At 37.9% G+C, this 137,946-nt stretch overlaps 6 protein-coding genes and 1 pseudogene across 7 annotated transcripts; 4 read left to right on the forward strand and 3 right to left on the reverse strand.

Annotated features, from left to right (window-relative positions):
* The first annotated feature begins 5,501 nt into the window (after nucleotides 1–5,501).
* Nucleotides 5,502–7,651, forward strand: LOC149002145 (annexin-like protein RJ4). The gene is made up of 6 exons (XM_089137385.1): nucleotides 5,502–5,635; nucleotides 6,007–6,152; nucleotides 6,287–6,505; nucleotides 6,604–6,816; nucleotides 6,903–6,992; nucleotides 7,103–7,651. The coding sequence occupies exons 1-6, from the start codon at nucleotides 5,560–5,562 to the stop codon at nucleotides 7,307–7,309; spliced, it is 951 nt and encodes a 316-aa protein (XP_088993511.1). The 5' UTR covers nucleotides 5,502–5,559; the 3' UTR covers nucleotides 7,310–7,651.
* An 18,096-nt stretch (nucleotides 7,652–25,747) lies between these two features.
* LOC149002146 (annexin-like protein RJ4) lies at nucleotides 25,748–33,427 on the forward strand (annotated as a pseudogene).
* A 13,107-nt stretch (nucleotides 33,428–46,534) lies between these two features.
* Nucleotides 46,535–48,311, forward strand: UFO (F-box family protein). The gene is made up of 2 exons (XM_089138645.1): nucleotides 46,535–47,332; nucleotides 47,829–48,311. Exons 1-2 carry the CDS (start codon nucleotides 46,535–46,537, stop codon nucleotides 48,309–48,311), a joined length of 1,281 nt encoding a protein of 426 aa, XP_088994771.1.
* A 4,586-nt stretch (nucleotides 48,312–52,897) lies between these two features.
* LOC149002148 (uncharacterized) lies at nucleotides 52,898–53,452 on the forward strand. Its single transcript, XM_089138646.1, has one exon. It carries the CDS (start codon nucleotides 52,898–52,900, stop codon nucleotides 53,450–53,452), a length of 555 nt encoding a protein of 184 aa, XP_088994772.1.
* Nucleotides 53,453–53,978: 526 nt separating this feature from the next.
* LOC149002149 (uncharacterized) lies at nucleotides 53,979–54,470 on the reverse strand. The gene is made up of 2 exons (XM_089138647.1): nucleotides 54,077–54,470; nucleotides 53,979–53,992 (listed from the first exon to the last, which is right to left on the reverse strand). Exons 1-2 carry the CDS (start codon nucleotides 54,468–54,470, stop codon nucleotides 53,979–53,981), a joined length of 408 nt encoding a protein of 135 aa, XP_088994773.1.
* Nucleotides 54,471–62,228: 7,758 nt separating this feature from the next.
* On the reverse strand, nucleotides 62,229–63,727 carry LOC149002150 (annexin-like protein RJ4). The gene is made up of 6 exons (XM_089138237.1): nucleotides 63,655–63,727; nucleotides 63,396–63,541; nucleotides 63,050–63,268; nucleotides 62,741–62,953; nucleotides 62,563–62,652; nucleotides 62,229–62,435 (listed from the first exon to the last, which is right to left on the reverse strand). Exons 1-6 carry the CDS (start codon nucleotides 63,725–63,727, stop codon nucleotides 62,229–62,231), a joined length of 948 nt encoding a protein of 315 aa, XP_088994363.1.
* Nucleotides 63,728–64,672: 945 nt separating this feature from the next.
* On the reverse strand, nucleotides 64,673–116,022 carry LOC149002151 (protein transport protein SEC24 A-like). 2 transcript variants are annotated; one of them, XM_089138891.1, is made up of 14 exons: nucleotides 115,748–116,022; nucleotides 102,978–103,979; nucleotides 102,703–102,841; nucleotides 82,847–83,037; nucleotides 82,315–82,422; nucleotides 81,928–82,131; nucleotides 78,429–78,660; nucleotides 78,199–78,348; nucleotides 77,931–78,087; nucleotides 77,207–77,334; nucleotides 76,802–77,124; nucleotides 76,527–76,721; nucleotides 72,662–72,902; nucleotides 64,673–65,338 (listed from the first exon to the last, which is right to left on the reverse strand). In XM_089138891.1, exons 2-13 carry the CDS (start codon nucleotides 103,926–103,928, stop codon nucleotides 72,669–72,671), a joined length of 3,012 nt encoding a protein of 1,003 aa, XP_088995017.1. In that variant the 5' UTR covers nucleotides 103,929–103,979; nucleotides 115,748–116,022; the 3' UTR covers nucleotides 64,673–65,338; nucleotides 72,662–72,668. The 2 variants fall into 2 exon arrangements, with proteins under 2 accessions (XP_088995017.1, XP_088995016.1); XM_089138890.1 differs by having other exon boundaries at nucleotides 64,674–65,338; nucleotides 102,978–103,976.
* Nucleotides 116,023–137,946: the final 21,924 nt, after the last annotated feature.

Raw genomic sequence — 137,946 nt, forward strand, 5'->3', positions numbered from 1 at the left:
AATTGGTTTTTTAAATAGATCTTTGAAGATCTTTCCCTCAAAACTGGACATAGCCTCCCTTGCTGGATCAAGCGCCGTGCACCGCCTAGTGGGATGGGTAATCTTCCCGCAAGCTTCACATAAAACAAGAAGTTCATATTTCACCTGAACATGAACCCATTCATATTCCCCATGGCTTTTGATTGTGCATAGAGCTTCACTGGGTGATTGATATCAGCATCACCTTTACTCTAGCCGACCCTTCAGGTAGCTTCATCTCCTCCACCTCTTATTGAATGTCCACCACTTTCCCCAACTCATTAGCAAGTCGTAATATTCGAAACAGTCAAACCTTATTCCTTGTAGCTGAATCCATACTAGTAATGGAGGGAGAACAATGTCCCCTCTTACCTCTAGTGCAGGCTCCAACGCCAACTGCAACATGTCATTGCCAATCCACCAAGGGGCCCTTGACATCACATCATTCCTGTTAATCTCCATCATAAAGATCGCACGAAAGCCATCTCTGCCTATAATTGATATATCTATCGCTCCAAGAGGCACCCATAGTTCAACCAAATACTGACAAGTCTCCGAAATGGCTTCATTTTTTCACCAATGACCCTCCCATAAAGAGTTTTCGAGCTCAGACATCGCTCTGAAAAAGCAGAAGACCCTGCTTCTTTCCAACCCTAGTTACTCGCGTTACCCCTGTACCCATCCTTGAACCACGTTCGATCCCTCCCTGTTGAGTTGATAACATTTTCCGCAAAAGGATTTGGCTGAAAACGGTAACCTCTCGCATTCGACTGTCTCCCTACATGCGCCATAGGAACCCTTGCCCAACACCACTGAGAAGGAAGACTAAGAATCTAGTAGAGCCAAGTTCAACTGAAGAAAACAACAGTAGAACCTGCAAAAACATGGAAAAACATGGAACAGGGACGCAGACTCAACCGACAAAGAGGAACTTAAAATCCAAAGGGGTTAATGCATTGTCTAAAAAATAGGCTACATCAAGAGATGTTAGGGTGTTGGAATAAATGTGGTACATCGTGGGATACTTTGAGATTTGAAAAAATCAGAGGATTAATGGTGGTTGTTGATGGTCACCGTAGATAAAAAGGATCATAAAACAACCTTGCAAAAGCTCGTTATATTCTCAATCCTACCTGCTCAACCCTACTTTGTATGTTTCCTTACCGTCGTGGATTCTCCATTACTGACATTCCCCAACCCCAAAGTTAGCAAACAGTGGCTAGTTCACCTGCAGCGAACAGGAGAAAAAGACCTGAGAAAAGAGATAAGAGAGAGGAACAGAGGAAATAGAAGATGTAGCTCCTTTTGAGAAGGATTTTTGTTTTCCCCAGCCCGAAGCTTTTGTTGAGAGGAAATTTCAGTCTCAGTTGTTGCACTCTTCCAAAAAAATGATGACGAGGAGGAGATGGGCCTCCAATCATCCAGAATCCATAATTAAGCTCTCCTTCTCAAATTGTGTATTATCTATTTGTTTGACTAATCTAAGCTATTTGTTTTCCCCTGCCCCATGCCCAAAAAATAAAAAAGGAAAAAATATTTAAAACAACAAATTGCATACTTACACTTGGATTTGTATATTTTAATGTTTCCTAAATTCATTTATATCCCTAAACACTCTCCGTGGAATTCTTTTGTTTCATGTTTCTCCCTAATAAATATGGACATGGCAATTCTTTTTCCTCTTTAGGTTGCTCAATGTTAATGTGATGCAAAATATAATGTGTGAACACTAAAATTTTTTTTAGTATCATCAATTCTCATTCTCATTTTGAAAAGAATGAAGTTTGAAGACTAAGGGGTTGTATAGCAACATTCTTGTTCCTCGTTCTTTTTCACATTTTTGGAACAAAAATAGACTATAACATGTATGTCTAATCCGGTTTGTTTCTTGTGTTTTTCCTATATTTTAGGCAAATTGACACTTTGACTCTATTTTCAGCCCACTTTGAGAAACACCAAATTTGATTGGTGTTTTTCACCCTCAAAGAAGAAGAAAAAAATCTCTGAAAAGGCTGTTGGGAATTCTTGTAATCGTGTCTTTTTTACATTAAAACATAGGATTTTGCATCGATTCAGTGCCATAAATGCGCTGAGCTGTTAAGTCAAAAAACATGGGCCGTTAGATTAAGATCTTGGTCAAATCTGCGACCTTAAAACACGCTTAACGGTTCAGTGCATTAATGACATTGAACTAAAGCAAAATCCTAAAACATAACCTCCTACTTTGAAATCAAAGTTTCTTCCCTATTTAATTCTTTTTTCTTTTTTTAGAAGGGGGGGGGGGGGGGGGGTTGTTATAGAAACATTTTTTCCCTATGTAACCATGCATAATTGTAGCAGCTAGAACAACAATATATAAAAACAAGAAAAGCTTTTCTTACCTAAAAGCAATGAAAAAGTGTGGAAACATTGCCATACAACCCTAAGATTCTCTATGGTATCAGTGTTCATTCTCATTTTTTTGATGATTTTTCGTTTGTCTGCGTTTATATTTATTATAAACTTATTTTTATTTAAAAGAATTACAAAGTAAGGATAAGAACATCACTACTTCCAAAATATTTGAAAAACATATCCCTCTCTTATTTCTTCCTTGGGGGTTATACGATAACTTTCTTATTTAATTATTGTGTGTGTTTGTGTTTTTTTTTCTTTTTTTCCTTAACATTTTTGGAACAGATATAGCCCAAGTCATGTTTATCTAATTGAGTTTGCTTCTTGTCTTTCATCTTCATTTTAAAAATGAGCTTAACATAGTTTTGACAAGCACAACCTCCTCTTTTGAAACCCTAGAAACTAAAAGTGTTTTATTTTCCTCTATTTGATTCATTTGTTTTTCCTACAAAAACACTTTTTTGTGTAATTATATATGATTTCACTACTATAAAAACATTGAGAAACAGTAAAAATACATAAAACAGGAAAAAAAACATATAATTAGGAAAAAATTGTTTCTTACATAAATTTGTACAACCCTTTAAGATTCCCTAAGGGCCTGTTTGGTTACATGAATCCAGAGATTTCAAATCTCTGGATTCATGAATCTGAGAATTATACCCGTTTGGTTGTAAAAATCTCTAGATTTATGAAATCTATAGATTCACCTTTTTACACTAAAAACGTGAATCTGTAGATTTATGGGTAAAGGGTGAAATCCAGAGATTTCAAAAAAGCTATACATTTGCATATTCACAAAAATCATGTTTATCAAATAATTTTTTAGGATGAATCCATAGATTTCATTCCACAACCAAACATTTAATTTTATAAATTATGATTCTATAGATTTGAAATTTATAGATTTGAAATCTTTAGATATTTGAAATCTCCAGACTCAAGTAACCAAACAGGCCCTAACCAGGTTGCATCCCATGCATAACAAAACTATTTATAACTGTTTACTTATCAAACATATTTTTCATTCTATAATTTATTTTGTGCCATAGTTATTAAATAATTTTTATTTTTGAGGAGAAAGAGTTTTTACTACTAATTCTTTTTAATAAAGCCCAATAAAAGAAAATCATTAAAAAAAAAAAAGAGCCTAAGAAAGGAGTTTACACTGGACCATTATTTTTCCCACGATTGTTATGTTGGAAGGGGAAGAAATAAGATGCTCTTCTCCTATGGAGACCGACAAAATGACAAGTACACCCCTCTTCACCTATCAATGGTGAGAAATTCGCTTCTTACCATTGAATTTCACAATTAAGTTGTATTCTATAATAACTTTGAGTTTTTTACATAGCACCAACTATTATTGGGTTGAAACAAGTGACCACCCACTATTATGCTATAAATTACATGATACTCACAAGAAAAATTCTAAGTTACCCACAATAAAGCTTTGCTTTTAAATGGCCGGTAGAATTATTTAGATGCCCTTACCTTCATTTAAGTCTCAGATGACTTATGGGCAGTGAAATAATATAATTACCCCTCAATACCCAACCTTTCGGTGGGTGAATGGAGACCCATTTTCTACCAGAAACCGCCCACCACCGTGGCTGCCAAAAACCACCCGACCCCATCCTTCGGTTTCCTCTACGTGTACAAATATCTGAACCCCTTGGAAGAAAATCCCTTCCAACGAAAGATTCAAGAACACTAGATTTTCTGTTGCTCTAGCTTCCGACAGCAGCCACCTGAGGCAACTTGATTATGGACGTGCTATCTAGCTGAGCGAATATGTTTGATTAATGATTGGAATTATGAATAGCCAAGAGGAGCAGCACTCGATGACGCCATCCGTGAATTTTGCGGTGCAGAAACTAGTTTTTCAGCCATTATTGAGTATCAAAAGCTTAGATACTAAGAAAGTTTCCTGGTGGTGGAATGGTTGGGTTCATTGTGTAGCATGGATACCATGTAGAAGAAAGAAAAGAAGGAAATGGTGAGCTTATGCATCAACCCTGTGTTGGTAAATCTAGATAGACAGAAACAATCGAATATTTGGGAGATGTGCTTGGCAACCGAAAGAGGTTATTGAAAATGCTTAGCAAGCATGGGCGGAATTCTGGAATGCATATAAGCCCAGTGGCCAAAATGATACTGCAACCTCTTATCATAAGTCCAATGAATAGCAACGTCCACCCACCATGGGTATAGTTTATTATGATGTTGCGCTCCCAAAAATTTATAATTTTTCTTTTCTGTTGAATGAGATGTTTCACTGCTAGCGCTTCATACACAATTAGCTCTCTGTGGGCAACTTTGAGTGGTGCATCTTCACAATTAGGGGAGGGAGTGGTTTCTTAAAATTTTCAAATATCATAATTAAGCTTAGCCACCACTTGTAGCCAAAAGAATATGTGCATAATATAATGAATTGAGTGCCAACTTATTTTAAATAATATTCATTTAGTACCTCAACAAGGTTTAAGGTATCGTTATTTAATATTTTATAAAGTTCATAAAGTGTCCAACGGGTTCCAATTTCCAGTACCAGTTATCGAACCAAACCATGTGCATCACTTATAAAATAAGTTTTCTTGTCTTTTTCCAATGTTTTCTTCTCAACCAAACCCACCACAGGAGGAAAATAATTCTACTCGAAAAAAAAAAAAAATCTAAAATATGGCTTTACCAAAATGGAAGAAAATCTAAAAGTATGGTAATATGGTTCACCTAATGCCTTAAAAGCAGTTACCATTTAAAACTGGGCACGCTTTTATGACGTTTTTCTGCATGATCGTTGATTTTATGTGGTAAATTTCTACCATTAAAATCGACCATCCATTTTTTAATACGTATTTAAAACTAAATTTAAAGGTTGAGATCAGGTTTAATAGGTAGAATTTTTTTATTTTAATTTAATCTCAGTCGTTAAATCTAGCATAAAACACGTGTTATTCATCAAAAAAAGAGAAAGAAATGTCAGAAATGTAGACTATAAAAATCCGCGTCGTCGCTTCTCACGTGACTGACAGAAAATCTCCCGAACCATACAGAATTTGAATACTATTAAAGCACCCACACCACAGCACTCACACATTCTACACCTGAACAGAGAAACAGAAACGCAGAGCTCAACAATCAACAATGGCTACCATCATTGTTCCTCAAAACACCCCTTCTCCTGTGGAAGATGCAGAGATTCTCAGGAAAGCTTGCAAAGGTTTTCTATTCCTATCCTTTTAATCTCTCTTATGGGTTCTATTCATGATCACATGGTTTGTATCTTTCTCTGGGTTTATTGTGGTCTATATTCATTGATTCATCCTTTATTATGTTTTATAGTCTTGGATTCATGCCTTCATTTGTGTCTCCAGTCACGGAATCATGCCAGTTTATATCTGTGATTTCATCTTAGTTGCTTGCATCACAAAATTTATTTGATCAAACAGCTTTTTATTTTTGGGAGCTGGAAATGTTTTATGAAAAGATTCCTTTTTGGGAGCTAGAAATGGTTTATTAAAAGATCTCTGTGATGGGTTTTGTGTAATTTGGTGAAAAATTTGTAAGATCATCTTGTTGGTACCTTGTTAGGATGGGGGACGGATGAGAAAGCCATTATTTCAGTACTAGGGCACAGAAATGCACTTCAGAGAAAGCTAATCAGGCAAGCTTATGAGGAGCTTTATCAGGAGGATCTCATCAAGCAGCTTGAGTCTGAGCTTTCTGGAGACTTCGAGGTTTGCTTCCGATGCTTGTTTCCTGTAATCTAATGTGAATAAGGAATCATCATTTTTTCTATTTCTTTCTGCCAAATAAATCTCTTTTACAATGAAAATGGCAATTAAATTACTTGAATTTTTGTGAACATTAGAAAGCAATATATCGTTGGATATTGGATCCTGCTGATAGAGATGCAGTTTTAGCTCATGTGGCATTGAAGAATGCAAAAGTTGATTATCGGGTGATTGTCGAAATTTCGTGTGTTCACTCTCCTAATGAACTGCTGGAGGTGAAAAGGGCGTACCAGTCACGGTACAAGCATTCCCTTGAAGAAGATGTTGCATCCCATACCAAAGGCGATTTACGCAAGGCAATGCACCTAGACCTGTTTGCTGATTTTCCCTACAGGATTCTGATCCTGTATTTGATTCCACTTATGCTGTTCTGGCTTCTTGTTTTGTATTACAGCTTTTGGTTGCTCTTTTGGGCACTTATAAATATGATGGCAATGAGATAGATTTACGCATAGCGGCCTCAGAGGCCAAAATTATTCATGAAATGATCCAAGGAAAATCCTTTGCTCATGAAGAGGTCATTAGAATACTGGGAACAAGGAGCAGAGCACAGCTCATTGCAACTTTCAACTGTTTCAAGGACAATGAGAAAACTTCCATCACCAAGGTATATATATCTTTACCAGACTACAAGAAATAAATGTTTTTCCATATTTAATCTGATTACACTAAGAGTTTTATTATGATTTGTAGAGCATTGTGGGTGATCCGGATGATGCTTTGTTGGAGGCATTGCGTGTAGCCACCCGATGTGTCTATGCTCCTCAAAAGTACTTTGCTAAGGTTAGGCTTTGTTTTCAAACTCAGATACAACGTTAGTTACCTTTTACATATTTGTACCTAGTATCCTAGTTGTTTCAAACTGCTTATCAATTTGTGGGATATGCAATCAGGTTTTGCGCAATGCCATTAATAAGGTGGGAACTGATGAAGATGCTCTTACTCGCGTGATTGTCACACGCGCTGAGAAAGACTTGAAGACCATCAAAGAGATGTTTCAGAAGAGGAGCACTATGTCTCTTCATCATGCAGTAGCCAAGGAAGCTTCAGGGGACTACCAGACTTTCCTCCTTACATTACTTGGAAGTGAAGGGAACTAGCTCTGTTCTTCTGGAAGGGTAAAGAGACTATTGTCCATCTGAACTAAGAACAGATTGGGTCATTGTTTAATGTGTGGAATGCATTGCAATCTCTAGTTTTAGTGTTATAGCCATTACTGGTTCTATGTATTGAAGTTGAGTTGTGTCAATCATCCCCTGGTTTCTAGTGATCACTCCCTAGATCACTTTCTAATGTTTGTTGTTGGGATTTTAGTTTTTTGTATCAATGTAGTTGTTACTAGACTGGTTGGTGTTATGAATTGGGTGCTTTGTCATTGGCTTGACATTCTATTTAAAGTATATGAATAATTAAATATATGTAGCGCAGCAAACAATGGGGATTCAGACTTGTGAGTAGCTTGTTACAGCAGTTTGCTTGTATTTTCTTTTCTTGTCTGTGCTTTATAACTGCTATACATTAGTTGAATCAATGTGTGGCATTCGCATTCACACGCATGGGCGTAGACTTTAGGAGTGACCATCACCTTCCATCTTTTACTGGGAGACCTGTACATCGAAATTGAGTGTGATTAATTCTAAGTTTCTGATAATTCTATCACTTGTTCTTAGATTGTGTTTAGATTTGCACAGTAATCACTTAGATCAGAAGTTTATGATGCTGTTGGGACTGAGATTTAGGCTTGTTTGGGTGAGACAAATAATCATAAAGCTTGAAAAACAGGTTGACTTTTTTGAGTAATTAGATTTAGTAAATTACAGTTTTCGTTGATCCATACTGTACAAAATAAGGTCAAAACATCAATAAGTAAATCTAATTTCTAGGGCATGGATTTTCATAAGATGAATAGAGGATGCTGACTCCAAAGTAGAAAAGCATGTTCAGGGAATTGCTATTTACTAATATTGAGGACTGAGCTTTCTAGTGAAGAGCTCAGTGTTTTCTCACTTGGAAGTTCTTACTGAATGGCCTCTACCCCTTAGTCGAATCTTGTCATCTTCAATAAGAGGCATTGGTCATTATCAACTGACCCAATTCTTTGATGGTAATTCACTCTTATGTTTTCTTGTACCTTTTAACAATTCTATCATTCTAAAAATTTGTAAGTTTTTCAGTGATTATCTCATTGTGTTCATACACGTATTTCAAATTGTAAGAAGGATTTCTCTAAGTTGCTACACTTCATGTCTCTGAATTTTTGGTACCTATCATGATAGGAACAAGAATTAGAGAAAAAAAGTTCATATGTATTATCTATTTGTTTGACTAATGTAAGCTATTTGTCCCCCCCCCCCCCCCCCGGTCTCCCCCACACCCAAAAAAAGAAAAAAAAGATTTAAAACAGCAAATTGCATACATCCACTTGGATCTGTAAATTTTAATGTTTCCTAAATTCATTTGTATCCCTTAACCCTGTCCATGGAATTCTTTTGTTTCATGTTTCTCTCTAATAAATATGGACATGGCAATTCTTTTTCCTCTTCACTTGTTCAATGTTAATGTGATGCAAAATATGATCTTTGAACACAAAGTCTTTTTAGTATCATCAATTCTCATTCTCATTTTGAAAAGAATGAACTTTGAAGACTAAGGGGTTGTATGGCAACATTCTTGTCCCTTGTGTTTTTTTTTTACATTTTTGGAACAAAAATATACTATAACATGTATGTCTAATCCGGTTTATTAGAGATTAGACATACATGTTCATTCTCATTTTTGATGATTTTTCGTTTGTTTGCGTTTATATCTATTATAAACTTATTTTTATTTAAAAGAATTAAAAATTAAGGGCAAGAACATCACTGCTTCCAAAATATTTGAAAAATATATCCCTCTCCTATTTCTCCCTTGGGGGTTGTATGATAACTTTCTTATTTATTGTGTGTGTGTTTTTTTCCTTTCTTTCCTTAATATTTTTGGATCCAAAATCTGCTCAGCCCTTAGATCTCCTCATGATGACCTGCAAAACGAAAGCGTCAGATGTGGCCCGACCGCGGGGGTCGGGAGTCCACCTTCGAAGGCTAAGTCAGTTGATGAACTTAATCACAAACGGCTCTGCTAGAAGCACAGAGCTAAGGAATGAAGAACTGGGAAAGGTGATCTAGATCGTAAGCCTCTGATAGTTTTATGTCTACCAGTGTGTATTTGAATCTCTGTCCTTCACCTCGTATGGCAGTGAGGTTTATATAGAGTGTACCTTCGAATCTCTTTCGTTGGATGCACTTGAGCCTTCTTCGGGTAGTCGTTGGATCTTAACAGTTAGATCTGTTGAGCGATAGACTTCTACTAGTTTGGACTAGTAGAGGACTCCTGAGATAACCTTTAGGTTATGCGATGATTATCCCTTCGATAATTATTAGCCGCAGCCGTCAATTTGAGTCTGCCATCATTAGGGTAGTTAACCTAATCCATAAGTTGGATTAGGGCGTGCTTGTAGCTGAATAAGTTTTCTTCCTCAGCAAGCCATCTTACGGATTCGGTTCGCTCGGGAGCGAGTCAATTCATTCTGTCTCGATCGGAGTCGAGGATCAAACCAAGTATGAACCCGGTTCGATCATATTTTCTCCATATCACGAGCCCCCGAGACCAAGCGTTCGGTCGATCCTGAGGGCTTAGTTTTTAACTGGGTTTTTCGTTAGGCAATAATCTCTGCGTGTTCCATTAAATGTCATATCACATTTAATGCGGTGGTCACTTTTCCTCGAGCGTTGTGAGGGTAATGCCACGTGTCTCCTTGCAGTCGATCTGTCGTGGCTCACGTAACCCAAGCGACGGTTTCCGAACGCCTGTTTCGGATTCGTGAGTTCAAACTTTCAAAACGTCTTCTAATCTCGATCGTCGATTTTGAATCAATCTCGATCGTTCAGATTCCCAAACACTCGTGCGGGTGCTTTAAAAGCGGTTCGTTGTCTTCGTAGGTTTCATTCTTCTTGTCTGGAATTTGAACCTTTGTTGTCTGCTTCGCGCCTTCCTGCTCTCAAGCTTTTGCCTCACTGAATCAGTAAGTTTGCTGGTCTTTTTCTTTTTGTACCTTACTGAAACAAGTAATGGCAGAAGATAGGGTTTCTCTGGTACCCAGTGTTAGTAATAGTAGTGGTAATGAAGCTTTTGCTTCCCCTCCTTCCGAACAGTCGGATAGTGATAACAAAACCCTAACTGTCCTCTGGCGCGAGTTTGCTGAAGTTTCTCAAAAAAGTTTAGAGAAAAAAAATCGAAACTCCTTCCGTCCTTCCTGAGTCTAGATCTTCCAAGACTTCTAGGGTAACTGCCGAGTCTTCTAGGCAGCCTCAAACTTCCAGGTCCGATGGCGGACCTGGCTCTGTTCCCTCCGTTTTCAAGGAGGAAACCCTTCTTTCAGCAATCCAAGATTTTGATTTTCCTTCCTCTTATCAGGTTAGGGCTCCCCATCCTGATGAGAGGGTTGATTCAACCCTTTCGGGTGAGTTTTCTCTATATATAGATGCACTGGAAAGCGGGGTTCGCTTTCCCTTTTTTAATCCTTTGTTCTCAGCTGTTCTGAATCATTGGGACATTTGCCTTGGAATGCTCCTTCCCAATAGCTGGCGTCTCATTGTCGGCTTCTTGGGTTTGTGTTTTGAACTTGGCATTACGCCATCTCTTTCTCTCTTTGTGCATTTTCATGTTCTTTCTATCTCCCATCCTCCCGGCTGGGTTTTTCTGTCCAAACGCAATAAAGCTGAACTTGATTGGAGGGGCAACATCCTTGTCAAAGGAACTTGCCCTTCTAACCACAAAAGATGGCGCGAACGATACTTTTTCTGTCGAGCGCCTCCATCAGATCTTAACTTCCCGACCGTCTGGAGGCGGTGTACTTCTTCTTCTGAGAATAACCGAGGCCTTCCCTTATCCAAAGAAGACGAGGCAGCCATCAGGAAGATCAAATCCATTCCATGGTATCAAGAGATACACGGACTTGAGGTGGAGTATAACTCCATTCTTCAGTACTGGGGCTTGGCTCATTTTGAGCTTCTAACCATCATCCTTTAATTTTACTGAAGTGATACGTCTTTAATTCTGACTCTTGCTCTTCTTTGCAGTGCCTCCAAGAATGAACCCCGAGAACTTGCGAGTGAAGGCCGCTAGGGCCGTTGTGACAGCCGAGCAACGATCGCCTAGAGCCTTGACTGTTGATCAAGAGGCTTTTGTTCCCTCTCCCGACCCCTCTTACAGGGGTATCAGGAATATCAGGCCCGTGGCTGATGCTTCGGGTAAAGGGAAGAAGCCGATGGTGGAGAGGACTAATGTCTCCTCCTCCGTCCGAACCAAAAGGAGGCATGATACAATTGATGCTTCCTCCCATAAAAAATCCAAAAATTCTGCGGATTGTGAGGAGGTCTTCACCCCCGAGTGGACCCTGAAGTTGACCGACAGGGTGACATAGGATCCTGAGAAAGCTGCAGAGTGGAGCTCCCTCAGTCTTATTCCTTCTGATCGCCAGGAATTTGAAACCCTGGAAGACGTTGCCCTTGTTAGTCAATCCACAAGGTACCGGTCTTCTTGCTTACTTATTTTTCATAATTTCTTATGACTTCTTCGGATAATTTTTGCTTTCCCAGGAATGCTGTGTTGAGCTTCTATCAACACATGGAAGCATTGAGCCGAGTTGGCCGCAACAGCTCCTTGCTGCAAACCTGTGAAGAGAATTTGGCCAAGGCCAATTCTGAGATAGACCGGCTTACTGCAGCTGCCGAGGAGCTGCAAAGAAAGCACAAGGAAGAAGTGAACTCCCTCAAGGAGGCCCTTAATTCTTCCAAGGCTCGTGCTGTTGCTGCCGAGCGCGAGGCCAAGAAGCAAAAAGAAGTTGCCACGTTGTTCGGTGACAGACTTGAAATTAAATGTATAGAGAACGAAGAATACTTGAAGTTGGCGATTCCTAGTAAGCTCGAGCACATCAAGCCAGAGCTTCGGAAGGATTGTGTTCGGAAGTACCTGAACAGCGTACCTTTCTCCCAATTGCTGGGTGCATACAACATCCAAGCTTATCGCTTGGGGCAAAATGACGTTTGGGAGAGAATTCTCGCATCAATCCATTCCTTCAATACTGCTCCCTTTCATGAGGTGTGCCATAAAGAGGTCTTCGGGAAATTAGGCATGGATCTCCCAGACTGGGCTTAGGAAGAAGATGATCCTTTTCCAGCTGACCCACAATATGAGGCATATTTGGCTGACGAGCCGGCACTTCCAGAGGAAAAGTCACAAGCCGAGTCACAAGCTGCTGCTGAAGAGGGCTCTGAGAACGTCAATCTTGAGGAAGGCTCTTCTCAGGATCCTGAAAAAAGTCCCCCTGCCCATGGCTCCTCGGGCAACAATGAAGAAGAGGCCTAGGGAGTTGTCTTTTTTTTTTTTTGTAAAGATTGACCTCCTTGCTAATGAATAGACACTTCTTTTTCATGTTGGCCTTACTATTTCCTCGTCTCCTATCGAAATCTTGTCTTGAATATCAAAATATAAATGATAAAACTTATCACTTAACTTCACATTCTTTGACGAATAATAATCTTGTAAAGATATTATGAAGATACGTTTTGGAAAGATGCATTAATCTTTCCCACTCCTTCATTTAACGCAAAGTCCACACGTTTCCCTTCTGGTATCTGCGAAGTCCAAACGTTTCCTTGCTTGGGTGTACCATTCACTGTTTCCAATAAATTGGTAATACATCCATTATTACAATGGCGGTGTGACGATTTGAGGTATCCCTGCATCGGGTGCTCGCCTCCACATGTTTCCATGTGGCCTCCCTCTGACGGTTGATCTTGTTTGTTGTGGATTTCGAAGCGTTATTTCGATCTGGGCCATTGGTTGTCTTTAGCTCTCAACCGTTGTCTTAATACCTGAGGCTATTTAAAGCCTTCGTGGGTACTCTCCATCTATCCTGCTATCTGCAAGTTAGATTCGCTAAAGCGACATTCCGTCCTCCTGCTTGCTTCCGTATTCCTCGTACTCCAACAATAACTTTATCAACTTCTGAACAAGTGAGTTTTTTGATTACTCATCTCTTTCCCCTTTCCCCCTGAGTAAACTGCACAGTAGTATTACTTGGGGTTTAGTTAATCGGTTTTTCATAGTTGATAGAGAACTAGGGTTTTCCCTCTTTTCTTTGTTGTTGGATATCTGTACTGATACAGCTTTTCTGTTTATACAGTGGCTCTAAGGATTGACCCGAACTTTATCAGAGCGAAATCTTGTAAGAAAATCGTTCCGTTGGCGGTGGTTGGGGCCAGTGAGGTGGTTTCAGCCAGTGAATCCTCCAAGCGTAAGGCGACTGCTGTTGGTGAATCTTCAAGTCAGATTCCCACAGTTTTTATTGATGCCGCCCCTACGCCTCTTCTACCTGAAGTGATCGCTCGTTCTTCCCAGGAAGATCTTGATCACTTCACTGTTGATGGTGCTGCTGACGCCCCTGCTATAGAGACCGTTCGTGCACCCCCGAAGGAGACTCTTCGGGCATCTGAGGCAACTAGGTTGGCATTTGATGAAGGTGTGGTCCCAACAGGTTCTGCTCCTATTTCCAATTCTATTGCTTTTTTGGCATCCTCTTTCTCTCCTTTGGAGTTGGAGGATTTTGCCACTAGGAAGTGCCGTCGGGTGACAAGTGATGCAGCTCATCCTTCTCTTGATGTAGCTCATCCTTCTCATCCTTCGCCCGAATTAGTGTCAAACAAGTTTGACAGAGCGTTGGAATGGTGCACTGCTGCTCAAATGACTTCTGAGAGCGCAGTTCTTTCCAAACTTCCAGATGAATTCTTTATGAAGTCAATGGTGATGTAAGTCTTTCTTCATTATCTTTCGATTCTGAATATTACTCTTCTGCTCCTTTTTAACTCGGAAGTTGTTTGCAGGAGTCTTACTGGTAACTTCCACAACCAAGTGGAAGCAGCCTCTAGGCTCAATAGGTTGAGCAATGAAGTTTCCAGGTTTCGGGAAATCTCTGAAGCTAAAGATGCTGGGATTGCTCGCCTAAGGAAATTTGCTTGGGAGGTTGCAGGAGAAAAGAATTCGATGATCGATCATCTCCGGTCAGACTTGGATGATGCCAGGGAGAAGATTTGGCACCTGGAGCGAGGAGTTGGAAAGTCAAGAGCCAAAGGATCTGAAACGTTACCTCAAAGGCAAGCTGTCGTTCCTTTGCTCGAATCCCTTCCAACTGATGTTCGCAAAGCCTGCGTCTTCAAGTATTTACACAGTAAATCCTTTGTTGATATGCTGAATGCTTATAACTTGCAGGCGTACCGGGATGGTGAGAACGAAGTATGGGAATCAATACTAAGGAAGGATCCTCATTTTGATACGACTCCCTACAATGTTGTTTGCCATCCTGAAGTATTTATCAACCTGGGCCTTCCTTCTCCTGACTGGACCAAAAATAAGATTGATCCTCCGCCTTCTGATCCAGACATTATGCATTATCTGGAAGATTCTCTTGTTTACTCTCCCTTGGAAGGATTCAATTATGAGGAGCTCGCCTTGAATGCAAGTTTGGTCGAAGACCATACTTTTCCTGGACAAGCTGGACAAAGAGTATGAAATTGTGGAGGATTTTATACATACTGAAATGTTTTTTGTAATCCTCATTTCTCCTCTTCTTTTCCTTGAATCCATACCAATGATTGACTCATGTGTTTGTTCTAGCAAAGTTGTGCCGATCTTGTATAACTTCTTAATGATCACCGATGATGACTTTCTTTTTTGACCGAAGATTGTATCCAGCTCTTGTAATCTTATGTTTTGATATTGAGACTGGCCTTTTTTGGTCTTTTGAAGAAATAAGAAGTTAACTTCATCTTGAACTTTGCTAGTCATTTGAATCGTTGTTGCATTAGGTCTTAGTTGTTTGGAACAATGCCTTTACTTAAAGATTTCCGGAGAAATACAATAAGTCTGAGAAGGAACTCACTCGGGTTTTAAACCGATGCCTTGTAGAAGGAACTCACTCGGGTTTTAAACCGATGCTTTTACTTAAGGATTTCCGGAGAAATACAATAAGTCTGAGAAGGAACTCATTTGGGTTTTAAACCGATGCCTTGTAGAAGGAACTCACTCGGGTTTTAAACCGATGCCTTGTAGAAGGAACTCACTCGGGTTTTAAACCGATGCCTTGTAGAAGGAACTCACTTGGGTTCTAAACCAATGCCTTTACTTAAGGATAATTCGAAAATTCAATAAGTCTTGAAGGAACTTACTCGGGTTTCAAACCGACGCCTTGCGGAAGGAACTCACTCGGATTTTCATCCGATGCCTCAACTTAAGAAATTCCAAAAAAATTCCAAAAGTGTTGAAGGACCCACATGGACTTTCATCCGATGCCTTATAGTTGGATCTTGTTCTTGAATGTGGTGTATGATGCCCCCCAATCAAAAGATAATTTGTTGAAAGCCAATAATTGCATTGATTGAGTTGAAAATGTTTACATCACGAACAAAATTGAAATCATCATCAAGGATAAAATTTTTTGAGATGCCTGGCATTCCACGAACAATCCAACTCTTTCTGGGTGTTGATGTTCTTCAGCCTGTAAGCTCCTGAACCGACTGGTTTTACAACCATATAAGGTCCTTCCCAGGAAGGGTCCAATTTTCTTTGGTGACATGGGTCGGAAGCTAAGGTGTTTCTCAACACCAAATCTCCGGCTAAGTACCGACGATTCTTCACTCGAGTATTATAATGAGACGCTATCCTTCTTTGATAATGTTGAGTTCGTGCTATTGCCTTTGCCCGAACTTCGTCCAACAGATTAAGACTATCAAGCAGTCCTTGCTCGTTCACTTTTCCCTCGAACTCTCCATCCCATATTGTCCCCGCCATTATCTCCACAGGTGCCAATGCTTCGGACCCATACGCTAACTTGAATGGAGTTTCTCCTGTGGGTGTTCGAACCATAGTTTTATAGGCCCACAGTACATTATGAAGTTCTTCGACCCATAAAGCCTTGTCAGCTTCGAGTCTTCTCTTTATCCCTTCCAGTAGCGTTCGGTTAGTAACTTCTACTTGTCCATTGCTCTGGGGGTATGCCACCGAGAACATACGATGCTCGATCATATATGTTCCGCAAAATTGCTCAAATTGAGGACAGTCGAACTGAGTACCATGGTCAGTGACGATAATCTTTGGAATCCCAAAACGATATATGATTGACTCAAGCACAAATTTCTCCACTTTTTTCTCAGTAATTGTTGCCAGGGCGCTGGCTTCAACCCACTTCGTGAAGTAATCAATTGCTACTATCAGATATTCCCGTCCGCCTGACGCTTTGGTGAATTTGCCCATGATATCAATTCCCCACATCGCAAAGGGAATGGGATCTAGAATTGAAGTCATGGTTTTCACTGGGCGCTTCGATACTGTAGCATGAATTTGACAATTGCCACATCGACGAACATACTCCATAGCAGCCTCTTAGATCTTAGGCCAATATAACCCAAGTCTTAGAATTTTGTGGGCCAGGGCTCGTCCACCCATGTGAGCTCCACAAATTCCTTCATGAACCTCAGCCAAAGCTGACTTTGCTCCTTCGGGGCCTATACATCTCATAAGGGGTCCAGAATAAGATCTTTTGTATAGTCTCCCATTCTAAATGACAAATCTCGCCGATCGTATCTTGATCAACCTTGCCTCTTTAGGATCCTCAGGTAATTTGTTATCTCTTAGATACTCGATTATCGGATCCATCCAGCAACGCTCTGCTTCAATATAAGAAATTTCTTTCTCATGATAACTTGGAAATGTTATCTCTTCAATGTAGACCGAAGGGTCTAGATTCTTTTCTTTGGCATTGGCTAATCGGGATAGCTCATCTGCCACTGTATTTTCAGTCCTCGAAATCTGAGATATCTTCAGATTCCGAAATTGCTTTTGAAATGCCTGCACTATCTCTTGATATTTCTGCAAGCGAGGTTCTTTAATACCATACTCCCCCTGGACTTGGTTGACTATAAGTTGAGAGTCACTATAAATAGTAACATCTGCAATAGACAATGCTTTTGACAACCGAAGTCCAGCTATCAGAGCCTCATATTCTGCTTCGTTATTACTTGCTTCGAATGCAAATCTTAAAGCATAGCGAATAATAAATCCTGCTGGACTTTTCAATAGGATTCCAACTCCTGCTCCATCTTTATTACTCGAACCATCCATATATACCTCCCAAGTGGTTGGTATAATGGGATCTTCAATGGTGGACTCCACTGGTGCAGTAGTTTCTACTACAAAATCGGCTAGCGCTTTGATTGCGGTTCTGGGTTTAAAGCTCACTTGGAACTCGCTGAGTTCAACCGACCAGGACACCATCCTTCCAGATAAATCAGGTTTATTAAGAACTTTACTGAGAGGAAAAGTTGTAAATACCTCAATTGGATGAGCTTGGAAGTATGGCCTTAGCTTCTTGGCGGCCATCATGAGAACAAGAGCCTGTTTCTCAATCTGCAAATATCGTGTCTCCGCATCTAGCAATACGTGGCTTACATAGTAAATCGGCCACTGTTTTTTATCTTTCTCACGAACAAGTACTGCACTAACCGCTGAAAGGGACGTCGCTAGATATAGCTGTAATATTTCCCCCTTCTCCGGTCGAGACAAGATCGGTGGTTGTCCCAGTGCTTCTTTTAACTCCTCGAAAGCTTTCTGGCATTCTTCTGTCCATTTTGCTTCCTTGCTGCCCCTCAAATCTTTGATTGCCTTGAAGAATGGCAAACACTTTTCTCCAGACTTGGAGATAAAACGATTCAAAGCGGCAACCCTCCCAGTTAAACACTGCACATCACAAACAGTTTTGGGAGCCTCCATGTCAACAAGAGCCTGTATTTTGGCAAGATTAGCCTCAATACCTCTCTGTGACACCATGAAGCCCAAAAATTTGCCTGAAGAAACTCCAAAGGCGCACTTTCTGGATTCAGCTTCATTTGATATTTTCGCAGCACTGAGAATACCTCAGTCAAATCTGCAATATGATTCGCTTTTGTAAAGCTCTTCACAAGCATGTCGCAATAAGCTTCGACATTCTTCCCTATCAAATCTTTAAAAATCTTGTTGACGGCTCTCTGATATGTAGCTCCTGCATTTTTCAGGCCAAATGGCATGACTTTGTAATAGTAGCTTTCACGATCAGTCATGAAAGCCGTGAACTTCTCATCTTCCTTATTCATAAGGATCTGATTATACCCTGAGTAGGCATCCATGAAACTTAGAGTTTTATATCCTGCAGTCGCATCTATCAAGAGGTCAATCCGAGGTAATTGATAACAATCTTTAGGGCAAGCCTTGTTGAGATCTATGTAGTCTGTACACATCCTCCACTTCCCATTCGCTTTTTTTACCATTACCACGTTAGCTAACCAAGTTGGGCATTCAATTGGTTCTATGAAACCAGAATTCTTCAGTTTTTCAACTTTGCCCCGAACGGCTTCATACTTTTCAATGGAGAAATTTCTCTTTTTCTGTATCACTGGTTTCACCTTCGGATCTATCCAGAGTTTGTGCTCTGCGATAGCCCGATCAATTCCTGGCATGTCCTCTGCAGACCATGCGAATACGTCATTATTCTGTTGAAGAAATAACTTCAATTCACTTTTGAATTCCTCCAGCTGCTCAGACCCGATATAAGTAATATTTTTCTTATCCTCAGTACACAGTTGGACTTGCTCCAGCTTCTCCACTGGTTCGGGCCTTTGCATTTCTGCTTCTTCCCGATCGTCTCGAACTTCTATAGGTAGGGCAGTCACCTTCCTCGGGCCCTCCTTGTCTTTTAAATAGGCAACGTAACATTGCCGAGAGATCCTCTGGTCAGAGGAAACTTGACCGATTCCCATATCAGTCGGGAATTTTATCTTCAGGTGTTTTGTCGAAACAATAGCACCTATCTTGGATAAAGATGGTCGCCCGAGGATAACATTATAAGTTGGCAGTTCCCGAACCACCAAAAAATTGATTCGGACGGTTGTTTCCTTAGGAAAACTTCCAATAGATAAGTCCAACTGGACAGATCCTTCCGCCACCGCAGATGATCCTGCAAAACCATATAGATGCGTGGATGAAGGCTCCATCAAGTCCTCATCCACCTTCAGCTTTTGATACACTTCATAATAAATTAGGTCAGCTGGAGACCCCGTATCAACCAAAACTCTATGCACTTCCCGGCGTGCAATCGCTACCTTGATGACTATGGCATCATCATGAGGTAAACAAACGCCTCTTTCATCCTCCTCGCTAAAGGTGATAGAATCTTCACCATTCGGCTTCTTTCGCTTCTGTGTCTCTCCGGTTCCGACAATTTTGGATTTTGTTTTCAAACTTCGGAGTGATTCGGGCTCTGGTCCTCCGAAAATGGTAAGGATTGGTGACCGAGTAGCTTCAATCACCTCCTTGCCCTTCTTAGACTTCGGAGCCTCCCTTGATCATTCTGAACTAACCGAACGATCCCTTTTAGGGGTAGTTGAGCGTGGCTCACGTGGCTCCTCCCTTCTTCTGCTAACAAAATTGGACAAATGTCCCTGAGATATTAATCTCTCAATATATGCTTTCAGATGACGACAGTCATTTGTAAATGACCATAGTCCTTGTGGAATCGGCAATACTTTTCTCGATCCTGCTGCTCTCCAGGCTTCAAAAGAATTTTAGGTAGCCACTTCAAAATATTTTTCCTTTTGATGATATTTAGAATATCAGCCCGAGGAGCATTCAATGGAGTATACTCACTTTTACCGGGAGATCTCTGGCGCCAAGCCTGAGATTTTCCAACCCGATCGCGGACATTCTTCTTTGGCTTCTGCTTCTGCTCAAGAGCCTTCTATTCTTTAGTGGAAACTTTGTTATCTCCTTGGCGCACATCTAGGATCTCCATGACTTCGGCCTGCTTCTGGCATCTCTGTACCAACTCAGCATAAGTTGCAGGCATATCCTGAAGTAATAACTCCAGGAGTTTCCGGTTAGTGAGTCCAGTGAATAGAGCAGTTTTGGCTACTTGCTCATCCAAAATTTTCTATCTCCATCATTACTTTGTTAAATCTTTTCAGAAACTCTCTAATCGATTCGCTTTTTCCTTGTCTGACAGTAAACAAGGTTTCTTCCGTTTTCTTGACCTGTATTCCACTCTGGAATCGCCCTATGAATTTGCGCGCCAATTCATCAAAGTTTACGATCCTTCCAGATGGGAGGTTCGAAAACCACTTTTGTGCTGCTCCGGTCAAAGATGAACCAAAAACCCTGCATATAATTTCATCAGAATTACCTGAAACTGCCATGGTCTGCTGATAATAGCCAATGTGGGCCATTGGATCTCCGGAGCCATCGAATGTAAAAAAGGTAGGCAAACGGAAGTTATGGGGAAACTGATATCCCGCAATTGGCTCAGCAAAGGGGGTCTTCCGAATGACTGAGTAAATATCCTCAGTTATTCTTCCCTTAGCCAACTGCCCTAACTTCTGATTGATGTTGGCCAATTCCTGACCAATCTGGGTCGGGTGATCTTCAGCAATATAATCACGACCTCGATTAATATGATCTTCACGAGCTATTCGATCATCACGAACGGCCCGTCCCTCACGAACATTCCGCTCATCGCGAACTGCTCGATCATCACGAACGGTTCTTCTGACAGTTGGTGAGTGAGTTCTCACCCCTATGTCCAACCTTGTATTTGAATTGGTTGTACTTTCCTGCGGTCTGTCGAACTGATCGTCTCGCCTAGGTTGATCGTCAATTCTCCTAGATCCTCGGTCACCTTCACGAAAGTTCTGACCAATATTCCGGTCTTCAGCCAATCTTTGATCACGTGGCGGCGCACGCCTCCCTGAATTGCGATGATCAGGTTCTTGTGGTAACACCACTCGCCTGGTGAGCACGCGGAGTGCTTGGCTCACCTCCAAGAGTTGAATCTTCACCTGATTCAATTGATCTTGGAATGTATCTGGAGGATTATGTCCTCCCTGACCACCATCTACCTCAATAGGATGTTGGCTTCCCTGGGGAACATCTGGATTGTTCACCCCAAGGATCTGAACACCGGAATCGCGTTGTGCAGTGGCTGCTGCAGCTGATGCCGATCTAGTCACCATGGCTTTACAAGTCTTTCCCACAGACGGCGCCAAATGATGCGTCCAAAATTTGCTCAGCCCTTAGATCTCCTCATGATGACCTGCAAAATGAAAGCATCAGATGTGGCCTGACCGCGGGGGTCAGGAGTCCACCTCCGAAGGCTAAGTCAGTTGATGAACTTAATCACAAACGGCTCTGCTAGAAGCACAGAGCTAAGGAATGAAGAACTGGGAAAGGTGATCTAGATCGTAAGCCTCTGATAGTTTTATGTCTACCAGTGTGTATTTGAATCTCCGTCCCTCACCTCGTATGGCAGTGAGGTTTATATAGAGTGTACCTTCGAATCTCCTTCGTTGGATGCACTTGAGCCTTCTTCGGGTAGTCGTTGGATCTTAACAGTTAGATCCGTCGAGCGATAGACTTCTACTAGTTTGGACTAGTAGAGGACTCCTGAGATAACCTCTAGGTTATGCGATGATTATCCCTTCGATAATGATTAGCTGCAGCCGTCAATTTGAGTCTGCCATCATTAGGGTAGTTAACCTAATCCATAAGTTGGATTAGGGCGTGCTTGTAGCTGAATAAGTTTTCTTCCTCAGCAAGCCATCTTACGGATTCGGCTCGCTCGGGAGCGAGTCGATTCCTTCTGTCTCGACCGGAGTCAAGGATCAAACCAAGTATGAACCCGGTTCGATCATATTTTCTCCATATCAATACTCAAGTCATGTTTATCTAATTTAGTTTGCTTCTTGTCTTTCATTTTCATTTTTAAAATGAACTAGCATATTAACATAGTTTTGACAAGCACAACCTCCTCTTTTGAAACCCTAGAAACTAAAAGTGTTTTCTTTTCCCCTATTTGATTCATTTGTTTTTTTACAAAAACACTTTTTTTGTGTAATTATATATGATTCACTATTTTAGAAACATTGAGAAACAGTAAAAATACATATAACTAGGAAAAAACTGTTTCTTACGTAAAACTGAAAAACCCTTTAAGATTCCTTAACCAGCTTGCATCCCATTAAAAAGCATAGCAAAAATGTTTGCTTACCAAACATAAACATATTTTCCATTCTATAATTTATTTTGTGCAATAGTTACTAAATAATTTTTATTTTTGAGAAGAAAGAATTTTTACTACTAATTCTTTTTAATAAAGCCCAAAAAAAGAAAATTCATTTGAAAAAAAAAGGCCTAAGAATGGAGTTTACACTGGACCACTATTTTTCCCACGATTGTTATGTTGGAAGGGGAAAAAAATAAGATGCTCTTTTCCTATACAGATAGTGACAAAATGACAATTACACCCCTTTTCACCTATCAATGGTGAGAAACTCACTTCTTACCATTGAATTTCACAATTAAGTTGCATTCTATAAAACTTTGAATTTTTTACATAGCACCAATTATTATTGGGTGAAACAAGTGAGCACCCACTATTATGCTGTAAATTACATGACACTCACAAGAAAAATTCTAAGTAACCAACAATAAAGTTTTGCTTTTAAATGGCCGGTATAATTATTTAGATGCCCTTACCTTCATTTAAGTCTCAGATGTCCTCTAGGTAGTGAAATGATATAATTACCCCCCCCCCAATATCGAACCCTTAGGTGGGTGAAGGGAGAACCTCTTCTTCCAGAAACCGCCCACCACCGCAGCTGTCGAAAACCACCCGACCCCCATCCTTCAGTTTCCTCCTTCGTGTACAAATATATGAACCCCTTGGAAGAAAATCCCTTCCAACCAAAGATTCAAGAACACTATATTTTCCGCTGGTCTGGCTTCCAACAACAGCCACCTAAGGCAACTCGATTATGGACGTGCTATCTAACTAAGCGAATATGTCTTGGAGTTGATTAATGATTGGAATTACAGAATGGTCAAGAGGAGCAGCACTCGACGACACCATCTGTGAAATTTGCGGTGCATAAACTAGTTTTTCAGCCATTATTGAGTATCAAAAGCTTGGATACTAAGAAAGTTTCCTAGTTGTGGAATGGTTGGATTCATTGTGTAGCATGGATACTATGTAGAAGAAAGAAAAGAAGGAATGGTGAGCTTATGCATCTACCAATGTTGGTACATCTAGATAGCCAGAAACGATCGAATATTTGGGAGATGTGCTTGGAAACCAAAAGAGGTTATTGAAAATGCTCAGCGAGCATGGGCAGAATTCTGGAATGCTTATAAGCCCAGTGGCTGAAATGATACCGCAACCTCTTATCATAAGTCCAATGAATTGCAACATCCACCCACCAATGGGTATAGTTTATTGTGATGTTGCGCTCTCATGTGATACGTATAAGGGAATCTGGATCATCACCCTATGCTCCCCGACGGTTTTACCACCACAAAATCGATGGGCCCCACAAGTAAAAAATATAAAACAAACAATAAAGCCGTCGGGGAGTACAAAGTGCTCCCCTGACGGGTTGAGGATCCGGACTCCGTATAAGGGGGGGGGTGCGGGCTGTGCTATCCTCAACCCCATAGAACCATCTATTCCATCTATTCTTAGAGCCCATGGACTTTAATGAGGCCTTACTAGGCGAGGCTTTGGCAATCCGTGTTGCCTTAGTTAAGAGCCATCATCAAGGATTTCGGGAGATCAACATTGTATTCGATTGTGAAGAATTGATCAACATCCTAAATGACCACAATCCCAATCCCCCTTTTGTTATGGGTGGCATTCTATTTGATATTGGGCTCTTCATGAGGAATTCCAAAGTTGTAATTTTTCTTTTCTTACTAGGGCGTATAATGGGCTTGCCCACTCCCTAGCCAAGAAGGCTCTCACCGTGTCATCTCGACTGAGTGGCCACTCTCCTTGATCCCCACGGTTGCATGAGGTGTTGTTTTCTTTCTTTGGGCCTTCTCCAAGCTTTGAATGAAAATCTTTCCTACCAAAAAAGGAAAAAAATGGGGATAAGGGCATTTAAGTAATTTACCCACCATTCAATAGCAAAACTTAACTGTGAGTAATTAGTAAATTTCTTTTTGGGTGGGGGGGGGGGATTTAAGGTTCATATGGGCTATAGCTTGGGTGCCCCTAGACTACATCCTTAGGAGAGCTTCTATATGGTTAATATAGGCGTGGCTTCACCCTTGGAGATTCGAAATACTCTAACATCGTACGTGGAGGTGTTGTGGGTCTTTTGTCAACTGAGCCACTCTATGGGGTTCTTAAAACTTTCAAATATGATAAGCCAAGCCATCACTTGTAGCCAAAAGAATATGAGAATATCTTGATACGAAAGAATAAAAATACGCATAAGTATATTTCAAAAGAAACAAGAATTACCTCTCTAACTTAGTGAAAAGTTTTATCGACAGCTACCTTACCTTTAAATAATATTCATTTTGGACATAAGCACGGTTGAAAGTATCGATATTCAGTATCGAATCCATCAGATGATTTTAAGAGATGTATAGTCTCATATCGAGTATTGTTTCATACTGGCCACTATATTTTGGCGCAATCCATGAGAAAGATGTACCAACATGTGTTGTATCGGTTGAATCTAATATAGATGCATATCGACTAGTATCGTATCATATCATGGAATACTTTAAATCATACACACAAATGGCACACAAATTCTCACAAGAAAAATCACCTAACTCTCACAACAAAAATATATATTTTTTGTCCCATTAATTAATATAACAATTTTTACCGTTTGCATAACGAGATTTCAGAAAGTCCCCGATGGATTTCAATGTACAATGCCAGCAATACATTTTGAACCCCAAAAGATAAATAAATTATAAAGTACACTTTCTAATGTTTCTTCTCAGCCAAACACACCTGAAGGGAAATAAATCTATTCATCTTTCTCTGGATTTATTGTGTTCTACAGTAATGATTCATCCTTTACTATGTTCTCTAGTCATGGATGTAAGAATATTTATATCCAAGATCGCATAGATCGACTAAAAACACCTTAGTATGATAATGACACAAGATGATGATGAGCATACCTTTCTATGGTTCTATTGGAGACGAAACGCAGCGGAATATCTTCTTTATGTCTCCCACTATGAACGAACTTGAGGTGGAAGTTGATTCTATGACCAACTTGATGTTGGATCTTCTCCTCTAGACTCTTCCCTATTCACTGGCTTGATGGTATATCCTTTCTGACTAAGCAGATGTGATTGTGATTATGATTAGGGTTAGAGGAGGGACCTAGCATTCTTTATATAGGCAAATCCGTTAGATCGTCCATCAAGATCTAACGGTTCCTATTAGCCCACACTAGCCAGTCCATATAAGAGTTCTAGTAACCGTATATTACCCATATCAGACCAATAAGAAACCAAATCAAAGTGTAACACAATCAATGAAGCCCACCTTATGTGGAATATTCAATTAATATTCTAACAATGGATTCATGCCTTTATTGTGTCTCTAGTCACGAATCATGCAGGTTTATATCTGTGATTTCATCTTAGTTGTTTGCATTACAAATGTTTTTGATCAAACAGCTTTCTTTTTGGGAGCTAGAAATGCTTTATGAAAAGATTTTTTTTGGGGAGGTTGAAATGGTTTATTAAAAGAAACATGTGATGGTTTTTGAGTAATTTGGTTAGAAAATTAGTAAGACCGTCTTGTTGGATACCTTGTTAGGATGGAAAACGGGTGAGAAAGCCATTAATTATTTCAGTACTAAAGCACAGAAATGCATTTTAGAGAAAGCTAATCAGGCAAGCTTATGAGGATCTTTATCAGGAGGATCTCATCAAGAAGCTTGAATCTGAGCTTTTTGGAGACTTCGAGGTTTGCTTCTGACGCTTGTTTCCTGTAATCTAATGTGAATGAGGGGTCATCTTTTTTCTATTTCCTTAATTCAAATAAATCACTTTTTTCAATGAAAATGGCAATTAAATGACTTGAATCTTTGTGAACATTAGAAAGCAATATATCTTTGGATATTGGATCTTGCTGATAGAGATGTAGTTTAATTGCGAAGGAAAGTTAAAGAAGTTAGAAGGATACGAGACTCTTCCTTTCGTTGGGTCTGCTGTTGCAAACCCTAGGGTTTTTGCGTCTCGTCTTCCTTCTATTTTCAAAGGTTTTGCCTTTGAAGGGTTTAGCGTTTCGCTAAACCCTTGCTTGGAGTGGCTTCAATGGACCCTTTAGCGATGATATCGGAAGAGAGCTTAGAGGTGATCAGTGCTTCGACGGAGGAACTCGATCAATTGAAAAGAAGTAGCAAGAAAGTAAAGCGTGGACAACCATGCCAAGGGGATGATCCAAAAAATTCTTCTTTTCCTTGTTTGCAGGTTGACACGAATAGAGACGCATGGATTTCTCCTTGTTTGCAGGTTGACACGAATAGAGACGCATGGATTTCTCCTTCCTCTCGTTCTTATGTTGATATGGTTAGAGGCTCAAGATCCACCACTCAAATGGAAGATGACCAGAAGATGTCTTATGACCAAAAGATGGAAGACGAAGGATATGACAAAGATGGGTTTTCCTATGAGGGGCTTTTGGATTGGGAGACGGATAGTGAGGAGATTGATGAAGAAATTCTCAATGAGGAAGATAATTATGCCCGACAATTGTGTTATCAAAAAAGGAAAAGGAGAGGCTACGAGCTCCTTGGCAACAATCGCTCATAATTAAATTAGTAGGGCGATCAACGGGATTCCTGTTCTTATCTAAGCGTTTGCCTTCACTATGGAAACCGGTAGGCTCTCTAGACCTAATTGATATAGGGAATGAATTTTTCATTGCAAAATTTGGAGCACAGGAAGACTATAGGAAAGTGATAACTACGGGTCCTTGGATTGTTGGCGACCATTATCTCTCCATTAGAAATTGGGAACCTGATTTTAACCCAATAGAAGCAGAGGTTCGAAAATTAGTGGTGTGGGTACGGTTCCCAGGAGTTTCAATTGAATACTTTGATACACACTTCTTATCTAATCTTGTAGGAAGGATATGGAAGGTTATTAAAATTGATTCCACTACGGAGGCTGCCACATGAGGAAGGTTTGCAAGGGTTTCTGTGGAGATAGATTTGCAAAAACCGTTATTATCTAAATTCAGAAGGAAAGGAAGAGTGCACCAAATCCTCTATGAATCGCTACATCTGTTGTGCTTCAAGTGCAGGAAGTTCGGTCATAATCAAGATCAGTGTCCATCTACAAGAAACAAGGATATAATAGAACCTACTACTAATGAAGGAGAGGAAGCCCAAGCAGAGCTGATCAATGCTACAGGTAGAAACAATCTCCCTCCTCTTGATACTTATGGACCATGGATGATCGCCCAAAAACCACGTTACAAAAGGAAAATGATGGGAGGAGGGGAAGTCGATGGGAGTGATAGAAGGGTAGAGAATTTTGTGGCAGGTGGAAACTCAGCTAGAAGAGTGGTATCTGGATCAAGATTCATGGCCCTTAGTACGGAGAATAACCAATAAATATTGGGAGAAACTCCTAATGTAGTTAAGGAAGTTGATGTGGTCTAATCCTAGCAACTAAATTCTTTGAATCATAACAGATATGTGAAGAATAGAAGACAAAACAATAAGGACTATAATGTGGTATTGGATGGTAATCAATTTGAGAGACATGTGCCAGAAAAAGAAATTATAGAGCCTCAAACACAGCACCCCTATAGGATACCAGAAGCTTTAGCGAATGCAAAATTCAGGATTGGAAATGAGGACAACAATGATCAAGTGATAAGCAATAATCCAGTGGTAGCTCCTTCAAATCAGGAAAATCGAAATCCGAATATTCAAAATTCAACACCAACCAATTCTGCCTTAGAGCGGAGTTAGGAAGGAAGGAAAACAAATATATTAAGGGACCATGGGAAGCCACCGGATCAGTGCCAAGAACCATGCTTGGAGGATCAGAGGATGGATGATTTATGTGAAAAGAGTAGTGGAGATATTTCCGCTATTAGGGAAGAGATGATGATAGATGGGGAGATCCCCCGAAATAATTGATTTTTAATGATAGTTTTCTGCTGGCGCTGCAGAGAAGTAGGGAGTAAAGCCTTCACCTATGCTCTTAAGCATTACAGAAGTACTTATAATCCAGATTATATAGTAATTATGGAGCCCCGAATAAGTGGTGAAAGAGCAGCAAAAGTTATACAGAAAATGAAAGGTGTTGCTAGCTATCGGAGTGATGCAATAGGTCTAGCAGGGGGAATTTGGTGCATTTTTTTAAACAGTGAATTGAAGGTGAAGTTACTTCGTGAACACCCCCAATTCCTTTTGTTCAAAATTATGGATAAACATAATATTCCTTGGATTTTTGCTGCTGTATATGCTAGCCCACAGGAAGGCAATAGACGATTTTGCTGGAAGAATTGGCATCTGCAGCCGATCAGTTTAAACTACCATGGCTTTTAGCTGGAGATTTGAATGATGTCCTAGATGAATCAGAGGTAAAGGGAGGAGCAGCAGTTCAGATTAAAAGATGTGAGAACTTCAGCAAATATATTAACAGGTGTAATCTTATTGATATGGGAGCAGTGGGACCAAGATTCACGTGGTGTGGACCTAAATGGGAGGGTTACAAGAGAACGTATAGAAGACTCGATAGAGGTATGTGCAATGCTGATTGGAGAGTACTTTATCCTGATGCTGTACTTCGGGTTGTGCCTAGAATTAAATCTGATCACCACCCACTAGTCATTGATTTGCAGCCTATAGTTCAAAAAAGGAAAAAGAAAGTGTTTCGGTTTGAAGCTATGTGGATGACTCATATAGATTTTCCTAAAGTAATTGCAGATGGATGGGAAAGCAATAAAGAGATTCCGGAAGCCCTTCACTTTTTACAAAATCATTTGGTTACTTGGAACTATAATAATTTTGGGAGTATTAATGTGGCAAAGAAAAGACTGCATGCTCGGCTAGGGGGTATTCAGAAACGTCTAGCAGATGGATTATCTAACCCTTTCCTCAAGAAATTGGAAAAAGAACTGCGAGCTGAATTGGAAAAACTTCTTGATAGAGAGGAGATTATGCGGGCACAAAAATCTAGAAAAATGTGGATGTTACATGGGGACAGAAACACAAAATATTTTCACACTTCAACCATCATCAGAAGACGGCGGAATAAGATTGAAGAACTAAAATCTGATGAAGGTGAATGGATTCGCGATCCAGCTGAACTACAGGCACATGTCATTGGATTTTATAAAAATCTATTTTCTGAGGAGCAATCAAATAGCCAGGTACTTCACTCTCTTCATTGCTTTCCTACATTAAATCATGATTGGTTATTGTCACTTGGGAAAATGGTTGATGAAGATGAGGTCTACAAGACAGTTAGACAGATTAGTCCATGGAAGGCACCTGGTCCTGATGGTTCCAAGCTGCCTTCTACCAAAAATCTTGGGAAGTGGTAGGGCAAGCAGTCACTAGGATGGTGAAAGATGCTTTTGAAGGAAAAATAGATGTCAAATTGAATGAAACATATCTTGCCCTCATCCCTAAAGTTGACAAACCTGAGTTAATTTCTCAATTCAGGCCAATTTCTCTGTGTAATGTGAGCATGAAGATAATTACTAAGGTTATTACTGCTAGATTAAAAGAGTATATGCCAAGCCTCGTATCTCCAAATCAGGTCAGCTTCGTTCCAGGGAGACATATACAGGAAAATATCATTACTGCACAAGAAATATTTCATACTATGCGCAAGAAATCCAACAAACAACTCACTATGGCCATCAAGATTGATCTTGAGAAAGCTTATGATCGGATTAGGTGGAGCTTCATACAAGAAACCCTCACACTGGCCAATCTTCCGAGTAGTTTGATTGATTTGATTATGAAGTGTATAACCACAGCACAACTGGGTGTTCTTTGGAATGGGGAAGATACAACTTTTTTCCAACCCACTAGGGGCATTCGGCAAGGAGATCCTTTGTCACCTTATATTTTTGTGATGTGCATAGAAAGGTTATCACATTGTATATAGGATGTTGTAAGTGATGGGCGATGGAAACCTATCAAAATTGGGAGGACCGGGCCATGCATTTCTCATCTAATGTTTGCAGATGATGTACTTCTTTTTGCCGAAGCCACGATTGAACAGGTAGCAACAATCAATGATTGTCTCAACAATTTTTGTATGGCTTCCGGTAGCAAGGTCGATGATTTCGAAAACCAGAATTTTCTTTTCTAGAAATGTCAGTCGCAATCAAGCTAGAGACATCACCCATGTCAGCAAGTTCACTGAAACAAAAGAAATTGGTAAATATCTAGGAACCCAAATTTGGAATGGACGGGTTAAAAAGGAAAATTACCACCATATTTTAGCTAAAGTGAAGAGTAGACTGTCGAATTGGAAGGTTAATTCACTTTCTTTGGCTGGCAGAATAACCCTTGCTAAATCAGTTATTATGGCTATTCCAGTTTACTCTATGCAGTCAAGACCCTTACCAAAAGGAATACTTCAAGATGTTGAAAAATCAGCTAGAGGTTTTTTATGGGGTGATACTCAAAACAAAAGGCGATCTCATCTCATTGGGTGGGACACTATCTGCAAACCAAAAGAGATAGGTGATTGGGCTTTAGAAATTTCGTTAAGGTGAATGAAGCTTTCCAGATGAAGCTTGCTTGGGGGTTCTTAAATTATTATACTATCTGGAAATCAGTTTTGCAGGCAAAATATGGAAGCAGTAGAAGAAAAGAGAAATTCAAAGCTAGTCCGAGTGACTCTCCCATCTGGAAAGCAATTTGTAATGTAGCTCCCAAAGTGTTGAGCAACAGCAAAGTTGATGTTGGCAATGGAACTTCAGCTTTTTTCTGGGAAGATAATTGGCTGGAGATTGGGCAGAACCTTAAGTCAAAAGCTATATATGATATACCCAGTGGAATGAGTAAGGAAAAAATATCATCATATGTGGATGGAAATGGAGGTTGGAGAAAGGAAAAATTCGAAAATATATTACCTTCTGACTGTTGCATTAAAATTGAAGCATGCCCACCGCCAAGTACAGGCGGAGGAAATGATGTATGACTATGGAATCCATCACAGAATGGATGTTTTACAATAAAATCTGCATATGAAGTGTTAGAAGATTCCAATAGTCTTGGTGTGGACATTTCTTTTGATAACAGGTACTGGGAGGCCATTTGGAAGTTAAAGGTGCCGCAAAGAATCTCTTGTTTCATGTGGGTTCTAAGTTTGAACAGGCTGCTAACTAATGATAGGAAGTGGAAAATGAGACTCATGAACCACTCATTCTCTAACTCCTATCTTCATGAAGTTGAAACTAGTCTACATGTATTTAGAGATTGCCAATATGCGAGTGGAATATGGAAACGATTAATCCCAATTAATCAACAAGGAAAGTTCTTCAATTGTGATCGTCGTGATTGGCTTTACCTAAACATTTGTGGAAATCTATCACAACAACAAAAAGGATGGTCAGCCAATTTCGCCATCACACTATATCTACTGTGGGGTTGGAGAAATCGTGATACTCATGAAGAAGACTTCACTCGACCAGGGGGAGGGGTTGAAATGATAAAAGAATACTACTCACATGTGGAGGCAGCTTGGACCCAGGAAAATAATCCACAATCATTATCACGAAGTGTTAGAAGAAAGGCAAAGTGGAAAAGACCAACGGAAGGATGGCTAAAATGCAATGTAGATGTTGCAGTTGCTAAAGAAGATTTCAATCAAATTGGAGGGGTTTTTCGCAGCTCAGAAGGGGTGTACTTGGGAGGTTTTGTGCATAGAACCCCCAAGACAAGTGTTCTTGAAACTGAGCTCCATGCTATTTGTGTAGGCATATGCTATGCAGTAGAAAGAAATATGCTACCTGTTTACGTGGAATCTGACTCTTCACAAGCAATCGATTGTTTGAAACTGAGTGCTCAAAATCAAGGAAGGATGACAAGGATTATTGTGGCAATTCGAGAGTTGGTAGATTTGCATGGAAATATCATCATTACTCATACTAATAGAGAAGCAAATATGGTTGCCGATTGGATGGCAAAGAAAACAACAACATTGGAGTCTCCTACGCGTTTCTTTCAGGAACCCCCTCAAGGTATAGAGGAGTTCCTTTAGGTGGATCGTTTGACCAGCTCTCTTTAAATTGATTTGGGTTTTTTTAACCCCTTTTATGTATAAAAAAAAAAAAAAAAAAAGAGATGTAGTTTAATTTAGCTCATGCGGCATTGAAGAATGCAAGAGTTGATTATCGGGTGTTCGTTGAAATTTCATGTGTTCACTCTCCTAATGAACAGTTGGAGGTGAAAAGGCATACCAATCACAGTACAAGTATTCCCTGGAAGAAGATGTTGCATCCCATACCAAAGGCGATTTAAGCAAGGCAATGCACCTAAACCTGTTTGATGATTTTTCCCACAGGATTTAGATCCTTTATATGATTTCCTCATGCTGTTCTGGATTCTTGTTTTGTATTACAGCTTTCGGTTGCTCTTTTGGGCACATATAAATATGATGGCAATGAGGTAGATTTACCCATAGCAGCCTCGGAGGCCAAAATTCTTCATGAATGAAATGATCAAGGAAAATCCAATGCTCATGAAGATGTCATTAGAATACTGGAACAGGGATCAGAGCACAGCTTATTGCAACTTTCAACTGTTTCAGGGACAAACAGAATACTTCCTTCACCACGGTATATATATATCTTTACCTGACTACAAGAAACAAACTATTATTCCATATTTCCATATTTGATCTGATTACATTAAAAGTTTTATTATCATTTTTAGAGCAATGCGTGTAGCCACCCGATGTACCTATGCTTCTCAAAAGTACATTGCTAAGGTGAGGCTTTGTTTTCAAATTCAGATACAATATTAGTAACCTTTCTACATATTTTTACCAAGTATTCCGGTTGCTTCAAACTTCTTATCAATCTGTGAGATATCTAATCAGGTTCTGCGCAATGCCATTAATAAGGTGGGGACGGATAAGGATGCTCTCACTCGCGTGGTTGTCACACATGCTGAGAAAGACTTGAAGACCATAAGGAGATGTTTCAGATGAGGAGCAATATATCCCTTGATCATGCAGTAGCGAAGGAAGTTTCAGGAGACAACCAGACTTTCCTCCTTACTTTACTTGGAAGTGAAGGAAGCTAGCTTTGTTCTTCTGGATAGATAAAGATGTTTGGGTTTAGGGTTTAAGCACAATGTTGTTTAAAGCATTACACCCTGAGTATCTAGTTTGGAATATCCAGACTATTGCTTCTAGTTAATATTTATAAAACAATGTTGTTCCATTGGCCTAAAATGAAGGTGTTGTCATTGTTGGCAACTTAAGTGGGCTTTGATATGGTACAGCAACACACAAAAAGGTTCCGAAAGAAAGGATCCAATTCAAATAAAGAAAACTCAAGAATCCCGTTTTTGAGGGTCTCTGTCCAGTTTTGATCAACCTTTTCATCGGATGGTCATCCAGTGTCCGATTGAGCCGATTTTTGGAGGAGAGCTTCACGACTTCTTGATCTTCAAATCCAACGGTGGGATTGTTCATTGGAGATCTCTAAGTTAGTCCGATTTGTACGTCAAAACACTCCTTGTTTAAGTCAGATAGGAACTCTGTGTTTGATTCAAACTCTGAGTCCAGTTTTGATCAACCTCTTCATCGGATAGTCATCCAGTGTCCGATTGAGCCGATTTTTGGAGGAGAGCTTCACGACTTCTTGATCTTCAAATCCAACGGTGGGATTGTTCATTGGAGATCTCGAAGTTAGTCCGATTTGTACGTTAAAACACTCCTTGTTTAAGTCAGATAGGAACTCTGAGTTTGATTCAAACTCTGAGTTAAATTAATCTATAAAAGGTAAGCAAACTCCAGCAGAAGAGGAAGGACGTTTTGAGGAGCTTGGGAAGAGCGTGGAGGTCGAACCAGAAGACGTTGGTGGGCTTTGGAGATCTGAAGCTTGGGAATAAGAAGTCTTTTGTTTTGCTGAACAAGAAAAAAGTGAAAGAGAAGGAAGAAGAAGCAACAGAAGAAAAGAAAGGAACATGGTTGTATGGTTTTTTAAAGAGAGAAAACTGAAAAAGATTGAAAAGAAAAAAAAAAGAGTTGGAGAAAAAGAGAAACAAGTATTGTTACCATGCATCTTACACAAGTTGAGGTAACCCGTATTCACAAGTTATTGTCTATTATTTTATAGGTTATGTTTAATGATGAAGAACCTAGATCATGAATGTAATTTGGGGAACTTGAATTATTGGTTTACATTGTGACCTAGCAAGTTGGAGCTTGTCTAGGGGGTTGGGGTTGGTGCCATTGTCTGAATTGCATTTTAGACTATAGCAGGGATTGGTGTTCCTGGACTGTTGTAGCAGTCAAAATATCTAAAAGTGTATTGAGTAATATACGAAACCCTAGGTATGGTATTACTCCGTGGATGTAGGCAATTTGACCGAACCACGTAAACTCTGGTGCATTGCGTTTTTGTTTATTTTTTTTTTGTTGCACATATTGGAGTGTCTTGATTGTAGAGTGGTGGTACACTGTCTGGTAGACCCAACCACATTGTGGTGTGTGGTGGACGTGTCCTTGTGCAGTTAATAGCTACGAGTGGTACACTGTTTGGTAGACCCAGCCACATTGTGGTGAATTTTTGAAGACACTGATTCACCCCCCCTCTCAGTGTCAATCTGGGAATAACAAACAACACTAAGTTCTACGATTAATTCGACTCTCCCACAAAGGCCTGTTACACTATTAGATCGTAACTAATCCGATGGCCTATATTAAAACATACAGTTGGGTATAACTCAAATACCTAAACCATATTCTAGTATGACTCGAATCCCTCAACAAAAGAGACATTTGTCTATCAAAACTAAGAAAATATTAGGTCTTTGTATAATGTGTGGAATGCAAATTCTAGTTTAGTCTACTTTGTTATTGGCTTGACATCTATTTAAAGTATATTAATAATTATTATTATTCCCAGATTGACACTGAGAGGGGGGTGAATCAGTGTCTTTAAAAATTCACTTCAATGTGAAGCTTCTTTAATCTCGAAACAAGATTAATTAGAACATTCACGTAGCTATCAACTGCACAAGGACACGTCCACCACACTACTATGTGGCTGGGTCTACCAGACAGTGTACCACCACTCTGCAATCAAGGCACTCCAATATGTACAACAAAGAAAAAAAAAAAAAACGTAATGCACCAGAGTTTACGTGGTTCGGCCAAATTGCCTACATCCACGAAGTAATACCCTACCTAGGGTTTCGTATATTACTCAATACACTCTTAGATATTTTGACTGCTACAACAGTCCAGGAACATCAATCCCTGTTATAGTCTAAAATGCAATTCAGACAAGGGCACCAACCCCAACCCCCTAGACAAGCTCCAACTTGCTAGGTCACAATGTAAACCAATAATTCAAGTTCCCCAAATTACATTCATGAGCTAGATTCTTCATCATTAAACATAACCTAGAAAATAATAGACAATCACTTGTGAATACGGGTTACCTCAACTTGTGTAAGATGCATGGTAACAATACTTGTTTCTCTTTTTCTCCAACTCTTTTTTTTTCTTTTTTCAATCTTTTTCAGTTTTCTCTCTTTAAAAAAGCCATGCAACCATGTTTCCTTCTTTTCTTCTACTGCTTCTTCTTCCTTCTCTTTCACTTTCTTTCTTGTTCAGCAAAACAAAAGACTTCTTATTCCCAAGCTTCAGATCTCCAAAGCCAACCAACGTCTTCTGGTTCGACCTCCACGCTATTCCCAAGCTCCTCAAAACGTCCTCTCTTTTGCTGGAGTTTGCTCTCCTTTTATAGATTAATTTAACTCAGAGTTTGAATCAAACTCAGAATTCCTATCTGACTTAAACAAGGAGTGTTTTAACGTACAAATCGGACTAACTTCGAGATCTCCAATGAACAATCCCACCGTTGGATTTAAAGATCAAGAAGTCGTGAAGCTCTCCTCCAAAAATAGGCTCAATCGGACACTGGATGACCATCCGATGAAGAGGTTGATCAAAACTGGACTCAGAGTTTGAATCAAACTCAGAGTTCCTATCTGACTTAAACAAGGAGTGTTTTGACGTACAAATCGGACTAACTTCGAGATCTCCAATGAACAATCCCACCGTTGGATTTTAATATCAAGAAGTCATGAAGCTCTCCTCCAAAAATCGGCTCAATCGGACATTGGATGACCATTCGATGAAGAGGTTGATCAAAACTGGACTCAAAGTTTGAATCAAACTCAGAGTTCCTATTTGACTTAAACAAGGAGTGTTTTGACGTACAAATCGGGATAACTTAGAGATCTTCAATGAAAAATCCCACCGTTGGATTTGAAGGTCAAGAAGTCATGAAGCTCTCCTCCAAAAATCGGCTCAATCGGACACTGGATGATCATCCGATGAAGAGGTTGATCAAAACTGGACAGAGACCCTCAAAAACGAGATTCTTGAGTTTTTTTTATTTGAATTGGATTCTTTCTCTCGGAACCTTTTTGTGTGTTGCTGTACCATATCAAAGCCCACTTAAGTTGCCAACAATGACAACACCTTCATTTTAGGCCAATGGAACAACAACAATATATGTAGCAGTAGCAAACAATGGGGATTAGGCTCATGAGTAGCTTTTATTTTGAATTTTTTTGTCGTTATGCTTTATATCTGCTAAATGCTACTGTAAAACTTCACTACTTCCCTTCTCTTCCCCATAATGTTTGTCACTTGGGGATAAGTTGCATGCAGCTTTAGTAATTCAGTTTGTGGTAGTGCAGTTGGCTTATATTTTCTTTTCTTCATAAGTACTGCTACACATTAGCGTGAATCAAATTGTGTGGCATTTACATTAACACGCATGGGCACAGACAGTAGGAGTGACCAACACCTTCCATTTTTCGCTGGGAACCTGTAGATTGAAATTGATCATCACTAATCCCAAGTTTCTTATAATTCCATCTATCAGTTGTTCTTAGATTGGGTTTAGATTTGCACAGTAATCATTTAGAACATAAGTTTATGCTGTGGTTGGAACTGAGATTTAGGTCAATCATTCTTTCTTGGCTGAAATAAATAATCATAAAGCTTTAAAACACTTGCATCTTTTGAGTTATTAGATTTAGTAAATTTACGGTTTTCATTTGATCCATGCTGTATAAAATAAGGTCAAAACATTAATAAGTAAATCTAATTAATTTCTAGAGATGGTTTTTCATAGGATGAACAAGGATGATGACTTCAAAGTAGAAAAGCATGTTCAGGGAATTGCTATTTACTGATATTAAAGGCTGATTTTTTTTGCAAGACTCAAGCTCCTACATTTGACAATGGGTTTGGCATGATCTTCAGATGATGAAAAGCCTTCAAACCTTTGTTTCTAGCTGAGCAATAAACTCGATGGAGAAATATTTTGCAGCTGAAAGGGTGAAAGGGCTCAGTTTTTTCTTACCTGGAACTTTTTGCTTTGTTTTTGCTTTGTTGTTTGAATGATTTTCCCTTACAGAAAACAGGAATACTGTACTACCATACAGAAATTTAATGTTTGAATGATCTTCCACCACAGAAAACAGACTGGATCTGACTTAAAACTATTTCACCTCTACTTGTACGAGTTGGCATCTTCTACGCGGTGGGGGAGAGGATTGTGTTCCTGTCACACCTCTTTGCTATATATTTAAGAGCAGATGTTGCTTCCCAACCCCTTCCCCTCTTCTTTTACTCGCTTTTTATGGTAAAAGATTTGGTGCTCTATCAAGTGTCAACCACAGATCTTCACCTTTCATGGGATATAGAAATTATATAACTTTGAAGTGTGAGATCGATGCCTTCATGTATAGTATTGGTGCCAGCGATGGGTGGAGTTCGGTGAATTATTGTATAGGACCCAACCCCACCCCGCTCCGCTCTCTTCTTTAGGAGTAGGATCAATGTTTCTCAGGTGTGGTTCTTTTTACTCCACAAGACATGGAGATATGTTTCCACCTATGTCTATGTGGATAATAAATCTGAACTCCTATGCCTTCACCTCAGCCATCTCCCTCTAGGCTTTTATAGACTTTCTTCCCTTTCTTAAAGTGAAATATGTAACTCCGGGGGTGGCTCAATTGGTAAAAGACCAACACTTTCAAGTAAGAGGTCAGAGTTCAAAATTCTTTGGAACCAGGAGCAAAGCCTGTCTTATATTATATTATATAATACTCCCATCCTAAATATATAAACTCGCAAATTCTAAAAAATTAAATGAACATCATTTGAAATAGGTCGACTCAATATATAAACTCGTAAGTCCTGAAAAATTAAATAAACATCATTTGAAATATGTCGACTCAATGTATAAACTCGCAAGTTCTAAAAAATTGAAGTAGGTCGACTCAACATCATTTGCTCCATTGCCATTAACATGCTAAGGATGTTTGCTAATTTGAGATCTAAAGCCGTTGAATGACTAGAGCAGCGATCTCATTTACAAAAATACCCCCGCCATGTGTATTTCATGGCTTATGTTTGATAGACTTGGATGCACTTACCCTTGCAGGTTTAAAGTGCAACAAATTTATGTTTTCATGAAAATAAAAGGATTAAAAAAGAAAAAGGGAATAATTATTGTTGTCCCTTATACTTTGATTTTATTACTATTTTATCCTCTGTATTTTTTAAAATTACTAATCAACCTTTAACTTTGCTTACAATTACTAATACTCCTACCACTAAGCTTTGTTAGTTTACTAATGATGTGGTATATATATTTTTGCAAAATTCCAAAAATAACTCTAGAGTTATCTCTTTTACCCTTTTGTCAAGTTATAATACTACCCTTAATTAACTATAGGAAAAAAATAATAATCCTAAATCCATTTTTTCTCTTAAAAAAACCACCAAATAAAGGAAATATGTGATTAAATAAAACACAAAATATAAACTAAATATGAGCAAATATCAAATTTAACTCAAAGTTGGAAACTGAAATCACCTAATATGTGCTAGTCATTGTGCATGTTACCAAATTTTCTATCAATTATTTGTAAAACTTGCATCATTGTGATTGTGAAAAATTTAAGTAGAGCATGAGAGTTTTGACAACCATAAGTGTATGATCCCATTAATTTCTAAATTAATTCTCAGAGGAAAACAAAAAGAAAAATAATTTCAAGACAACACTTCCATTGAAGATGAACCTTACTTAAAAATCTATAATGATTTATATTTTTTAGTGCAATAGTAAGACACTCATTAACAAGTATCACACTGCAACAAAGATCATTGTTGTTATATTCTTTTGTGTAAACTCAAGAATTACAACACACACACACAGATATTCATTTCCTTTCTCCTAGATCACTGCTCCTATTGTTAAAACTTAAATTTAAATTGTGAAATAGTTCTTTACTATGATACACATTTTAAGGGAATTAGGGACAAGGAAACAAGATCTCAAAAGTAATTTATTCACAAACTTTCTTGATCTGAGTCTCATCACATTTTAAATGGAGACAACTAGTATTCTTTCAAATCCAAAATTGACTCTAAAATATAACATTTGAAAAATATAATTGACATTCAGTATAATTTCTATAAATGAGGGTAATGTCATCTTTTTGACTTCTTAATTTTAATGTAGGACAAAATAGACATTACATATTCAATGTTAACAACCACTTAACACTATTAGAAGTGAGGGAAGCAATAGTAATTTCATAAAGAATGAAGTTTAATTAATAATAAACCAAAGTATAAAAAGGCATTAATAATTATCCAAAAAAAATTGAAAACATAATTTTTTTCTTCTTCTTGGGTTAATACCAAAATTTGTTGGGGATAAGGGCAAGCATTACACAAGGAAGTCTGGTGACAATGCTCCGGCAGCAAAGGATCAAAAGCGGGAATTCATGAAGCTTGAGAACTAGAATTATGGATGTGGTTCCAATAGTATATATCACTTACATATTGCTTATCAATTTTGTATTATTCTATGTTGCTCTAATTTTGCTAGCAAATGAAAAATCAAAGTATTGAAAAGAAAAGCTTTGGGTTGCCTCCCAAACAACACTTGCGTTGTAGTTCATAGCCGAACTATCCTCAACTTTAGGTCAAAAATAGGAGTGACTTCTGGGGGTCGAAGTCACTTCCAAAGTAGTGATTAAGTTACTAGCCATGGTCTTCAATAGGAGATTTGTCAACGAATATAGGTAATAAGGCTTCTAACGGCATCTCACATTCGGAAATTCTTTTATTTTCTGCATTTGTCACACCCACCAAACAATCCTCAACTATATCAATTGGATAGCTTATTTGAAATGCATCCTTTGTACACCTCTCAATAGAGTCAATTCTAAAGCAAGTTATCTGCTTTATTTGGAAATTTGATGGCCTTGAATACATTGAATGTGATCTTCTTATCTTGTACTCTCATAGTAAGTTCACCTGTTTGAAGATCCATCAGGGTCCTCCCAGTCGCCAAGAATGGTCTACCAAGAATAATGGGTATGTCTTGGTCTTCTTCTATATCCAATACTAAAAAATCCACGGGAAATATAAGCTTATCCACTTTAACCAAGACATCTTCAATGATTCCCCTCGGATATTTAATTGACCTATCTGCCATTTGAAGTGACACTATGATAGGTTTAGCTTCTCCAAGGCTTAGTTTCCTGAAAATAAATAAAGACATTAAATTAAGGCATAAATGTGGCTGAACGGACGTGTGAATAGGTTGGCTGAACAGCTCTAAATATTCAGCATCAGATTTGTTAAACTCAATCTAAATCATTCAATAAAATACCTATTTTCACTCCTATTATTTAGTGGTTAGTTAAGTTTAACCTTCTATTACCGGTAAAATATCTAAGCCTTCTTCCTCTGTTTCTTCTCTATCCCCATCAATTTTCACCTATGTTCATCAAGGTAGGAGTTCATCACTGAAAATCCTATGATTCCAGTTCCTTTATTTTTGAAAAAGTGAAACGAAATCTCGTTTTAGAAGCACCTCTTTATGGTAAACACTGCCAATGGCCTCCCAGACAATGACATGAATAGAAAAATAAACATTGATCTCAATCTAAACTTGGGAATGGTTTTTCGAATGATTAGAACTTGGATCTTGAAAGAAAATATCCTTTTTTGCAATCTCGTTCTCTTTTTTTCTTTTCTTGTTTTCTTTTTCTGTTCTTTTTGTGTGCCCTTTTTTTTCATTTGGGAGAAAGCAACGACTTAGTCATACCTTGAAACACAAGTAAAGAATAACGAGATTAAGTTTTCTTGAACTTCAATACTTAGGGTTTCCAAATGGCCACTTATCCACTTGGTCGAGCATCTGGAAAAATCTGTCTTCCTTACTGAAAGCCACCAGCGAAGTGGAAAAGGAAAAAACGAAAAAAAGATGAACAAATCAGTCTTCCTTACTGAAAGCCACCGGCTAAGTGGAGAAGGAAAAAACAAAAAAAAGACGAATAGAGGAAAGTGAAACCGATTGAGAAGGAAGAGGAAGAAATAGTGAACGAATAGAGTGAAGCCGATTGAGAAGGAAGAGGAAGAAATAGTGAGCGAATAGAGGAAAACTTGACTACGAACGTGTGAGATTTGAGCATATTTCGTTTCTTTCTCTTTGAACCTTTAACCGGCAATAGAAGGTTAATTAATTAACCTATAAATAATAGGAAGGAAAATAGAAATTTTAATGAACGACTCAGATTTAGTAAACAAATCTAACGGTAGAACCGTTCAGCTAACCTTTTCACACGTTTGTTCAGCTACCACCTTCCCTTAAATTAATACTAGCACCAATATCATATAAAGCCTTATCAAAATGAAAAATTCCTATAGTGCATGAAATTGTAAAACTCCCTGGATCCTTTAACTTAGGTGGAAGCTTCATCTGTAGAATAATATTGCATTCCTCTGTCAATGACACAATCTCATAATCTTCAAGTTTCCTCTTGTTAGAAAGAATGTTTTTCATAAACTTGACATAACTAGGTATTTGTTCAAAAGCATCTACGAAAGGAATATTAATATGCAATTTTTTAAATACATCAAGAAATTTAGAAAATTACTTATCTAGTTTCTGGCTTCTGAATTGCTGAGGATATGGAATATGTGGATTGTCTGAAAACAATTTGAATTTTGGCTTCTCCTCCTCCTTAATGTATTCCTCTGCATCTTTTTGCTCATCATGAATCGCCTCAAAAGAGGGTTTAGTTACTACGGTTTTCTTGAAAGATTCCTCTAATACTTTTCCACTTCAAAGCTCAATAGCATTTGCATGCTCTCTAGGATTTGTTTCAGTATTACTAGGCAGTGATCATTTTTGTCTTTGATACATTCCATGGGCAATTTGCCCCATTTGTACTTCCAAATTTTTAATGGATGCAAAAATATTCTGATTGGTGGTCGATCTCTTGCTTCTGCATAAATTATGAAGAAACTGTAGCCATTTTCTCAAGAACATTTTCCCATGAACTTTCTTCTGAAGTGATTGAGCTTGTTGATTTTCATGTTTTCTTTCAGTGTCTTGATTGTTTTTCCATCTAAAATTTGGATGGTTTCTCCACCCTGGATTGTATGTGTTGGAATATGAATTATTTTATTGATTGAAGTTCCCCACATATTTTGTTTGCTCTAACTGATTTTGCTCAAAAGGATTGCCAAGCAATCAACAAGATTTATCTAAAGTGATAGCGTCAATCAACTAGCAAGAATTACCTAAAGTGATGATGTCAATCAATTAGCATGACTTATCTAAAGTGGTGACTAACGTCTCTCAATCAACTAAAGTTACTTAAGTTGGAGACATCAATCAATAAACAAAAATTATTTAAGGGAGAAATGTTAACCAATCACTTACCAATAATAGATATAGCAAAGAGTAATGATGAGATATTGTCATATAGAAGAATAACTTTTCCTCACAAGATAATACATCCCATTTATAAATGATGTTCATATTCAAAGAAAATTGATAAGAAAAAAAAAAAAGTTTATCCTGGATATAAGTTTATCTTTTAACCCAACCAAGTTGCGGCTTCACCTTTCATTCTTATTTTTCTCTTTTTCATAAAAATTATAATCTTATCTAGCGGGATATAAATTATTAGTCAAAACTGGTCTGAATGTTTATCCTTATCCAAGCCAAAAACCCAATCCTGACACGGAGATTACGAACTTGAGGTGATGAGATTGAAAGTAGGTACCACAGCTGGCTTTACTCTGTTCTCAATACAAACCTGAAAGAATCTAGCACAACAGTTGTGTAGGAGATCTTTAATGCATGGAATGAATAAAGAAAAGAAGAAAAATTCGAACCCAGATACTGTTTCCAGTTCTGAGTTCAGTTTCTGACCCTCTTGTCTCTGAAAGTCTTGCCTTGAGAGTTGCTGAGGTTCACAGTTCACACACTGGTGGTTTCTGCTTTGCTCTCATCTATTCCAAAATCTCAATCTCTTAAGAGGGGGCAAAAGGATTCGTTTTGTCGCCAGAATGGGAACCCTAACAGTACTGAAACACAATATAGCGATAAAGAGTTAAGAAAGAGCCTGTCAACCTTGAGATACTGAACTAGAAATAGAAAAACTCAGAGGAAGCTTTACCTAATAGCAACCCTACGCTTCCTACTTCCTTCCACTTGTATCACCTATGTCCCTGGACTTCTCAAAGGTTTTTTGGCTTTCACGCTAAACCCATTAAGATAAAAAGGCTGATTCATCTCTGAAACTATAATCTTTAATTTTGCATTGCGATCAAACCTTGCCATACTCCCCAAAAAAAAAAAAAAAAAAAAAAAAAAAAAAACCAAACCAACTAGAGGACTTGGTCTCTGGTCCTTTGCAGTACCATCAGATGAGTAGAGAACACTTTCAGATAGTGATAAAAAAAGTGTTTTTCTCCAGACCACGATGTGAAATCAACAATGATGGAAGCCTCCGCCTCACAGTTAATTAAAATCCGGATTCCTAGAGGACTTGGTCTCTGGTCCATTTTGCACCATCAAATGAGTAGAGCATCAGATAGTGATAGATAATGCTCAGAACGATGGAAATCAACAATGATGGAACCTCCGCCTCATAGTTGATTAAAATTGAACTCAAACGTGTCTTGGTGCAGCCAGTTTTTGAACTAATGCTATGCAAATCAGTGGAGGAAAGAGAAGCTTTTGCTATGAGAGTTGGACTGATGTTTGCACTTTCAGAAGATTATAATCATCTTATATATGGTACAGTCAGATTATAAACCACTTGTCCAATATATAAACGTGCTACTAGCTCCCCTCCCTTAAGCTTAGCTCCTCTTATGGAGGATATTAGAGAGTTATGCTCAACTTTCCTCTCTAGCTTGTTCTTTCAGCTTTATTCCAAGAGCAATAAACATAGTTGCGGATGCTTTTGCAGTGAGGGCCCTGTTGATCATGTGTTCAATGGTTTGGTCTACTCCCATTCATTGGCTTTAGGAGTTTTGATCTCTGGTTGCATATGTTGTTTCACGGGTTTTTTTCTTTCTATAAATGGATTTTTCACAAAAAAAAAAAAGAAAAAAAGAAAATAGAACTAGGATTTAACATTGGAAGGGAGGGAGGAGAAAATTTCAAAAACTTATAAGAGAGGAGACGACCTCCTAGCCTTCAATAGCTCCCGCTCTTACTACTTAGAGCTGGACCCCTTATTTATATATATATAAAGAAGTATGAGGAATACACATCCATAGAAGGGGCCTGAGATGGGATCCTTTATCCTTTCAACATGTTCAATTCTAAATGCACCTTAACGGTTTTAAACTATGCAGCCTTTTAAAGTTACTATCATCACATATGCCTAAATTCACTAACCCTTTCTCTATAAAAATATTCTTTCAATTTTTATATTTTTGATAGAAAAATTATCTTTCAATCAAAGCCATATTAAAGTTTTAATGTCAATATTAATACATCTCCCTGAGAAGTAAATCGAAAAACAGAGAAGAGGTTCTTTAAATCCATTAATCACCATTTACTTAAAAAACATGAATCTTACGTTGAGATTGAAATATGTTAAAGAATACAATCATAATCATGTAGGTTAGAAATCTCTCAGTATGGATGAAAAATTTAGACTCAATGCTACAAGATCAATAGATTATCTAAACAAGCCACATAGAGTAGTGCACCAACACCTGAATCTCTCTTGGCACCTTAAAAATCAAACCAAATTATTAGTCAATTTGAAAAGTGACTCCAAACTACCACACCCACCCACACTGCCCCACAGTGTCGATGGCTTGGAACTTGAATTGGGTCACGCCTCTTTAGCACACATTTAGGAGCTGGGGCTGCATCTTTAAATACTAATAAGATGGATTCTCTCTCTAAAATATATGGTGGAGAATGAGAGGAATGTTATTATCTACTAGAGGAACCAGACTCCTGGGTCCGTTATTAGGAACTCCACCTTCATTGTTTCAGTCTCAACCATTGGTAATCTTTTTTGATCAAAACAACCATTGGTAATCGACATGGAAGAGAATGTGAGTCTCAGCCCAAAGTAGAAACTAGGTTGCAAGATTAATCAAGATAATTTTACTGGACTGTAGTGTTGGGAGTCTATGATTTGAAAGTTCAACTGTGACTTCGTTTCAGAAATTGAGTTGGTTTTTGTGCTCATGTTTTGTGCATTCAACACTTTAACCAGACCAAGTACGACGTCAACGTGTTTTGCCCTCATCACCTTTTTCACTGTAACTCAACTGATCTCCCTCTGAACTGCACTTCTTTCAGGCTCTCCTCAGCGAGAGAATACTGAACTCACCAGTGATTACAGCTGAAATGATAGATGATAAAATCAACATTGCCTCTCTCTCCTTCTCTCTGACCAAAGAAAAAGAAAAGACAAAAAGAAAGCAAAAGGCTCTTGCATTATTTACTCTTCACTCTTCTAGCTAACATCTGCCAATCCCAACTGAGGGATACCCAGGAACAAAAGATTTCTATTGAGACCTAATAGTAACAGACACTGTTCACCAGTAATAAAGCAAGACAACCTTTTCCAATGATCCATTTCTGTGCATATATAGTCTATATTGAACTCCAGCTCCCAAACCTTTTAAAGTAAGTTTAAGTTCCTGCGCAACTTCAAGCCTCCAAAACCTATTCTAGCTACAAAATAGTTGAGCAAGAAGTTTTTATTTTCCTCTGCGCCAGTGGTATCTGAACCAAAAACCCATCTCCATATCAAGCAGCGAGAGAAACCCAGAAACCCATTTCTCGTCTTAGCATAATTCCTCTCATGGAAACCTTTTCCAATGTGATTACTGCCTCTTCTTCTTCATCATCAGTTTCTGTTGATCTTGTTCCTTGGATGGATAGTAACATATGGAGAAAGCTTCCTCAAAGGATACTTGATAGAATCATAGCTTTTCTCCCTCCTCCAGCTTTCTTTAGAGCTCGTTGTGTCTGCAAAAGATGGTATGGTCTTATCTTCTCCACCAACTTTCTCGAAATGTACTTACACTTATCTCCCAAAAGACCATGGTTTATCTTCTTCAAGAACTCAACTTGCAAATCCAAAATCTATAGTTCCAGCCACAATCACCTTCATAGTCATGAAGCCTACCTGTTTGATACTCATGAACTTACATGGTATCGACTACCTTTCGATTCAGTGCCGGCTGGGTTCTCGCCCGTGGCATCTTCCGGTGGACTTATCTGCTTAGTCAACGAAGATTCCGGCCCCAAAACCCTAATCCTGTATAACCCACTTCTCAGGTCAATAACACAATTGCCACCTACTCAACGAGCAAGGCTCTACCCTACGATTGGAATCACAGTGAGCCAAGCTTTGATCAACGTTGTTGTCGCCGGTGATGACCTCATATCGCCATTTGCAGTGAAAAACCTATCATCTGAAAGTTTCCACGTGAACGGTGCCGGATTCTTCTCATTGTGGGGTACCACATGTCCGATTCCTAGGCTATGCAGCTTTGAATCTGGAGGAATGGTGTTCGTTAATGGACGATTCTACTGCATGAACTATAGCCCATTTAGTGTGCTAGCTTATGACGTTGCAGAGAATGAATGGTGCAAGGTTCCATCTTTTTCTCATAGATTTCATCAATTTTCTTTCAAGTTGGTATCGATTCTCATTCTTATTTTCTGATTTTTGAAAATTTTTAATGGGTTTGATATCCATTTTAAATTTTAAATTTTATTATTTTAAAATAAAACCTCCATTATTATGGATAAAATATTCATTCTATTGATTTTGAATAAGCCATTTAAATTTCAGATGCAATAGTAAACATTGGTGTTTTTTTTAATGAAAATTTCATTGTTTTTCCATTTCTTCTCCCAAACCCTAACGATCTGTTATCAAATTTTATTATTATTTTTTTTTTTTTTTTCTTTTTTATTTTTACATACGAAGTTATTCTTCATTTTATAATTTTTTCCTAGACAAAAGTTAGCAAATTATTTTTTATTTTTTATTTAGAAAAATGAATTGAGAGTAAAAATTGATACTAAGAAGGTCCTTAGTTCATTAAGAGATAAAACTAAAGAATCTTTGCGGTTTTGTGTGATAGATTCAGGCACCAATGAAGAGATTCCTGAGGTCACCGAGCTTGGTGAAGTGTAAGGGGAGAGTGGTTCTTGTAGCAGCAGTGGAGAAGAGTAAGCTGAACGTGCCCAGAAGCTTGAGGTTGTGGAGCTTACAGGGTTGTGGAAAGAACTGGGTGGAGTTTGAGAGAATGCCTCAACAGCTATATGGAAGGTTCATGGAGGTAGAAGGTGGGAGAGGGTTTGATTGTGCAGGTCATGGCAACTTTGTTGTTTTTACAATTCATGGATCAGATGAGGTGTTGCTTTATGATTTCTACACCAAGGTTTGGCAATGGATCCCACAATGCCCCTTCATGGAAGGAAGAGAAGGCTGTGGTAGTGGCCATGGCAGCAGCGGTGCCGGCAGCAGCGGCGGCGGCACTGGTGAGTTGCACTGCTTTGCTTATGAACCCCTCCTTGCTACTCCAGCTATACGTCTCCTTGAACAGCCACCAATGCCGTTTTAGTAGAAGTATTTAGTAAGGGTTGGTAGTTTAAAGTATCTATATATATATATATATATATATATATATATATATATATATATATATATATATATATATCAAGTATATATGGTGGCAATCAGGTGATTTTAAGATATGTTTCATTTCATATCTAGTATTGGATTTTACTAGTTAATGCATTTTAGTGCAATCCAATATGTGTTCTTTTTTTACCAACAAAAAAAAATGGTTTTTTTTTTTTGTTGCCAACCCCGGTTTCCAAGGCTTTGCCCTGACTAATCCGGTATTCGACCCAAGTCGCACACTTTGATACCGGAACCTTGCTTAAGTGGACCAAGCTGCTTGCTACTTGGACCAACCCCCGTTGGTAAAAAAATACCCTTTAATATAAAGAGTGATGTATCGATTGTAATATGTATCGTGTAGTATCTTACCATATCTTTAGATACTTTAAACCTGGCCAATACTTATCACCTAGTCACTTACGTATCCATGTTTGTATGCATGTTACAAGGCTTGTAATTTTCATTTATAATGTTGGACTTAATTCTATAACAATTAAGCTTAAGAAAAACTATGGATATAGTGAAAAGAGAGACTTGGTGCAATTTTTATTAAGTGTTGAAATTCAAATATATGAAACAATTTTAAATGAGTAAATTACATATATATATATATTTTGAGTTTGCGAATTATTATGTTTATACTCAGAATTTATTAAATTACACTTACACTTCTTATGTTTGAAATTATATATCAAACATGTCTTTAATATTAAAATAATAAAATTAAGTGATGATTCAATATCTATTTCATTTCAAAGTTCCCAAAACTGACTTTCAAAGGAAAAATAAAAACTAGAAGAGAGAAAGAAGAGGGAGGGGATGGTGAAGACTGAAGACCAACATGTATGGCTGATTTTTTAGTATTGTTCTCAATTTTCTCCTCATATAAGAGTCACTAAGGAAAATTTGTTTTTTTCTATTCTAAAAGTAACAATATTAGGCACAGAGGAATTTGTAATATAAAGAATTTTAAGGTAAAACTTGGAGATTGTTAGGAGTAAAAAGTGACCATTAGATTTTGAGTAGCTTAGGTGTCACTGGACTAAAATTGGAGAACTAGAAACTTGAGATGACAATTTTCTCTAGTAAATGTAGGGGGTATCTTAGACTCTTTGCTTCTTGCTAAGAAATTACGTGTTAGAAGGTAAAGATGCAAAATTTTCATATTTCAAAATTCGAATGTAATTAACTTTGACCAAAGGATTTATAGTTCTCCACACCCCCACCCCCACCCCCGTAAGAGTATAATTAACTTTGACCAAAGGATTTACAGTAAATTCTTTGGAGGGTAGTAGGGATAGAACTCTATGTGGTTCTTTGAGGGAAAGAAAGAGACGATGAAGAAGACATCTGTTTTGCTTATGTTGGAAAACCCAAAGGAAGTTGGAGTCTAGAACAAACTACAAACTTCCTCATACAAAGTAGTATTCATGAGAAGCATCTGTTGTTTGTAGGAACTGATTGCAAGTCACATCCTTTCTCTCTGCATAGTGTGTCTATTTAAAAGATTGAGCCATTGAGTCATGAAAATCCAATTTTCCAATTGCCCCAATCATGATAAAGTGTATTGTTTCCAATAAAATTTTCCCTTCCTTTGTTTTCATTTTCTCCCACTTGACTAGCTACCAGTGGATTTTACTTTTATATCTTTCCCACCCTTTTCTCTCTTGTAAGCAAACGGCCCCCTAAAGGGAGCTAATAGGTTCTTTTATTTATTTTCATAATTTTTCTTATAAATTTATTTTAGATAAAAAGAAAAGAATCTTTACATACTAACCCTTGACTTTAAACTTCTATTAAAATGACTGATTTTAGAATTTGTTAATTAAATAGATGCTTAACAATTATAATAAAATTATAGTGATAAATATAATAAAAAATTTTTTGTACAAAAACGGGTCTGAAAACAATTAGAGAGTGACAAAATCAATAGAAGTGTTTGATGCTCATTACATTTATAATGATGAATACTTAATTAATTGAAGTTCCATACAATAATAAAAATTATCATCGATATAGAAAATGTAAAGACTTGCAAATATTTGGATACTATTTTCTCAATGATTAACTTTATTAAATTTCAAGGGGTGATCCATATAAAGGAATTCCTGTGAGAACTAGAGCAAGTGGGTAGCCACCAGATGACCACGAGAAGAACCTACAAAGTTTGGTCGATCCATCCTACACATACAAAAGTAAACAGAAAACAAAGGTTAGAGATAAGAAAGAAACACCAAAGAAAAAGGAAACAGAACCGAGCCACATCTTAAGGAAATGGTTCGAACCCAAAGAGGGAATAAAGGAAGAAACAAGCTTAGAACTCAAATATGATGACTTAGGAGAAAGGCAAGAAAAGATCAAGTAGAGCTTTGCAGCAAAGAAAAACTACTAGGGACGACAAGCAAATGAAAGGATAAAAGGAAACCTTAGGATTGAAAAAGACATAAAAGTAGGGTTGTAAACGGACCGGATTTGGATTGGATAGTGGTAATACCATATCTGCATCCTATTATATTCGGACGGATTCAAATAATATCCTATCGATTTTCCGACAAATTCAATGGAATTCAGATAACAATCGGATAGTTATTTTCTTAAGTATATTCTTCTAAATGGGCATAAATATAGATTGAATATAAGTTTTCGACTAATTGTTTACATTTTTACTATTTTATTTATGAGGACTAGGTTTGAAATTTAAGAATTTAGCAACTTTGGTAGCTATTTTAGTAGAAAATCTAGAAAAATAGATATCACAGGTAAAAAATTTATAAAAGTAATAAAAATAAATCTAAATAAGTAACTTAATCAGATAATTTTATCGAACGGATAATAATCTTTAAGAAAGTGGTATATCATATCCGCATCCTATTAGTATTCGGATAGATTCGGATACCCTTAAACGGATGCGGAATCCAATTCGGAAGCAAATTTTGGTTATCCATTTACACTCCTATATAAAAGGCAAAATGGAAGGCAAGGGTACAGAAAACTACTATTGTAAATACCCAAGAACCACTATATCCACTGTTTCGCAGATCAAGTGAGAAAAGTAACACTAACACAATTAATAGGGGGTTAGGTGTCAATGTTTCGGTTTGGGGCGGTTTCGATTAGGGTTTAATCATTTCAAGCTGAAAGCACATACATTTTTATAAGAATAAAAATTAGCATTAACAAAGTGCATCGTACAAGAGAAGGAAATTAATGCATTTTACACAATGAGAGTGAAGGAGGGAGGAGGAGACGTTGGCGGGATACCCCAAGAGAAGAAGATTGATAATGGTGGTGATGATGTTAATAATAATAATAATAATAATAATAATAATAATAATAATAATAATAATAATAATAGGCAAATTGCATGGCACCCCAAAATGGAGAAGGAGAAGAAGAAGATTGATAATGTGAATCTTATTGTAGTACTAACTTTTATTAAATTTCAGTCAAGTAGTATCATAGTGGAATCATGGTAATTTCAATGTGCCTTTAAAGATAAACAAAAGTCTATTAAGAAAATTTTATTTTGTGACAAAGATCATCTTCATAGAGGAGATTGTTGGAGCTATATGTGAGAGCAATACTCTCATTTAAATTGAATTATGTGCTCGTCAAATTTGTAGATATTTTTGCATTGTTTTATTAATGGCTAACTTTTGAGGATGAGTTCTACACAAGTTCCTAATCCACTACTTTACTAATTAATAAATTTTTTCTGTTACAAGATGATATTTATTGCTATATTTAAATAAAAATAAAGAATTACTTGAGAAATAAAATGAATCTTTTGGCTTGATCAAGAGAAATTCGATTTTCTATATAGAAATTTTAATAATTTGTTACCTAGTTGCTACATTATCATAGTTTATAGCATGCATGGATTATACTTTGATCTAAGTCAAAAACTTCTTATTGTTATTATTTAAAAAAATTAAGGTTCAAGAATTATCTTTGGTGTTTATAAAGTTCAAACTATTTTTGTGTTTTACACTGTAGGACCTATTCTTTTCAGATCAGTTTTCTCTTAGTCAAGGTTGTCGGATTTTATTACATCAATAATGAACTTTGCTAAGGAAAATGAGATAATAGAGAGAAGAAATGACAGAGCAAAAGTATTGTCTCTAATTTGAATTCTTTCATATTATTTTCTCATCTTATTTGAATTATTTCCATTCATCCTTCTTTTCTTTCAAATTCTTTCCATACCATCTCATCCTTCCATTTCATCAATATCTTAATTTGGCTTGATTGGTTTCTCTATTGAAACATTTCCATACAAATATTTCCATATAGTGTATTTTCATACAAATATTTCCATATATTGTATTTCCATACAAATATTTTCACATGTTGTATTTTCATGTTTTATAATCTTTCTTTTATTGTTCATTGTTACCTAACAGCGTGAGATGTATGTTGCCTATATATTCGAGGTTCCCTCATGAAATTATTTAACCATTTTCAATTGAGGTTGTGTCTTAATATGGCATCAACATAAAACACAATTCTGCATCTTAATTCGCCATGTCTTCTTATTCCGCATCTTCTACCTCTTCTTCAATGGTTATCGATACTAAGTCTGTTGATTTGGATTCCTCTTCTCCATATTTCCTTCATCACTCGGACAATCCGGGTGCCATTTTGGTCACCCAATCTTTGAAGGGTGATAATTACGCGACTTGGCGTCGCACTATGCATATGGCTCTCGAAGCAAAAAACAAACTTCAATTCATTGACGGCTCTCTTTCAAAATCTGTTTCTGATTCAGTTTTGCTTCCTCAATGGATCTACTGTAACATTATGGTTCTTTCTTGGCTTGTCAATGCTCTTGTTCCAAGTATTGCTCATAGTGTCATTTATGCCTCTATTGCTCATGAGGTTTGGGACGACCTTGAGGCTCGTTATTCTCAACAAAATGCACCCCACATCTTTGAAATTTGTTGTGTCATTTCCACCCATCAACAAGGCACATCTTCATTGGCTTCTTATTATACGGTTTTCAAAGAGCTTTGGGATGAGCTTTCTTCATATAATGATCTATCACCTTACACATGTGGTCTTTTAAAAGAAGCATTCTGATCTTATTCATAGAGATCAAATTTTTGAAATTTTTATGGGACTTAATGATTCATGCGGCTCACTTTGTAGCCAATTTCTTTTGATGGACCATTTGTCGACGGTGAATCGTGCTTATTCTCTCTTACTTCAAGAGAAGCGTCGTCACACAATTCATGAGGCCATTGCTCCCGCTCTCACGCGCACTCTGCCTTGGTTGCCACATATTCTCGTTACAGTTTCAAAATTTGTACCAAGAAATAGTATCATTGTAACTTTTGTGGCTTGGATGGCCATTTAAAATCCCGTTGTTTTAAGAAATAATTACCATGATAGTGTTTCTTAAAACAACGGGATTTCGAATGGCCATCTAAGCCACAAAAGTCACAATGATAGTGTCTCTTGGTATCATTTTTGGAACTATAACAAGAAGATGTGGCAACCAAGGCAGAATGCATGAGAGCGGGAGCAATGGCCTTATGAATTGTGCGATGACGCTCCTCTTGAAGTAAGAGAGAATAAACACAACTCATCGTGGGCAAAGGGTCTATCAAAAGCAATTGGCTATGAAGTGAACCATATGAATCATTAAGTCCCATAAAAAAAATTCAAGAAGTTGATCTCTATGAATAAGATCAAAATGCTCACATGTGTAAGGTGGTAGATCATTATACAAAGAAAGCTCATCCCAAAGCCCTTTGAAAACCGTATAATAAGAAGCCAATGAAGACGTGCCTTGTTGATGGGTGGAAATGGCACGATGAATTTCAAAGATGCATCGTGCATTTTGTTGAGAATAACGAGCCTCAAGGTCATCCCAAACCTCATGAGCAATAGAGGCATAAAGGATACTATGAGCAATAATATCTAGAACAAGAGCATTGACGAGCCATGAAAGAACTATACTGTTACAGCAGATCCATTGAGGAAGCAAAACTGAATCAGAAATAGATTTTGAAAGAGAGCCGTCAATGAATTGAAGTTTGTTTTTCTCTTCGAGAGCCATATGCATAGCGCTGCCAAGTCGAATAATTATCACCATTGAATAGTGGGGTGACCAAGATGGCACCCAAATTGTTTGAGTGATGAAGGAAATATGAAGAAAAGGAATCTAAATCAACAGACTTAGTATTGGTACCAATTGAAGAGGAGGTAGAAGATGAGGAAGAAGAAGATGTGGCTAATTAAGATACAGAATTATGTTTAAGGCTGATGCCATATAAAGACACAACTTCAATAAGAAAAATGGTTAAATAATTTCATATGAGGGAGCCTCAAATATATAGGTAGAGCATACATCCCATGCTGCTAGGTAACAATGAATAATAAAAAAAAGGATTATAAAACATGGAAATACAACATGTGGAAATATTTGTATGAATATTTATGTAGAAATACAATATATGGAAAGGTTTCAATAGAGAAACAAATCAAACCAATTAAGATACTGATGAAATGGAAGGATGATATGGTATGGAAAGAATTCAAATAAGATGAGAAAATAATAGGAAATAATTTAAATTAAAGACAATTAGGGAAAGGATGAAAAATCATACACACCTAATAAGGTTGTCTTAATAAAAAGAAAGAAAAATAAGCCAAATAGAAAAAATACTTTTAGAAAAATGTTGATTTCATGAAAAATAGATCATCTCTTTTATAAATCATCTTTTTGGTAACTCCATTATGGGTGATTTGCATCTGCTAGATGAACCTCGAATACCAGGGATAGAACACTCCATTTTGTATTCTACTTTTTTTTTAAAACTTTGTTATATAATTGCCCTCCCTACTACATCACGTAATCCTTCAACACTATAGTTGGCCTCTTAAGCAAGGGAAGAGACACTAGTGCTAAAGACTATCGAATCTATTAATAGTGGTTGTTGACCACATAGTTCCATCATGTTGTTTATATTATAGGTCATAACAAAATCCACAAAATCTGATCCAGACATTAAATCATGAAAATTTTTCATTTCTATCATGATGGCTTCGTAGGTCATGTCTTATCTTATCTACATCGAGCTTGAATATATTTTCTCTTTTGGTGATTCTATCTAAAAATTCTTGATTTTTTATTTTCTCTTTAGATCCTATAATGTCATGTTAATGTCCCCCTTTATCATTTATCTTTTATGGTCCCACATGGCTAATGTCATATCAGATTATATATTAATTAAGATAAAATTGATCCATGAATTTTTTTTAAAGATGATTGTCTAAGTTAACAATACACAAAATAAACCAATTCATGTAGGTGAGTGAAATCGTAGCCTTATTATAGAGATGTGTGATTTTTCATTTTTTTTTTTTGGGTTGTCAACCTCGGTTTTCAAGACTTTGTCTTGACTAATCCGGTGTTCGACCCGAGTCGCACACCTGGCTGTGGTGGATGAGTCTTCCAGCAGAGATTTTTTGCATCCACAAGGTTTTGATACCGGAACCTTGCTTAAGCGGACCAAGTTGCTTACCACTTGGACCAACCCCCTTTGTTTTTCATTTCTTTTAACTGTGCAATTTTTTCTTTTGTACATATCATATCACTCTCGTATAGTTTTATATATATAGTATATGGTAATATAAAGGTATGTCCATTCAGATTTTGTTGTTATATTATTTTGTACTAAATAATGTTATAAAAAAAATTTTATTTTATTAAAATATTAGGAAACTTAATATAGTATTGTCCTTAATGTGAGTTTAATATATTATCTAGCACAACCACATCCTACTAAGTGCGGAACTAGGATTCAATATTGGGGGACCAAAAAATGAAAGTCCATATTGGGGAAACACCAATGCTTTTTTGCCATACGTATTGTGTAAGTTCTTATAAGATCCATGTGGGTCCCACCTATGAATTATTTTATTATATTAAAGAATGAATCCACATACATTTTATGGGACCCACATATATTTGAAAAAGAAAAGGTAAATTATTAATAATGAAATATTTTTTTGGGACAAGATATAAGTAAATTAAAGCATTAGTAGAAGAAAAAAATAAAACACATGACTTCAGCCCTAAAAAGTAGATGCAAACCAAAATTCTATTTTTAAGGTAAGAGATACAAACAATGGTAGTTAGTTACCTTACCAATTATAGACATTTTATTCACAATATAAAATTAAATAACAAAAATTACTGAAGAAATAAAGAAACAATAATATAAAACCAAATAAAGAATATAAAATCAAATAAAAAATAATAAAAAAATGAGAAAAAAGAAATAACAAATAAATTGAGAAAGAGAAATAGCACCTAGTTGTGGAGGGGATTAAATCTTCGGCGGCCGAAAACAGTGAGATCGAAATCATCCGTCGCCGACTTCGCAGAACGTTCGGCACTCTCTGGCGGAGGATTTCGCATCACTCCTCTCAAGTTGAGCAGCCAATTATTCCTCTGCATGTGAACATGAAGAGAGTCGATATGGTCGCCCTTGGCCTTCCTTTCACTAAAAATGTCCACAAAATATAAATCATTTGCATTCCCACAAACACCTGTGTTGCGTGGTTAATCAATATTAGAAACATATCAGAAAACGAAAGGTATCCATCCATTCAATTCTGCAACTCTCTTGATTACTCACCGTCTTGAGAAAAGCGAGAGAAGTATTGAGAGAAGGACGATCGGCCAAGTAGCGATGGAGAGAGCGGGTGAAAACGAAACCGTTGGTTTAGTTTCAGAACCGGGTTCAGTTTACCCATTTATAAAAAAATATTAACCAACGATCATGATTTTTGAATGGACACGTGGCGGCCATCCAGTGCAACAGCTGGATGGCCGCCCCATTTTCGGCCGTGGAGAAGGCACGCTTATAGAAGGGGAAGAATACATAGGAAGAAAAGAAGAGAGAGGAAAGAATAAATAAATAGGGATTGATGAGTTACTTTCTAATTAGAAATGAAATTTTAAATATCTAATAAGATTTTTTTTTTAAAAGAATTTTCTTTAACCCACATTTATAGAAAGAGAAGAGAATAAGTAGGAAGAAAAGATGTGAGAGAGAAGAGAGGGGAGAATAAATAGGTTTTATAGAAAGAGAATAGAATAAATAGGAACAAAAGATGTGAGAGAAAAGAGAGAGGAGAATAAATAGGGATTAAGGAGATAGTTTTTAAGTAAAGATGACATTTATACATAGGGATAATTACTATTGCCCCCTTGTACTTTGGTTTTATCACTAATCAAACCTCTTTCTTTATGAAATTACTATTGCCCCCTTCACTTCTAATGGTGTTAAATGGTTATTAACATCAAATATGTGATGTCTATTTTGCCCTTCATTAAAATTAAGAAGTTAAAAAATATGACATTATTTTCATTTTTAGAAATTATATTGAATGTCAATTATATCCTTAAAATCTTATATTTTATAATAAATTTTGGTTTTGGTGGGACCACACACTTTGTACAATGGTTAGCATATATTAGGAGATTTTATTTTCAAGTTTGAATTACATTTGATATTTCCTAATAAATTAGTTTCTATTTTAAGTTTTATTTAATCACATATTTCCTTTATTCGGCGATTTCTTTTTAGAGAAGAAAAATCAAGTCTTTTCTTTATTCGGTAGTTTCTTTTTAGAAAAGAAAAATTAATTTAAAATTAATTTTTCTTCATAGTTAATTAAGGATAGTATTATAACTTGCAAAAGAGTAAACAAGTAAAGAGATAATTGTAGGGTTATTTTTGGGTTTTTGAAAAAATATATAGATTACAAATTATCAGTAAACTAATTGAGCTTAACGAAAGGAGGCATTAGTAATTTTAGACAAAGTTAAAGGTTGAATTAACAATTTTAAAAAGTAAAGGGGATAAAGTAGTAATAAAATCATAGTACAAGGGGGTAACAGTAATTATCCCTTATACATATTATTTTACTTTTAAAAATTATTCTTAATATTGAATGGGCCAAATAGTGATATTTCACATGTGAGAAGAAAAAAAAACTTGAAAAGTAAAGGAAATTAACATAAAAATGAAAGAAAAAAAAGGAATTATAAAAAAAATAATTAAAAATCTAGGGGACCATAGCCCAACCCCACTATAGTTCCGCCCTTGATGCTACATCAAATGATGCATTTATGTTAGAAAAAGATAGTTGTATAGAGAAAGACAGAAGAAGAGAGAAACTTGAAGGAGAGAGAGAGAGAGAGAGAGAGAGAGAGCTATAAGTTCACATTAAAAATACAAGGAGTTAGGTACAAGGCTTTATATATGAATAGAGTCCTTCTTCCTCAGTATTTTAGGACTCTTGAGTTATAGTGTTTTGGTTTATATGAAGGTAGGTGTTTTAGATTACATAAATATTGACTAGAGTTTTGTACCAATTAGTATCAAATTCTTCTTTGGGTTGATTAGAGTCTTTGTGAGTACCAATTGTAGAATTCTTTTTGAATGTAATAAATGGTGTTTAATAACCGGTGGAAAGTCTAACAATAATGGAACTCTTGGAAGCCTTGAATGTAGTAACTGGTGTTTGATTAGTTGTGGAACTCTTGGAAGCAACCCTAGCCAAATAAGCTTGAGATGAAGTGGGGACTAGGATATCCCTAATAATTTATAAAGTATGTCAATGCAGGGTTGGTAGAATGGTAATATCCATACTTCTCAGTGGAGAAGTCATGGGTTTGACCTTGCGGACGGCAAAGCTCTCCCCTGAGGATTTAATTGGGAGCGCACAAAGTTGACCAGGATGAACCTTAGAAAAAAAAAATTAAAAAAATCTATAAAGTGTTTTTTATATTTGTACTCTTGAGCTCATAAATACATAGCCTAATGCACAATACACCAAGGGGAAAAAATCATCTGCTGTGCACAATTCTCTGTTGTATACAACAGTGCACTCTTATACCAAATCACAGGCTGAGATTTAAAGCTTGATTTCAAATTTGAAAAGTTTAAAAAAGTTTGACAGTTTCTTTACTTTTTCAGCTTAAGATTTGTTATAAAAGTGCAGTTTGTGCATCGCTGAGACTGTTTTTCCATGCGCCAGTGGATGAATTGGAATTAAAAGGAGTATACCTTTATTAGGCTATTATTGAAACTTAGTTTTTCAAAAGTGACCTGGTAAACTCTAGCTTAGGTTACATTAAAAAGATTAAAAAAAAAAAAAAAAAAAGTATGCCACAAAGGTTTCCGTGCCCAAACATGTTCCACCATATGTGTAGCAAATTAAAGTGCTACTAAAATTTATACCCACATGCATAGTACAATTATCTAATGTGTATGTGTATGTTTTAAAGATTACACATAATTCTTTAACTGAAAATAAAAAGTAAACGATTATATTACTGTTGGATTTTAAACTCCAATTAAAACTTTGTTGGGCCTGTTTGGTTACAAATCTCTGGATTCATGAATCTGAGAATTATACCCGTTTGGTTGTAAAAATCTCTAGATTCATAAAATCTAGAGATTCACCTTTTTACACTAAAAACGTGAATCTGTAGATTTATGGGTAAGGGGTGAAATCCAGAGATTTCAAAAAAGTTATACATTTGCACATTCACAAAAATCACGTCGATCAAATAGTTTTTTAGGATGAATCCACAGATTTCATTCTACAACCAAACATCTAATTTTATAAATTATAACTCCATAGATTTGAAATCTATAGATTTGAAATCTCTAGATATTTGAAATCTCCAGACTCATGTAACCAAACAAGCCCTTAATGATCCTCTTTATCCGGTGAATTTAGAACATCATTCATTTATTGCTTATTATTATTTAATTTTTTTTGTTTATACTAATACTATATTATTTTTTTTTAAAATAAAAAGATCACCTTTATTAAAAGAGGAAAAATAATATCACAAAGAACAAAACATTCATCAACTCACAACAATAATTGCACGCAATACACCCAACACTTACTAGTTCCCATCAAGTGAAAAATTTAGTCGAAAGAACACTTCCCAACCACGACCCCTCTTTAAGAAAACTAATTCAACACTCACATTGAAGAAAGACAGGCAGAGAGATGAGAGAGTTGAGAGAGAGCAGAGAGAGACGAGAGAAAGAACTTATTGGCTCCGAGAGATGACCGTTGAGAGAGAACCAAAGCGTCGAGAGAGTTGAGAGATACGAGAGGTTGCAAGGAGCTTTTAGGGTTATCGATCAAATTACATCGATAACCCTAAGTATCGTCAACGACAAGCTTGTGCCCCGCATTTTTGTCAAAATTGCTTCTATGCCCAAGAAGCTCAATTTGGAGCTTCTCTGGCACAAGGAAAAAGTGTGCCAAATGCCTGGTTCAGCACATTTTTGTTGAACTAGCACAGAAAAGTTGAACCGGTTTACTATACATGTTTTTGCTGACTTCTGTGCCAAAGTGGGCAAATGGCACAGAATAAGTGTGCCAGAAGGGTTACCATACAACCCCTAAATGTCTGTTCAGTAGCAATTCAAAGACAAATATATAAAGAAAGTTAAGCAAACTGAAATCTAGGGCATTGCATCTCGACCTAACTCCAGTCTCCATATGAATATGGGTTGGCCACTCGAAAACTTTTTTCCAAAACTCTTTCTTTTGCTGTTGACTTAGCCAAAAAATCCACTATTGGATTGATCTCATGTAGCAGTGGGTGATCTTCCACTGTATCCACTATATTGTTTTATTCTTAATTCTTTTTCTCTAGTTAAATAAATTATGTTTGAAAATGACATTGTTATGTTATTATAAGAAGTCCTTATCATGCTTGCATATTTTTAGTGCATGTGTGAAAGAACATGATTTACCCTTGTCAAAAAGAAGAAAAATAAAATTATAAACTAATTGATTTCTTAAGAGATATAAATAAGAAAATTCGAAAAAAAAAGTGTGAATTAAAAAATAGCTATTAGTTAAATTACTTATGAATGGGTGAAGTTTGGTGGATCAACAGGTATATAGAGAGAGGTTGTTTCCTAACCGAAATTGCGGCCATTAGGTCACAGGAAACTGCCCAATAGATAAGTAGGGCGGGGTATCTGATGCAACATCCGAACTCAGTGCCAAAGGTTTTCCCCCAAGGAGAGTCCACTTGAAGGGTGGAGGATTTTTCTACGCCAGTCTTACCACAACAATTTTTGTTGGAAGACCATTTTGATGCCTTGACGTAAGGGCTACAGCTGTGGTCCACCAACCATTGCACCAAGGGCTGCCCTGGACCTTATATAACATCCCAAATACAAAAATGAAGTCTTGGCAAACTAAATTTGTGAAGACAAATCATAAAATAAGAAAACCAAATTAATCACAAAGCTAACTTCAGAGTTCTCAAGGCTTTTTCACTGTAAGCTTACTGCAAATCTAACAGCTCCTTGGCTATTATTTCTCATAATTTGAACTTTAAAATTGCCCATTCCAACATTTAATCCTAGTTTATCCTGGTGATCAAATGTTTTGGCAGATCATATAAGTCTGGACTTCTTTGAGCATTGTTTTATCATAGATATTCTTCCCAGTTTGATTTATTATGTAAATCATCTTCATTAATTTCCTGATTCAACTCAAGATAGCTGATAGTAGAGTCTGGCACATAAGGGGGGGGGGGGAAATGAAAATTCCCAAATATCAAAAGCCTAAATGGCAGCAACAGCAACACTTTCTGTATATCTGACACCACACAAACCAGAGAGGATGTTGGGGTAGATTACTAGAAGAGAACAGAGAATGATGTTTCACACTTAATTAAGGGAAAAAAGATTCTGAACTCCTAATGAACACTAAACCAAACTGACACTATCTTCACCAAACACAAATTGCAGCTCTAGTTTATGCAAATTGGAGATCTTCTTGAACAGAGTTAATGCCCTTCATTTCCCACCAAAGTGAGGAGGAAAGCCTTGTAGTCCCCTGAAGTTTCCTTGGCTATGGCATGTTCAAGACTCATATTGTTTCTTTTGGTATACATCTCCTTGATTACACTCATATCCTTCTCTGCACGCGTAACAATCACGCGTGTGAGTCCATCTTCATCTATCCCAGCCTTGTTAACTGCATTGCTCAAGATCTGAAACACACAAAACCAACAAAGCTAGTAAGAACTCCTAACTAGAAATGGAAAATTCCCTTTAGAATAATGTGGGTATGTATGAACTGTTCTTCTTCTTCTTCTCCTTTGCCTAAGGAATTTCCACCTTTCCAAAGTACTTATGAGGATCATAGATGCATCGGATCGCCGTGCGCAATGCTGCTAAGAATTCATCAGCAGAATCCCCCAATAAACTCTGAAATAAAGAGAGTTAAATGACATTACATGAGATAGAACTAACTCATCAAACAATGTTGAAGTTGATAATTTTTTTCTAAACATACCTTGGTGATGGAAGTGCCATATTCATCCTTGTAATGGTTGAAAGTTGCATTCAGCTGTGCTTTACTCCTTGTGCTCAAGATTCTAATCACCTCTTCATGGTTAAAGGCCTTCCTTTGAAGCACATCATGAAGGATACTGGCTTCAGATTGGGCTAAGCTTGTATTAATCTCATCACCATCATACCTAAATATCCCCACCAATGCAACCAAAAACTGCACCATAAAACATAACACAACTGATAAATGACATAAAGAACTAAAACTCTGAACCCAAATCATCAAAAGTTTCTGGGTCACTTGGTGCATTGCCTTGCGACAATCTCCTTCGGTGTGGGAAGCAACATCTTCTTCCATAGATCGCTTGTATCGCAAATGGTACGCCTTTTTCATTGCCAAGAGCTCTTCAGGAGATCTAACAGAAGCAATTTCAACAATCACTCTGTAATCAGGTATAGGATGCCTCAAAGCCACATTAACTAAGACAGCATCTCTTTCAGGAGGATCAAGCATCCAACGATAGACAGCTTTCTGTGTTCACAAAAATTGAGAGGTTCTATCAGAAGAGGTAAACTTGGAAAGCAACAGTAAAAGAAAAAAAAAAATGGAACTTCATTAAATGTTTATAGTTGAGGACTTGAGGTATCAAATTGTAAACCTCAAAAGGCCCAGAAAGTTCAGATTCAAGGCGTTTGATGAGGTCCTCTTCATAAAGCTGCTGATAAGCTTGTCTGATTTGCTTCCTTTGAACTTCATTTCTGTGCCCAAGTACTGAGATTATGGCTTTCTCATCTGTACCCCATCCTAACAATCCCAAACTCAAAAATTTCAACACATGGAAACTGACAAAGAGACCATCAAAGTATTCTCTAACAGAGATCAAGAATTGAAGAATGAAAACAAGTATATACATAAACCTTTGCAAGCCTTTCTGAGGACTTCAGCATCTTCAACTGGGGAAGGGTGATCAGGAGCTATGAGTGTAGCCATTGTTCTGTTATTCCTGCTTTGAGAGACTCTTATGTGATTCTCTTTGTATTGGGTCTTCTCTTCCTTCTTATAGGCGTAAATTGTTAATTTTAATTCACCAAAAGATATTCTTAATGACAATTAATGCATTCAACTTCAAAAAATCCTAACTTAGAATCATTAATGAACTTATTAATGGCAATTTACCAAAAAATAAAGTCTTAAATCTAATTAATGCATTTAATCTAATATATTAAGTTTTAAAAATCAAAGTTTATGAGTCATTAATAAAGAGATTTAAATTATTTTAACTGCTTTGCCGTTTACCTAATATTTTTTTTGTAAAATTGCAGTTTTCATGAAATTGTCTTGAGAATGGTATTACTTGGTTCGTCCGGGGGAAATCAATTCCTCCAAGGCCCCAAACCATTTCTGCCTTTTTCATTAAAATAGTTATTTGAGCGAGTGAAATATTTAATTCATGTAAAGAGAATAGAGAGAAAAACCATCAGAACAGTCTCTCGACAAAAATTGCTAGATTAAAATTGCTGAAGAAAATTGTGCCCTCCAACTCTGCTTCTGCAAAAACTTTTGACACATAATTCACTCTAATAGAGAGAGAAAAATTAGAGGATCTCTTCTTCCACCTCCTTCCTCAAATGAAGACAAGGGTCACTCTTAGAGCCATACCCAAAGAATTTGAGGTGGGTTCTGTTTTACAAGGTTTTGAGACATTAATTTTGTCTTTTCTTTGGCAAAAGGTTTCATGTATGAGTGTGTACCATGGAGGAATGAACATAGAATGTGAGAATGGCTTATTATCCTGAGTTAGTCCTTAGTTTATCAAAGGAAACACAATTAAGATTGAGCTTGTTTTAGGTAATGAATAAACAAAAATTGACCAAGGAGAAAGCCAAATAACCGATCCAAGGTATTAAACAAAATTGCCCATTGGACACTTAAGGAGTTTTTTGTATGGGGGTTATGACAATTTAACTCTTTGAAGGGTTGTAAATCTTTGTTAGATAGATAGGATTCTGGGTTTGTTTAGCTTGGTTGCTAGCTCTTCTGGTAATGGCTGTGGATGCAGCTCATGTTGCTTAGTTAACACTTCTTTACACAGGGAATCAATTTTCCTGTTTCATTTGTAAGATCTGCTGCAACAAATTAAGTGCACTCCCAAGAACACCTGCACCTTAAATTAAACAAGAATGCAATGCAAAAAACTATTCTTATTAATTTTTCCCCATTAATCTCTGGATACTGGCAGAATACGATGAAGTTAAATACTACAGTTCTCACTAATAATAAATATTTCCAGAAATATCACCCAACAAATGACTTCTTTTTTTCCTCTTTGTCCCCTTTTCAAAATGGTAGCACCAACAAATAGTTTAATTATCTGCACACTGAATGTGGATGTCCTCTTCATCCATCCATCCATTAAAACTCAGATATGGAATTATACAGCTTGGATTAGTCTACTCTTGACTTCTGAGGTGGACTGAAAACTGCCTTCAATTTCAGCTGAACGTTATAGGAATATGAAACTGTGAATTCTGCTAGCTGTCAAACCATCAGAGGCCATATAATGAGTACGGGCCCAGATTATGGGAAAGCCAATGACACAACCTACAGAGACCACAATGAGCCATGTCAACGGAAGAGACGATTAGAAGAAAAATAAAAAACAAAAAACAGCAGCAGCAACAATTGTCATATGCAACTTTTCAACAAAATCTGTAACTAGTAGCATTATGAATGCCCAATTGATCAGTCATAAATGTGAGTTTCACTCAACACTGGAGAAACATTTGCAGAAAATTTAACAAGAAACATATAAAGTGTAAATCTTGACCTAGGTGTAGAGATATAGATATGCAGCTCTCCATATGGGAAAGCCATAACAGTCTGACCCTTTTACAACCAGACCACGAGTAGCATCCCATTCTAAATACAGTTGAATGGTCTCGCAGAACCATGCAGACAAAAGATTCAAAGAAGAGAAGAAAGAAGATGGGAGCAAAACAACTACTTGGTACATAAATCGACACTTGCAGTTTCCTCCCCAAAACTTTTACTCATAGGGTACATAATCACAAAAAGATGATTCGTAATCCTACTAAGAATCAGAACAAAAGAATATAATTACAATTTGGAAACACATAAGTACCTCAATTAGAACATTCTTATTCCAGTCAAGATACATGCTTAACCCCTCAAGCTAAAGTGTAGGGTTACTTAGCCCATGTTGGAGCACAACCTTTCCGAAATGCAGGGCCAAAAGTGGTTCAGTAAACATATCATCAAGTTTATTGGCAGAAGAAATAAATGAGGGTAGCAGGAAAAAAAAAAACATTTTCATCACTGCATCTCTCACAAAGTGACGGCCAACTTCAATATGCTCTTTCATGAAAGTGGGAATGCTTGCAATATAAATAGTAATCATGACCAGTCAAGTCATTCTTCTTGCTCCCAAACATGTCTCTGGTTGAGCGGTGGTGCCTTCAGATTCATGAATCAAATACAACTGTTGATTCTCTGATGAACGTGGGATGGTGAAATCACACAGGATCTCTCTCCTTTTTTTCATTTTGAGTGTGTGTTAGCAAGATGAGATACAAATCAAACTAGAAGCTGTAACAACTCAGTTGAAATCTAGGTCGAGTCGAGATCCTGATTTGAGGACTTGTTAAGATCATTTTCGAACCAGCCCACAGCTTAAAAGAGAAAATATGCAAATTGAGTTAAGATAGACTCCATCTCGCTCAAGTCCGGCTCTTTTGCCTGGCTTCTCTGCTTTAAGTTCTATTCCTCGACTTCAAATTTTTCACCAAATTCTTGGTACGAGAGTCCGCATATAAAATTGGGTATCCAGTTGCACTACATTTTTATAATTTGAAGCTTTAACATTGTATACTTTATCAGAGACTTATTTGAACATGAACATATGATTATTTTGTATTCTGTTAGGTCCCTGGGATCACAAGACTATGCCTCGTGGTGGGAAGAAAGAGGGTTAGAGGTTTATTGAGGGATTATAAATAGAGGGGAAAGTGTAAGGAAAGGAAAGAGGATGGAGTATTTTATGTGTGTTTGTGGGCAGCCTACTGGAAGAGGGCACCAATGTGCTGTGGGGGTGACTAGCACCATTGTAACCAGTTTTATCTTGCTTATTGTTCTTGCATATTATTTTAGTAATCCAATATTAGTCTTTTTGGTATTCGATTATCGGCTTCCTATCATATTCCAATAGATCTTTTTTTTTCTCTCTCTCTTTTCTTTGACTCCACTTGTGCAGGCCTTTGCCACTGGGTTTGCCCTTTATTGTTAGGATCTTTGGACTAGGACAGCAAGTGTTCTTTAGGATCCCCATCCCCATGTTTTCCTATTGTGTATTGTTTAATCTTGCATATTATTTGTAGGCTGATATTAATTACTACTTTGTTATTTAGTCTAATATTTGCATGTTTGTCATCTATTTAGCTGCTGCAATTCCTTCCTTGTTTGTCACCCTTTTATTAGTATTTGCCCCACCTAAGTGGACATATAACCAGCCCTTGTAGGCCTCCCAGATCCTAGGGTTCCCTGGCATCACAAATGAGATGACAAATGAATATACAACTGAAAATTTCAGCATACAAGACCAAGGAACATAGTTATCAACGCATCAGGCCTTCCAAGGCATTGGGGCTGAAATTGTATGGCTTTTTTGCAACTGTTAAGCTACATCTGATGGACTTTTCTGTAGCAGTGAAGCTACATTTGATGAGCTTTTCAGTTGCTATTAGATGTTACATTTTCCGACCTTCATCCACAAGGGTGTTCGACGTTTCCATCGGTTTGCTAGTTTTTAGTGTCGTTCTTGGGAAGACATGGATTTATGACAATTGATCGGAGTGTGGTTTGAGCTTTTTGGTGTCTGATTGCAACATGGTTTAAGATGCTGCCTTCAAAATTTAATCTTATTCGTCAAAGCTGCAGCTTTCTTTGTGTACTCCAGCTTGAGGAGTGTTAGAGATAATGAGAGAGAACTCTATGTAAACGATAGGGGGAGTCCTCGATCGTGGTTTCCTTACTGGTTTAGGTATTATTTAACTATTAGTGTCCTCAGCTAAGTGAGTTTCTTATTAAGCTTTAGGCTTAATTAGGTAAGAGCTAGAGTTATATTTGAGTTATATTTCCTTGTGTAATCTTATTTCAGTTTGTTGTAAATATGTCATTCTATCTCCCATCCCAATTGTCCAATTGTTCTCTCTTCTTCCTCAATCTCTCTTTCTCCTTCACTCTACCTGGCACCAGTTACAAATCTTGGGAATGTTTACACCTATATAGCGCAAGCCTTCCTGCACAGAAAAAAAGTGTAGCACTGATTTGCCCATAAAATACCTCTTAACACCCTCACCATCGCTTAGGCATCACCTTCACAATGCTTGACAACCATGCCAAGGAAAGCCAGTATTATTCTATAATGGAAAATCAGAAACTCAAAAGAGAGGATGCCTATTTTGACCTCATACAGAAAATATATCCTAAAGGGTTCTTTTATTTATGGACCAAGTTTTCATCTACTTGTGGTAAATGGGATCGATGTTGTCTTGACATGATATGGGAAAGCTATTACCAATGGTAACCCCCAAAATTGAGGGCCGGTTTACAGTATCAATCAAGTGAATTCAGCAGTAAAAGTTAGGGTTCCTCAACCCTGCAGGTGTGGTATATGGGCTGTTTGAATGATCTAGGGTTCAGCGGAAGGATAGGCAAGGTCTGGCTTTGGTTTAGAAGCTAGGGTTTAGTGAATTCTAAATCTAAAATTGTGTTATTTGAAAATTCAGATCAGGTTTCAAGGGTTTTGGAAATCTAGAAATTAGGATTTTCTAATTCTAGGGTTTCTTGGGAGTGGCTGTAGTTAGGGTTAGGGTCGAAAGTAGAGGATGGGTAGGGTGCGATGAATCCAAAAGGGAATGGGATTTAGGTAAGGGGTTTGAGAGATATAGGTGATAGGAGATTAGAGTGCTGGGGTTTTGGGGAAGAAGATGAGTGCATAATTTTTAGGGTTTGGGTGGGCAAACAGGGTGGGGATGGAAGTCTAAGGCTAGGTAGGATGATTCCTAAAAGGGGGTGGGTTTTTGCAGAGTTGATTGAGAGCTAAGGGGTTTAGGTTTGGGGGAAGGAATAGGGCTGCCACAAGAGAGAGAGAGAGAGAGAGAGAGGGATTAGGCCCACTAGGGTTGCAATGGAGAAGAGACAAGTAAGTTTTTTTTATTCCCTGGTTGGGGGGCAGGGGGGCGCTGTTAGGGATCTGATGAGGACATTAGTGAGCAGTTCCGAGTTTACCGACGACGCCGACTTAAAAATCATCCCACGACAGCATCTATGTGGATGGATGATGAGTTCAAAGGTTATCGGATTGCTAGGATCCTATGGTTCAATGAGAAACACTGCTCATAGGCAGTTTGTCATGTTATTTTCCTTAGTCTTAGTGGGTTGGGTAGTAGTTTACTATTGAAATATTTTAATTTCATGTTTGAATCTTTATGGGCTGGGCCTAGAATCTATTTTGGCCCAATTTTGAATTATTTTGAATTTGGGTTATATATACAACATAAGTTGGGGTTATTTTGGGAATTAAACATGTAGGGTTGTAAGGGATCAACTTTTTTATTTAAACCTTGTATGGAATTCGTTTTTGGAAATCAATGAATGAAAAAAAGAATTAGAAAAGAAGCTCACGCTGCTCTCTCCTCTCTCTCTCTCCTGGCGGTATTAGTTCTTCCCCCTCTCTCTAGGTAAGCTCTCTTTCCTCCTTTCACCCTTGTTTCCCACTAGAAAAATTCCCCTTGCTCTCTTCTACAAAGATCTTCTCTTCTTTTTTCAAAAAAAGACCTAGTTTATTTCCCGGAAATCTTCTTCTTCTTCCCCAAACCCCACGGTTATAATTTTCTTGCAGAAAAAAAAACCTTTGTTTTTTTTCTTCCCTCTTTCCTTTATAAGGCAGTCTAGTTTTCTTTTGTTAGTCTCCCTTCCCTTCTCTTTGTTTCTTTTCTTTCCGTCCCTCTATCTTATCACCTACTCTTTTTCCTCAGATACACCATTACTTCAAAATATTTTTTTCTCCTTTCTTAGGATTCACCACTACTTCAAAATATTTTTCTCTCTCTTATTTCTATTCCGAGATGCTTTCTAACCCCTGTTTTGTAGCCAGGATCAGCAGGTAACATTATCTCTCCCAAAATATTTCTCATTTATTCTTTGGCAGTAGTTTTGTTTAAAACAAAAACTTCCCAAGACTTCCTTTACATTGTTAATTGTTGAATTCCTTGTTAGAAATCTGATATTGATTAGGACAGCTCTATTTTTCTTTAAGTTTCTTAATACCCTTGCATTCAATTTAGTGTTATGGTGCCAAGATCCCCATCCCCTTGTTTCCCTATTGATTCTTGTTTAGTTGTGCTTACCAGTAAGACTTATTGTGTTTATTTCTCTACTTTAGTTGTCTTACATGCATGATTAATCAGATTTCAAGTGTTGCAAATTCCTTTCTTTACTATCTGTCAAGAATAGGTGTTTAATTCTAAGAGTCTAGTAGCCTACTTTGTAGGTCCCCTAGTTTCTAGGGTTTCTCCTACATCAAGATCATAAGTTACTGTCTTAGGAAGAGGGGAATACAGAATCTGCTTGAAGAAGACACCAATCTAATGCTGCCACAGGGTTTCCCCCTAAGACTCACACTATATACTTCTTCCATCAATCGAATTTCACTAATCATCAAAACTGATTATTTTTGCTTACAAGTGTTCAGCTATATTTATAGCCCTTACTAAGACTCAAATTGGAAAGCAAAACAAGCATGGAGGCTTGTCAACAACCCTGACTCTCTCTGGGGACGAATTCTCAAAGCAAGATACTTCTCCAACTCATCTATCTTTGATCCAAAAGTAAAAAACAAAAGCGGATCACGGATATGGAGAAGTATTACTTCCATTCTCCCCACTCTTCAAACAATGGTACAAAGGAAAATTGGTGATGGGAAAGGTAAAGGCAAGCTACGGTGCGAGAAGTACAGAGCAATTACCAGTAAAGAGCAGGAATTGAACAATCAGAACAATACTAACCCACTAACTTCTTCTCTATCTCAGTTAATTCTTTCAATAACCCATCCCAAGCACAGGACTTATGGTTATCCCTATTATCGACAACAGGTGAATTCTCTACAAAACTAGTAGGAATTGCTTTACCAAATACAAATAACCATGACTCACTGTCAACATTCTCTCAATGGTGGAGGTTTCACTGGAAATTACTAATACATCCAAAGTTTAAAATATTCTTTTGGCGTCTCTTAAATGCAGGATTACCAACAAAGTTAACTCTTTCCAAATGGACAGCAACAGACCCAATATGTGAATTATGCAACAACAAGGAAGAATAAACTTGGCATAATTTCATCTCGTGTGATTTGACAAAAAGAATTTGGGCAACAGGAGCTTTGGGACTTAGATCGAAATTCATTAGAAGAACCTCTCTTCTAAACTTCTGCAATTCCTTTCTAACTGAATATCATCTTGAAAAACATACTAAAGTATGGTTTTTCTCTAATTTCATAATTACATGTTACTTTATTTGGCTAGAAAGGAATGCAAAAATATATAATAATAAAAATCCCAATCATCTCAAATACTTGATAAGGAAAATAGATGGATTACAAAGTTCAATTGTTTTACCAAAGATCTGGAATGGATAAATAATGGAATAACATCACAGATTACTTGTTTTAAATGTGTTCATTCAGCCAGTAATTTTGGAAACTCACCAACATGAATGTGTGCAGGTATATCTGATGAACTAAATGGAGACAGCTGGAGTGTAGGACTGCTTTGGGATGGAATCATAAAAAATTTACAAAAAGGATGGGTTACACCAGGACAACTTTTGAAGCATCTACTAGAAACCACTTGGGCGGTGATACAAAGAGCAAAAAAAAGGATGTCCAGCTACAGTATATTTGGTGTGATCACAGACTAGGAAAAGTTCTCATCGCAGGCAAAGAATTCACTCAATTATCTCCCACTACTTTCCCTATTTTGGTGATGATGATAAAAATCACATCCAAATTAGAATTTTGTAATTTAAAACAGGAGCAAACTAAAAGCTGGCTGCTTAGTCTAATAGATGGACATATAGGGCTATATTACAGTGAGACTATGTCTCATATTGGATGTAGCCACCAATTATGATTTATATAAAATTTTATTTTATCATATAAAAATAAATAAATAAAGAAAGGAAAAGAAAAAAAAAAAAAAAAAAAGCAATGGCTGAAACTACTTTAATAATGACTCCACTCTACCAAGGACTCCCACTTATCTCAACCTACGATGATTCAAATTATAGAAAAAGAGTAGGACTAATCTTATAGTAGATTTCGGACTACATAGAGAAGGATTCAGAATAAGAGTAGGACTAATCTCATACTAAATTTCGGACTACAGCTGAAGGAATCCTTATCTATGTAGGACTCCTAACTAGACTAGGACTCTTTCACATCTTGGCCAAAACCAAATCAAGTACCAAAATAAAAATAGAGTCGGACTCCCACTAACATAGTGAATCCAACTAACCTTAGGTTCTGTTCTGGCCCCTGGTCCTCTATTGGGATGGCCCTAGGTCCAGTTCACATTATTTCCTCCACTGAAGGAGAACTGGTATCCATTCCCACAGGGTGCAACCGTGCAAGAGCATAGGAGAGGGTACCGGGAGCATATCCTGTGAAGATACTAAAGCTTATTGGGTTTTCTGTACCCCTGGAAGCTAAGCTAGTGGGTAAACACTCCCCCATGGTTGTAGAACCTTTATGCATCATTTGAACCCCATCAATTTCAATCACCATCTTGCAATAAAGGAAATACATATAAATTCAAAAAATGGAAGTCATAAATTTAAACAAATTATCACCTGCATATTATGCATTTTGCTGGACCTGCCGGTGTATTTGCATTATATGGTCAACATAGCCACTAGTTCCACCATTTTGATCCTCCACAAGGTTTGCAAGTAACAACATACTCTCTCTTGGTTGTTCAGCCTGTCTTACAACCTGAGGCAATTGGTAATAGGAAGGGTCACTTTCCCTAAATCTCTCCAGTAACCGCATTAGTTTTCTTGACATCTCATTGTCTCTCTCGCAAAGGGTAACCTGTATTTTGAGAAGAAAAGAGCAAGACAGCATTAAAGAAAGTTGACTAAAACCACATGAAAAAAGAAAAAAAAAAAATCAAGAAGAGGATGACTGAAAGAAATTATAAGAATCAATCCAGGTAACAACATCAGCCAACAAAAAGAAAAAAAACTATTAGCTCCACATGACCGTGAAATGATCCATGATACCCAATTCAAAATACAGACCAAACTGGCAAGAAAAAATAAGATAGCAGCCACAATTGATAGAAAGTATTGAAGGGATAGACTAACCTATTGATTTGATACTCTATATTCACATTTCCACAATTGGTTTCTAAATAATCAGATCAAAAATTTTGTTTGAACCCCTTTTAATATCGCTGTCTATCATGTTTCAGTTGCCTACCATTACATTTCACCCATACATTTCAAGAGGAATTCTACTTTCTTAATTGATCAGATTCATTAGAATTTAGTATACAGTTTCCATCTAATTTAGTGCTGGATTTAGTCTTTTGTTCACATCTAAACACTCTGTTTTATATTTCAATTGGTAATGAATTTAATTTTGTTAACCTTTCATATCAATCCTTTGGAGAGCTTAGCCAGTATCATTTTTAAGCATCATATATGTTCTTTATATAATTCTAGAAAATCTCCGAAAGTCTTGCCGCAATTTCATAACAGGAGTAACTTGAAGTCTTAGAAAATCATAAAAATTATCTGCTCACCCTGAGCCACTCTCCCTGCTCGTTACAGGATGAAACTCAATACAGTGAGAAGGGAGCAAACACAGCATCATAAAATGGACAACCCATTGCCATGTTCACCATGTAAAAAGTTCATCAAGCTACGGAAATTTAGACTTTACCAGGAGTAGTTGCAACAGAAATCAAAACAAAACATATAGACATACACAGAAAGCTAAATAAATCTTAAAGAGGAAGTGATATTGGAAACTGGGAGACAAAATAGAAGATCTGCCATATATCACACTATGCGAATATCCTTGTAGCTGCCTTCTTCAAATAAGCAACGACCAAGTAGGAAATTTAAACAGCACTATACATAGGATAAAAAATAGCAACCATTAATTCTTTATCCCATTGAAAATCAGTGGCTTGGAATTATCAGAGACCAATCCACAGTGAACAGCAGATGGTAATATCCCAAAAATTAGTGTGGGAACCAAATGGAGATGCTATGGGCTAGGTGAAATTTGCCATCATCCTGCTATTATATTTTGGCAGTTGCAGCTTTGGAGAAATTCAAGAATATCTGCGTGGAAAAAACCATAAGTAGATTAACTTTGCAACACATTTATGCTATAGGTTTCAAATTGGGTTGAATGTATGAGGATTGCTAGTCAGGTTTTTAGTTTATCCATATAGGTAAAATACGATCCAGAATATGTCCAGGTCAGATTGGATTTTCATCAACATGGTTCAAAGTGAAGAATGTTCAATGGGTAGAAGTACAATGATTCAATGGCTGAACAGTAACAATGATGTGAAACCCAGTTTTAGGGTTAGGGTTCTGTAGAGGATTTCTCTAAAATTAAGGGTTGCACAGAATCCTCCAGCAGATAAGTCTAATATTCTGGGATGTTTGGGATGGTTTTATGGTTCACAAGGGTTGGGTAAAGGCTTAGAAGAACTCAAGGGTTAAGGAGCTGACGGTCTTAAACTTAATAACCTTTGCTCTAATGATGGTTTCAGATCTGGATTTAGAAGTTAGGTTTCAGAAAATAAGGTCTTAGGGTTTCAGTTAGTTAGGGATGGGGCTATTCTTGTTATTTTATAATTTCAGATTTAACCCTAATGATTTTAGCTGTAGTTGGAGGTTTCCTACTTGGAGTGGGACTCCAAGGAAAGTCAGCTAGGGTTAGGATTTGGAAGGGGAAGTAGAGTAAGTATAGGAGATGCTAATCCTAAGTGGGTTTGCAGTCTGGTTGAGGGTTTTTGTTGAACTAGGGTTTAGGTCTAGAGGTTGAAGATGAATTGCAGAATTTTATTGAAGAAGATGGAAGTGCAGCAAATTTTTAAAAGTGTTAGGGTTTTAGGCTTTAGATGGAATTAAAGGTAGGGATGGGATGAGGGTGATATGCGATCCAACTAGGAGAGAAAAGGGAGGTAAGGGGGTGGCGATTAGGGACTTATGAGGGGAGGTTGCTACTGCTGCCGCAGGGAAGAAGAGAGAGAGAGAGAGAGAGAGAGAGAGAGAGAGAGAGAGAGAGAGAGAGGTTGGGGAGGGGAGGGGATGTTGTGGGGTAGGGAAAGGGTAGGGGAGGGGATGTTGTGGGGTAGGGAAAGGGTAGGGGAGGGTTTAAGGGAGATCATAGGGGGTTGGGGAAGGGGCTGGGGTGTCATGGGGCTTTGGGAATGATGCTGCCAGAGTAGGGCAGCAAGGGGGATGGGAATTAGGGTTGCTGCAATTGAAGGGACAGGGGTGGGGGAGGCTTGTGATGGTTAGGGAGAGGGAGGAAGGGGGCCGGGGGTTGCTGTACTTGCTTGGATTTGTCTTGAAAGCTAGTTGAAACTTCTGAAGAAAAGCACTAGACAGAGTTGCTGATCATTGAAGAAGAAAGCTTCACTTAAATCCACCATTGTCTTGAGAGCTTGCTGAAATTTCTGAAGAAGAGTACCAGACAGAGTTGCCGATCATTGAAGAAGAAAGCTTTACTTAAATCCGCCATGGCCCCCTCAAACAGGAATTATGGTCCTCAATTCAATGTTCTTAAATATAAATCACTAATCAGACTTGAAGAATTACAAAGAAAGAATAGGCTATTTATAGCCCAAGTGAAAGACTTTACACCTAAGTGAGACTCCTTTTACAGATTAGGATCCTATTACATTGAATCTCAACCGACCAAATAAATAACGAAAGATCCAATGGACTCTGATTGACACAAGCTGACACAAAATCCAAATTAAATAAAAGCCTCTAATTGACGCATGCTGAATTCTATTTAACTAAAGACTCTGACGTATGCTGGAATTAAAAAAACAGAAGACTCACGTGCTGAGAATAAAACTTAATTGACTAAAGACACATGCTGAAATTAGTCTAAGGGGGGAATAAGCACAAAATCCCCCCCCTCAGTTTGCCAACCCAGGGAGGCTTTAATCTAGGTGTGGGTTTTGGGGCCAACTTAGGGTTTCGGCCAAGGGGAGAATTTTCATTCACATTACACGATGCATTCAAAAAGCTTGGGGCCAAAATTACAGACACAAGATAAGTAGGTCCAGTTTATAGGCTTTGATAACAAAAACATGTAACAGCAGTAAAATCACCAGAAAGTCGAAGAACACTTTATTATAACATCAATTTATTGGTTAAGAAACATCAGTCCATGGAATTTTGGATGAATTGAAGACTAAATTTTGGCATGAAGTTTTTCGAACGGGGGAGTCAGAGAAAGATGCTCTCAAACATGTCATCTAATATAATTAAGCCTTTATGCTCATAGAAGAACCACTGGAGTCAGAGTTAACAGTCCCACATTTCAATTGAATAAGCTAAGAAAAAAGGAAACTATACCTGAAACATATATCGAGAAAATGTATAACCCACAGCAAGGAACATCAAATACAAAAAAATATCGAGAATAGTAGCTCTCAAAGCGAAGAAAACTAACCTTAGATAGATCAGGAAAACTAGACAAATCAATTCCCAGTAAATTAAAAGATATTGCAGACGGAAGCATTCCGCCAAACCAGATAACGAAGCGGAACCCATCATCAAAAATATAGAGACCTCTTTGATCCAAACTTTCTGTGGATAAAGGTAAATTTCTCAAGAAATTCTTAGAATCATCAGCCTTAGTTGATCCCTGAATGCATGAGAGGAGTAGCAGTCATGAGATACAATAAGTTAATAATTTGAGCAGTCACACAAGCAAAGGGTCCTTACCTTTTCAAGATACTCATCAATCCGGATCAAGCTGGGATAGAGAAGCTTCAGTAACCTTCTAACAGGCAAAGTCATCATAGTGAATCCGGCTGCACAGCGTTCATCAAGTTGAACATCTGCATATCCTCCACGAAGAGGTTTGGATTTCCAAAGTGCTAATCCATACAAATGCAAGAATTTTAGAGATTCAGGATATATCATCCTGCCCCCCAAGCGATGCTGCACAGCATGGAGATTTCGATATTCCCTAAGGGCTCTCACAATCCTCAACTGCAGAGAGTGCCGCGCATCTTCAAGCTTATGGGTCAGAGTTTTCTCGATCGCTGTAGCACAAGTTTTCATGACCCATTGAATTTCACAGAATATCAGCAGAGTACCAACTATCAAATCAGGACTAAATCTTACCAAGCCTAGTAAGTAAGGAAACTATGGCACCAGTATCAGCTCGACGGTACATTTCTCCAAGATCTGATACCACAGGTGCTGCTGCTGTATGGACTCTAATACGCCGTTCACCTGAAGATGATGTGTATCTTGCCCTCGCTAAGGAACTCTTGACTTGTAGTAAATAAAAACAACATTGTATATTCAAATATTGGCCACAAGAAGGGATCTGAAACTTCAATATGGATAAACCAATCACAAACCAAGTTGAAAGAGTGACATGGTTAAAACTACCTTCCAAGATATTTGACAAAGAATGAAAATTCATATATCTGAAACACAATTTGAGAGAGAAGGTAGGGTGTAAAAAGAGAAACTGTGATGATTATTGCCAATGAATTCCAGACTAGTTTAGCATCCGTCCACAAGAAATGAATATGCATAAACATTCAAGATGCAAACACATCATTATATAATCTGGGGCAACAAATATAGATTGCACCACAAAATTTGTTTTTCCTAATATATAATTTTTCCAATCTAAGAAAGAAAAGCATTTGGACTAGATCAAAATAATTGACAACAATAACATATCCAGATATGGAACAAGCAGAAATGCAGAAGCAGAGGTTTGTAGCATATGTAATACTCATCAAAAAGTACAAAACATGATATGAATATCAGTCAGGAATAAAGTCATATTCAATTCATAAACTGCTGCAAACTCTCAGAAACTGAAGGATACAGCAAAGCAACTTGGAAATATACAGTTTGGGATGTCAATAATGTTTCTTCCAGAGACAACTGTGCTGCAAATGCTTTGTCACAGTCAACAGCTGGAAGTGCCAACAGATCTGTAGATCGTAACATAAAGTGCCCATGGTAATTTGTAAACCGGACCCCTGAAAACCAATAAGAATTCAATATCAAAAGGTATGTAGTAGATCTTCTTTGAAACATAAAAATAGATCTTGAGTTCCCTAGCTAAATAGAAAACAAATTTTGAAGTGAACCTTTGCCACATCTTATACGCATGACAGCTTCCCAAGCAGTTTCCCTTGTAAGGTCCCTAGCAAGCTCATATCTCAGCTTCTCACCATGGATAGTCGATTGGAAACCTGGATAGTAGTATACTTGTCCACCAGTATATTTTGCCAGAGTTCCTAACCGGGGGAAAAATTAATTGTGTGTGAGATAAAGGTACCATCACAGAATTCAAATACTAGTTTTTAATAAAATATACCTAGTGATGCTAGATCAGTGTACTTATCACTGAAAGCATATAGGTTCACCCCTATCTGATACTTGGTAAGATCAGCAGCCATTTGCTTGTAGAAAGGATCCTCAGGTATTCTCAACACGATTTCTTTATCTGTTCCATAAACACGATGATCATCTCCTCGTAACCTTAACCGGCCAATGCCAAGTGACGGCAAAGTGTTCTGGAAGATCAACAATTTACCCCCCAGTTTGTTCTGTTGTCAAATACAGCCCAAGTCAGCATCAAGTCGTTAGTTAAGTGCTCCTGTTGAGACATCAACATACCTACTAACTAGATAATACAATAAACATTTGACAGGATATCAATCATAGTTTCCAAAGGATAACCTCCATCTTTAAGACACATTTTCCCCTGCATAATCTCCATCTTTTAAACCTATCTTCCCCTCCATTAATATATTAGCCTCTGATCATTTGCAGCCACCAGTCAATTAGAACCCTAAACTCACAGCCCTTTCTTATGGTTTTGAATTCCCCAAGGAACCAAAATTTCAATGTTAGAAGTTAGATCTACATCCATCTAAGCATCCGACTCACACAATATTCTGACCACAGGTTCCAATGACCACAGCCTCAATCAATCAAAGTTTCAAGCAAATCCAACCATTGGATCCATAAACCTTCCATCCAAATGATCACCCTAAGACCCTAAACCCTAATTCTTTCAAGAAATCAGCTTCTACGCACCCCAGCCTGAAAAAACAGCCTTGTCTTGCCTCCTCTTGCACACCCCACAACTAGTGGGTTAATCCAACCTTCCAAAACACAAGAAGAAAGAGACCCCAATTCAAGTCCAAGCAACCCATCAAGATTCCTCAATCTTGATACAACCCATACACATACTTACCAGGTTAGCATTCCATCAACCCAAACAGCTATGTTTCAGCCTATGACATTCTAATCTTAGGCATAGCTTTATTCCTGACTACATTCCAATGGGTAAAAGTCTCTGAGATTAACTTTTTAGACCTAACCTAGTATTTCTCAATTCAAGTTGGTTATATTCAAGAATCTTGGTTACTGGCCCTCAATCCTATTAAAGCTACATCAATGGCAGCCATTATAGCTCAGTTGAGCCCACAAATTAATGAATTAGAATTTCCGTTTGTGCACTGCTTTACTGAGAAACAGTCCCCTAGCCCCCTTCATCAATTCAAGCATCCCCACACCACCATACTTGATCCAATGAGGTTACCCTTCAAGTTGCTTAAATTTGCATACAAGTTCAAGGATCTCTTCAACCCTTCAAGTTGTTGTTCCTAAAAAAAGGTATGTTGAGGCTTCCCCAAACCTAGTTTTACCCTCTCTCGTTTCCCAGAACCAAAAACTGCACAGTCCCATTCTAACCATCAAAAACTACTCTGACTAAGATCAAATACTGCCCTACCCACTTGGAGAACTCAATCCAACCCTCAGCCTCATCCTACCATTCACTGAAAACTCCATCTCAGATTCTTCCCGAGTAACTCTAAATCCTACATAGAAACAAAGCAGCCACTGGTTTTTGCCTCAAATTTGGAATCGAATTATCCTCTACTCTTGCGGCCACATCTGACTATCAGAAACCCTAGATTCTTTTCAACGTGTTCTTCTCAAAACCCCCAAAAAAAAAAAACCCTAATTTGCTCCCTCAAAAAAATAATAATTCACCAATTCTTCACAATCAATGCAGACCAAACCTTTATTGATAGACTTCCTGTAGAAATATTATGTAACCCTAGATACTATCAAAGCCTAACACTGGTTTTGACCAAAAAATCATAGTTCGACCTACCCAAGCTAACCAGTTAATCCCAAATCCTTGATACTGGTTCCACTTGATATCCTACCAATCTAGGACTACGTCACCTGCCCTCCTCCAACAAAAAGAATAAACTAACTGAAATAGAAGCTAAATGACCACAAGAAAAATACCCTATGTACTACTAAACTTCGTAAGAAACAAGAACAATTCAGCCTTATCCCAACTAAATGAGGTTGACTAACATGGATCCATGCTTCCCAATTTACTCAAGGTTAAACTAGACACAAGGCCTAAGCTATTAATGTCTTTTCTCACCACTTCTCCTAAGGTTATTTTAGGTCTGCATCTTTCCTTTTTATTTCCTTCAATCTGGATTAAATCACTCCTCCATACTAGGGCATTTAAAGGCCAACATTGAGAATGGTCGTGCCACCTCAAATGACTTTCTCACAACTAATCATGAATCGGAGCAGCTTCAAAATTAACTCTAACTTTGCAAGATGAAGAGGATAAAAATAAACTAAATGTTGCATCTAACGGCCCTTGTCAGCAAGGAAGAAAATTCGACAGAAACAGGAATTTTGACCTTGCAAAAGGCTGAAATTTTGATGTTTCGGTCGAAATTTTGGTCGAAACTAGAAACTTTTTTTGAAAATTGGAACTTCAATTTCAGGCCTCATATGGACTAAAAATGATTTGGATTCTTGCATACTACCTATTTTCAAGCATAATAAACACAATGGAACTAGTATTTTGCCAAAAGAAAGAAAGAAAGAGAGAAAAAGTATAAAATTTATCATTCAAGTATACTAACAAATGACTGGTTCTGACAAGTGCAAATTGTATTGCATACAGGCATAGAATCATCAGCATACATGAATTGTTTGGTAGAATGGTAACATATACAACAAATCAACAAATTAAAATGACTGACTAGATCAAGTGATGATATCTCACATATATTAAGTTGAAGTCTATATATCATATATACATAAAATAAAAATACATAATTTTAGAAAATAATTATTAAAATCAAAAAATGAAAAAATGGTAGCAAATAATAAAAAGATAAGTTTAAAAAAATACAATTATAGATCATAGTCCTAGGATAAACATATATTAATCTCAAGGCAATAAAAGATCATTTAAAGCATGAACAAAACAAAAATATAAAAAAGTGAAAGTTTGGAATTGTTGGGTATGTCTCATGCTTCATATTCTATTGTTGTTGGAGTTTCCTTTGTAGCTGTTGTGGCTTAGGAGGTGTTTGGAGGCAAAAAATGAGCAAAAGAAGTGTTTGAAGGCAATGGAGTCGTGGAAATTAGGTGAAAATGGGATAGAAATTAACAAAAACTAAGGAAAAACAAGTTGGAATGTTGAAATGGTCAAAATTTTGGTCGAAACTTCCAAAATGGTTTCAATGATACAAATACTAGGGTTGTTTTTTTTGGGTTCAATGTATGCCTTCAGCCTTTCCTTGGCGCCCCACCACGCGACTCGGACTCGCAATGCTAGACAACTACAATATCATTTGTGGGTCAGTGGCAATTGGGTTTCTTTGTTTTTTTTGTTTTTTTTTTTTTTTTTTTTTTTTTTTTTTTTTTTTTTTTTTTTTTTTTTTTTTTTGGGGGGGGGGTTGGGGGAAGGGAGAGAGTTGGGATGGTTGGGAGGGGGAGGGGGAATTGTAAGTGGGTGAAAGTATTCAAAACTGACATACCATAACCATGAATGCTGCCTTAAGAGCTGGCCCGAAAGCAGATTCCACATTTACATTGTCCTGGAACATGGATGGCAAGCTATCTAGAAACGCATCTACTACATTTCTAGACTCAGACAAGTTGACAAGCAGATCATCTGGCAATGGTACAAATATATCTTCCAAATCCGACACCACCATCATTTGAGGCTGCGTCAAAGATGACTGCAACAAAAGAAAACACAATATGATTTGCTAGACATGAAAGTACTGACAGCATCTTGAGGAAACAAATCAATGCAACAACAAGTGGACAATGAATTGAAGCAGAGAACTAAACGATTAGCAATAATCACAATCACCTAATGATGCCTTATCCTATAATCAACAGATGGAAAATTCACTTGCCTTCATATTGTAAAAATGTATTGTACTATCAAAAGTTAAAAACCCAATCTGTGTTCTGGGGAAGCCAGGTAACTCATCCAAGCAAGATTTAATGGTTTTTGCTACAACCTGCCAAGAAAGTTAAAGGTCACAACATGTTCAAGAATCTACAAGGAATAACAAATGAATCACACAGACACACAAAAATCCTGTAACAAAATAAATAAAACATCATCCCCTCATCCACCCATGTGGTCCGTATATAAAAAAAAAGCCTAAAAGCATCTTCCATGAAAGTAAACGTCATAAACACGAATTATAAGGAAATAAGTTTAAAAGAGCACTCCCTCCCTTCATCCCTACCCTAGAAAAATAGAGTAAGCAAAAACCTGAAGGGATTTCTATGCCCAAAATTCATTCTTAGGTACTTTACACCGTTTTTCATATCAAGTAACAGATATAAATTGGGTTCATGTTGATGAAAATGTATAGTACACCAGTATACGGACTGAGTTTTCCTACATATGAAAATCATTCAACTAAAAGTACTTACCTCAAGCATACCACTTCTAACGGCAGACACTGATACATCAATGAGGAAAAAATATAGAGGTGGCATTGGAGGCCGCACCATATATTCCGTGGGAGCAACAAATTCTACACTACCCTTTGAGAGTTCAGGTCGTTGATCCAAATCAGTTCTTCGACCAGTTGCATCCAAATGTGCAAAGTATTCACCAGGAGCTGGAGATGGAATTGAAACAGGTCAGCATTTAAGTCTTGCACAGAGGGAAAGAATATGCAAGAGAAATGGAACTCCTTATACTGGCATGAGTAAGCTTGCTCATACCAAAAAGTGATAATGAACAAAAAAAATTTAGGCATTAAAAAGGTACAACAGACCAACAGAATGAAGGAGCAAAAGAAAACCATTCTACTTTTGTCAGGCTACGTAGTATAAATCAAAGTTGTGTTACCTCAAGAAAGATCCTCTCACACAGAAAATTCACATACATAGGCTTATGTTGCAAAACCATTGAGAGAAAGAGAAAAAAAAATGGTATTCTGTTACTCTTGAAGTCATCCAGTAGTACTTCAATTATACCCCGTAACTGCTCTGTGTTTAGAGCATTTTTCAGTCCAAATAGAATTTTCAATTGAGTAGACCTGACCATTAGATCTAGTCAAGTCAAGCTTTAGGGAATTGAAGGCCTTGAAAGGGACCTTCAACCAAGTTGCTTTTCTGAACAGAGTTTCTGATCCAATCTAAACTCAATTTCTATCCAGTTTAAAATCCTGAACTGAGACAATTAATTATGTTAAATCTGACTATTAAGTCTGATATATTTTGGGAAAACTATTCCAAGAGTGATACACCTCCAGCAATAGAGGCTGATCTGTTTCTTCAATTTTGAGTAATTAGATTCTGACATTTCCTGGGATTTTCGTTTCAGATTTGACTATTTTCCAATCAATTGCTTCTGTAGCTTGATTATCATCTATTGATGAGGATCCAGCACCAAAGAGGCCACCTTTCATCAGAAAACATGATATATTATGGCTTGGCCCTTCATTGAATGGGTTTCTGTTGCAATCAGCCAACTTAATGAACCTCAACATGAGTACATGAAATGAGCACGAAACCCCCATTTACAGTTTATTTTCAAATCTTTTAGATAAGCAATTGAAACAATGGTTGAATTGGAGTTCAATTTACATCAGTAGTAGTCCAATTTGAGTTATCTGGACAGAAGGTCCATTTAGTTTTTATTAATTAGTTCTAGTCTTCATAATAGCCTCCACGACTTAGAGGTCCTGCTATCAGTTTAAAGTGTCCAAGTCATGTCTTAGTTAGGGGTCCTACTTCAGCTGTGCGTTCAAGTCATATTATAATAAGGAATACAAATGTAATGTTTGAATATTCAGCAATATATGTGACCCTCAATAGGCAGAATATGCACTGATTATTTCTGATTAAAAGCTTTCAGCTCTAGCTGTCTCCTAGGAGATTAATCGATCAAGGTACAGATTGGTTTCAGCCTTGGTGAGTAACATCCAAATTGGATTACTACGATTCTTGGTGACAAATATCCTTGAACCTGCTGCATTTGAGGAATGAACCTTCACTGATCATTTCTACTTTCGTCAACTTTTTTATACAAGAAGGCCCCTCCATCAAGGGTAAGCTGGGGCCAACACCCATCTCCCTCTTCTAATCAGCTTTCTTTCTATTCCAAAGCTGTAATACAGCAACCAACCCTTTCCATCGAAATTCAAGAAGCCTCACCACCTCTGATTTAACCATAAAATTTGTTCCAAATTGCATCTACAGCCTGCTCCCAAAACCCTTGAGTTCCAACCCAATTTGAAGCCTTTCTAACCAGTTGATATCAAGATACAACAACTTTCTTTATCCTAGATCTAGGCCCAAAAACCCTAAAACCAAGAACCTAGATGCTGCCTAATATACCCGTTCAACATCATTGGGCTTGGAGATGCATATCCCTACGTCATTACCTACATTCCCTCCCAAGTTTCACCCCATTCCAACACCGTCGATCCTAGATCTCTAACTATAAGATTTCACCCCATATCACTCCAGCTCAAGAATCCCCCTCCATACACCATTTCATGTCCCTGTCCTAATCCTTTACGAATCCATCAAGAGACATCTTCAGATTTCCCCTTCAACAAAAACTGGTAATGTTCAATCTAAAGCCAACACACCCTATTTTAGATCACCCTAATAGGGAAATCCCAAATACCCTAACCAATATTTTTGACAAACCCTTTCTTGGAGACTTTGACACATTTGAGTGTTTTGACATGATCTCCGATGCTGGTCCTCATCCAACTGAGGCTACATTATCTATTATATTTATTTATGACTGCCTGCCAAGGTATGAGCTTCATATGAGAAGGTTAACTTGGATGACTTGGGGTCATGTAAAAGTACTGTTTTAGGGTTCATCTTACCTACAACAACCATCTCCCCCCCCCCCCCCCCCCCCAAAAAAAAATAAAAATAAATAAAGGAGAGAAAAATAAAAACCCAACAAAAATCCATCATCACTAATGAAGAAAGGAATAAAAGGAGGACATGCAGCAAACATATTTACCAAAAATGCACTTCAGTGAATGTTGTTTCACTTAACTAAAACCTGGATTATAAATTAGCAGTTTACAAAAGTGCCTTGCCAACAGCTTCAACCATTCCAATCTTTTCAGTGGTGCTCTGGCAGTCTGGCCATTGCACCTCAATTCCACGTTTTTCTGCTGAAACTGAAATGATTGAGAAACTTTCTTAGAATCTTAAAATTTAGTGGGCAAAGATAATTTCAAGCCTAAAGCTCTGAAACCCCAACAATAACAACTCAGCCTTATCCCAACCAAATGGATGCAGCTACAGGGATCCTTTCCTGCCAGTCAGCTCTATTTAAAGTGATACTAGCTATGAGCAATCATGTCTTTTCTCTTCGCTTCTCTTAAGGTTATTCTCTTAGGTCTGGAGGCCTGCATCTTTTAGTTCCTTCAATCTAGTTAAATCACACCTCCATATAGAGGCACTTAAAGAACTCTTCTAAACATGGCATGCAACCTCAAACAACTTTCACGTAGCTTTTCGAGATGAAAGCTACTCCCATACCAATTCTAACATGATCATTCCTTACTTCGTTCCTAGTTTGCAACTCATCCATCTCAAAACATCCTCATTTCTGCTACAATGAGTTTGTTTACATCATGCTTCTTTGTTGGTTGAGTCCTACTAGGAGTCCAACTCTATTAAAGTTTTTGTTTATGTAATTTTCTATTTTCTTGTTAACAAAGTAAGGGTATTTATGTAATAGCATTCTTTCCACTATATTATAAATAGAGGGCTTGCGATCACATTGATCAACACAAGCCATCAACACAAGCCATTCTACCAACATTGTGTTTCTCAACATGGCATCAGAGCCTAAGTTCGATTAGGGAAGAGAGGAAAAAAAAAAAGGCAAAAATCTCTCTCGAAGACCTACCTCCATTGTTGCTGCAACTGCTCCATCACAGAAACCCATTGCAAACCCATCAACCAAAATCTTCTTCTTCTGATTTTTTTACTACTCTTCGTAGAAACCCATCGCAAACCCATCATCTTTTTCTGATTTTTTTCTTTCTTTCTTCTTCTTCTCAAACCACCGCAGAAGGCCATCCCTCTATCCATCTCTGCTCTTCTCTTCCTTCCGCCTTCTACTTCTGGTTTTTTTCCTCTTTTCTTCTTCTGAAACGACAGCTCAAAACTTTATAACCCTTGAACTATGCATCGAACCATTGAACCATTGAACTTAAATCATGGACCAAACCAGACCAAGGGTCTAATTATAATTGCATGTATATGAAGGGGCCTCTTTTGAGAATTCAAAGATTTACAGGGGTCTATCTACAATTACCCATATTTTTAGGGGGCTATCTGCAATTTTATATATATATATATATATATATATATATATATATATATATATATATATATATATATATATATATATATATATATTCAAGGATCCATATGCAATTATACATATCTCTAGAGGTCTAATTGCAATATTGCATATATCTATTTGTGCTTTCTCATTTATTCAAGGGTCTCTTGTTCTACGACATTTCTATTGTTTTGAAAGGGTGAAGACTGAAGAACTGTAGACATTTTTTAGGCATGGCAACCACTGATGGTACTACTGCTTCCACTGGCTCCAAACATTACCCCACTCTTCCTCCTCTTTCAGTAAGGTTTGATGGAACAAATTATTTGATCTGGTCTCGATCTGCCTATTTAACTATTGTCGGAAGAGGACTTGTTGGACACATTATGGGTTCTACTATCAAACCTACCACCACAGGTGTTTTACAAGATAAATGGATCTCGAATGACTCTCTTATTATGTCATTCCTTTTGAATTCCATGAATCCAAATATTGCTCGTAGATACCTATTACTTGATACTGCAGCCCAAATCTGGAAGGCTACTACTGAAATATATGGACAATTGGAGAATGATGCACAGGTTTATGCGCTACAGAAGAAGCTTCATGAGACTACGCAAAAGGAATTGACTGTGGCCCCATATTATGCTAAGTTGTGATCTCTTTGGCAAGAATTGGATCATTATGGGAATTGTCACCCCACTAATCCGGATGATGTGGCTACTTATAGGAAGCATGTTGATAAGATTCGGGTATATGACTTCTTGGCAGGTTTAAATGTAGAATATGATCAGATCAGAGTGAAAGTATTGAGTCATTTTCCCTTTCCTACACTAGAATAGTCTTATGCCCCTTGTTCAGTGTGAGAGGAAAGCCGGATTAGCCATGCTTCATATTCCTATTGTGGAAAAATCAGCCTTACAGACTGTTAGCACTAAATCTAATTTGGCCAAGGAGATTGTCAAGTGTGAGCATTGTCACAAACCATACCATACTAAGGCCAATTGTTGGAAGCTACATGGGAAACCTGTTGATTTTGAGCAAAAAAGGGCAAAGAAAGGGAAAATTGAAAGATAATCTTTCTGAGACCACAACACCCTCTGCAAACGTTGGTTTTTCACAGGAGGAGTTAGCTACTCTACGACGTATTTTGTAGTCTTCTACTGCCGGTACAGCCTCTACTATTGCTTCCTCTTCTACCCATACCAACTCTTACCTTGTTACTTCAGGTAAAACTTTTAAAGGCTTTAATGTTTCTTCTGTTTTTGCTCCTTTGGATCATTAATACAGAGCCACAGATCATATAACAGGTTTATCCTCTTTTTTTTACATTATTCTCAAACTTCTAGAAAGGATAAAGTTCGAATTGCTGATGGCTCTTATTCTTCCATTGTTGGAAAATGGACCATTCAGCATTTTTTATCACTTTCTTTGTCTAAAGTTTTACATGTTCCCTTCTTCTCTACTAACTTGTTTCAGTCATGGTTATCAAAGCGTTCGCCTAGGCACGCCTAAGCGGCAAAGCGGTTTTTGAACCGCTTAAATTGTTGCCACTTAACTAATGATCTGATTTCTTTCCGCTTTTTTGCTTAGGCACTACCTTTTGCCGCCTTATGTGCCATATTACCTCTTAAATGCTAAAGCAGCCGCTTTTTTTACATTTTATAATTTGTGCATATTATTTTTTCTTTTTTTAATCATAATTTATTCTACAATGCCGTATATAAATTTAAATATGTGAGCCATTTCGGAATAGAGGCCCAATTTGCAAATGAACTCCGAGGCCCAAAGTGTCTGTCGGCAATAGAATGTGAAGCATGAGTCATATTCAATATTAATAATTAATGAATCATTAAATAAACAATGACTTGAAAATCGGAATAATGAGATCTATTAATTTATCATGTCGGCACTGTTTGGTTAAAAAAAGGGAAAAATAGATACATCAATTCTGATTACTGATCTATGCACAAGAGTACAAGACACTTATTTGGGGTCACACAATCATAGAGGTAAGTAAGAATGTAAATTACTACCTTGATTTTCATTTTTCACATTGATTACTGATATAGTACATACTACATAATTATTGTTATGAATCTTATGATGCTTGATGAGACGAAGTTATGTTTTTATTCTTTTTTTGGATAATTTTTCATAATTGTGATTCTTGAATGTTTTTTTTTTTTTATTTTTATAAATGTGATTGTTGAATGTTTGTTTAGTACTTTAGTTTATTAGAAAAAGTATTTGTATTAAAAAGTAGTTATATTAAAAAATATTGACTAAACTGCTTTGGTCGCTTTATTGCCGCTTAAGCGGCTTAGTCGCCTAATCGCCAAGACGGAGCCCCAATCGCTTTGGCCGCTTTGCCGCTTTAATAACCATGGTTTCAGTAGTCTTACACATGACTTGAATTGTAAAGTGACATTTTTCCCATCTTACTATGTCTTCTAGGATCTGGTTACAGGGAAGGAGATTGGATGTGGTAAACTAGACAATGGATGTTATTTGCTTGAGCCGATTGGAGGATCTACTTTTGCTCTGACTGCATCTTCTAATCAGGTCCATTCGGAAATATCAAACCTTCATCAGTGGCATCGTTGGCTAGGTCACCCCCCCTCAGGAACTCTTAAAAAAGCATTTCCTAATTTGGTTTCTTCTTGTAACAAGGATGAATTTTTTTGTGAAGCCCATAGAAGAAAATTCGACCAAAATTGTCGAAATTTCAATCAAAGTGTCTGCATTTTTCAAAATGAAACAAAATTCCAATTATTTCGGAAAAGTGTCAAATTTTCGACAGAAATTTCAACCATTTCATAGGTTTCGACCGAAATTCCTACCATTTCAACTTTCCAACTTGTTTTTCCTTAGTTTCTGTTGATTTCTATCCCATTTTCACCTAATTTCCACGACTCATTTGCCTTCAAACACCTCTTTTGCTCATTTTTTGCCTCCAAACACCTTTTAAAAGCCACAACAACTACAAAGGAAACTCCGACAACAATAGAATGTGAAGCATGAGCCATACCCAACAGTTCCAAAGTTCCCCTTTTTTTATTTTTGTTTTGTTCATTCTTTAAATGATCTTGTATTGCCTTAAAATTAATATATGTTTGCATAAGACTATGATCTATGATTGTGTTTTGTTAAACTTATCTTTTTATATTTTGCTACCATTTTTTCATTTTCTGATTTTACTAATTACTTTCTAAAATTATGTATTTTTATTTTATGTATATATGATATATAGGCTTCAACATAATATATGTGAGACACCGTCACTTGATCTAGTCGGTCATTTTATTTTGTTGACTTGTTGTATATGTAACCATTCTACCAAACAATTCATGTATGCTGATGATTTTATGCCTGTATGCAATATAGTTTGCACTTGTTAGCACAAGTCATTTGTACTACACTTGAATGATCAATTTTTAATGGTTTTTTTTTTGGCAAATACTAGTTTCATTGTGTTTATTATGCTTAAAATAGGTAGTATGCGAGAATCCAAATCATTTTGAATCCATATGAGGCCCGAAATAGAAGTTCCAATTTCAATAAAACAATGTCCAATTTCGACCAAAATTTCCACCGAAACATCAAAATTTCAGCCTTTTGCAAAGTCGAAATTCCTGTTTCGGTCGAATTTTCTTCCTTGGTCAAGCCTACATTTTTGCGAATCCAACTCTTTCTACTTATTTACCTGCTCTTCATAATAGAAAATCTATTCCTTTTATGCTAATTTATATTGATGTATGGGGCCCCTACCGACGTGTGTCTATTACTGGCCATAGGTACTTTGTTACATTTATTGATTGTCACTCTCGTTCTACAAAGATTTATCTTTTAAAACAAAAAAATGAGGTTTTCTAATGTTTTTGTGATTTTATTAGGACCTTAGGATGAGGCCATGAGGAGGAGAGAGAGAGAGAGAGAGAGAGAGAGAGAGAGAGAGAGAGAGAGAGAGAATTAGGGTTAGTTGGGGGTAATAAATAGAGGGACAATGGAGCGGAGAGGGGATCGAATGTTTATGAGAGTTCTTGGGCAGCCATAATCTAAGGAACACCATTGGGTGTGGGGGTGACTCGCACAATTAAAACCAGCTCTATCTTGTTAATTTCTTGTATTTTAGTATTGATTTTATAAGGTATTAGTAGGGTTTTATCATCTGGTATCAAAGCTGTATTGATCCCAGAGAGGAGAAATGGCTTTGTCACTGTTTTCTGGTGATGGGAAGGGCGCAAGAATGGATAATAGAAGTCAAGCAGTTTTGTCAGCAACACCAAATTGAGCATGAATATTGGCTCGGAATAGCTCTCAAGCATTTGGATGGAGATGCACTTGATTGGATTTATCAGAAGAAATGGCCGGTGTTTGATTGGAAGGGTTTCGGAGAAGCCTTGCAAACTGATTTCAATAAGAGCCAGGCGGCAAACGTGAACTCGGTTTTGGATAGCAACCAAGGAGAAATTAATGATGCTAATAGAGTAATAGATTGGGCAATCCATACCAAACCGATGAGAAAAGAACCAAGTGGAAACACCAACAGAGATCAATGGCATGTTACGGGGGTCTCACGCCACACTTGCAGTAAACGGCACAAGAGGCTTGCTTGCTCGAACCCACATCCCAAGATTCATCACAAGGCTCAATGCACATCTAAGAGACCAGAAACCATGTTCTGTGGTTACTGTCGGCGATGGGGCAAGGTGCGATCAAAAAGCGAGCCTCAACGCAGGTGCAAAGGACTCTATTACTAGCCAAAGAAAGAGGCAGCATCATTTAAGAGGGAGAATCGATTGGGTGATGCGAATGCCAGAGAAACCCCCTTGGATGAGAGCAAAGGCGAGGAAGAATGGCCGAAATCTTCCAGCGGTGTCTAGGGTTGCTCGCCACAGATGGAGAAGACGATGCTGGAGGAAGTTCCGGGTTCGTTTGGCTTACACTAAACCAGGTAATGGGTTTTGTTCATACTCTACGAACCAACAATCCCTTTATTTGGGCCCAACTCAGGACCGCAATGTTGGGGCCAAGCTCACCAAATTCAAAGAGTGGGCCATCAAGTTTCCTAAGAAACCCCCTTGGACCCAACCCATCTTATTAACCCTAGGCCCAACCCATTCTGTTAACCCAATATCCAGCTTATCCTTTTCTACCCATGGGTTTAAGTGTGTGAACCCCACCGATTCAAAGACCCACTATGGGCCTGGCCCATTTCATCCTAAAAAAACCCAGTATATCTCATTTAACACTTGGACCCAAATAACCCAGTTGGACCACGACCCACACCTAAGATTAATTCGAACCAAGCACTTACCAAACCAGGGCCTACCCAAGCCATAAAATGAGGAAATCCTCATCTTCAACCTCGCAAAATTGAAATAGACAGCATGTGGCGTCAATGGAGTTGCAGCATCACAATGGGTGTTGGTTTCGTTGCCAGCGTCAGAATCTTCCAAACCGAGTGTATCGCTCCAGAGCTTTGATGCTATTTCTCCAGTCTTTTCACAAATCTGTATTGGAGAGGTTGTTCGTGCGGCAAAAACGCAAGGAACCGATGTTTTTCACAGGGTTAATTTCGTTCACAAAAGGACAGGATACCAGGACCGCGATGTTCGATCGAACAATCCCCTATTGTTCTCGGGCCACTTCTCTGAGATTCACAGCAAGAGCTATTAAACCAAAAGCTCTGGAATTTGGGATCGAGGGTATTCTCTCATCGTCCTCTTTAGATTTTTCTCTTCAGACCATTGCAGTGGATGACGCTCAAGGGGCCAACTTGGTAGTTCGCAAGGGTTTGCTAGTGGCTTACGGACCGATTGGGTCCATTTCCCCCGAGTCTAATAGTCAAGCAAAAGCACCTGTTTCGTGGATTTTACTTGTCGGATGGCTACTCGTGTGTTCTTTCCATTAGCTCAAATTTTTAAGGTTTTTTCTTCATATGGGCTGCTTAAATTTGTGGGGGTACCCACCGTATGGGATGCCAAAGACGGCAATCATTCAAGAAGCTAACATAGCGTGTTTGTGTGGCAAGCATGTGAAGTGTGAAGACCAAACCTCAAATTTTCCATCACCTTGAGAACAAGGTGATTTTCGAGAGGCTGGTAGTTGTTAGGACCCTAGGATGAGGCCATGTGGAGGAGAGAGAGAATTAGGGTTAGTTGGGGATAATAAATAAAGGGACAATGGAGTGGAGAGGGGATCGAATGTTTTATGAGAGGTATTGGGCAGCCGTAGGCTGAGGAACACCATTGGGTGTGGGGGTGTGGGGGTGATTGGCACCATTAAAACCAGCTCTATCTTGTTAATTTCTTGCATTTTAGTATTGATTTTATAAGGTATTAGTAGGGTTTTATCATCTTTATCAGATTTTCATAATATCATTAAAACTCAATTCAATGCCACTGTAAAGATCCTTTGCAGTGACCATGGCACAAATTATATTGATGGTGAATTTCAGAGATATCTCTCTGACACTAACATAATACATCAAACCTTGTGTTGATACGACGACTCAAAATGGGGTTACCAAAAGGAAGAATCAGCATCTTTTAGAGATAGCCCGTTCAATTATGATTGCTATGAATCCCCCTGACCAATACTGGAGTGATGCTATACTCAGTGCTTCTTACCTTATGAATAGGATGGCCAGTAGGATACTTGGTTTTAAATGTCCAAATAAGATTCTCCAGGGAGCCTCCTTTTTTGTTATTACCCCAAAAAATTTTGGATGTGTGTGTTATGCCAGAATCACAGCCCACCAAAGTAAGTTGGCTCCCCGTTGCCTATGCTACATATTTTTTGGGTATTTTGCTACTCAGAAAGGGTACAAAAGTTATCATCCTCCTTTCAGAAAAACCATTGTATTCATAGATATAAATTTTAATAAGTCTTGCCCTTACTATACACCTCTCCAAGGGGAGAGTCCTAGAGGAGAGGTGTCCTTTCCAACTCTAAACCATCCTATCACCAAGGAAGAAAATTCGACTGAAACAGGAATTTCGACCTTGCAAAAGGCTGAAATTTTGATGTTTCGGTCGAAACTGGACACTTTTTTCTGGAAATTAAAACTTCAATTTTGGGCCTCATATGGACTCAATGATTTGGAATCTTACATACTACCATTTTCAAGCATAATAAACACAATGGAACTAGTATTTTGCCAAAAAAAAACCATTGAAAATTTATCATTCAAGTATACTAACAAATGACTGGTTCCAACAAGTGCAAACTGTATTGCATACAAACATAAAATCATCAGCATACATGAATTATTTGGTAGAATGGTTAGATATACAACAAGTCAACAAAATAAAATGACCGACTAGATCAAGTGATGGTGTCTCACATATATTAAGTTGAAGCCTATATCATATATACATAAAATAAAAATACATAAGTTTAGAAAATGAAAAAATGGTAGCAAATAATAAAAAGATAAATAACAAAACACAATCATAAATCATAGTCCTAGGCTAAACATATATTAATTTCAAGGCAATACAAGATCATTTAAGGCATGAACAAAACAAAAATAAAAAAAAGGGGAAGTTTGGAACCATTGGGTATGGCTTATGCTTCACATTCTATTGTTGCCAGAGTTTCCTTTGTAGCTGTTGTGGCTTAGGAGGTGTTTGGAGGCAAAAAAAAATGAGCAAAAGAGGTGTTTGAAGGCAAAGGAGTGAGGAAATTAGGTGAAAATGGGATAGAAATCAACAAAAACTAAGGAAAAACAAATTGAAATGTTGAAATGTTTGAAATTTGGGTCGAAATTGCCGAGATAGTTGAAATTTCGTCGAAATGGTTGAAATTTCGGTCAAAACCTCTGAAATGGTTGAAATCTCCAAAATTTCGGTCGAAATTTGACACTTTTCCGAAATAATTGAAATTTTGTTTCATTTTTGAAAAATGCAGACATTTCGACAATTTAGGTCGAATTTTCTTCTATGCCTATCACACACCAACACAACTTAAGAGCTCAAGAAGAGTTTCCTGACCATGGGGAGACTTCAGCTAATATACTTGAGGACTCTAATTCTCCCCCTTCATTTTCTAAACCATATGAAGAACCTGATTAAGAGGAGACCACTCCTGTGAGGCATACTATTGAGGTCTTTCAAAACCAAATTGACTAGAATAAGGAGGTGCAGACTTATCAGAAGAAAACTTACAACTGGCCAAAGCAGGCCACTTCAATATCCTGCACTAAAATCAGATTCTGCTGTTCCCCCTAAGGTATCTTCTTCTGATCTTCTTATTACTGTTAGAAAATGAATCAGATCTTGTACTCAACATCCTATAGCTAAATATGTTTTTTATGACTCTTTATCTGACTTTTACCATGCTTTTATATCCTCCCTATCATCTATATATATTCCTAAAAGTTGGCAGGAAGCAAATGTTGATAAGAGATGGAAGGCAGCTATGGTATAGAGGAAATGTAAGCAATGAAGAAAAACGATACTTGGGAGCTAGTTACACTTCCTCCATGAAAAAAACCCATGGGTTACAAATGGGTGTTTGTGATTAAACAAAATATGGATAGATTAGTCAACAAGTTGAAGGCTAGACTAGTTGCAAACAGGTTTACCCAGACCTATGGGATTGATTATCGGGAGACTTCTGCCCCTGTTGCGAAACTTAACACTCGGAGTTCTATTATCTGTAGCTGTGAACACAAATTGGAACTTGCACCAACTAGACGTGGAGAATGCCTTCTTACATCGGGAGTTGGAGGAAGAAGTACATATGGAAATCCCACATGGTTTCTCCGATGATAATACTGCAAGGAAAGTTTGTCGGTTGAAGAGATCAATTTATGGATTAAAACAATCCTCTAGATGTTGGTTTGGACGCCTTCTGAAGGCAATGACTTTTGTTGGGTACAAGCAAAGGAATGCTAATCATACACTCTTTGTCAAGAAGTTAGGTACTAAAATCACACTTCTCATTGTTTATGTGGACGATATTGTCATCACAGGGAATCATGGTGAGGAAATTCAAAAGTTGAAGGACTTTCTTGGTAGAGAATTTGAGATTAAAGATCTAGGGAAGTTACAGTATTTCTTAGGGATTGAGGAAGAACGATCAAAGAATGGTATATACCTATCCCAAAGAAACTATGTCCTAGATTTATTATCAGAAGTGGGAATGTTAGGGTGTAAAGCAGTTGTTACTCCTACTGAAGCTGGAGCTAAACTTAAGGAAAAAGAGGGAGAACCAATGGACAACGGAAGATACCAAAGGCTGGTAGGGAAGCTAATTTACTTATCCCACACCAAGCCAGACATCACTTACGCCGTGGAGATAGTAAGTCACTTCATGCATGATCCATATTTAGCTCATATGAAGGCTGTTACCAGAATACTGCAATATTTAAGGGAACTCCAAGAAAAGGAATACTTTTGTCACCCACTAATAATCTAAGAGTGGAAGCATACACTGATGCAGACTAGGCTGGATCTCCTGATAGGAAGTCAATTTCAGGTTACTGTAACTTCGTTGGAGGTAATCTAGTTACTTGGAGAAGCAAAAAACAAAATGTGGTAGCTTTATCCAGTACTGAAGCTGAATATAGAGCTATGGTTCATGGAATTGGTGGGCTTCTATGGTTGAAAGGCTTGCTATAAAATATTGGAGTCCAAGTTCCAAACCTTATGATGCTATATGCTGTGGCAATAAGGCTGCCATTAGTATTGTCAATAATCATATACAACATGATCGAACTAAACACATTGAAATTGACAGGTTTTTTGTCAAAGGAAAGCTGGAACAAGGGCTCATCTGCATGCCTTTTGTGAGGTCTAGAGACCAAGTGGCAGATTTTTCATTAAGGGTTTGAAAGAAGGAGTTTTCCTTCCTATTGAAGGCAAGTTGGGCATGACTAACATCTATGCCTCAACTTGAGGGGGAGTGTTGGTTGAGTCCTACTAAGAGTCCAACTCTATTAGAATTTGTGTTCATGTAATTTTCTATTTTCTTGTTACCCAAGTAAGGGTATTTATGTAATAGTATTATTTCCACTTTATTATAAATAGAGGGTTTGAGATCACATTGATCAACACAAGCCATTCTACCAACATTGTGTTTATCAACATTCTTAAATATCAAATGCGCTCAAAATACATCATAACTAGTCATACAACGTTCCTTAAAAATTTCCTTTTCAAGTTTTAACTTTTAAAGGAATACATCAATCACATAAAACCTTGAATGCACCTCTCCACTTCATCTACTCTATTTAATTCTATAGGAAATATTGATTACCAATATCACCTTCTTTATTTATAATCAACCCAAGATATCTAAAACAATCTCTTTGCAGAATCTCCCCTCATCAAGTTACACCACCTCATTACTTGTCCAAGTATGACTTAGGTCACACACTAGGAATTTCGTCCCTTTTGATTAAGAAGTTGATCTCCAAACCTGCAAACCAGGACCATGGCTTCCCCTATCTTTATCTCCAATAGAGAATCATCTCTATCGCAATACATATTGCACTTAGCATTGAAAATTTTCAAAAAAGAACAAAGAAGTTCTTAAAATAGTGATTACTTTCATTTATGTGCATGGGTATGTTTTCCATTCATAAAGATCAGCCATCAGCCATCAGCCATCAGTTTTGGCTAAAAGATGATAGTTATTTAAGGAACATGAGCACTCAATGGCCTTTCACAACGTCAACCTCATATTTGATGCCAATACCTTGGTATAGGCTTGTCACCTTCTCCAAGTTTGACCTATGTCATGTAGCTCCAGGGGTGACTTGTAATTGCACGGCATCCATTGGAGATGGGAATTTGATCTCTTCAGATTTGATAATTGGACTGCTCTAGACAATAACCTCGCCTCAGTGACAGTCCTCCCTATCCTGAGCAACATGAGGTTGGAGAAGGTTAGTAATTATGTCACTCAAAGTGGGGATGGTGGTCGGACCGTTTCAGCTTATTCCTTCCCAATGAACCTTGTTTGAGAATTGCAAGGTGTAGCCCACCTTCACCGATTGGTGGGAGTGATGTTTTCTTCTAGTTAACTTCTACGAATGGCCTATGAGGAGCTATTGAAGGATCTGACTAACCAGCCAGATGAGTTGGGTGATACAATATTGTGGATGTCCATATGGAAACTCAAAGTTCCCAATGCATTGGCTGCTTCCTCTAGTTGGTATGTCATGGAAGATTGTTGACAAACGGCAAGAAGAAGAAGTTGCATCTTTGCATCTAATGGAGCATGAGTTATGTAGCTTTTGTCTCACTAGACGCGAAGATTTCAGCTGTGTGTTAAGGGAGTGCAACTATGTCAAAGGCATTTGGTACAGGTGCCTCATCATTGATGAGCTTGGTTTAATACTAGAAATTTATGGAGTGGATGCAGGCAAATTTTTGTTCATCGATCTCAAAGTTGGTCAAAGTGAAGCATTGGCCATTGATCTTTGCATGTTCTTTAAATTTGTTGCGGCAATGTAGGAAGGAGGATTTACATGAGGAGGACTACAGTAGACCAGGGGACAGTGGGGTGCTAATCAGCGAATATGCAGCTTCGGTGCTAGAAGCTAGGACGACATATTTTATCGTGATAGCTCGGCCTATGAGAAGCTTGGGAAGCAAGCATGGATACCACCTTCGGAAGGGAGCATTAAGCTCAACATGGAAGCCGCAGTAAATGAACAAAACAACTCCACTCAGCTAGGAGGTGTATACAGGAACCATTTGGGTTCCTTTTAAAGGAGGGTTTGCGAAGAGGATAGACAAATGCTCAATCCTGGAAGCAGAATTGCTTGCTATCAAGGAAGGTGTATTATTGGCTGTAAAGAAGGGTCTTGGTCCTCTGTACGTGGAGTTGGACTCACTAGGGGCAATATCATGCCTTTCCACTAGATGGGCGACTCACGGTAGGCCGGCCAAGGTAGTCAACAACATAGGTTGTTGAATTTAATGGGCATATCCAAATAAATCACATCTAAAGCAACGTGAATGTTGCTGCTGATTGGATGTCAAAGTTGCCTCTATGATGCAAAGTTCTTTGACTTTCTCTCCATATCTGCCACTTGAGTTAGAGGCGATCCTCCAGGCGGATTATCCAAGCTTTGCCACTACCATGGTAGAAGGTCTCGCTCTCGAGCGAGATCTCGCTACCATGAAATACCGAGATCTTGACCATCTTGGCGAGATCTCGGTCGAGATATGTCATTTTTTGGGCATCAACTCGGTAGCCCATCTTGGTGGGTCTTAGGGTCCCAATTGGGCTAAAACTTGGTATTTAGCCTATTTAAGGCCTTTTGAACACACTAGTGGCCTTGGATTTGTGAGAAAACAGACCTAAGTATGATTTTTAAGTCTACCCATAGTGTGAAACCGAAATGCTGTAGGATTAAAAAATGCAAGGTTATATAACATGTAATATAAAACCATTAAGGCAAATAAATAAAAAGGCAAGTGTATCAAATACATCAAATAACTTAAATGTCATCAAGATTCCATCCATATGAGTATTACAATCTTGACTTTCGAGAATAGAATGATAAAATTATACAACCGTTAGAAGTTCTATATAAGTCATTAACGCATAAGTTCATAAAACAAGTAGAGAATGATTGAGCTTCCTTTGATGTTGTAGATGTGCTAAAAGTAGTTGTAAGTGAAAATTTGGCTGAAATCCACTAAAAATTGGGCAAAAATTGAGAGTTCCAGCGAGATATAATAAGATATGGGGCAAGATATGGCGAGATATAGCGAGATATGGCGAGATATAGCGAGATCTGGTTAGATATGGCGAGATCTCGAGCGAGATATCCCATTTTGCAGATCTCAATCTTGATCTCGTCTCAGTTTATGAAAAAACCAAGAACTCATAAGATCTCCCACCATGGCCACTACTTAATTGTTCTTTGTTCAAGTCCCTGGCCCCATTTATGTAACCAAAAAAAATGTTCAGATTTACACTTGTTAGATTCACCTTACTGAGACTTAGCATACTTTGAGGGGTTAAAATTGAAGAAACAACAGACACGAAAATTAGAAATGAAATATTTCCTTGATTGTTTCATTGCTTGTTTAATATGCTGAATCATGGTACGAGGTCTCACAAGATCTGGCAAAGAAATTCACCGAGATCTCTCTCTCTTTTTTTTTAAATTAATTCCATATGAGTCGAGTCAACCCCAACACCACCCCATGGGCCTCTCAAATTGCAAGTCTCAACTCAGCCTAGTCTTTATAAATACCCCATCTTGGTTAAGACTCGAGACGAGTCGAGATCACGATCAACCTATCTCGACACTACTTTCCCCTTAGCTGGTTTTGATGTTTTGGCCAGATTTTTCACTAGAAAGTTGGTCAAATCTCTACCTAGGCTGCTTGAACAAGTTGTTTAGCTCATCTACAACAAAGATCCACTGGTTTTGGAACCAATCTTAAAGAAAGGTGAGTGTTCTTCCCAAACTTCATTTCTTTCAAAAAATATGTTCTACACTCATCACTCATGGAGGTGGTGCTGGTGGAGCAGAAATTGGAAGAGTTGCAGGGTCATTGATTTCACTTTTTTACTCTCGTGGTGTAACTTATAAGTAAATCAATGTTGTAATGTGAAATAGTGAACTAAACATGTTTAATGTATTATTTGACTTAAATCTATATTTTTCATTTATATCAAGTAATTGTTGTGTAAATCATGTTTTATAAGTCTGCATTTGCACTCCTTCAACTATCGGTTTAAAGTTAGAGTTGAGTTGGATTACATATATACACTTGTTTTCTGACAAATCTAAGGCCACCACTGTATTTAGAAGGCCTCAAATAGGCTAAATACCAAATTCCACACCAAACTAGGTCCTAATGCCCACCAAGATGGACCCTCAAATTGGTTCAAGTTTGATCGGGGATTTTTACCACATCTTGGCCAAGATCTAAGTTTTTTTAGGGACTGAGATCTCAAACCATGTGTCAAATGATCATATTGGAGACTTTTTCAAGCAAACTAATGAGCGGATTTATGTATGAAATCTTAAGGCGTAGAGCATACACTTTTACATATTTTAGGCAAGCTACCTTGAAGAATTTTCTTGTTTTTGTATTTGCAGTCTATTTCTAACAAAAGGCAAATATGGAGCTAAAAGGCACACAAAAAAACATTTTGGAGGATACCTAAGGTCAGGATCAATTTCTTCTTGTAGGTCAAACCATTTCGGAGCCTAGATTAGAAGATATGAAGTCATTTTTTGAAAGGACAAAAAGTGATTTCTTCCCCCCCCCCCCCCCCATGTGTCCCCTGTCTTGCTTAGGAATCCTATACTGTTAACTTTAGTCCCACATGGGAAAGGTGAAGTACTTCCCTCAGTCTTCACCCTACAAAAAGCCTAGCCCCACTCCCTTGTAGACACACTAAAAACTGTTTCAAAGCCCTTCTTCCTTAGTAAAATCTCCTCATTTGGCTCTTTAAGGGAGCCGCTAACTTTTAGTAGATTTTTATTCTTCAAGTAAGCAATTTCCTTTCATTTTATGTTTAGTTCATTGTGTTTTTTTTTTTTTGGGGGGGGGGGGGCAAGTAGATAAAATTTTTATTTCATGCATTGTAATTTTTTTCTTTCCGTTGAATAAAGTTGTTATTTTCGATTTTAATCATTCTTTGTCTCCTTATCTCTCTCTTACGAAACTTCCCACTCTAACAGTTTTCCATCTTAGTGACAAGGGTTGGAGTAGTTAGATCGGGCTAAGCGTAGCAACCTTCGTTCATTCAAGTTACTCCAAGAGCATATCACATCTCACATCAGTTGAAGGAACAAGATCGAAAACTTACTCCATGTGATCGACCTGCTTGCTGCATAATCTGTGCGCTTACAGTATTTATATTAATTTCAGAACAACAACTATTCAGTTTAAACTTAAATTACCGCTAATGGACATTATAAACATAATACAACTTGGTGAGGAAAATGGCAAACAGTAATATAGCATAGCCTAAAAGTCCTAAACAAACCCTCGTTTATATGCATGCCTTGACTAACAAGGCATCACCTAAATGATTTGACTAGGCTAGAAGGCTCTGTAATAACCATTGCCAAGAGCATTTCAATGAGAGTACAGACCATTAAACACAATTTAGTATGAGATGGTGACACATAGATAAGAAAAGAGGAAATTTTTCTCAAACTAAAGAGGTAAAAATGACTCAATAAGGCTTTTTAGTAGAAAATAAGGCCTAGTTGTGAGGAACTGAATTGTATCAATGCATTTACATTAGACATTGATCCGGTATGAAGGCCAAGATGCAAGTTTGGAAGCCCATACACCATAACATGTGGTGGCTGATGGAAGACTAAGAGGCACAACCCACAAGAGAATAAGAAATGTGTGTGCATGAGAGAGATGAGGGAAACATGGAAGGTAGAGAAAGGGCTATGTGAGAATAGGTCAATCAGTATGCCATCTCTCTTTTATTCAATTGATTGATTCAGAAATGGTAAGGATATAAATGCCCTCAAATAAACCATCAAATTTTGTAGTGGTAACAAGAAATAAGGAGACACTTGATGATGCATCAAGCATGTTTAAAAGGCATTAATCTTGTCGAGCACAGCAAGATAATTGCAACTTTGTGAATGTATGAGTTATCATTTGTTCAATGACATGCTTCAACATTATCCAGGTATGTATGAACTTTTATGTGAGTGCACACTTTATGCAGGGAAAAATGAAGAGAGATATTGAACAGAGAGATATGGATACTTGCAACGGGACATAAAAGTATGTACATAGAACTACTCAATTATGCAAGGAAAACTATGCAGCTAAATCACAAATATGATAAAACTATAAGGTGGATGTTGGCTGAAGTGGCATATCAGTAGAGGGGAAAGGGCGGGAGTTTGGCTACACACTACTAGAGACAAGTCAGTTTACTGTGGACAAATTTGTTTCCTGGAATAGATAGTTGAGTAGTAATGTACCATCATTGAGCAAAGCACAGATGTTGCATCGCCACTTTCTACCCCCGTCAGAAAATGTAACATAGGGATTGACATACGTGCGACATCTTCTACATCGAATTATTCCCATTGGTCCAAAATTAACTGTAGGCACTTCCTCCTGAATAAATACAAGAAGTGAACAAGTATATGAATACGATTATAAATGCATTGTATCATTATATCTTCCAATAACATATTGGGATTGAGTTATATCTTCCAATAACATATCTGGATTGAGTACTATTGTTACTTACCCCATCGGGAGAGTCAGCAAGCGGATGAATTACTGCTCCTATAGGCAAGTGCCACCTAGAAAACAATGACTGTGAGTTTGGTATTCCACTGGTCGTGAGCCTTAAATATCTTGGATGGCAATTTAAAGGGTACATCTCAACAAAGGACTTTGGCTCAATGTCACCTTCCAAAGGCCTTGGCAATGCTTTAGAATTAAGCATTGGGTCAATTGCTCCAGGAGCAGATCCAACAGACAGCGACTCAAACTCCTCCACTAATCCTTGAATGGGACCCATAGGAGGAACTGCACTAGGGTGTTGCAGTTGTTCCCTTGGATTAAGACTACTAGGAGCTGCTACAGGTGGAGGTGGTACATGACCTCCTTGTTGAGCATAAAATGGAGACTGAGCAGAAGGAAATTGTGAAGCTGGATTAGCTTGCACATTGGAATATCCAGGTAACGATGGCTGCAGAGTTGGTCTGGAGGCAGGATACTGGGACTCCAGTGAAGTGTGGGGCGTAGTCCCTCTTGGTGGTGTAGGAGGTACAGTTTGAGGAGGAGCTCCCATGGGTACTAAAGGAATCTGGGACTGTGGACGGAAAGAAACAGGCGGAGGTGGAGTTAAATTTTGTTGGCCCGCAGAAGGAAGAATAAATGGCGATGACCCTGGCTGCCCTGCAGGTGTTCCAAATGAGGGAGGTGTTGACTGATTTGGAGGAGGAAAATAAGATGTTGGAGGACGCTGATAGGAACCAACATCTTGTGGGACATAAGAAGATGGTGGAGAATACATAGATGGACCATTAAACCTAGTTGGCGGTGAAGCCCCATGGCCAGAGGCATTAGATCCATACACTGGTCCAGAGGACAAGGAGGGAATCATTGTTGGAGGAGCAGCTGCAAAGGGAGAGGCAGCAGGTCTTCCTGGGAAAGTTGGTGGTCCAGTCTTATCATTGGCCATTGGTTGCATTTAGCTTACTTGATCTCCCGTAATGAGTTACAGTTCCATGCGCCAGCCCTGCTACAGATAAACACATCAAATGCATAATTAGAGAATTAAGAAAGAGAATTATAATATACTAAAGAGTTATGAAACCAAGAGAGATTGGAATAAGAAATTTCATCCTTAATATGTCCAGAAGCAACATGTACCAGATAAAATATGAAAGCTGATAGTTTGGCAATGTTATAAAATCTGCCCTCTTAACACTAGCTATTCAATATACACTTGCCATCACTCATTACTCCATACATGAGATAATGAAGATCTCATCCCCTGTTCAGTCATTGTCCCACACACAAACAGCACAAATGCTTAAGATACTAGAAACAACTTGCATTTAATGTTCCATTAGTGAAACCAATTAGGAGAACAAATTAAACGCCATCATTGAAGAGAAAATAAAAAGAGGGAACAGGCCTGCCACCTGTCCAACAATCAAGATCTAAATGTTGGATTTTGGCGGAATTTTAACCCCACCAAAAGGAAAATGCTTTAATGAATGGTTGAAATTCCAACAAAATTTGATCCAGTTCCAGGTAAATTTCAAAATGTCCAGCCCAATGGGCAAAACCAGAATTCGTAGTTTGCCTTCAGCCAGTATAACATATGATGGCCATGAAATCCTCTAAATGAAGAGTTTCTTAAAGTCCCCCCCCCCCCCCCAAAAAAAAAAAAAAAAAACAGCCGCACAGTAGAAAATTTGGCCAAATGATGATAAAAATCCACACAAATGTTGAAGAGAACACTCCCAATTGACCACCAAGCCTTGTTGAGCAACAGAACAAGGAATTGTGTTTTAAAAAAAAAGAGGTTCTCTAGCAATCTGGAGTCTCAAGCCAAAGAGAGTCTTAAAAAAGTGAGAACGAGAGAATGAAAACATCCAGTTTGTGAAACTCCTGCTAGTGCAGTCTGCAAGGGTCAAATGTATGCAGTCTTATCCCCTGCTTCATGCTTGCAAGAGAGGCTGCTTCCAAGTTTCAAACCCACAACCAACTGGGTGCAATAGTTACGCAGATACGTGACAGAAATTCTGAATGACAGAGAAGTTCAATTCTAGTTTCTCTGAAACAAAGACAGAAAATTTTAATCATTGGCAAGGAACGCCACCCTGAAGGGGAGGTTGAAGAAGAGTAAACTGGAGAAGCTATCTATGTAAAAAAAGGACAAAACTCTCTTAATTGCAAACGAGGTGACAAATTGGAAGGACAAAAGCTGAGAACTAAATTGCTATATCTGGCTAGTTCATAAACAACTTAATTTCCATCAAAACGGTCGAAATTTTGACTGAAATCACTGCATTTTCAGAAATCGAAATGAAACCTTCATAGGTTTCGACCTAAATTTCGCTGGTCTCAACACTTCCAACTTGTTTTTCCTTGGTTTTTGTTGATTTCTATCCCATTTTCACTTAATTTTCACAACTCCTTTGCCTTCAAACACCTCTTTTGCTCCTCTTTTGCTCCTGTTTTGCCTCCAACCACCTCTTAAGCCACAACAGCTACAAAGAAAACTCTGGCAGCAAGAGAAAGTGAAGCATGAACCCTACCCAACAGTTCCAAACTTCCCATTTTTTAATTTTTGTTTTGTTCATGACTTAAATGGTCTTGTGTTGCCTTGAAATTGATATATGTTTAGTCTGGGACTAGGATCTATGATTGTATGTTGTTAAACTTATTTTTTATTATTTGCTACTATTTTTTTAATTGTCTGATTTTAAAAACTATTTGTTTAATCATGCATTTTGAAAAAATACCTATGTATACATGATATATGGGCTTCAACTTATTAAACGTAAGACACCATCACTTGATCCAATTGGTCATTGTATTTTGTTGTATATATAACCATTCTATCAAACAATTCATGTATGTTGATGATTTTATGCCTATATGCAATACAGTTTGTATTTGTCAGAACCAGTCATTTGTTAGTATACTTGAATGATAAATTTGCAGTGGTTTTTTTGGCAAAATACTAGTCCATTGTGTTTATTATGCTTTAGATAGGTAGAAGGCAAGAAATCAGATGAAATGGAGGTCATATGAGGCCCAAAACCTAGGGTCGAAATTTCAAAACAAAAAAAAAAAACCAGGTTTCGACCAAAATTTCGGTCAAAACTTGGAGATTTTGGTTTTTGCTTGGGTGTTACTAAGTATGCAAAAGAGCCAGTCGCACAGCAAAGTAGCCTACAGCATCCACATTCCAGACCAACTCCATGACCTCTTATGAAGCCTTTCATGCAGAGTAAGAAAGCTGAGGTGGAGAAATTCCTTCACGGGATTTCGTTCCACCTTAGTCTCAAGCCAAAGGGAGTAAAAGCTCTAAAGCTCGACAAAATTCTGTTTGAAAGTTTTGCTTTTATACACGAGTCAATGTTTGAAGTTTTGCAAAGAGTCACAATTTCACTGAAATCCAAACTTTATATGTTTTGCTTAGAATTGTGTTTTAGTGAACACTGAAATTGTGCTATTTAACCAAAAGTTTCATGTCGGTCAAAAATTTCTTGTCAAGCAACAACCGGTAAATTAGAAGAGAGATGTCATCTCAGTCTGGGGGAAGAAAGCAATGATCTTATCTCCAGATCATCCCAGTCTGCTTCTAGGCCTTTAGAAGCAGAGTTCCAAAATGTTCCTGGAAAACCGCCTATAACATGTTTGGATTCTTAAAGCAAGCATAAAACTGAGCTCAATAGAGAGGATTTGAAAAGGCTGCACTATAATACTCTTCCTGATGTGTAATTGTTTCAAGATTCTCCCTAATAGATTAATGGACCCAAAGAATAAACGAAATCAAGGGAAAGACTACAAAGAATTCAGAAATGATATATATAGGACCAGTTGATGGAATAAGGAAAATAATAATTAATTAATCTATCAAGAATTACTTCAGAATCTGGATAGAACTACGAAGAAAACAAACATAAGCTGAAACACAATACGTTAAGGTGGGGAGAAAAGCAAGAAAGAAAGCAATCCAAGAAAATCAACAGCTATATAATAACGAAACAAGCTAGGAAGCAAACTTGGTCTAAACCATACTCTGAACCTGCTAGAGACTGAGATAAAGTTGAAACAGGTAGAAACCAGGTACGTTTTTCCCAGTATGATGAAACAAGTGTATTCAACTGATTTTATACACAGAGAATGAGGTTTCTAAAATGTACCAATTCCCACCAAAAAAATATGGTATTGGTAAAAGATATGATACGTGCGAGTTGGTGACAACAGATGTAAAATGATACCCAAAAACTTGCCTTCATCAGCAAAATGAAGGACCTTTTCGAGTTGGATCAAGTTGCGGATTGCAATTTCAGACACTGATCAGGAATGGGGTGGTAAGTGGTAACACTGATAGCAGGAATGCTATGACCATGGTTAACTCTTGTATTTATCTGTATGGGCAGAAAAATTAAAATTAAAATAATAAATGCATTGACGCAAATTTAAGGGATGGATATGGCCTGAGTTGCAATTATCGCCATGAAAAGGGATATGGTGAACTGGCATAGGAATTCCTTTGCGGGGTGATAGTTGTTGGTTTATTTAAAATTGGTACATGCCTGTCTACAACCTATCCTTCAATAAATAGCCCATCCACCAAATGTAGTTATAAATCAGACCCCTAGACATTCTAAATCATTTCCCACCTTTTATAATTATATAGTAAAAAAGCAAAATCTAAAAATAGAAGAAACTGAATCAGACCAGACAAGCATAAAATAGGTCCAAAAATGGGAGAGACATCTGCACCAGGCAAGATCACTATAAAGTATGAACACGCTTTCTACCGAAAGAAATAACAAAATGAGCAGAAGAGTCCATGTCCCCAATAATGCCAGGAAGATCTAACATACAAATTGAATCTACACCAACTGTTCTGCTGACCAGAAAAAATTGCCCCCCCCCCAAATAAAGGAGTCACTTTCCAAACCATCCAGAACCATAACCAGGATGCCAAACAAACTTTACAAGAAAATGCTGGCCATGTTAAAATTTAGGGATGTAAGCATTGGTTTGCATGAGCAGTTTTCCTTTCAAGTTTGAGTCACTCTATGGGTTCTTCCAATGACTTTTCTTTAGGATGATTCTACACAAGTAACAGTAATGTAGTACTGTATTGATTGATCAAAACAGTAGCCAAATAGGACCTTTCACAGGGAATCAAGTTCAGATTTGATAGACTTAAGATGAAACAGAATTTAGATGTGGAAGAGGGTTGAAACTATAGTGGTTTTATAAGGATAATAGCATAACAAACGGGCTAAATAGATCTTCAAAACAGGGGTAGAACTATGATGAAGAAATTGAAAGGACAATATGAGGGAATTGAAAATAACAATATAACACCCGGGCTTCACACCACAAGGTGGGTCAATTGGATCGAACACCAACCTACCTTGATCAAACACAAGGAGTCTCCATAGAGAAGGAATGCTAACAAAGCAATTTAATTTCAATAGATGAATTGTGTCTTCACCTCTTACATAAGTCTCTTTATATAGCATTTTAAAGAGACATAAACATTAATGGTAACATCCAGCCACTAGCTAACACCACCTTACCTATTAATAACTCAACTACTGCCTCACTCTTGACAAGGAAAACTCCTTTGACAATGAGTTCTTTTATTTTCAAAACACAACCCCTTTTATTGACTTTTCAAGAACTAGACTTGGGCTTAGTAGGTCTAGACCATGAATATGTGGGCTAACTTTAACCCACTAAAACAGCCTTAGCCCATGAAAGTCATGGGCTGATTTGGGTGATAACGTTAGACCTTTGATGGGCCTGACTCAATGGGCTTCTTCTTTCTTAAATATGTCTTCAATTCTGCATCAACTCTCCCCGGCTTGAAAACCTTTGTCTCCGACGAATGGAAGAATGATATGTAACGCTCATACCAAGTGGGATCGAGTTTCTTGAGATTATCAACATGAATCCAAGTGCTATCATGTCGTGGAGAATTCTTCCATTTGAACTTGCCATTGCCTTGCTTTAAACATTTGGTAATAGGTATCATGACTGCACTGAAGTTCCGAATGACTCTCCTGGAAGATGATGCAAGTCGATGGAAATTACAAACTTTAGTGATGGTCCTTGGGTTAGGCCAGCCGATGATGCTTCTTATCTTCTCTAGATCAGCTTCAAGCCCCTGTGTCATAACCCTCATGAAGGTGCTAGGTGCAGTTGTCAGACCAAAAAGCATTACTTTCCGTTTGAATAGACCATCCCTGGTTTTGAAGATAGCCTTCCATTCGTCTCTAGGCCTAATACAAATCTGATGATAGCCACTTCTAAGGCCCAATTTAGAACAGATCTTAGCCCTGAACATCATGTCTAACATGGCATCAAGCCGCGGTATAGGAAACCTATACTCGACTGTCCAGACACTTACGCTATGAGCCGTCCTTCTTTGGAGTGAGTAATGTCGGTACAACACATGGACTTATGCTCTCTTGAATGAATCCTTTATGTAGCGACTCATCCACCTGTCGTTTGAATTCATTGTGCTCTACTAAGATGAAGTGATAGGCCGGTAGGTATGGTAACATCAAACCCGATACCAAATCAGTGGCATGCAGAATATTGCGCATAAGAGATAGCTCATTAGGCAACTCATCAGGAACCACCTCAGGAAAATCAGAAAGTAACTCTTTGATAAGTGGAGGGAATGTCACTTTAGGTTGAGGGGTAACTTCTCTCGTAACAAGAGCCAATACTAGCCCTGTGTTATGTTTAGTGTGAATGAACTCCTGGTGTTCAAGCTTTACCTTTTCAGAGTCACCAACATGCTTGTTGAATGTAGATTGTTCTCCAGCGAAATAACTCCGTATGTGCTCTTCGAGGGTTGGTAGCACAACTGGAATCCTTTGGGGCCCTCTCCCTATATTCATCCGGGTAAGAAAGTTGGCTATAAAGTGAGTTGGATGGGATTCTTCAACAAGTGGAGGGTGTGGAGCATGAGTAGAGGCAACAACTCTAGCCTCCATTGCTGAGAATCTCTCTTCCACTTGCTTGTGGGTTGCAGTGATTTGATTGCTTAATTGTTGCAACATCCTCACCATTGCTATCATAAGGTCAGTATCCAATCCAGAAGTTTCACTCCTTGTCATGGCTTTGATACCAAATAATATGGTATTGTATTTGATTGATCAAAACAGTAGCCAAATAGGACCTTTCACAGGGAATCAAGTTCAAATTTGATAGACTTAAGATGAAATAGAATTTAGATGTGGAAGAGGGCTGAAACTATAGTGGTTTTATAAGGATAATAGCATAACAAAACGGGCTAAATAGATCTTCAAAACAGGGGTAGAACTATGATGAAGAAATTGAAAGGACAATATGAAGGAATTGAAAATAACAATATAACACTTGGGCTTCACACCGCAAGGTGGGTCGATTGGATCGTACACCAACCTACTTTAATCAAACACAAGGAGTCACCATAGAGAAGGAATGCTAACAAAGCAATTTGATTTTAATAGATGAATTGTGTCTTCACCTCTTACATAAGTCTCTTTAAATAGCATTCTAACGAGACATAAACATTAATGGTACATCCAACCACTAGCTAACACCACCTTACCTATTAATAATTCAACTACTACCTAACTCTTGATAAGGAAAACTCCTTTGATAGTGAGTTCTTTTATTTTCAAAACACAGCTCCTTTTATTGACTTTTCAAAAACTAGACTTGGGAGACTTGGTCTTAGGTCTTAGACCATGAATATGTGGGCTGACTTTAACCCACTAAAACAGCCTTAGCCCATGAAAGTCATGGGCTGATTTGGGTGATAACTTTAGACCTCTGATGGGCCTGACCCAATGGGCTTCTTCTTTCTTAAATATGTCTTCAATTCTACATCAAACAGTCTCACAGAAGTCCATGTAGTGCCATTTTGGGCTAATGCAGTTAACACTTTAAAATGACTAATAAGAACTCATTTTGTTATTTACAAGGAAATTTGTTACCATTGAAAGCTAATCTAATTCAATTAGGACCTTGTGTCACAATTTCATCTTTCCATTAATTAAGTTATGCGCCCGTATAAGGTGCTAAAGTTGTACTACTATAGTTCAATTTCAATAAGTTGGACCCTTTGGAACAAAATCAAGAAGTGAATCCTTTAACTGGCTTTGAGTAACTTAACTGGGTTGATTACTTTATAAATCCACTCTCAAGGTCGTGCCACCTCTAATTAGAAGTAAGCGGATACCATCCTAAGTATCCAAGTACCAAAATGAAGCATTTCGGCTCATACAATTCTCTTTCTTTTTCCGTTTACCTTCTTTCTCCTTTATTTTCCGCTAATTGCAAAGTAAATCCACTTAAAAGTTCATACCCCAGAAATCAAGGAGAACTTAGCCTGCCAGAAACCTGGATTTGGTTGAAACAGAGAGAAAACCAGGTATTTTTTATTTTTTCAGCCAACTCAATTTGGTGGTGCCAAGGCCAAAAATGCCATGATTACTTTGGTTTTTTCTATACCAAGGTTGTCAAAGTGGCAAAGCGACCAAAGCGGTTGAGGCTCCGCCTAGGCGATTAGGCAACAAAGCGGCGCCTAGGTGGCAATAAGGCAACTAAAGCGGTTGGGTCAAATTTTTTCAATATGACAACTGTTACGCTGATAAATTTTTATTATAAGACAAAGAAACATTCAAGAATCACATTCATTTACAAAAAAAAAAAAAAGCATTCAAGAATCATAATTATGAAAGATTATTCAAAAAAGAACACAAACATAAATTCATCTCATCAAGCATCATAACATTGACTATAAACTATATCAAATTATAAGCATGAAAATGAAAGTAGTAATTTTACATTTTTACTTACCTCTATGATAGTGTAATCCTAAATAAGTGCCTTATCTATTTAATGTTTCATTGATTCCGAATTCCAAACTGACTAACTATTAAGTTCATATATGGCTTTGTAGAATAAAATTTATTTTTTTAAAAATCAAGAAAAAATATTATCATGCACAAAATGTCAAAAAGGCGACCATTTTGGCGTCTAGGCGGCAATAAGATGCAAAAGGCGACAAAGTGGTAGCAATTAGGTGAAAAAGTGGCCAAAAAATTGCATGTTAACAAAGTGGTTCAAAACAAGGTAGTTGAAAAACCGTCGTGCCGCCTAGTCAAACTCTTTGATAACCATGCTCTATACAGCCTATTTTCTACATTCTAAACACAATGCATGAAGTATTGTCACAGAACCCCGCAATAAGAAGGGGGTGGCCATGATTACTTTGGTTTTCTATAAAGCCTATTTTCCACATTCAAAACATAATGCATGAACTATGGTCACAGAACCCAACAAGAAGAAGGGGGGAAAAATCAAAACAAGAAAAGCTAACTCAAAACAATACTTTTGATTTTTATCCAAGTGTACTAGTGTCTAATGAGAGATCTTGTAAAGCATAAATTAGGCATTCTCTTTTTTTGGATGAATATATATATATATATATATATATATATATATATATATATATATATATATATATATATATATATATATATATATATATATATATATATATATATATATATATATATATATATATTTTAGGTGGATTACATTGGCCATATTTATAAATGCCAAGTTTATATAAGTACTAGAAACCTGATACTTTCTCCACACTAACTCGAACTAGAATTTGTTTTTGTGTTGATATACAACCAATTTATAAGATTCTGAACCCAATCCCATGCAATAGTTTGACATAGAGAACAATCAAAATAAATACTTCAGGTTTTTACCCAAGCTTGATCGTGTATATCGTTTTTGGACGTCAACAAAATAATGTCTGATCAGACCCAGACTACTTCAATATAAATCAAATTTATGCAATCTTGGTTCTTGGATCTGTTTGAATTCAAATTCAAGTATTTATGTTCCACCAAACTTAATTTAGTATGCACAAATGCCATTTAAAACCAATCTGAATGAAAGAAACAGGATTAAACATCAAAACAATGATTTTTTTTTTTTTATTTTATTTTTTTTTTGGCTCTTATCGGTTATAGAGACTTATACAATTTTTAGATTTGAAAAACAAGTAAAAAAATATCAAAAATAAAAATTACACCTACCATTAAAGCTTAAAGGAAAATTCTATAGGACCATCGTTCGACCAGCTATGATGTATGATGCAGAGAATTGAACTGTTAAAAAAAATCATATAGATAAACTCAGTGTAGCAAAAATGAGGACACTAATATGGATAAGTGGCAAATCTAGAAAGGATAAGATAATGAATGATCATATTAAAGTTGGTCTGGGAGTTTGCTCCTATAAGTGATAAGCTTCGAGAAAGTCATTTGAGGTGGCACAACTATGTTCAACAGAGACCTATAAATGCCCATATATGGAAAAGTGATATAATCCAGATTGAAGGAACTAGAAGAACTAAGAGTAAGCATAAAATAACCTTAAGAGAAGTGGTGAGAAAGGATATGCATAGCTTAAGCCTTGTATCAAGCATGGCCTCAAACAGAATTGATTGGAAGGCAAGAATTCCATGTAGCCGAACCCATTTAGTTGGGACAAGGCTTATTGTTGTTGTAAAAATTACACCTACCATCAAAAGTCCAATTTTTTCTCCTTGAACCAGAGGTTTGAATTTTAATCCTTTTAGAATTACATTTTTCACTATTTTTGCAGAAGTTAAAAAAAGGAGTATATTTGCTCATTCATGAATAAAATCTTAAGTAAATAAAATAAACCATTTCCTGATTCCTATATTTCTAGCTTCCACCATATTTTGGTTCCCTTTTATGCTTGGTCCTTTCTTTCCTATAATTGGATCTCAAGAAAGGTTCAATAGGGCTAAAAGCTCAAGATTAATGACATTTTGAATTAAATATGTACGAGCTGAACGATAAAGCATTGATTAGTGAGTTGAATATTACATTATTGTGTGCCTTTTAAGTCTTAAAACCCACATTGCCTTCACCTCTTTCTAAGTACATTTTCTTATTTTGATACAACCCATCCCCTAATGAAAGTGGGATTCTAGTTTAGGGATTATAGAAGCCATAACTGCTGAAATAAATCAATTTTCCTTCTCCAAAGATCGGCCATAGGATACGACAAGTTATACCCAGCATATCAGAAAACACACATCTAAGCAGCCAGCAGAAAATGGTTTCAGCTTAACAAGAGAAATCCCAATAGTGACCCTCAACTGAGGAATGATCAGCAGCCCCTTGAAGTGCAAGTTTCAAATCTAAGAGCAAGAAACTTACATTCATGATCCTCAAAAGTGTATCAAAAGCAAGCTCTTCAGCCATTGGTCAAGTAGGTTCAACTTAAAGACAGATGCAAACAGTAAACCTATTGGCATTACTAATGGAACAAGTACTATGGGTAACAGTATTTTGATAACAGCGAACAAAAAAAATTTGAAAGAAATAGACGAGGAGAACCTTCTACACTGAACCAGTACAAGGAATGAGCGAGGAATAAGCTTCATTATTGTCATTACTAGGCAACAGAGATCAAATAAGATTATAGCATACTCAAGACTCTGATGCAACAAAAAGATCCCAACAAAAACAAAGCCACAATCGTGCATCCTATTCTTCCAATTCCACTTTACAAGCTTCTAGCAAAATATTTGCAGGAATGATAAATAGCAAGTCCAATCTATTTTTATTTTGACCATGCCCTAGAAATAACAACTAATTGACTTCTCTGACATATGGTGGTGGATCAGAAGATCTGATCTCCTCAAACACCTAGTCGAAGTAAACTTTAGGACAATTTTCAAAACTCTATACAATCTAATGTCTAAATTAATACCATAAGCCACCGTTTGTTTACTGAATTTGAAGTGGGATGGAAAAAAAAGGGTGGAAAAAAGTTTGAAGTAAATTTTTCTATAAAATCCCAAAGTGTGGCTTGTTTGGTTCACTAGGAGAAAGTTGGTAGACAAACTTCCTTAATTTAAAGAATCTGCTGATGTAGCATGCTAACTTTTCCACACCATCTCTTTTCAAAGTCTCATGAAATAGTTGAAATATTGTGGAAAAGTGTGAAAAACAACAAAAGAGGGACCCACATTTAAAACTTTTGCACAAACTTCCTTTCATTTACTTTCATATTCCTCCACCCCATTACATATAGGTCTCACATGTTTATTTTTTCCACTCCTTTTTTTTCACCCACTTTGCAAACAAACAGTGCCTATAAGGTTCTCAGGCTCTCAGCTCATGTATTCAAAATTTGTAGAATTGCTGATTAAGCATGCTAATACATATCCAACATCTAATCCCCACGAGAGATTGATGTAATTGTTTATGTGCTTCAATATCTGAACTTGTTGATCATGAAATTAAGGTTGCAGCCTACAGGACTCTCACAACTTTTCAGCCTCCATTCTTCATGGTAGCAACAGGGGAGTACCAGTCAAGCCGTATACCGTGGCAGGGGCTCCCACCATTATTTTCTTTCTGTCACATGTTTGGCTTTATAGAGGCAGTCCTTCTAACCACAGCACTTAGTTTCTTTGATATGGATCAAATTTGAGAGAAAGAGTGTGTTCATCTTTCTATAACTAGATCAAAGTCTATCAGATATTTAACACTAAATAACTGACCAAAAGCGAATCATTCGCCCATTTGAAATGTGAAAACACCCAATTGGGTTTCCAATTTCCTCCAGCAACCACTATAACAGGGCAGCAGCTGGTGGCTATTTCGGGGTGTTTTTGCAAATCCAATATAGATGACGAAGAAGAAAGATGATAATTGAAAATATGGAAAGAAGAAAGAAAACCTATTTGAGCTCGAGAACTTTGGTGTGGAAGAAGGCGTCAGAGCTCCTCAGTCGCAGTTCGGGAGGGAAGAATAGAGACTTCAGTTGCAACAGGAAGACAGTAGATTTCAATCCGCAGATCTAATTTCTCGAATTAAGCAACTTGGTTTTTCCTTGATCAAGATCTGCTCTCTCTCTTCCCAATTCAGTCATCACAAGAGAAACATAAAATAAAACGAGACGACGACAACGAGGGAGTTCTCAGACCGCCGTTAGCCCAAAGGCTCTTGGGTATCGGGAGTGAGAAATGTCTTGTTTCTTCAAAGTCGTCTTGGGATGAATACCGAACCGGGTTCGTTCCATGCGGCAGCAGAATCGTTTCGGTTACAAAATATATTATATACTATATATCATACTATCATAATATTATTATTATTATTATTATTATTATTATTATTATTATTATATAAGAATAAACTCAAGGTACACGGTTACATTTCGTTTCCCTCCAATGCCCCTTTGTATTCAATTAATTAGACTTTCGTATAGTAATACATGATGTCTATAATGGTCAATTAAAATTCTTGAAACTATTTAAATCAATTTAATTCAAATAACTTAGAGACAGATAACTTGTTTGACAATTTGACTCATATACATATGCATACAATCGAAAGTCTTGTTTTACTTATATTTGAGTTTTCAACCGATACCTAGTTAAATACATACACTCTTAAAAGAAATATATACATTCCATACTTCAGTTTAACAAAAATCTTTTTTTTTTTTTTAGAAGTTAAAAAAAATCAATTGCCAAAAAAAAAAAATTCACATCTTCTACTTTACATATGTTCTTGGGTAGTTGCACTTTTGTCGTTATCATGTATCTGGGGACTTGTCAATATTTACAAAAATGAATTTTGCGAGCCCAATAAGCAATATAGTCAACCATGTAGCAAACCAGGTATATCATCATGCATCCATTTACCACATCAAAATATCATTACATTATGTATTTTTATCATTGGTCTAATCTGTCTTTTCACTTTCCGTTTCACTTCATGCCTTTTTATTTGAGTACGCTAGGTACCAAAGCTCATAGAATTTGTGCTAGTCAGCACTTTAACATTTTTTTTTTTGTATTATTATTATTATTTCCACACTAGGTACCAGGACTCATAGCAGTCGTGTTCATCAGTACTTTAACATTTTATTTCTTTTGTATTATTATTGTTTCCTCTCTTTTTTTTTTTTTTTATGTTTAGTTTCAACCTTGCATTATTGTACCTCTTCCATTTCAGTGTATCACTTTCAATTTAATTATCACTTAGCCTTATTTGAGCACGACTTAACACAATTCATATAATTATCAATACAATCTCATCCTTTGGATAAAAAAACATGCAAGTTATGAATTTAACAAGTATAAGCATTGTTTCTTATTCTTTTTTTTTTTTTTTTTTTTTTTTTTTTTTTTTTTTAGTAGTAAAAAAAAATTATAAAAGTTAAGCAAAGCACTTACAGCATACATTCATGGGGCAGTCCATGTCTGCTAAACTAGCTATGATAGAGAATGTTTCCAAGAGGGTTGGGGATTTAAACATGGTAAGCTGGGTCTTAATACAATTATTTAGGTCAATCAACATGGGAATAATATGTAAGAGCCATTTAAAGTTCTTCCATCCTAGAGTTAAATTGTTGAGTTCTTCATCACTGCACCAAATTTCATGTAGTGTGATTTCCTTTTGATCTGCAAATCTGATGCCATCAAGAATTCCACCAATTATCGCTTCTGCCCTTGTTCCCTTGCTGATGATGCCTTTATTTAGATAATGTATTGTCCCATTCCATATGATCCCAACGCTCCATGCCACTGTTTCTATCCCTGGTTTATGAACCCCTGCACACATTAAAATTGGTAAGTGGATTTCCTTAATGTTTTCACATATGCACATGTTGATATTTTTAATAGACCACTCCAATCTCCGTTCTGTGTCTTGCATTGTTTCTTATTCACCAAACAAGTATAAGCATTGTTTCTTATCAGCAATTCAATTTAAATATTTTAGTCAAGTACTTCAACTTTCATTTAATTTCATGTTCTTCTATTTTATTCAAAAGGCAACAATCACACACTTCATAAATCGCACAAGCGAAGAAATAAGATAAGTTTCATATTAATTAGTGTATGTTACCTGTGTACTAAGTGAAACCATCCACTTACAATATACATAGGTTAGGCAATACCACTTACTTGTTCTTATTCCAAACGCATCTCTTGATCCTGACTCAGCTAAAGCCCGCCCTCTTGATCTCCTATATTTAGGATGATTATCAACTATTTCAGAATATGCGGGAGCCGAGCAAAGCCTTCCCTATCCTTCTCTATGCTCCTCCCTCTCTTGTCTCCTATTTCCCTTTCTCTTTCTTTCTCTCTCTCTCCGTTCCCTCTCTGTTCTCTTTCTTCTATTCTCTCTCTAACCTCTTTCTTCTCTTCTCTTTCAGTTCTCTCTATTCTTGTCTCTTTCAACTCTCTCTCCTCTTAATTTCCCTCTTCTCTCTCTATCCTCTCTACTCTCAATTCTCTCTCTCTCTCTCTCTTCTTTCTTCTTGTTTTTACACGCAGAATCTCATTTTACTCTCTCTCTTCTCTTTATTATCTTATTTTAACAAATAACATACGATGCATATGCATGACACATCACCTACATTTGGTCTCCACGTTTGGTGGGAGGGAGAAAGGGAGGTGGCACCTCCTCCTTCTCTCTCTCTCTCCCTCTTAATTATCATATTTAATATAATACTGAATTTATGGACCTACTTTATAAGCTTGCAGGCCCACTCAGTTTTCTTACGCACAGAGCCCACACAAGAATGCAAATATTAATACCTATGGATTTAGAAAATTACACCGATTCTTTTCTTAGCATCGGTTCAGTCTATCTTCACCATATAAGAGACACATGAACGAGAAAAAGTGCATGGACCTAGTTATGGATCGGGGGTTCAAACATGCTATATCAGTGATTTCATGGCTGTTCTTGAGAGGTTTTGCAAGGTTTACAAGTCTCAGTTGTGAGCATGGTTCCTTGTGTCGGCGATATAAAATGGATGTGTCACTGGGGGTGACACGATACCCCCAGCGACACCGAATTAATATTAAGTCGGTGATATCTAACGATAAATAAGGAAAGTCGGGTGAATTTCGCCCGAATTTCCCACTCGATTTTTGTTGAATTTCTCTCTCTTCTCTCACTTCTCCAGAGCTTCTCTCTCTCATTTTTAGCACTTTTCACCATATTTTGGTCCGATCTTTGACTTCTCCAGAGCATCTAATGGCATGCGGAACGTTCCTTGGCCCTATTCTCACTTTCCTCAAATTGGAGTTCTCATGGCGACGGAAGATGACCGCTATAGAACTGCAGTTAATGATTATCTAGACAACTTTCAATATCGTATGAGATGGGATGAGTATGTGAATTTATTGGGGGGGGCATCACTAGAGACAGTCTGAGTCACAGGAGTTCGATCCACCTAGGCATAGTACTTGGTACTGAGAGTTCCAAATTTTATATGGTTGGATGACTCTGTGTATGTACAATGAATTGTAAACTTTATATGATTTGGTTTTTATGAGTTTTTAGATTTTTAGTTTCAGGGCTTTCGTCCGCGTACAATAGGACATGGGTCAATTAAGAACATTAGTTTAGGTGATGTTTTAGGTCAAAATAACACTTCCAATGTGTTTAATTATTGGCCTCAAATTAGGCTACATGTCAAATTTTAAGTCAAAATGACATGAAATACCCTTCGAAACAGGGGTTCGATTTTTCATCGAACCCCAACCAAAAGTCACCTGACTTTTGGCAACATGTCGCCCAAGTCGCCGTGTAGCCCAAGTCGCCGTGTCGCCAAGGTCCGACATGGCGACACGGGCCGACATGTCGAACCTTGGTTGTGAGTTTCATGTATTAGTTTCATTGTACAACAAGGATTCTAAGCTTTGAACAGGTTCTTAGTGCATTAAATTCATAATTGAGCCCTAGAGATGTAGGGCATTTTACTGAACTCCGTCAACAAATTCATAATTTGTGCCTTTTTTTCTCTCTTTAACTCTGATTTGCTTTGTTCTTCCACCATGGATCAATCGGGTTCCTAACATATATTCAAATAGATTTAGATAATATCTTACTAGTTTTTGGACTCAAATGGGTTCAGATAATATCCTATTCCAAATGGTTTCGATTTCGGTTTTATTTTATTATTATTATGTTGTTTACGAAATAAATGGGAATTGAGGTCTCCAATTCCAAGCAAGGCATACATTTAAGATAATTTTCATTTGGACCAGCCCAAAGGTTTGGTTCAAGTCATTTTCCATTAAAAAAAAAAAAAAACATTTTGCATTTGTATCTCTTGTCACATCCTAAAAAAACCACTTAGATATATCATCATTTTTATGACCAAAATACCCATATGATTTTTCAATCCTTTCTTCAACTGGAATCATATTCAATTAAAAACTTAGGCCAAGTACCAAATTATTGGTAACTCATGCTTTTATTGAAGAGAAATAGATAATTAGTTGAAGAAAGAAATCAAAAGGATGTCAAAGTATTTCATTCATAAAAATGATGGTATTTCTCTAATTGATTTTTTTGGATACAAGAGGAGAGGTAAATGCAAAATTTCATTTTATTTAGACTGAAAATTTTGGGAACTACAAAGAGTTCCACAGGGACTCTCTACCACAACAAATTGCAAGAAAATCATAAGAAGACTTGCACCTCAAGTAAATCATTTAAAAGAGATCTAGTCAAGCTTGAAGACCCTTATCAAAGTTCTATCTGATAAAATGCCTCAACAGTTGGATTCCTTCATGAATCGAAATTCTTATCCTAGACGTTTGAATTCAAAGAATTGTAACATTGTAGGGGTTGGTAGTAATAGAATGGTTTCGATATGGAGAAATTATGATCAGACCGGGTTCATACCTGGTTCGACCCTCGACCCCGGTCGAGACAGAGGGAACCGACTCGCTCCCAAGTGAACGGGATCCAGAAGATGGCTTGCTAAGGAAGAAAACTTATTCAGCTACAAGCACGCCCTAATCCTACTTATGGATTAGGTTAATTACCCTATGGGATGCCAGGCATCTCAAAAAGTTTTATCCTTGATGATGATTTCAATTTTGTTCGCGATGTAATCATTTTCAACTCAATCAATGCAATTTTTGGCTTTCAACAAATTATCTTTTGATTGGGGGGCATCATACACTACATTCAAGAACAAGATCCAACTATAAGGCATCGGATGAAAATCCGTGTGGGTCCTTCAACACTTATGGAATTTTTTCGGATCTTCTTAAGTCGAGGCATCGGATGAAAATCTGAGTGAGTTCCTTTTGCAAGGCGTCGGTTTGAAACCCGAGTAAGTTCCTTCAAGACTTGTTGAATTTTCGAATAATCCTTAAGTAAAGGCATCGGTTTAAAACCCGAGTGAGTTCCTTCTCAGACTTATTGTATTTCTCCGGAAATCCTTAAGTAAAGGCATCGGTTTAAAACCCGAGTGAGTTCCTTCTCAGACTTATTGTATTTCTCCGGAAATCCTTAAGTAAATGCATCGGTTTAAAACCCGAGTGAGTTCCTTCTCAGACTTATTGTATTTCTCCGGAAATCCTTAAGTAAAGGCATCGGTTTAAAACCCGAGTGAGTTCCTTCTCAGACTTATTGTATTTCTCCGGAAATCTTTAAGTAAAGGCATTGTTTCAAACAACTAAGACCTAATGCAACAGCGATTCAAGTGGCTAGCAAAGTTCAAGATGAAGTTAATTTCTTATTTCTTCAAAAGATCGAAAGAGGCCAGTATCAAAACAATTACAAGAGTTGGATACAATCTTTGGTCAAAAAAGAAAGTCATCATCGGTGATTATTAAGAAGTCATACAAGATCGACACAACTTTGCTAGAACAAACATATGAGTCAACCATTGGTGTGGATTCAAGGAAAAGAAGAGGAGAAAAGAGGATTACAAAAAATAACTCGGTATGCATAAGGTCCTCCGCAATTTCATACTCTTTGTCCAGCTTGTCCAGGAGAAGCATGGTCCTCGACCAAACTTGAATTCAAGACGAGCTCGACATAATTGACTCCTTCCAGGGGAGAATAAACATGAGAATCTTCCAGATAATGCATAATATCTGGATCGGAAGGTGGAGGATCAATCTTATCTTTGGTCCAGTCAGGAGGAGGAATACCCAGGTCGGTAAATACTTCAGGATGGCAAACAGCACTGTAGGGAGTCATATCAAAATGAGGATCCTTCCTTAATATTGATTCCCATACTTCTTTCTCACCATCCCGGTACGCCTGCAAGTTATAAGCATTCAGCATATCAACAAAGGGCTTACTGTGTAAATACTTGAAGACGCAGGCTCTGCGAACATCAGTTGGAAGGGATTCGGGCAAAGGAACGACATCTTGCCTTTGGGGTAACGTTTCAGATCCTTTGGCTCCTGACTTTCCAACTGCTCGCTCCAGTTGCCGGATCTTCTCCCTGGCATCATCCAAGTCCGACTGAAGACGACCGATCGAATTCTTTTCTCCTACAACCTCCCAAGCTAGTTTCCGAAGGCGAGCAATCTCAGCATCTTTAGCTTCAGAGATTTCTCGAAGCCTGGAAACTTCATTGCTCAACCTATTGAGCCTAGAGGCTGCTTCCACTTGGTTGTGGAAGTTACCAGTAAGACTCCTGCAAATAACTTTCGAGTTAAAAAGGAGCAGAAGAGTAATTTTTCAGAATCAAAAGATAATGAAGAAAGACTTACATTACCAGTGACTTCATAAAGACTTCATCTGAGAGTTTGGAAAGCACTGCGCTCTCAGAAGTCATTCGAGCAGCAGTGCACCATTCCAACGCTCTATCAAACTCGTTTGACACTAATTCGGGCGAAGGATGAGAAGGATGAGCTACATCAAAAGAAGGATGAGCTGCACCACCTGTCACCCGACGGCGCTTCCTGGTGGCAAAATCCTCCAACTCCAAAGGAGAGGAGGAGGATGCCAAACAAGCACTGGAATTGGAAATAGGAGCAGCACCTACTGGGACCACACCTTCATCAGACGCCAACATAGTTGCCTCAGATGCCCGAAGAGTCTCCTTCGGGGGTGCACCAAAGGTCTCTGCAGCAGGGGCGTCAGCAGCGCCATCAACAACGGAGTGATCAAGATCTTCCTGGGAAAGACGAGCGATCACTTCGGGCAAAAGAGGTGTATGGGCGGCATCAATAGAAACTGTGGGAATCTGACTTGAAGATTCACCAACAGCAGTCGCCTTACGCTTGGAGGATTCATTAGCTGAAACCACCTCACTTGCCCCAACCACCGCCGACGGAACGATTTTCTTGCTAGACTTCGCTCTGATAAAGTTCGGGTTGATCTTGGGAGCCACTATATAAACAGAAAAGCCGTATCAGTACAGATATCCAACGACGACAAAAAAGAGGGAAAACCCTAGTTCTCTAACACTTATGAAAAACCCGATTAACTAAACCCCAAGTACTACTACTGTGCAGTTTACTCAGGGGGGAAGTGGGGAAAGAGATCAGTAATCAAAAAACTCACTTGTTCAGAAGTTGATAGAGCTATTGTTGGAGTACGAGGAATACGGGAGCAGGCAGAAGGACGGAATGTCGCTTTAGCACTTTAGCAAATCTAACTTGCAGATAGCAAGATAGATGGAGAATACCCACGAAGGCTTTAAATAGCCTCAGGTATTAAGACGACGATTGAAAGCTAAGGACAACCAATGGCCCAGATCGAAATGACGCTTCGAAATCTACAGAAAGCAAGATCAACGGTTGGAGGGATGCCACATGGAAACATGTGGAGGCGAGCACCCAATGTAGAGATACCTCCAATCGTCGCACCGCCATTGTAATAATGGGTGTATTTCCGATTCATTGGAAACAGTGAATGGTATACCAAAGCAAGAAAACGTTTGGACTTCGCAGATACGAGAAGGGAAACGTGTGGACTTTGTAGTAAATAAAGTAGTGGGGAAGATTAATGCATCTTTCCGAAACGCATCTTCACAATATCTCTACAAGATTATTATTTGTCGAAGAATGTGAAGTTAAGTGATAAGTTTTATCATTTATATTTTGATATTCAAGACAAGATTTCAGCAGGAGACAGGGAAGGCCAACATGAAAAAGAAGTGTCTATTCATTAGCAAGGAGGTCAATCTTTACAAAAAAAAAAAAAGATAACTCCCTAAGCCTCTTCTTCATTGTTGCTCGAGGGACCCTGGTCGGGAGGACTTTTCTCAGGATCTTGAGAAGAGTCTCCCTCAAGAATGACATTGTCAGAGTCCTCTTTAGCAGCAGCTTGAGACTCGGCTTGTGACCTCTCCTCTGGAAGCGCCGGCTTGTCAGCCAGGTATGCCTCATATTGAGGGTTAGCTGGAAAAGGATCATTTTCTTCCTGAGCCCAGTCTGGGAGATCCATGCCTAATTTCCCGAAGACCTCTTTATGGCACACCTCACGAAAGGGAGCAGTATCGAAGGAAGGGATTGATGCGAGAATTCGCTCCCAAACGTCATTCTGCCCCAAGCGATAAGCTTGAATGTTGTAGGCACCTAGCAGCTCGGAGAAAGGTACGCTGTTCAGGTATTTTCGAACACACTCCTTCCGAAGCTCTGGCTTGATATGCTCGGGCTTGCTAGGGACCGCCCACTTCAGATATTCTTCGTTCTCTATACATTTAATTTCAAACCTGTCACCGAACAACGTGGCAGCTTCTTTTTGCTTCCTGGCCTCGCGCTCGGCAGCAGCGACACGAGCCTTCGAAGCAACAAGGGCATCCTTGAGGGAGATCACTTCTTCCTCATGTTTTCTCTGCAGCTCCTCAGCAGCTGCAGTCAGCCGGTCTATCTCAGAATTGGCCTTAGCCAAATTCTCTTCACAGGTTTGCAGCAAAGAGCTGTTGCGGCCAACCCGGCTCAATGCTTCCATGTGTTGATAGAAGCTCAACACAGCATTCCTGGGAAGGTGGAAAATATCAGAAGAAGTCATAAGAAATTATGAAAAAAATAAGTAAGCAAGAAGACCGGTACCTTGTGGATTGACTAACAAGGGCAACATCATCCAGGTTTTCAAATTCTTGGCGATCAGAAGGAACAAGACTGAGGGAGCTCCACTCTGCAGCTTTCTTAGGGTCCCGATTCACCTTGTCGGTCAGCTTCAGGGTCCACTGGGGGGTGAAGACCTCCTCACAATCCGTTGAAGTTTTGGATTTTTTATGGGAGGAAGCATCAATTGTATCATGCCTCCTTTTGGTTCGGGCGGAGGAGGAGACATTAGACCTCTCCACCATTGGCTTCTTCCCTTTACCCGAAGCATCAGCAACGGGCTTGATATTCCTAATACCCCTATAAGAGGGGTCGGGAGAGGGAATAGAAGCCTCTTGATCTACGGTCAAGGCTCTGGGTGATCGTTGCTCGGCTGTCGCAACGACCCTAGCGGCCTTCACTCGCAGGTTCTCGGGGTTCATTCTTGGAGGCACTGCAAAGAAGAGCAAGAGTCAGAATTAAAGACATATAAGTTCAGTAAAATTAAAGGATGATGGTTAGAAGCTCACAATGAGCCAAGCCCCAGTACTGAAGAATGGAGTTATACTCCACCTCAAGTCCATGTATCTCTTGATACCATGGAATGGATTTGATCTTCCTGACGGCCGCCTCGTCTTCTTTGGATAAGGGGAGGCCTCGGTTATTCTCGGAAGAAGAAGTACACCGCCTCCAGGCGGTTGGGAAGTTAAGATCCGATGGAGGCGCTCGACAGAAAAAGTATCGTTCGCGCCATCTTTTGTGGTTAGAAGGGCAAGTTCCTTTGGCAAGGATGCTGCCCCTCCAATCAAGTTCAGCCTTATTGCGTTTGGACAGAAAAACCCATCCAGGAGGATGGGAGATAGAAAGAACATGAAAATGTACAAAGAGAGAAAGAGATGGCGTAATGCCAAGTTCAAAACACAAACCCAAGAAGCCGACGATGAGACGCCAGCTATTGGGAAGGAGCATTCCGGGACAAATGTCCCAATGATTCAGAACTGTGGAGAACAAAGGATTAAAAAAGGGAAAGCGAACCCCGCTTTCCAGTGCATCTATGTACAGAGAAAATTCACCCGAAAGGGTTGAATCAACCCTCTCATCAGAAAGAGGAGCCCTAACCTGATAAGAGGAAGGAAAATCAAAATCTTGGATGGCTGAAAGAAGGGTTTCCTCATTGTAAATGGAGGGAACAGAGCCATGTCCACCATCGGACCTGGAAGTTTGAGGCTGCCTAGAAGACTCGGCAATCTTGGAAGATCCAGACTCAAGGAGGGCAGAAGGAGTTTCGGTTTTTCTCTCTAAACCTTTTTGAGAAACTTCAGCAAACTCACGCTAGAGGACAGTTAGGGTTTTGTTATCACTATCCGACTATTCGGAAGGAGAAGCAAAAGCTTCACTACTATTACCAACACTAGGTACCAAAGAAGCCCTATTATCCGCCATTACTTGTTTCAGTAAACTACAAAAAGAAAAAGACCAGTAAACTTACTGATTCAGTGAGGCAAAAGCTTGAGAGCAAGAAGGCGCGAAGCATACAACAAAGGTTCAAATTCCGGACAGGAAGAATGAAACCTACGAAGACAACGAACTGCTTTTAAAACACCCGCACGAGTGTTCGGGAATCTGAACGATCGAGATTGATTCAAAATCGACGATCAAGATTGAAAGACGTTTTGAAAGTTTGAACTCACGAATCCGAAACAGGTGTTCGGAAACCGTCGCTTGGATTACATGAGCCACGACAGATCGACTGCAAGGAGACACGTGGCCTTACCCTCACAACGCTCGAGGAAAAGTGACCACCGCATTAAATGTGATATGACATTTAATGGAGGACGCAGAGTCTATCGCCTGACGAAGAACCCAGTTAAAAACCAAGCCCTCGGGATCGACCGAACGCTTGGTCTGGGGGGCTCGTGATATGGAGAAATTATGATCAGACCGGGTTCATACCTGGTTCGACCCTCGACCCCGGTCGAGACAGAGGGAACCGACTTGCTCCAGAGCGAATCGGATCCAGAAGATGGCTTGCTGAGGAAGAAAACTTATTCAGCTACAAGCACGCCCTAATCCTACTTATGGATTAGGTTATGGCAGACTCGAATTGATGGCTCGTGACTAATCATTATCGAAGGGATAATAATCACATAACCTAAAGGGTTATCTCAGGAGTCCTCTACTAGTCCAAACTAGTAGAAGTCTATTGCTCAACGGATCTAACTGTTAAGATCCAACGACTACCCGAAGAAGGCTCAAGTGCATCCAACGAAGGAGATTCGAAGGTACACTCTATATAAACCTCACTACCATACGAGGTGAGGGGATCGAAAACACACAATCTGAGACTCAGATTCAGATACATACTGATAGACGTAAACTATCAGCGGCTTACGATCTAGATCACCTTTCCCAGTTCTTTATTCCTTAGCTCTGTGCTTCTAGCAGAGCCGTATGTGATTAAGTTCATCAACTGACTTAGCCTTCGGAGGTGGACTCCCGACCCCCGCGGTCGGGCCACATTTGACGCTTTCGTTTTGCAGGTCATCACGAGGAGATCTAAGGGCTGAGCAGATTTTGAACGCATCAGTTTCATTATCTAAAATGAAGAACATTTCCCACTAAAAGATCAGTCCAATAATACCATTCTAGAATAAAGAATGACTTAAGAGAAGTTGAAAGTTGAGAAGAGGAAGTTGGCTTTCTCATCAGAGGGAAGACAAATAGCGTATCCCTTTCAGAAAGACCCTTTTTGGTGGGTTGCGGATGGCACAATGTGATGATCGTGCCTCCAGGGACGACCAATAAGAGCGTTGTAAGATGTCTCTTTGAGCACCTCTATATAAAGCCATTCACATCTTAGTTACACAATAATAAAAACAAATCAGCATCCTTTCCATCGTGGTCTTAGATTGAACACCTCCACTGTACCACTTTAAACTCCAAATGTCTCTCTCTTCTACTTTGATCTCACTTCCTCTCTTCGCTCTCCTCCTTCACATAAAATAACACTTTTAAGATGGCATTAGACGCCCGGATTAGTCACCTACCCCTACTGTCTCCCTCTCTCTACAACTTTCTCTCCATTAAACTCATGGAGAGCAATTATCTGATGTGGAAGAACCAGCTCGTTCTTTTGCTATGGACATATGGATTTATGGGATCATTGATGGGACCAACCCATGCCCACCTCCTACCGTCTAGATTCATCAACTACTATTTCTAGTCCTCCTACGCAACTCTAAAATCCAAAGTATGACCATTGGATTTGTCAAGATCAATTACTCATGTGTTGACTTCTTTCTTCATTAGCTAAAAATATATTTGCTTAAGTAATCGGCTCAACCAATGCCAAAGCCGTTTGGGATCACTTGGAGAAACTTTATTCAACCCCCTCCACAGCACAAGTTTTTCAACTTCGACTTCGTCTTCAGAACATAAAAAAGGGAGGTAACTCAATTCATGACTATCTTCTTGAAATTAAGCTTGCTGCTGATCAGTTAGCTGCCATTGGCAAAAGTATAATGGATGATGATCTTTGTTTATATGCTTTAAATGGACTTGGCCATGACTATGTTGCCTTTGTCACCTTTGTCTCAACCTATAGAAATCTGGTCTTCTTTAATGAGTTAAATAGAATGCTGTTAACTCAAGAAATCTGGTTGAAAGATGAGACTCCTTCTATTGAATTACCGCCCACCACAAATATGACTCTTGGAATTCAGCCTACTACCCCTAGGAACATTCGGCCTCTTTTCCCTACAAATCGAAGTTGCTCGAATGGTACATTTGTGGTGCTGTGAACAATGTTTGAATTAATTTTAAAAATACTTCTATTTTAACTTGTTTTTAATATGGTTTTTATTTACCCATTTGAGCATGTGCCCACTTTTTGCACTTGCCAAACAAGATTTTGTGCCCATTTTGCCATTGGCACATGCACTTTCTTGTTTTACCAAACATGATTTCAACTAGGGCAAATGAGAAAATGGGCACAGGCACACTAGAGACTGGTTCTCCCCATTTGGGCGAGAAACACCAAGAATCATTGCGAAACAACCTTCAGATGACAACTTTTCGGGACCGTTATCTCTAGTTTGAAATCCCCTAGGATTCTATCTCGAAAACCCATCTCGTAGGTTCAAGAACTTGAATGCCAATAGAAGAGAGTTGTGGGCCATTCAGGTAGAGGCCATTGTATCGGAACTATAATCAATAGATATGGATGGTGATGATGAAAAACCTAGTAATTTGTTGAATTTTGGAAGGAAATTTAACATGACCACGAATGGACTGGGAAAGTGGATTAAGAGCTCACAGATGACACATTTGGAAGGTCCTTAAGTTCGGGTAAGACCCTTTGGTAATTTGTGCAAAGTGGTGTGAAAGTTCAGTGGGGAAACCACCCTAAGAGTCCTCTCCAGGTATAATTCTGGGGGTAGGGTCGATTGGGTGATGTTGCCCTAGGAAACCACCCTAGGTGACACCTCCTGGAGCTCCAAGAGTAAGAAGGGAAAATTTGGGTTTTAGGTTTGTGGACCCCATTTAATGCCCTTTTTGCCCTAAAATGTATTATTTTATTGTCCAGTCGTCAGAGGGCTCCAATACGTGTCAGAGAAGTCATTTTGGAGAAGAAGCAAGTTGTGTATCCGATTTGAATAGTGATCTGTGATCTGTTTCGAGAAATTGAAGGTAAGATTCTCTCCCAACTTTTGTGTTCTTCTCTTATAATAATTTTTTTATAAAGGAGATCAATGAGGGAACATAGATTCGATCACAGGAACTCTAACTTGATTGGATCTAGCAATAAGAGTGATTCCCTAATTACTCTAAATTGCTGAATTTTCCTACATGGGAAGATCTCTCAGAAGACCTAAGTTGCGATCTTTTGATTCATAGATAGATTTGAGTTCTAGAGTTTTTTGTGGTGTCAAACCATGTTTGTGGAAGGTTTTGAGAACCCTTGGGTGATCTAGAATTCGTAGGAAGTGAGAAAATGAAGCTGATAGAGACCTCACTGGGTTGTTGTTCAATCACCTGATGGGGGTCGCCCCAGGTGACCCCCCCCCCCTTAAGGATGGGATGACCACCCCAATTTTGACTCTAGTTAGAATAGGTGGGGTTGATAGGTAGAGTCGCCCGGGCAATCAGCCACCCTAAGCTACCCCCTCCTATCTAGGTTTTGATCGATGATTCTTTGATGCAATTCTAACTTAAACCATGAATTATTTAGGGTATTTTGGGATGTGTTAGGCTATCACATCCGTGGGTGCGATCCACAGTCACAAGATCCATGGTTTACCCATCAATGATAATAAATACATAGTAATAATCAAGAGCAAGAATAATCCAAATAATTAAATACAAGAATTTTCATGTGTCCAATACTCAAAAGGAATGAATCAATGAAGAAGGAATAAAGTGATCATGTCCAAAAATGATAGAGTTTCAGCGGAAGCAAAATAAACTAAGTTTGATTGTTTCTTTGCACTCTCTCATAAGCGAAAGTCTTTTCCTCTAGCTTTGCAATGAAAGGAGTCATCCATCCCTCCTCCATTGACTTCTCGAAATGACGAGCTACCTGGATCCTCCTGCCATCAATGGGTGCTGTAAACGTACTTCAGGTATTCACAGGTGGCTTCATGACATACATCACCACTTCCCATTGGCCCCTCCAAAGCTTCTTCACTAGGGTTCTCCCATTCATAGGGAATTTCTCCTGATCCAAGATCCCCATTTGTTTAATTTAACAAAAATCCACAAAAGGAATGAGTTCGACAAATTCAATTAAGGAAACACATCTTATATACATGTCAACATAGTATCATGGTAAACAACATATATATAAAGTATGATATGCAAGTGTACGGATGCATCTAGTAACTAACTACACAAGTCTCTAATATGGTAGGCATGCTTTAAGTTATAATACCAGTCCTCCTCTGGGTACTTCTAGTCACTCTAATCTCTCACGGACTGGTTACCTCTATTGGAATCCTGGGGTTCAGTCCTCGTTAATTAACCATGGTTGGGGTATAGGTCCATACTCTTTCACCACGACCATTGGCATGAGTACTGGCACATGTCAAGGTTTCTAATCCAGTGCAATGTCATATAGTGACATACTATATGTAGTCCATATACTTCCCTTATGGCACCAACCAACTTGATTTAGTATCCTTCCCTACCTAGGAATGAAAATTCTCATGGACTGGCTACCTCTGTTGGACTCTTTCCCTAACCCTATGGTCATCCACATACTGTTGGGGCGGATGGTCTCATGTCCCCTCATGACTCTCGATCGCTCCTTGGACTCCCATGATCCCAACCCTAACATATGCAACTCTACCAATGCATGATCAACAGTGGATCACTGAATGGAGTAGTTACCGTTGTAGGATGAGGCAGAATCACATCACCATCATCACAGGTCATTCGGCTTCAATAGCCCTACCAAAAGGGTAGTAGCATGTATCGGTACCTAGCAATATAATCTAGACCTCCTAGGTATGTTATCCAACAACTATGATAGTACTGGGGGCATCAGAGGATAGTGTCTCATACCACAGTCTCTAATATCCCAAGCTATAGATACCTCAAAAGGATACCCTCAATCATAGTCACAACACATCATCATTCACCATCACATAATCAATCATTCAGCATTGCATAATATTTAAAATAAATCTAATCATCATTCAAAGCATATAATTATCAATGAATCATTTATATTATTGTTACAACAGGTTATAAGAATATAAATGCATTCAAAGTTTTATTAACATCGTAGATTATGTCAATACATATATGTAAGAATGTAACCTTACCTATAGAAGTGTAAAAACTACTGGAATTGTAATCGAACCTCACAAATAGAAGGTCTAGAGAACTTCAATGATTATTTAGGATAGGTTATAAAGTTACATTAAGAACAGAAGTCCAATCGGAGCAATAACCAAATTGAGCAAGCTTCTGTGACCTAGCCAGTTGCTTATGGCAGTTGGTTGGGCCAATCAACCGCCTTAAATGACCACCCCTATTTCAGACAGAAACTCAAGTCTGAAACTTCGACTTTCGATCTCCTAATTTTAATCCGATTCTGAGATGATCTAAATCCGAATCCCATCCTTACTAAGTTAACAACTCAAATTCAATCCAAAACCCACGAAAGTTAATGGTTTGGTAATCACATCATCTCCTTCAATTAAATTAATCCTTTATTCGGATGCAAGGATCCTTTTTTGGATATGATTCGATCAAGATCATTGATGGAATGACATTAACCATCACAATTAACCATCTACAAAATTATAGAAGAATGATTCACACTACTTAAAGAGAAGAAAACAGGTAACGAGAGTGTGAGATCATTTTACCTTTGATTGACTCGCTAAACGGACAAAGGATTGAAGCTTCCTTGTGGATCAAGCGTCACTCACTTTTGCACAACGGTAATCCTGAATGTAATATTATGAGAAAAGTCGAGGTTGGTTATTTATAGAGGGCAGCAAAATAGGGTTTAATTCTCGTAAGCAAACCTGGTTGGTCGCTTGGGCTGGTTGGTTTGGTCAATCAACAGCCTTAAGCAACCGCCCCTAGTACTTTTTAGTACTTGGGTGCTTTGCTCATTCAGTTGATCCCCAACACTAACCTAGCCCTAAACAACATGAGGGGGTTGCTCTTACCTTGATCCTGGACATCTTCAAATTCAACTTGAACCCAGCTAGTGATCCACTTTCCCAGTCCATCATGGTTTCCAATGGATCTCCTTCGGGTTCCCAATATGGTAGTTTACTCCGGTTGTACCTTCGGGTACTCAGACCTACAATATTGATCCCGGGTTAGAATTACGGGAGGTTGTTTCATAGGCCATCCTTGGGTATTCTTTGGAAATGTTATACTCTACTAATTAAGTGAGGGAATTCAACCATGTATACATGTGTTTAAGGCATGATTTACTACTAAATGTTCATGATGTGCTATGGATTTGAACGCGAGTTTACTAAATGTTTGCATGGACTTCACTTGGGGTTGTGGCTTGACCATTGCCCTCGAAACCTTAAAATGGCCATATAGTTTATAATGCATATCTTGGATGTCTACTTGCATTGGTTAGGTAAAAACCCCATCATGTCGTTACCCTATTGGCGTGGGTATTGAGGTTGAGTGACCATGTAGCAGTATTGGGTTGACGGTGCCCAAGACTGGTAACTAACCAGTGAGAGGACACAACCGTACCATGGGGATCATTCATTGGTAGGATTGCATATAGTAGGGTTGGGCTTATGGGCATTCAAGACCGGTAACCAACCTATGAGAGGACATGAGAGCTCCCCCCCCCCCCCAATCATATGTGGATGATCTATTGGCTTACAAGAAGGTGTAGTCCGAATTGGTTGGAGCTATAGGATATGTCAGCCTTAGATAGATAATGATACTTGACTGAGTTGGTTGGTGCCATATGGAAGGTATTTGAACCTAGAACGAAAATATTAAATAGGTGGCTTTGCATTGGGCTAGGTATTTCCCTGACACGCTATAATTTTGATACCAATGGTCGTAGTGAGATAGTGTGGCCCTAATCCTTAGCCATGGTCAAGGAGTAGACTGACATCCCTATAACTTAATCGTGACTCTCAGTTCGATTGAAGCCATTGGGGTCTATGTGAGACTACCCAGAGGAGGTTGGTGGCTTACCTTAATGCGTATCTACCTTGTAAAAGACTTGTATAGTTAGAGTTCTAGGCACATTGTTGTGTTGTATTACATAGCATTATAGTCTCATTCATTTCCTCATGTTCTTAAATGTGTGGATATATGTTGTTAATTGTCTCGCTGAGTTCTATGAACTCATCCCTTGTAGAAATTTCTTTCTTTATATTGCATATTTGATGGGACACCAACCTTAGAGAAATATGCCACAAAAAGTGTACTTGAGTCACTTGTAGATGTTGGCTCTGCAATGCATGATAGTTCATGTGGCTATCTGGAATGCTCTTATGGTGCCGATAACAAGGATAGGACTCTCTTAGTTCGCCGTTGGGACTTCGAAATAGGAACTAGATAACACAATTAAATATTTGAGATATTGACTTAGGGACATATATAATCTTTCAGTTTTGACCATTCTTCCTTTGATTTTGAGATTCCTTTGAGACTTGACATTTATTCATATTGGATTCATTACTCTTTTGCTCATGATTACGTAATTATGTGGATTGGTTTATGATTGTACAGTGAACCTAATCTTGTGATTGTGGATCACTCCCTTGGATATTTGGGTGGATCCGATACTGGCAAGGTTCACTCTTATGGTTATAACCAGGGATCTTCTAATCCCACTCATGGATCTCAAAATATTACTAATGAGTTTTGTCAAAATTGTAATCGAAAAGGTCATAAGGATTTGGACTGTCGTCAATGATTCAATTATGCTTTTCAAAGTGGATCTAATACTTCTATTGCTGCAAAATTTTTGGCATATGCACCATCCAGTGTTGCAGATTTGGCCTGGTATCCAAATTCGGGTGCCACACATTATATGACTTCAGATCTTGATTCTCTGCATGCTCCACAACCATATTAGGGTAGTGATCAAGTCTTTATTGGCAATGGCACTTCACTGCCTATTGCTCATATTGATAATTTTTGTAGTTCCTTATCTGATCCATTAGTTCTTCATAATGTTTTGCATGTGCCTGCTATTAAGAAAAAATTGTTATCTATTTCTCAATTTGCAAGGGAAAACAATGTTGTTTTCGAGTTTCATCCTGATATTTTTTATGTGAAGAATCACATCATGGGGAAGTGTCTTCTACAAGGCAAGACCATTAATGGACTTTACCTGTGAAATCCCCCATAATCCTAACCTGAAAACCCGTATTGTAGGTCCGAGATCCCAAAATGCAAGCAAGAAACAAGTGTGGGCTGACCAAGGAGAGATCATTGGATCGGAGTCTGAATCCATGGAAGTGGATGATGATGATACTGAGTTGGGAGTTCTGTTAGAGTTTGGAAAGAGATCTAACTTGGACATTGATAGATTTAGTAGATGGATCAAGTGTTCCTTGATGACATGTGTGGAAGGTCCCGAAAATAAAGTAAGGCCCCTCTTGAGTGTGAAGTAGGAGATAGGGTAGAACCAAGGGCTTTCTGAGCCTTAAAATCTACTCTTGGAACTAAGTTCCCAGGGTGGGTCGATTGGCCTGGTCGCCCTAGGCGACCCACTTGGTTCCAGGAGAAAAAGGGCAAAATTGGAAATTTGATTTTCAAGGCCCTATTTAATATGTTTTTGTTCTAAAGCGTGTCATTATGATCCATAGCCATCAAAGGAAGTCAATATGTGTCAGAGAGTGCTTTGCAAAGGTGAATGACACTTTGGAGATCTTCTAAAAGGTTTTTTGTGCAGCGATTTACTTTTTCTAAGGTTAGTAATCATATCCATTCATTCAAATCGTTTTCCGTGATTGTTTTGTCTATTGCCCAGACCTTGTAGAAGGCTTCTAAGTATTATGATAGCATAGTTCTTCTATTTTCTTTACCTTAGAGTGAATCCCTATTCACTCTGGTTCATTCGTGTTCTTTTGGAATGATTTTGGAAAGATCTAACTTCTTCACCAGGTTTTTGATTCTTTTGTGTTGTTGAATGCCTAAATAATGTTAGTTCATGTTCTAGTATTATCTTAGAATTTTCTTTGTACTTTAAAAGTAGTTTGGAACTTAATTTGGAAGCCAGTTGAAAACTGAGTGAATTCTGTTTGTACTCGAACATGGGCTAATTGGCCTGGTTGCCCTAGGCGACCTGCTCGAGCGACCCATACCCTTTGGTCGACTAGACTGTTAGCCCCAGGCAACCCATTCGATCAACCACTCCCAACAGTTTTGGTTTTTGATTCTCTTTTTGACATAGGACTTCTAGGGTTGTTTCTAACCTTCAACCAACATTTAATTAAGGCTTTTTGGGAAGTGTGAACATACATTTTGATTGTCTTTGCAAAGTTGCAAATCGATTGCAAGGTGAGGACGTTCACTTGTATATAATATCGTTGTATTCTTAAATGATATGAATCTTGTATATTGATATACATGTTGTTGTTCTAAGACTTTGTTATGATATTAATGCTCTGAACTTACAAAAAGTAATTGTTCAAATATTATGACTTATGAATAATGTTTAGTGCCTTTTATTTTTTTGTGGGAGTTTGTTGTTTGGTTTGACTGTGAATGGAAACACCTGGCTTGGTACTACTGGCTTGGGATATCAGGGGTTGTGGTATGGGACACTGTCCTTTGATGCCCCCAACACTTTTTACTATTGCTGTCTTTAGTGATTAGGAGGTCTAGAAGAACATGGTTAGACCCTATCATGTCACACACTATCGGTGGAGGCATTGATGCCGAGTGACCCGTGGTAGCAGTGTGGGGGTGGTGTGCACTCAAGACCGGTAACCAACCCGTTAGAGGAGACAACCACATTGTGGGGTTTTCATTGGTAGGTTTGCATTTAATAAGCTTGGGCTCATGGGTGCTCAAGACCGGCAACTAATTCGTGAGAGGATATGAGAGCTTCCTGTCCATTATATTTGGATGATCAATAGTGTTAAGAGGAGACATAGTCTGAGTTGTTTGGAGCCATAGGATATGTTGACTCTAGATAGGGGAGGATACTGAACCAAGAGTGTGGGATGCATGTGGGGAGGTATTGAACCTAGGATGACGTGACTGAGTAGTTGACTTGCATTGGGCTAGGTATATCCCGGACACGCGCCAGTACTCATGCCAATGGTGTGGTGAGAGAGTGGTGACTTGAACCCCAATCATGGTGATGATTCGAGAGGGATGACTTTACCCCTTACCTGGGATCTCAAGACTAGTAATCAAACCATGAGAGATTAGAGTGACGAGACCTACCCAGAGGAGGTTGGTGTCATATCTTAATGCGTGTCTACCATATAGAGACTTGCATCAGTTAGAGCATGGTAGCATTACTGCATTGCATTTTATATCATGTCACATTAAATGATATCTTGACTTATGCTATGATTTATGGTTATATGCTTGTGGACTACTTGCTGAGTTCTTTAAGCTCACCCCTCGAGGGTTTGTTTCTTTAGATTTTATTGCAGATTCTTATGCCGCGTATCAAGATTACGAAGTGTCGATGATCCATCCATATGACGTACCGGATTACGGGCATTACAACATACACGATGACGAATGTATGTGTCACGACTGTGCGTACCAGAATTAGCGTGACTCATGAGTTGATTAATACTATTTGCCGTTTTGAGATTCATAGTTACCATTTAATTAAGGAAAGTTACCTGATGTAAAACGATTTGATGCTCTTTCCAGTCTGGCTATTTAAGTTTTGGCATCACTTCCGCAATCTGATTTAGTTTTTAAGATCCTTTTGAGATCTTTGTTATTTGATATACCTCTTTATTATTATATATGACTTGATTTATTCTTGCTCATGATTGGTCTATTGTGTGGAATGGTTTGTGATTGTTTGAGACCTGATCTTGTGACTGTGGATCACTCCCTCGGGTATTTGGGTGGATGGATACCAATTGGGTGGACGTGATTACTAGTTTGATCTATCTATCGAGGAGAAAATTTGGCCTCATGTGCAAGCTTTTATTGGAGAAAAATCTACCTTTCTTAGTGGCTTCCCAACTAGGGTACCCTAATTTTAAATTTGTTTAGTAGTTGATTTCTACTTTTGATTTACCTTCCATCAAAAAGAAATTTTATTTTATTGTTATTATATATTTTTTTATAGTGCTTGCCAGCAAGGGAAGAGTCATAAACTTCTTTTTGGGTTCTCCAAGCCAATTTTTGCACAACCTTTCGATTTGATTTATTCAAATGTTTAGGGACCCTGCCCCATTGTTTCGGTGGAAGGATATCGTTAGTATGCGATCTTTTTTTATGCTTTGAGTGGCTTTATTTGGATATAGCCTCTAACACTTAAGTCTAAGTTGCTTGGTATTTTTCAAAATTCAAGTTACTAGTTGAGAATTTATTTGGCCAGAAAATCGAATGTCTTTATAATGATTGGGGTGGAGAATATTGCACAGTTTTCCAAGTTCCTAACTAATTTAGGAATTGA

Source organism: Hakea prostrata, chromosome 10 (assembly GCF_041222555.1).
Source record: "Hakea prostrata isolate BN-2017 chromosome 10, UWA_Hpros_2, whole genome shotgun sequence".
NCBI lineage: Eukaryota > Viridiplantae > Streptophyta > Magnoliopsida > Proteales > Proteaceae > Hakea > Hakea prostrata.

Excerpts from the sequence above, each read along its gene's own strand:
- UFO (XM_089138645.1), top strand. The coding sequence starts at position 46,535 with ATGGAAACCTTTTCCAATGTGATTACTGCCTCTTCTTCTTCATCATCA. Across the intron at positions 47,333-47,828 it reads CAGAGAATGAATGGTGCAAG|ATTCAGGCACCAATGAAGAG; the intron begins GTTCCATCTTTT and ends TTTGTGTGATAG.
- LOC149002148 (XM_089138646.1), top strand. The coding sequence starts at position 52,898 with ATGTCTTCTTATTCCGCATCTTCTACCTCTTCTTCAATGGTTATCGAT.
- LOC149002151 (XM_089138891.1), bottom strand. The coding sequence starts at position 103,928 with ATGCAACCAATGGCCAATGATAAGACTGGACCACCAACTTTCCCAGGA. Across the intron at positions 83,038-102,702 it reads CTGTGCTTTGCTCAATGATG|CTCCTGGTGAATACTTTGCA; the intron begins GTACATTACTAC and ends TTCCATCTCCAG. Across the intron at positions 72,903-76,526 it reads GTTTTCCTGATCTATCTAAG|GTTACCCTTTGCGAGAGAGA; the intron begins GTTAGTTTTCTT and ends CTCAAAATACAG.
- LOC149002145 (XM_089137385.1), top strand. The coding sequence starts at position 5,560 with ATGGCTACCATCATTGTTCCTCAAAACACCCCTTCTCCTGTGGAAGAT. Across the intron at positions 6,506-6,603 it reads CCAAAGGCGATTTACGCAAG|CTTTTGGTTGCTCTTTTGGG; the intron begins GCAATGCACCTA and ends TTTGTATTACAG. Across the intron at positions 6,817-6,902 it reads AGAAAACTTCCATCACCAAG|AGCATTGTGGGTGATCCGGA; the intron begins GTATATATATCT and ends TATGATTTGTAG.
- LOC149002150 (XM_089138237.1), bottom strand. The coding sequence starts at position 63,727 with ATGGCTACACTCATAGCTCCTGATCACCCTTCCCCAGTTGAAGATGCT. Across the intron at positions 63,542-63,654 it reads CCTCAGAAAGGCTTGCAAAG|GATGGGGTACAGATGAGAAA; the intron begins GTTTATGTATAT and ends TGGGATTGTTAG. Across the intron at positions 62,954-63,049 it reads CCGAAGGAGATTGTCGCAAG|TTTTTGGTTGCATTGGTGGG; the intron begins GCAATGCACCAA and ends TTTATGGTGCAG.
- LOC149002149 (XM_089138647.1), bottom strand. The coding sequence starts at position 54,470 with ATGGTGATAATTATTCGACTTGGCAGCGCTATGCATATGGCTCTCGAA.